The sequence below is a fragment of the Bombyx mandarina genome, chromosome 22 (assembly GCF_030267445.1).
Source record: "Bombyx mandarina strain Sakado chromosome 22, ASM3026744v2".
In the NCBI taxonomy this organism is placed as follows: Eukaryota; Metazoa; Arthropoda; class Insecta; order Lepidoptera; family Bombycidae; genus Bombyx; species Bombyx mandarina.
The window spans coordinates 7,001,692-7,145,870 of NC_143228.1; the positions used below are offsets into that span (position 1 = coordinate 7,001,692).

Below are 144,179 nucleotides of genomic sequence, written 5' to 3' on the forward strand. Positions count from 1 at the left end.
TTTTATTGTAAAAAAACCGTGGGGTGCATGGTAATCAGTATTTATAAATATTTTATGAACAGATATGAGAGTAGAAGAGTTATTTTGATAAAATCCTGAAAAGCATCCCACGCTTTTTTACAATAAAATCATTTTTTCGTACACTATTTTTAATTCAAATTTATTAAAATTTATTTTCCATTTTTTAAATGGATTTTCTATAAAAGCGTATTTTGTTAGTTTTTTTTAAACTATTTTTTTTTTAATATGAGCTTTATTCACGCGGTTCGTGCGGTTCTCGCAGCAGGTGTGTGAAATAAAATTGCGTGTTTTGTTATTAGTTTTCAAATTTGGATTAACATAATTTAGCTAGTAATATTAGGCATTCCAACAGATATTTCTTGGGTTACTTACATTTTGGAGAAACGCTTACGCCTCGGGGTAATCATTGCGAGCAGAGTTAACGAACTCTGAATACAAATCGAATATGGGCGACGCACGTACAAAGTATGTACCTATACGGTACGTATTATATCGGGAAAGATATAATACAACGCGGGCTCATCGTTTTACATTGTTTGCTGAATTTGGATTTAAATCTCGCCGTTCTTTCTTTATAATCTACTAGCGACCCGCCCTTGCTTCGCTTCGGAAACTGTAATTTATTATTGATTTCCCCACTATTGAATGGATGTTATTATACATATAAACCTTCCTCTTCAATCACTCTATCTAATAAAAAAACCGCATCAAAATCCGTTGCGTAGTTTTAAAGATTTAAGCATACATAGGGACAGACAGATATAGGGACAGAAAAAAAGACTTTGTTTTATACTATGTAGTGATTCAATGCTGTTCCGGCTGGCTGCTGATAGAAATGAATTCAGGAAGCTAACGGCCAACCTTCAGCATTAAAGAGGCACTAGAAGAAGAAGAAGAAGAAGTGATTCAAATTACGAAGTCCCATGAGACAGATGTTATTATTATGTTATTGTGATTGTGAATTAATTGTATAATTATATAGATTGATTGTGTATTTTTTAACATATGTTTACGACCATGAACAAAAAATGATTATTATTTCAAATTATGCGAAACGTGAAGAGTTACGTTCTAAGAAGTGTCAAAAGGGACTTTGTAATTGGAAGAGAGTATAGCTCGTATACTTTACATCCTTAAGTTTTATTAAAAATTCGACTAGCACGAACTGGATTTGAAGTGTTGACATATTTTTATGTTTTTTTTTATTGATTAGATGGGTGGACGAGCTCACAGCCCATCTGGTGTTAAGTGGTTACTGGAGCCCATAGACATCCACAACGTAAATGCGCCACCCACCTTGATATATATGTTCTAAGGTCTCAAGTATAGTTACAACCGCTGCCCCACCCTTCAAACCGAAACGCATTTCTGCTTCACGGCAGAAATAGGGGTGGTGGTGGTATCCACCCGCGCGGACTCACAAGAGGTCCTACCACCAGTAATTACGCAAATTATAATTTTGCGGGTTTGATTTTTATTACACGATGTTATTCCTTCACCATGGAAGTCAATCGTGAGCATTTGTTGAGTACGTATTTCATTAGAAAAATTGGTACCCGCCTGAGATTCGAACACCGGTGCATCGCTCAACACGAATGCACCGGACGTCTTATCCGTTAGGCCACGACGACTAAATATGTAAAAGATAGGTTTTGTAAATTTGATATCACAAAACGCTGTACGCCAATTAACTTTATTAGCATGAATATAATGCTTTGAAGGCGAGTACCTAGTCTTGGACCCTGGAAATGCCGTACAGTAGCAATTAAAACTTTCCTACTGATCAAACTTTAACAGTCCACCTCTTAGCGAGTGCATAAACTTTTCCGTGATAGTTTCAAGGAACGTAAATGTAAGTACAGCGCCCAGCAAAATGGCACCTATCACTAAAATAACTTTCTTTTTAAGGTCCTCCCACAGTCCGTGCAACGAGGAAAATCCCATCTTCACAGCTCTGTTTACGGTAATCTACGTACAAGTTTGCACCTCGTTCGCTGTTTCCTATTCACTATAAACATATGAAAACCCGAGGACCTGGTTTTATTTTCTATTATTTTCTCTATTTCAAAATATTTATTGTGAGTTTTATAACTTTATTGTGAAATTTTATGATTTTTTATTATCTGTCTTAACGAATGTATAAAATGTGTTTTGAATATGATACGTACACACGGTACGTATTTGGGATTAATCGATAATTTCCTTCGGTCCGGCCATTACTCGTCCTTCCAAACGGCCGTAATTAAGTTACACAAACCTGACGCAATCTATAAGCTTTTTACGTAAATATTTCTTAGCTATAATTTTTACTAAGAATTTAAATTAATTATTTGTTGTTACTTGCCAGGGTATTGACACTGTTTACTTCGAGGCAAAATAAATGTTCATAAGCATACCTATATGTATTGGAGTTATAATTTTTTGTAAATCTTCTATTAGGTATAAATGAATTGCTGTTCGTTAGTCTCGCTAAAACTCGAGAACGGCTGGACCGATTTGGCTAATTTTGGTCTTGAATTATTTGTGGAAGTCCAGAGAAGATTTAAAAGGTAGATAAATATGAAAATGCATAAACATGACAATTTTGTTTTCCCTTTGATGTGTCCCTCGACGGACGGATTCCTTTTGTTTGTTTTAAGTTTATTTTATACAAAAGTTTAGGTCTTTTATTTATCGATTGAGGCAATATGAAATCTGCTGGGTCAGCTAGTAAAATATAAATTTACGTTGTTTAGAATTTTTTTCTTCGCTTATGTCATTATACCTTGTTCGCGATTGATGAGTACCCTCCGATGACACACAGCTAAACGTATATTGAAAAGACCAGAAGCTATTTTCATCATAAACAAAAACTTCCGTTGTTCGTTATTAATAATAATAAATTGACAGCAAAGAGCCGTGGCCGGCAGACCATCAGTCATATTATAATAAATGACGTCGGTGATGGCAACACCCTCGAATTCACGTAGCCGATTTTTCCTAGAATTCTGACAACTGAATTGACAGGCACCTGATACTTTATGGTTTATTTCATATTTAAAATTTAATGGATTTGTATCAAAGTGACTACTATCCGTAGTACTATCGTAAAGATTTGAAGGCGGTGGAATTACAAAAACCGCATATGTGGGTACGATCAACCTCCCTATTTCTACCAATAGGCATCAATAGTATCGGACGGCTATTATACGATCAAATTGAGATTTCAACCTCATTTCGTTAAAGTCGAGGTCATCTTAAACACGTAACGAGCTTATGGTTTAAAAAATGGTATGTTTGCTAATATTATAACTAGTGAACATAGAAAAATTCAATCATTGGTTTGTTAAAATTACTCGTTAGACCATATTTTGATTGTTATATGTCAGAATCCTTCCCTGAAATATTCCTTACAAAATTTGAATTTAATTGGATAAAGAACGTATGAATGCCCAAAACACGAACAAACCAACCATAGTATTTTTGTCGGTATTAAGAAGACTTATGTGGTTGTTCGAGGTTGTCTGTGCGCCACGTTTAGAATATAAAATATGTACATATACAGGTTTAATGGTAACTGTTTGATAAATAGATATATGTACTCTACTCAAATTCAACAGGTATGATTTAAGTGGAAACATAGAGAAAGATGATAGAGATGAACATAGAGAAGGATGTATAATTGAAGTATAATAGGAGAAATTATCTATTGAATATCGTATTTGTGTTCGGTCTATATTATTCATAGCTTTCTGTGCCTTCAGACTCACGTATGTACCTATAATCAAGTTAGTTATCTAGGCTCGGTTGGATCAACAAATTCATCAGTTTACACAAAGGTTTTGGTTCATCGTCTGAGCCGGTGCCGTATCTAGTCTGTTAATTAAACAGTCTGCATGCAATTTGCATCTCCTTGGATCGGAGTCGCGAACTTCTGATTATTTGAATAAGATTTCACGAGGCAGTATTAAGGAAATTATATTCAAGCGACGGAACAAGCTTTGCAAATAAAGGACCCTGTATATACGTGAATACAGATTGCTAGTGGTTTTCAGCCTTAGGATGTGTCCGTGATATGTTTAATTTCGACAAGATATTAGTACTTTCTCAGTACTACATTAATTTTATTTCTTAAGTGGCGATTTTTTAGCTTTGCGCTATATGCTAGGAATCCTTTTAGTCATAGCGAACCTTTTCGATCATCGACCTCTAAATTACGTGCGGAAGTTCAACGGAGTAAGTCCCTAGAGTGTTCTCGTCTTGTCATTCCGCTTCCGTTGATATAGTCGTCACCTCTGTCCACTCTCGGTAGGATACGCCGTAGTAAATATAATCTTACTTAGGGCGACACTGTGTGTTCTTTTTTCACTTAATATTTTTCCTGGTAAAGGTCCCCGGCGGCGATTACATAAACAGGATTCAACCGCGACCTTAATGCGCCTAATAAAGTTTTACGAGGGACCCTTGGCAAAAACGTGAATGTTTCAAGGCGACAATGCTTTTATCTTCTCTGTTTTACTGATTGTTTTGTTCTTTTACAATTAGACTTAGAATTTTAATACTTGGCATTATTCAAGAATACGTAAGAGATCGTTTAATATTTTTCGGATGTAAATTATTATCTACAAATTTAAATGTTAAGTACTGTTGTAAATGTTAAGTAACGGCTGTCTGGTGTAGTGGTAAGTGACATGGTCTCTACACAAGGGGGTCGCGGGTTCGAATCCCGCCAAGGGAAGATATTTGTATGATAAATATAAAAAAATGTATTTTCCAGGGTTATGGATGTATATTAAATATATGTATGTGTATAATAAAAATCTTACATTTATTTTCCGTTATCTGGTACCTGTAACACAAGTTCTTTACGAACTTAACACGGGACCAGTTAATGTGGCGTGATCGTTAGTAAATATTTATTATTTATATTTGTTTACAAATGAAATACAAATGGTCTGAATACAAGATATGCTTAAACATAATTCAGGAAACGTTTCATATTGCTAAACGTCGAGAATTTGCTTAAATCGTTCCTTAGCCGGTCAAATCTTGGGCGCCGGGATGACATTGATGTATTGTCTGTTTTTTCCATGCGGGCTAATGTTATCAATTTGCGTAGAAGATTTTTTTGTGTGTCGTCGTTTTCTGAGTTTGATCACCGAACGACAGAATGAAAATTGATATCGTGTGTGACCTTTCTGAACCACGAATAAATCTACACCACTGTCAATTTCATTGTATTTTGTTATTTTGTATCACAATATTTTCTTTTCATTTCGTGTACATAGAGGGGTGAGTTAATTATATTTAAACCAATAAAAATTATTGGCTTTTATTAAGTTTTATTCTCATCATATTTTTGTTGAATTGGAAGGCAGATGAACAGTTGTTCTACCTGATGGTAAGTAGACACTGTGGCTCTTGAGCATTAGCAAATTCAGGATCAGTTATGCCGCAGCAGTTATGATAATAATTTATTTTGCTCTGGAGAATAAATTTCTAAAATAAATCACGCATTCATTAATCCAAGGACTCAATAATGGTTTGATGTCAAATATCGTTTTTGTGTTATGTACATATTTATAAACACATTTATAAATAACCTCGCAATCAAAATTGGTTACAACTTTAAAAACTTAAGTAGGAACTCAATTAAAATCTGTAATTGAGTTTATTATTTGAAAACAAAACACAGAAAACTGTTGTGCACATGAAGCATTGGTTCTCAAAATTTTATATTTAATTTTTTAAATTCCTTTGAATAATTTAAAACTTTCCTAAATAGGTTTTGTGTGTTTGTAAAATATTTTGGGTTTTGTTTTGGTTATTTTATACGTGTTTATTATAGGTATAGCAGTCAAAAGAGCTTAATATCGCAATAGAGCTGAAGATTTTCAGCGGAATAAAGATTATCACATTCGTTCATGCACATTATCTGTATCCAAGGCACCACCAAGACCCTGCTCTTATGGTTTATAGCAATATTCTTGTAGCAATTTTCTATGAACATAAATTATAAATTTAATAAATTTATAGAAAATAAATTTTAATATTTCTGAAGATATACACTTTTCCTCTTCGCTCTAAAATTAGACGGAACTTTTACCATTTTACGTAAACCTCATAATTTCAAACCAATTAATTTTGATACAATTTTAAGAATTCTTCTTTCAGAGCTATAAAGCGTAGGCAATTTTATTTAACAGCTTGATTTATGCAAACACTTGTTTCTAAATGATTACGGCTGGGAGTCATGGAATTAATTCAATAAATCAATGTCAGGACATGTTTACGAGCTAACAGAGTTAATACCGGACATGACGTTTATATTATCTGTGAGTAATTGTTGGTTGCGTGTTATGTAATGTTGTTTAGCCTAATGATTTAGCCTAAATTATATTGTCGTTCCGAATCGGAATCTGCATTTCTGAAGATCGTGTGTGTGAAGACTGTTCTCTGACAGCTCGTTGCATAACTATTCAGTCTTTAGTGCTTCAGATGCTGACAGTTTTGACCAAAAGGGTAGCTTGATTGAATGATCATGCGAATGTCGCGGCTCCACTTAACAAATGAGTTTCAATTTGATTGTAATGCATGATAGCCTGCGGGATAGGACGCGGGCTGCGGGTAAAAGGCATGCTGCCACTTCAAAAGCACATTTTTTGTTATATTAATATCAGAGCAATTTATTAATTAGCGTATAATATAATATACGAATTGTGCTTTGCATAATAAGATATTTGCGTATACAATGTGCGATTATAAAATTAAGAAACACGTTTTTAGCTTCGATATGAATTAACTAAGAATCAGTCGGCTGTAGTTTGCGGAATACGTGCTATATTCCACATCGATATACATACGGCACAAATAAGCATTTGACAATAATCGTTGTTTTACCTACTCTTGAGGGATTGTAGCATAACACTACTTTAGATAAACGGGTTAAAATTTTTACTTTTATAGAAAAATATGTAAGACTAGCGACCCGCCCTCGCTTCGCTTCGGAAACATTAAATTTTATTATTGATAGCTGAGTCCTGCGATGTTACCTGCGGTTATTGTCGTACCGCGGATGACGCCGCGGGGCGAAACTAGTCTTAAAACAAGTAGCCTAAGTTACTCCTTATATCATTAGCTACCTATCAGTGAAACTCTCGTCAAAATCGGTCCAGCCGTTCCAGAGATTAGCCGGAACAAACAGACAGACCAAGAGACAGACAGACAAAAATTGTAAAAAATGTTATTTTGGTGTATGTACCGTATATATATTCATATGCATGTAGTAAAAAGCGGTTATTTCAATATTACAAACAGACACTCCAATTTTATTTATATGTAGTATAGATTACTGCTATTACGGAATGAACATAAGATAGTGATAGCAGTGGCTTAATGATGTATCTGTTGATTTTTAGTGAAACGTATCAAACGATCTATTCTACGGCTCATGAACTATGACTTTGGAAAACATAATTTCGATCTCTTGTCGTTAACGATGTGAAAAAGGACAAACTAACAAACTTTTGCATTTATGCTATTACTTTTATGTCGGCTTTGACTATAATTGAGTTCTAAGTTTGATTTGAAACTCTTAAAATGTTATTGTTTTTCTCGACCAGCATTGCTGATCTGAAAACTTTCATACACGGCAAGGATTTTGGAAAAAAACATACGTACATTGCAAGCTGTGTCTTATTTTAATTTGAAATTGGCTTTAATATGATCAGTTTCATTAATAGTATTTTTGGGTCGAGTTTTTTTAAATAATGTGTGTAAGAGAATTGTTTCCGAAGCAGAAAACATAAAAAAAATTATTGAATTAATTCGCGGGGATGTCGATCGAATTTTATATTTATTAATCAAAACTGGGTTAAGCTTTGTTGTGACTATCGCGAATACTGAAAAAAATATCATCTTTCTTATATCTCAATATCTTCTATCAGTTTTCATAGAACCGATCGGCACCAATTTTTTAATCAACTATATTAAATATTTGTGCTATTCTGATAGCTATAACACTGTGAAGTTTTATCAAAAATTCGCTCAGTAGTTTTTGCGTGAAAAAGTAACAAATATCCTTCCACCAGTATAAACTTCGTATTTATCTTATTGTCGTCGTGGCCTAAAGGATAAGACGTCTGGTGCATTCGTGTTGAAGCGATGCAACGGTGTTCGAATCCCGCAGGCGGGTACCAATTTTTCTAATGAAATACGTACTCAACAAATGTTCACGAGTGACTTCCACGGTGAAGGAATAACATCGTGTAATAAAAATCAATCCCGCAAAATTATAATTTGCGTAATTACGGGTGGTAGGACCACTTGTGAGTCCGCGCGGATAGGTACCACCGCCCTGCCTATTTCTGCCGTGAAGCAGTAATGCGTTTCGGCTTGAAGGGCGGGCCAGCCGTTGTAGCTATACTGAGACCTTAGAACTTATATCTCAATGTGGGTGGCGCATTTACGTTGTTGATGTCTATGAGCTCCGGTATCCACTTAATACCAGACGGGCTGTGAGCTCGTCCACCCATCTAAGCAATAAATAAAAAAAAGAAAAAAAAACATGAACCACAATATTTGTTTTATAAATATTCTAAAGGCCGCTATTAGGTACTACGATCCTGTTTATTTTTTGCATTGGAGCTATCATGCGTTTGGATTTAAAGGGTTAAGGAGCTATTCTCCAATGATAATTTTCATATCCAAGAGCGTGTGGGGGCGTAAATGTAGATTTCCATGCACTACAAAACCACTCATGGAGTATAAATTAAATAAACAATTAATTACTCAATGTACGGAATGGAAACACACTGTCAAATGAGTTTTGCCTTCGTGTCTGTAGTTTCTTTAAGAAGAGCTGATGTGTCATGCCACAACTATATTCAGTTAGCAGACTTACGTTCCTGTTTCGATCTTAAGACAGCCTTTAATATAATTACAATTGTACTATTAAAACTTCAAGCTCATATTTGAAGAAAGGACATGAACCATCAACTTGTATATCACAACGTGATAATACCAACGCAACAGTATTAACGTTGTGTGTTGTGTGTCTATGGACTTAGGTAGCTATTTAGGACTAAATGGGCCGTGAGTTTACCCATCCATTAAATGAAATCTTTAAAATAAATAAATAAATATACATTCACGGTAAATAAAAATAAAACCACCTCCTTCTAAGCCGTGGACATGCCATATTATGATAAAATAAATTAATTCTAAATCGCATTAAGCACCAAACATCGTGAACATTTCGTAAGTAGGACAGTCAGTGGATAATCCTGTTTTCTAGGCGCTTCGTGTAATTCGTTTGTAGAAGTTTACGCGGCGCCGCCCGGAGGCTTTGCAGGGATCAGGTGCCCCTAAAGGCTCGTTTCGATCCACAACAGAGGTCCTCTGTCACGATTACTGAAGACATTATACTTTTAAAAAGCAACTTGACTAATCGAAAACTTGAAATTTCCGTAAACAATAATTAAACGATGGTACCAATATTACAAACGCGATGTTATGTAATGTTAAATTGTATGTTTGTTATTTCAATCTATCGTCTTTGACTACTCGAATAATTTTAGATTTATTATTATTATGTGTAGGTACTTGTTGTTTATTAGCCCGTAAAATTATAATCTGTAGTAATTAAACTGGTTGATTGGCGTCTTGTGATCCAGCTCCGGTAGGTACCACCACCCATTTTTTAAGTTGAGGAATTCAATTTGAACAGGCCGAAAAAACTTTTCCAAAATATAGTATCAATAATAACTCTAGTTCGAAAATAGGTATTAAATAAAAATACAGTACATTAACGGAAGAACAGTGGACAAAAAGGAAAACGGCACTGAACTATTTTATCTTTGTCTATTTAAACATGTATAGTATATAATGTAATAGATATTTCAATTTCAATGAAATAATTTTTGTGCGGCCCCTGTGGTGAACATTAAGTTAAAGTACAGAAAACTATTTTATAGCTCAGTTCGTAGTTCGTGCTATTGCAATCACTTTTACGACATGAGTAAATAATGTTTTATGGAGTTAACTTTTTATCACAGTCATTGCAATAATCAAAATGACTATTATTAAATTAAGTAAAGCTTACATGAACTCATATCTCAGGAATAACAAAAAACAAACTAAATTTACTGGTGGTAGGACCTCTTGTGAGTCCGCGCGGTTGGGTACCACCACCCTGCCTATTTCTGCCGTGAAGCAGTAATGCGTTTCGGTTTGAAGGGTGGGGCAGCCGTTGTAACTATACTTGAGACCTTAGAACTTGTATCTCAAGGTGGGTGGTGCATTTACGTTGTGGATGTCTATGGGCTCCAGTAACCACTTAACAGCAGGTGGGCTGTGAGTTCGTCCACCGATCTAAGCAATAAAAAAAAAGAATCTAATTTCTATTTTCCACACTAATTATTCAACGATATGTTACTGATAGTCTAAAATTTTAGGGATCAATTAAATCAATGATAATACAGTATTTTGTGTTGTATACCAACTATGAACAACATTATAAAATTAGGAACTATTTCGTTATTTTCCCTTTTGGTGTAGGCCGAGAACACGCTCGCGCACTGCCCAGTCCAGCACCTTTCACAGAATGAGGTAGTGGAACGAGGAAGAGAGAGCTCATCTCTATCCCTACCGATCCGCAGTCACCGAGCCGGGGGCAGAAGGGCCTTCGCTCCTGGATCTCTCCCCTGTAAGCTGTGTTCTCTTCCCCGATCAAAGTTATGAGGGCATCTGAGGGGTAAGGCCGCGCGGCTCACTAAAAGCATTCTAGCGCGCTACATGACAGCAGTACTATAGTTACTGACTACTTTATTTACATAATATAAAGTAATTTTCAGTGGCAGCTGTAATTGTCTTCACGCTCTGTTTGACGGGGCAGACACGCCTGGTCCATAGTTGGCTGAGCACGTAATCTTTCGTCAGGTGATTTCGCTGTAGGCTGTGTTAGAAAATATCAATTCACCTATACAGCAAGTATTTAAGTGAAACATTTTTCCATTTTTTTATTTTTTTATTTATTGCTTAGATGGGTGAACGAGCTCACAGCCCACCTGGTGTTAAGTGGTTACTAGAGACCATTGACATCTACAACGTAAATGCGCCACCCACCTTGACATATAAGTTCTAAGATCTCTATATAGACACAACAGCTGCCCCACCCTTCAAACCGAAACACATTACGCGTCAAGTATTTCCAGATGGAAAACAATGTTCATTTGTAAGCTAAACGTTTGGCTAGTCGTCTATTGCTGACTATGGAAGCGATCCCCTTACACCTGAATAGTAACTTTTATTTGTGAAATTTTACTAAAAAACGAATGCGAGTAACGCAAATCGTAGAATGGAAACGTTCCCTCAATTCCAGTTTGCAACAAAATCAGTTTATTTTCCCACTGACAAATTGCATTGAAGTAACAAAGTACAATCCTCCTTCGAGAATAACTTGACAAAGTTTTGGAGCATACGATAAATGATAGCGTTTGTAAGAACACGTACGTAACTCATGTTATCGGTTTGAATGGATTTTCCTTTATTACTTTGCTGAATGAATATGTAAATAACTAATGTAGGCTCAAATCTTCAGTTCTTCATATATTTAGACTTATTGAATAAATAAGCACAGTCTAATTGAAAATGGTTGATACATGATTTGAATTTAGCACTATTAAAAGCGTCTTAAAGATTACTAAATTCCAGATCATTTTATAAAACAAATTCTTTACAATAACAATGAACAACGTAATTAAATCGACGTCTAACAACTTTGAAACAAATTACAAAATCCGCCCCTCTATCAAAATATCAAGTGGGATCTAAAAATAGGAAACAAGTGTACAAAGTGAATATCCGTATTCCGTGATTATTTTCCGTGGTGTAATTCGGTTGGGCCCGCCGGATTGAGTAGCGGCGGCGACCGCCGGACGACATTATTTCCTGCACACGGCTCTGCACGGAAACATGCAACTATTTTCCAGACGAGAACGTTGCAGGAATGTAATTTGTGTCTCTCGGTTTATCTATAAGGTACCTAGATATTTTTTTTTAAGGGATTTTATCACCTGGTAACTATGACCTTTAAGTCATATCTTATTTTAATTTATATTCTTATCTTTATGAAAAATGATAATATGCAGCGAAATGACATGAAATGAAATATAGATGACTAATTTGAGATCAACTGTATATGGGATGATATATGTCGGCGCAAATATGACTATTTACCTACCTATTATAAAAATAATAATGATTCAATGTGATAATCGGATCATCTGGTCATCAACCAATTACTCTGTGTTTGTTAAGATGAGAAATTGATGTTAAACAGTCCCTTTTATTGTAATTTCAATACTTTAAAAACTTGTAAACACGCTGACGTGTACCGAGCCCTATAAATACGGCCGTACTGTCTAGCGATTAGTCATTCGTGTTCGAGCCGTAGTACAGTACGGATCTCTCTGTAACGTTATTATGCTTCTCGTGAAATATACGCAGTTATTGTGAAGTTCTGGTGAAGTTTTGTTTCGGAAGCCCAAACATGAGTCATCGTCGAGAACTTAATGACCGTGACGTCAGCAATGGTGACGTCACACTTTTTAAAAACATTCCTTCGGCGTTTCTCCTCCGACATCAGAAGTGGGATCACATGCCGCCTCCGCTCAGCAACAACCTGGAGACCATTTAACCATATCGGCGGAATAAGACTACCCTCCAGCAACAGCCGATGAGCCTATACATCTACTTCACAAATCAGCATGGTCGAGCAACAAAATCAACACTCAAAGATAAGTTTTTATTTTTGATTACTAAAATTCCACCACATAAGTACCACAGTGTACGCCCACTACATAAGTACCACAGTGTACGCCCACTACATAAGTACCACAGTGTACGCCACAATATCACACTACACAACATCCTTATCCGAACACCTTAAAGAAATCTACGAGAACCGCCGAGAAATCTACGATACCCGCCGAGAAATCTACGATACCCGCCGAGAAATCTACGATACCCTCCGAGAACCCTACGATACCCTCCGAGAACCCTACGGTACCCTCCGAGAACCCTACGGTACTCTCCGAGAACCCTACGATACCCTCCGAGAACCCTACGATACCCTCCGAGAGCCCTACGATACCCTCCGAGAACCCTACGATACCCTCCGAGAACCCTACGATACCCTCCGAGAACCCTACGATACCCTCCGAGAACCCTACGATCAAGTGCATTAATAGTCTCAAACTTACATAGTTACAAGTAACGCAAGTATAACAGATGCGCTACTCAGAGAAATTTTTATTCCTGCAGGTCAATGAGAATCAAAGAAAAACCTACGAGAATCAACGAGGCCGGTGCAGAGCGCGCACCGCCTGTCAGTATGGCCGTGTCGGCGCAAATATGACTATTTACCTACCTATTATAAAAATAATAATGATTCAATGTGATAATCGGATCATCTGGTCATCAACCAATTACTCTGTGTTTGTTAAGATGAGAAATTGATGTTAAACAGTCCCTTTTATTGTAATTTCAATACTTTAAAAACTTGTAAACACGCTGACGTGTACCGAGCCCTATAAATACGGCCGTACTGTCTAGCGATTAGTCATTCGTGTTCGAGCCGTAGTACAGTACGGATCTCTCTGTAACGTTATTATGCTTCTCGTGAAATATACGCAGTTATTGTGAAGTTCTGGTGAAGTTTTGTTTCGGAAGCCCAAACATGAGTCATCGTCGAGAACTTAATGACCGTGACGTCAGCAATGGTGACGTCACACTTTTTAAAAACATTCCTTCGGCGTTTCTCCTCCGACATATATAATCTCAGTAAAATGGTTGTCATTTACTGAGATTTTTTCAGTGGACTTTTTGGATTTTTTTTTATTTTTTTTATTGCCTTTGTAGGCAGTCGAGCATACGGCCCACCTGATGGTAAGCGGTCACCGTCGCTCATGGACGTCAGCAATGCCAGGGGCAGAGCCAAGCCGCTGCCTACCATAAAGTACTCTCCGCAAGCCTCGTTTGAAGAAGGACATGTCATAGCGCTCGGAAAACACCGTGGAGGGGAGTTCATTCCAAAGCCGGATGGTACGTGGCAAAAAAGATCTTTGGAAACGCATTGATGCATGAACGCGATGAACGCAGCGGTTCCAGATAATATGGATGAACCCTGCTCCGATGGCGGGAGGTGCGATGATAAAAAGGAGATGAGGGGATCATCTCGAATAATTCCTCAGAGCATTCCCCATGGACCATGCGGTATAAAACACAGAGAGAACCGAAGTCCCTCCGTAGACCCAGAGGTTCCAAGCGATCCGCGAGAGCAGGACTATCGACCATCCGAACAGCCCGTTTCTGTATGGAGTCAAATGGAAGTAGCTGGTATTTGGGAGCCCCGGCCCAGAGGTGAGAGCAGTACTCCACGCGAGGTCGGACCTGCGCTTTATAAAGCGCAAGTCTCTGTCAACTCCCAACATTTTAGAGGCCAATTCGGCTTTACCTTCCAAATGACTCCGAAACTGGACATCGCTCGAAATATCGACCCCCAGAATCCCGATACTCGCGGAAAGCTGCAAGGATACTTCTTGAAATTCCGGCGCCATGACAAAAGGGTCCTTCTTCGCAGTGAACGCGCAAACCTGTGTCTTCAATGGGTTGAACTGAACTGAATTCAGTTCACCCCACTCGGAGACCCGCCCCAGAGAGTTCTCCACTTCAGACACAAGTTTTAATCGCCTCTCGTGTACAACGCTTCGAGAGAGACTCTGATGGCCGATATATAGCACATCCCCCGTGCTATCATCCGCATAGCAACGCATGCCATCAATAGATAGCATGTCATTGATATGCAGTATGAAAAGCGTGGGGGAGAGCACCGAACTTTGTGGAACACCAGCGTTGATGGTCATGGTATCGGAGCAGCAGCCGTCGACGACAACTGTGATGCTCCGTCCATCCAAAAAGCTAGCGATCCACTTGCAGAGTCCCTCAGGAATTCCGTAAGCTGGAAGCTTCGATAGAAGTGCCCTATGCCAGACCCTGTCGAAGGCCTTCGCGATGTCAAGGCTCACAGCGAGAGCCTCGCCCTTGCTTTCCAAGGCTTCAGCCCATTTATGGGTGAGGTATACAAGAAGATCGCCAGCTGACCGACCATGACGGAAACCGTACTGCCGGTCACTGATCAGCTGGCGATCCTCAAGATACTTAAGAAGTTGGATGTTTATGATTCGCTCCATCACCTTGGAAAGCAAGGAAGTTATCGCGATAGGTCTGTAATTCGAAGGGTCCGACCGGTCACCCTTTTTGGGGATAGTGTGGACATGAGCAGTCTTCCATGAAGACGGAACCCTGTTGGTATTGTACGAGAGGCGATATAGACGCGTTAGCGCGGGTGTCAATTCAGGGGCACATGTTTTTAGAACCACTGCAGGGATGCAATCCGGCCCACTCGACTTATGGACATCAAGAAGCCGAAGCTCCTGCCTGACCGCACGCTGTGTGATGCGAATCTCAGGCAAGGAGCTGTCACACCGGGAGATGTTGGGCGGCGTGGCTCCTCCGTCATCCAAAGTCGAGTATGAGGCAAAGGGCTTGACCAGAAGGTCAGCCTTCTCCTTCGCACTATGAGCCAGACTGTCATTGGACTTACGCAGTGGTGGAAGACTAGACCTGCAGAAGTTACCTTCTGCAGCCTTAGCCAGCGACCAGAAAGCACGGCTCCCAGACGGATAGCCATTCAGTCGCTCGCCAATTTGGGCAACGTGCTCCGACTTCGCCTTGGCAATAGCCCTCTTATAGGACCTAGAGGCGGCGTTAAATTTCCGCCTTTTCTCCGAGATATCAGGATCCCGGCATCTCCTAGCAACATTAAATGCCACGTATGCAGACCGCTTGAGGCGTGCAGCATCCCTGCTGGCTTTATTATACCAGGGTTTGCTGCGACCCCCAACGGGCACCTCAGAAGAATGAATAAATAATTCCATTCCCTGAAGCACCACGTCTTTAAGTCGGTCCGCACAGACGTCAGGATCATCGGAGGTAAAGCAGAGCCGCCCCCATGGGTAGGATGCGTAAAATTCACGCATTCCATCCCAGTCTGCTGACCTGTACCGCCAAACTCTTCGAAACCCGGTCGTCGTTCGACGACTAGGACGAGAGAGTGGTATCGCAGTACGGATAAGGCAGTGATCAGACGATCCAAGTGGAGCGTCGACCACCACACTGTATCCAGCTGGGTGAGTGGTCAGCAGAAGGTCCAACAAAGAAGGCTCGTGCCCCTCAATGTCTGGGACACGGGTGGGCTGTGTCACCAGTTGAGAGAGGCCGTAGGACAAGGCGAAATCGTAGGCAGCCTGACCCGGGAGGTCAGTGGTTCTGGACCCCAACCACTCCTGGTGATGAGCGTTAAAGTCATTAAGGACCACCACCTCTGCAGATGGGTACTGCTCAAGCACGCGGTCAGTTCCCTCTTGTACATGCTCAAACAGAGCTGACCCCGCATCACTGCTGTGGGACCTGTACAAGTAAGCGTAGACTCGGGTACAGCCCCCATAGTCCACGAGTAGCCACAAGAGGGACAGGTCCCGTTGCTCGAGGCCCCGAAGCCGACGACAGCAGACATCCTCCCGGATAAACACGCACACCCCGGCTTTACGCAGGAAGGTGTGCTCCAATGCGTAGCCGGGGTATTCGAGGTACGAAGTATCATCCGGGGCAGATATCTGCGTCTCAGTCAGGAAAAAGAGGACAGGCTGCGCCGTCTCAAGGTGGTGATGCACGGCGTCAAGGTTGCTGTGTAAACCCCTGACATTGCTGAAATCCACATTAAACGTGGAATGGGGATCCGCCGAAAAAACTCTTTTTCTTTTGTCGACTTTCATATTATTATTAATTTTAGTTGGAGAGTAAGGATTTGGAGAGGTAGGATGCTAGAGGCGAGATCAAGGCAATACCTGAATAAAGTGCAGGGCACAATGAACACTCGATCCGGGGTTGCGCGAGAAGCTGGGATTCCGAGAAGTTACGTCCAGAGGCTTTGTTTCATTTTCTCTCATTTGTGCACTTTCACAGATATTAAACAGTTAATAAACCACCACTATTACACATTGAAACTTGAAGAAACACTAAATAGACAAAATAAAACAAATCACACAACTTCACTCCTGGCGTTCCCGCCAAAAAGTCTGTACCTAGATTTTGTTAATAAATTTTAGTGTATCTACAAAAATATGTGTTTTACTCTTGGCATTCATTAGGCAATAAAATATGTATTTAACTTCAAATGAAAGCATTAGCGTTAAAACTTAAGTTTCATAAATGAAATTTGGCATAATAAGTGTTTCATTTTATATAGGAAATTAATTTTAAAGGTTTACTTTACTTTCGAGTTGAACTATTTAACGAGGCCACCTACAAGCCGTCACCTGTTAGAGCACCGGTCCATTCCAATTACAGAGCGGTAGTCATATTTCCGGTGGCATACGATGCCTCCTCGAGTACTGTAAGTTGCCTAGGTAACTTGATGAAATCCTATAAAGATAAAGTACTTATTACTCCCAGCTTAAGCATTATGAAAATGATTTCGTAAACTGGATTTTACTCAAGTAAAATGGAGACTTGAAAATGACTAATTTTGGTCGAGTTATTGATAACTATTTCATGAAAAGAGGCAATGCCATTGATTGTTCAGTTACTTTGGTTTTGTTAGTAGTTTAACTGACTCTTAATATATTAGGACGCACTGTTATTAACGAACACTAGATGATGACGGTTTTTTTTTTGATAATGTCATCTTGTTGTGTCTTTAAAGCGGTTAGTTGCCCTCAGTTAAAAAAAATAGTATTATTATTCGCCAATAGATGTCCGGAAGAGTTGATTAATGAAAACACGAATAAAACATTTTCTGAAAATAAATCGTAGCTAGATTGATTATTGCCCCCGAAATCCCCTGTATACTAAATTTTATGAAAATTGTTGGAGCCGTTTCCGACATTCAGATTATTCAATTGCTCGTTTAAAGGTATAAAAAAGATTTATCTAACTCACGGCTCACTTGATGATAAACGGTGCCTGAAACCCTCAGGCATGATAACATTAACATTTGACACACTTATGTAATCGTTCGACTTGGAGATGACAATGGTAACTTGTGCTAATTCAGCATAACCTATCCTCCAAACAGTATGAGTATATCATTGGAAGGCAGCAAGCTCGTGTTTTCACCTACACGTGTAAATAAAAGATATAATTAACGACATGTAGATGTTGACTGTGCATTATATGTATTATCTTTACTTCTCGAGTTTTGTGTATTTCAAGTATAGAGATCTCATTAAAATTGTGGTGAAAAAGGTATAATGATGTGGCGTTGAATAAACAAAGAGACGACAATAAGTTCACACACGCCATTGTTCACTTTTATTGAAATTCACGCTCATTAAAACTACTTACTATATTTGTCTTAAACAAATTTTTTTTTAATCCAAGCTGCCTTGAATGATACAATCCAATTATAATTCAAATGGATAATGAAATTGATTGGATACAGATCTAGTTGCGTCGTGGAATATGTTAACATTAATATGCATTTCTAATAACCTTGTCTTGTTTCGTACGTCCAATGACGGATTAAGCCAAAGTCATTGGGCGTCTGGGCTCATTAGCAGTGACACAGGCTGCTTTGGTTCCAGAGTGCTTGTCGTAGTGTGTGGCTCATTAACCAAACCACGAAATGTGACCTAAAAGTAGGCTAGAGGACCCTTCTCAAACTTGTGACTTAGAAATATGATATGTGCTCTCTGTTTGGATTTGATACAGCTAAATATTTCGTTAAATATTAGTGATTGATTTTAATTGTGATAAATTAGATATGATTCTAATATATTTCTTCCCGAATCTTCATTTTTCTTTTGAGAATACAAATATTGTTAAATTTATCTAAATGTCCTTCAGAGAAACATTCGTTTAAAACTGAGTTCTTTATTTATCAATTACATTGTTTTACCTAAGTCATGTGTAACAAAAACATAATTTATCTCCTAATGAAATTTTTTATCAGTCAGTTCATTATGGTAATACCTAATGTCTGGCAATGACACAGCATTGTTTGTTGTAAATATGTCTAACTTACCCAAAAAAATTCGCATCATTCTGTTAAAACGGTACGTAAACCGTTTTTCTCGTAAAATATTATGCTTTTTACATAAATGCTTCACAAATATATTAATGGTCAATTTCTTTCGGTTATATGTATTAAAATATTTGTTTACCTGTGAAATTGCTGTTTTATAACATCTACTGGCCATTTGAAACGTAATTTATATATGACTGGCAACAAATTATCAATTCAAGTGAATTTTATAAAAAAAATATGGAATTATATTTTTCAAATTCAATCATTTTTTTATTGATTAGTGTTTTTTTTCACTACATTTAGATCTTTTTCATTAATATGGCTACGATAAAAATACGTGTAATTATAGAATATGAGTTCCGTCATAGTAGCAATGCCGCACAAATGGTTCACAATATTAAAAGGGACGTAATGAGAAGCTCGCGGATTTCTGACTAGCCTTGGTTATTCGTTTATCCTCGCTGCCCCTACCCGACAAGGATCATACTGCACAACGGACGGTATCTAAGATACAAAAGCTATAGTTGGAAATTGGAGAATGGATGCAGTGATTAGTTTTGAAGGATGGGGCGGTTTGGTTCTGTAAAAACTAAAACTTATAATAGAACTCGTGCCTCAAGGTGGGTAGCTGCATTTTCGTTATTAATATCTATAGGCTCCGGTGATATCTTAACACTAGTGACGTGATCCCGTTCACTCGTCTAAAAAATAAAATCTGGTTGAAAGCCTAACCACACTACAAACTATAAAAAAAAACAATATTATTCATTTAAGTACTGTATTTTGTATTAATAACAGTAAATTACTTTCATTAGTCGATGAAATTTTGCTAGCTATAAATACATGCTCTCGATAAAATTATAGATATTAGTACAAGATGGAATAATAATTATGTTTTGTTGTATGTTAATAAGGCGACGTCCTTGATATGCGGGTTCCGTGTGGGTTGGATTACTGCTTCCTAGAATGTTTGAAATATGATATAATAATCTCTTTATGTTATTTCTTGTTTGTTTCAGTTGAATTGAAGACAGCCTAATATGTTTTGTTTATAACAGACGAAATAAATACATTGTTTATTTTGTATTTTATGAAATCTTAAATTACATACGTGTATACTTTTAGAAGTCATCATTAGTTTTTTTGTTTGCTTGCTATGTTAAGTCCTACTTTCCACTTTAACCCGCAGACACAGCCCACTGAGTTTCTCGCCGGATCTTCTCAGTGGGTCGCGTTTCCGATCCGGTGGTAGATTCTGCGAAGCACTGCTCTTGCTCAACGGCGGATCCAGGGGGGGGGGTCATGGGGTCATGATCCCCCCCTGAGCTGGTTCTAGGACTTAGATGAACCACTAATTGAACATGAATGATTTTATTTATATATTTTGTCACTATACAGATTTTATGTTACTACATACCTTCAATATTTAATTAATTTAATATAATATAATAACTTTGTATGATGGCAAGCGTTTGGGAACGAGCGCATCGAAAATTTGACTACGTGACCCCCCCCTGAATCCGCCCTTGCTCTTGCTAAGGCCAGTGTTAGCAACACTCCAGTTTGAGCCCCATGAGCTCACCTACATGTTAGGGCGTAGCTGATATAGCTTCTCAAGGCTATCAGCATAGGTAGGAAAAAATAAAAAATAAAAACTTATCAGTTATGTCTTGAATTAATGTATTTACGAATTTATCTTTACTACAGGTACACTTGTTAGACACTAGGTAAATTTTTAATTACTTAGAAATAGTATATTAAAACCTGATCAGTTAGATATAACCAGAGTTCAAATTAGAGTACATGTATATGTTTAGATACAAGTGAATTAGCCGTCTTACCTATAAGGTCACGGATGTTTGTTATTTATTTTATGGCATTGTATTGTACTGAAACAAGCTAAGGAAATATTTTGAATGACATTAGACATAGAATAAACTCTGTTCAATACTAAACCAACAAATAAAGTATACATATTGCTGCAACACTAAGGTTTGCGTCTCCACGATACAATTGTATCTTCACTAATTACGCTGGCAGACTTAAATTACAACGTGTTACAATTTAACCGTAACATGATATGAGGGAGCAATTAAATTTTAATGGGACTGTTTATGCAAAGTGATGTTGCGAAATGGCGGCCCATTTCTGTTGCAGAGTTCTCTATAGTTAACGAAGTCGAAAACGCATAAAGGGACGGTGAATTTAATGACGGAGACTTCCCAGGGAGCGTACGTACATGTGCAGCTAAACACAGGATCGGCATTGTTCATTGCTCTGCTCCCGTTTTATGCTTTGAAATAAACTGGAGACGAATTCATGCGACTGATATTGTGGTCGTTCACCGTAAATTAAATGACACAAACGAAACGCATTAAATTGAATATTCGTGAAATAATTTGTTAGTGGAAAAATAATTAATTTGATTTATTATACAGGGTGTGCGAGGTATATAAATGGAAAATAATTTTAATCTTCAATAATGCGAAAAGGTTAGCTCATATTTCCGAAGCTCGCAATCGGATGCAAGAATAACTTACGCCTTGCGCGCCACATGTGCAATTTGACCGCACGCATCAACCATTTTATAACTGAATTATAATTATTATATAACTATATATATACCTATAGGTATATACCTATTATATAACTATAGGTATATACATTTAGGTGTATTATTATCAAATACAACGAACAAAATATTGGTGTTTTTTTTTCGGTAAACTTATTCGGTAAACTTCGGTAATTTTTTCTGGTGGTAGGACCTCTTGTGAGTCTACACGGGTATGTACCACCACCCCGCCTATTTCTGCTGTGTAGCAGTAATGCGTTTCGGTTTGAAGGGCAGGGCAGCCGTTGTAACTATACTGAGACTTTAGAACTTATATCTCAAGGTAGGTGGCGCATTTACATTGTAGATGGCTATGGGCTCCAGTGACCACTTAACACCAGGTAGGCTGTGAGCTCGTCCACATATCTAAGCAATAAAAAAAAGTTGTTGACAAACTGTAATACAGTTTAGTGAAAGTAAAAAAAAAATTACACAAGAATTGTAAAAGTTTTTATTTTATTTAAAGTGACGACGATATGTTTGCCTTGATGCGAGGTTGTTCGGGCGTTGGCGCCACGCTTCAGATGATCTTTTCATTGCCGCGGCATTTCGCTACCCTTAATGAAATCCGGCCAAAGGAAAGAAAGAATTTAATTTAAGATGAATCAGAAAATATTCAGCTGCCGCTCGCTAGTTATAAATCATTTGAATGCTAATAAATTCGACTAGCCCCCGAGCTCCAGGTGGACTGACTTTCATCCAGCTCCATCTTTGTTTTCAGAAAAAAAAAATTGAATAATATTCTGCTCTTTATTATTAAATTCTTTCATAAAGCCACCGTTGGCTTTAGGGATTTCCTTTAATATTGTAATGGAATTTTATTTGTCTTGCGGTACGGCGCTACGGCTCTGATGAATTCAGACATATTTATACACAAACAGTCATTACAATTATCTTCTTGTTCAGCCTTACTCGAGGTATAATCTCTGAGATCAAACATTTACATTCACATGTATAGGTTTAATTAAAATGAGAGAACTTTAAAGCATTAAAAGTGCGTGAAGCTTCAATTTGATAGGATTTTAAATAACGTAAAATATTGGTAATAGAGCTAAGCTTGTGTAATACGTTTTGTATATAAGTTTTTTTTCATAGCTTAGATGGTTGAACGAGCTCATAGTCCACCTAGTGTTAAGTGGTAACCGGAGCCCATAGACATCTGCGACATAATTGCCGCCACCCACCTCGAGACGGCAGAAAATAGGTGGGGTGGTGGTACCTACCCGTACGGACTCACAAGATGTCCTACCACCAGTAAAACAAATGTAAAATAAAACAAATGTCTCTTTCTCGTACTCTATCTATAAATTAGAAGCTGATTTTGTTTGGAAATCAAACTTGGCCTCCTCTATAAAGTATTTGGAGTCATCAACTATGACACTAATGAGACAATTTAATTTGTATATAATTATAATAATAATATGATAAAAATATAATAATATTCTAAGTGAGCGATGCATGAATAAAACATTGTATATCCTTATTAATAAACAGGTCTAAACGCCAGTGAACGGAAAGACAGTATAAAATTATTCAAATGAAAGTCGTTGAACCACGTTTCATTATTTTATTGCATAAATCTGTGAACGAACACATAGAGCAGCTGGTGCTAAGTTGTTACTGGAGCCTGATAATGTTATAATGTGAATGCCGCCTTTCACTTTGAGGTATGAGGTCAAAATCTCAATTCCGTTAATTAATATCTAACTCATCTATCAACCCAAGACAGAACGTACGACTGCCGGATACAAGCAGAGTGGTGGTGGTGGTACCCATCCGTCGGAACTTATTATATAAGACAACAGACAAGAGAACAGTAATTACACAAATTTAAAATTACCTGAGGTTCATTTCGTTTACACTTAATAAGTGCGTAATTCCAGATAAAAATTTCAATAAAACTGAGAAATGACTTCAACATTAAAAAGCTGTAACAAATACACAAGTGTCCTTTTTTAAATGTAGTTTTTGTATACAATGCGTGCGTAAATCTATTTAAATATTTCTTTGTTGCACCCAAAATGAGATGATTCGAAGGATGCGGAAGATTTGTATCCGGGCGTCGATCTTAGCGGTGCAGTGCAATCGTCCATCGTTCAGAGCTCAGTTGCGCGCGGGACCTCGAAAAGCTTGCCAGTCCGTAGCTCTTCGTAGACGCCTACACGTTTTTGCTACGCCGTAGTCGACAAATACAATGTGCTCAGTGATTTGAACGTTGTGCCATTTATTGTTGTAAACTGGTTTAGATTTTATTCTGATACACACACTATTTGCAGTTAACTAAGTTATTCACAGTGATTCTGTACTGATTGGACATTTAGTAATCTACATAGGTAAGATCAACTCATTTTTTTTATCGTTTTGTGGAAATTAATATTTTTAATTAATTGATGAGTTCTATTATTTCTTAATTTATAATTTTCATAAATAATAAATAAGTACTTTAAATAATTATTCAATTTAAAATTGTCACGTGTAAGTATGCCGCAAAAAATAGATTTTTATTTATTTATTTTTTTGTTTGTGTGGACGAGCTCACAACCCACCTGGTGTTAAGTGGTTACTGGAGTCCATAGACATCTACAACGTAAATGCGCCACCCACCTTGAGATACAAGTTCTAAGGTCTCAAGTATAGTTACAACGGCTGCCCACCCTTCAAACCGAAAAGCATTACTGCTTCACGGCAGAAATAGGTAGGGTGGTGGTACCTACCTGTGCGGACTCACAAGAGGTCCTAGCACCAGTGAATATGAGTTTGATTTTTTAATTTAATTTTAATGGGGTCAATAGAATTTTGCTATTAGCCTGAATGAGCTTGAATTATCATATTAATTATTGGTATACTTTTCCCTGATTATTAGTATTCTCCTCAAAATAGACCGGAGTTTAAAACCACAAACGGGAGTCCCTACTTTAAGCTAGTTTAACATTATTTTCATTAATTTTGCAACGGAAGCCATCATAGCCGTTCTGAACTAGGCTTTTTGTATGTTTATTAGTTTTTTTTAAACATACATGCCTAGTTCATCTTGACCTCTAATAAATTCATTGAAAAAACATTTACTCTTTTCTAAATTTTACATTGCGGATAGTGCGGAAAACATTTTCAAGACACTTTCGGGAAACATAATTTTATGTCCACGTAGTAAATTACATATGATATCTATAGAAAACGTATAAATACCTCACTCACCTCACAGTTGACATGGATCTTTATAAATTAATACCAATTGTAAATTATGGAAAAATAATACATAAACAAATTAAAAATTTACTTATTTTAATTTAAGAATTGACACGATTCACTTTTAAAATATAAGTACTTCGATATTCGTTTGAGGATCCACAAGTGATTAAGGACAGATAAATGGTATAATCTTATGCCGTAAGCTAATCAAAAAATTAAACTTTTAAACGAAAAATCTAGAATATTATAACAAAATCATTTTCTTCGAAGTTCGTTTCGCGCAATTATTGTGTGATTTAAGTAATTTGATCTATTTGAGATTAGTACATTTCCAAAGATCTCTCGGCGTCTCATGTATTATAACATTTAAAGCTGAAGAAAATATTAGATAACATTGATGAGCTTTAAGAATCCCAGGTATATAAACATAAATTATTATACTACAGCTTAGCTTTATGTTCCATAGTGAACATATAATCTACTACATAATATTTGCATACCGACAGACGAACTCTCAGTGCATTGTCCACCTTGGGAAATTACGTCACAGCTTCAGTTGAATCGGGATAATTGTTACTATGCACTCGAGAACAAAACGCATGATTGTTTCGCTTTGTAATTAAGAAGGACAAACACAATTTACCGCAAGTGATCAAGATAAAAATTATGTGGAGAAATAGAGGAACTTAGGGAGGGACAATACCAAATTATAAAGGGAAGATCTTCCACCGCGCGGTTTTGCTGTTACTCGGCAAATGATATTAAATCCAAACTTATTTTGTAAGTTAGCTCGATTCAGATTTTTGGCGGTCTCATTTTATTTCGTGATAGATACGCTATAAATGAACAGTAGGAAATATAATATGTATAGTGGGATAGCTAATGGTTATAGTATTAGCAAAAGTTTTGTGTTATTGCATAGACGGGTGAGAACAAGCACACGGTTTACGTGGTGTTAAATCACGACGTGAGTGCCACTGTATTTGTGTTTTATTTTTGGTTGAACGCACTTATCTTTTAATTCATAGTCGGAGAGTCTAATATCGCGTGAAATCTTCACTGTTAATAATAATTTCAAATACTTTTAATTTTACCGTATATTTTTTGATATCTCAGTTTAAAATGAAAAATTAATAAAAATTTATAATTACAGCGAGAATGCGATGATTCCGTTCATCCCTAGGGTTTTAAGTTCAATATCACTTTATAATTTGTATGTACTATTTTTAAAATAATCAAATTTTAAATTAGATTTGAGTGGAAATCTGACTTTTAATGGCTTAGGTTTCGAATTGGCTCATTGTCTATGAAGTTTTGATTAGTTTCATTGGAAATTTAAAGGATTTTTACTAGCAGCATTTGAATTATGAATCCTCCCAGGCAAGTGCCACTATAATTAAAACTAATTTTACGGTTTAATCTCGAGTTTTTTACTGTCATTATATTATAATATTATTTGTCCACTGGCATAGTATTATAGGTCTACGGCGCGCGCAAACCCAAGAAAATACTAAAAGTATCACTATGCTGCCTGTTTATAGCGCTAAGCAGTAGTAATGCGACATTTTATTTATTTATTTTTCATAGCTTAGATGGGTGGACGAGCCCATAGCCCACCTGATGTTCAGCGGCTACCAGAGCCCATAGACATCTACAACGTAAATGTCACTACCTACCTTGAGATATGAATTTTGTGGTCTCAATTTTTACAGTACTACGCCTACAGCTGCCCTTCAAACCGAAACGCATTACTGGTTCGCGGCAGAAAAAGGCAGGGTGGTGGTACCTGCCCGTGCGGACAAACAAGACGTCCTACCTCCAGTAATTACGCAAATTATAATTTTGCGGTTTTGATTTTTATTATACGATGTTATTCTTTCACCGTGGAAGTAAATCGCTAACATTTTTAGGTACGTATTTCATTACAAAAATTGGTACTTTCCTGTGGGATTCGATCATCGTAAGATACGAATGCACCTGATGTCTTACCTTTTAGGCTACGACTACTTCGCATATTCGAGGGGTTGCACGCACAGCCGTTATACAACAAAATCAAGATATAAACCCATTTTAAGGTGGATGGCGTCGATTTCTCATTGGCATGTCTATAAACTTCGGTAACCATTTAATTTCAGATAGCTCGTGAGGATACCGAAAACATATTTTTTTTTAAAACTGTATACGTAAAGAAGTCTTTATCTAAAAACATAAACAGTTTTTGCAAGGTCAAAAACGTTACACATTCAAATATGAGCTTACAAGGCGCGTGTGATATTAATAAAAATCCGGATTCATTCGAATCGAGAGCTATTCGTGGGGAGGGGTTGGTATATCAAAGTGAAGGAGTGCAAATTGTGTGCTTGAACGAACAATTAGAACAATATTTCCATCAAATTATCACATTGTACCGCATTCTCAAAGGGCAGGAAAAGACTATCAGGGACAGAACAAAACCAATCAAAGCATTAATTTAAGTAATATTCTTATTCGTAGGATATTCTAACGCAAGATACCGACAATTGAGTGGGCGGGTGGGTACCACCACCCTGCCTGCCTATTTCTGCCGTGAAGCAGTGATGCGTTTCGGTTTGAAGGGTGGGGCAGCCGTTGTACTTGAGACCTTAGAACTTATATCTCAAGGGGGGTGGCGCATTTACGTTCTAGATGTCTATGGACTCTAGTAACCACTTAACACTAGGTGGGCTGTGAGCTCGTTCACCCATCTAAGCTATAAAAAAAAATTTAATTTCGTGAGCCTGTGCACAAAATATTGCTACCTATGCAATACTATAATGTGTTCTATAATATGTACACAGCGGATATTAAAAGTACTTGTTTTTTTTTTCATTGTTCTACGCAGCAATCATTCCTTTGAATATGAACATAAAGTATACTCGTGCTTTTTATTATTTTGACAAGGGTCATGATAAAAAGAACACAATAATTTGCAGATACACATTACATGTGAAATTAGAAAGAAAAAAGGTCGCTAATAAAACGAAATAGATGAAATTCAATATTTCGAGAGTGCTAAAAGAAGTGCTAAAAATTGAGATCGTTCATTTATTATTTTTGTTTATTTTTATTTTGACGGTATACAGTATTCTTCTTAATGTTGAACGATCATGCTAAGTAGTTTCCCAAATGTATGAATGAAGTTTGGATTTTGTAGTACGGTATCTCAGTGCAGTGTTTTTCGAGCCAGTAGATCACTCCTTGTTTCATATAGGCTGCTTCGTTGAGCGTTTTCTAAACTACTGTCAAAGAGGGCTTTGGTCGGTGTGATTTTGTTAATTGGAGTCCACCTTGCGCTATCCCAACGTTGCAATTATTAGAACTGAAAATGTGTTTTTTTTTGTCCTTTTTAAAAACTACGTACGTCGGAGTAGAGTGCTAATATACTAATATATTCTTCTTCTTTTGTATTTTCTTCTCCTGTAGGTTCTCGAGGTAGTTAAATTAAAGAAGATACAACTGCCAAGATATAATATATATGTCGTGGATAACGACTTTTAGTAATATTAAGACGGTGGTTTTGATTATTATTTTAAATGATGAAATGTTGTTTTGATAAATATCACAAAATGAAGGGTAGACTCCGTAACGCCACAGTATAAAATGGCGGTACGTGGACAGAGTCGTGGCATTCCGTGTCAGACAGTCATTCCGTCCGTCTCAGTCAGTGAGTCTCTGTCAGTCAGTCAGTCGGTCTGTCGGTATGTGCAACGAAACTGTCGGTTTATCCTGTCATTGTGAAAGTTGTGTGTGTTGAGTTTCAATAATTATTATTCAAAAGGTTTTATTGACTTTTTATAAACTGAGTTCAACCAAATACGAGTGATGACGTAAACTACCGCTTAGCCATCCCTGACACCGCCGACATATATATATGTCGTGGATAACGACTTTTAGTTGTCGTGGATAACGACTTTTAGTAATATTAAGACGGTGGTTTTGATTATTATTTTAAATGATGAAATGTTGTTTTGATAAATATCACAAAATGAAGAGTAGACTCCGTAACGCCACAGTATAAAATGGCGGTACGTGGACAGAGTCGTGGCATTCCGTGTCAGACAGTGATTCCGTCCGTCTCAGTCAGTGAGTCTCAGTCAGTCAGTCAGTCAGTCGGTCTGTCGGTATGTGGAACGAAACTGTCGGTTTACCCTGTCATTGTGAAAGTTGTGTGTGTTGAGTTTCAATATTTGTTATTGAAAAGTTTTATTGACTAAGCTGAGTTCAATCGAATAGGAGTGATGACGAAACTAGCGCTCAGCCATCCCTGATGTGTGCCGACATATATATATATATATATATACATCTAAGCACTATGACATCTGAGCGCTATGACATGTCCTTCTTCAAACGAGGCTTGTGGAGAGTATTGAGAGGTAGGCAGCGGCTTGGCTCTGCCCCTCACCATCAGGTGGGCCGTATGCTCATCTGCCTACAAGGGCAATAAAAAAATAAAAAAAGCTATAGAAAGGTTTTATTATAAAATGTTAATCATGTTATTGATGTCTAACTTTTCACATATTTTTATTAAAATAGTTAGATTAAAAAAATACGCCATTTCAAGGTCCATTAGTCCAAACTTTAGTTTAATCATGTTTGATTGAATGAAGTCGTAGCTCATTCGGGTGCGACCTTTGTGCTATGTTAGAATAACTGTTAGATTAAATTCAATTATACTTGGTGTTGACACATTAAATTACTAACTGCGATTGTAGTTTCAAAATGTCAAACAAAAAATTAAAACAAATGATCGACCGTGGGGACTAATGGCTAAAATACGTAGTAGTTTTACCAAATGATGTTACTGATTCGAAATTCAAAAACCAATTTATCTAAGTAATTACATTACTAAAACGAGTTCTCGAACATACTCGTATTTTACGATAAAACATTACTAAAATTCAACTGGCAATAATTGAAAAGATTTTAAAACTGGATGAGACTATAAAAACAGTTTCTAAAAGTTTATCAAAATATGTCAGAGAACGAAACAAAGTGAGTTCATATTTTAATTAAGCTAGTGTACAGGTATCTACAAAGCTAAATAATACACATAGAAAACAATTCAAAGGAGAGTTTCAACAATTACCAAAATTAATAAGATACTTCACATTTTGGTATCTTAATTACGGAAGAATGCTTTGTCAAAGCTACAGTAAGTTTCAAAGTAAGAGCTCTACTTTGTTGGTTCGTTAAAACTCATTGAAGAACGTTTATTTTTATCATTATCGAGACCACGAGAGCTCGCGGCTCTTGTTTAGTGGTTTTAACTTGCGTCTTTGACATTTTCACATGCAATCTCATGGATCATAGATCAGAAGACTGTGTTTCGAAGTAGCGCTTGGTAAATCTTGGTAAGAGTAGTAGATCCAAGTCTGCAGTTCGCTGTAGCACGTAGGTGGGCAGGATCGACCGGTGAAACACTACCCTCTCACAGAAAATCAGCGTGAAGTGGGGGCCTCCTAGAGGCCACCGCGTTTCGACTGGTGAGTGAGAGTCCCGGTGCCCTTATCCCTCTACCTCGGGGCCCAAATAGCAACTGGCACTTTCATTATACTACACGTATCGCAACAGATTTTCTAGGGACTGTTGCGTTGCGTGTGGGAATGAGTATCAGTTGGCCCCTTCCTGTCTTTTTATTCCCTGTCCCACAATTCCTCACCCTCTGTGACCTTTCTCCTTCCCTTTCCTTCCCCACCCCTTATGCTATTTTTGATTTTTGTGATGGCGACGAGTGATACAAATAAAATACCCCAGGAGGGTACCAGTCTCTTAGAGACTGGAGAATCCCTCTCTGAGCGAGAGCGAGAGATGCTATCCTCTCGCTCTGGCTCAGGCTGCCCATCGTATTCTGGGGGGGCACATCAAGCGTCGTTTATCACAGCTGCTGGGTGCAAACTGAGCCCAATAACGAGAAAGTCCCCCTCCACTTTAGCAGTGGATTTTTCTAACATCAGGGGACTTCACTCGAACTTAAATGCCGTCCACCACCATCTCGAGACGGAAAGGCCAGATTTGCTTTTCCTGACGGAGACGCAGATTTCCTCCCCAACTGACACTTCATATCTAAAGTACCCGGCCTATAGCCTGGAGCACATTTTTGTGCCACGCGCCGGCGTGTGTGTGTACATCAGGGAGGGAATTTGTTACCGTAGGCTCAGCAGTCTTGAAGGCAGAGACCTGTCGACCCTTTGGGTGCGCGTCGATTGTGAGGATCACATTCGCGTCTACGCGTGCCTTTACAGGTCTCATAGCGGAAATTCGGAAATTGACCGGCTCTTCGAGCACCTGCAGGTGTCCACTGACAGAATACTTGAGCAGATTCCTACCGCAGAAATTGTGGTTTTGGGCGACTTTAATGCCCACCACTCTGACTGGCTTGGGTCAACACGTACTGACCATGCGGGAAGGTCTGCTCACGATTTTGCCATTGCCAATGGTCTGACGCAGATGGTACCTTCTCCCACACGTGTGCCGGATGTGGAAGACCATTCGCCTTCCTTATTGGACCTTCTGCTGACCTCTCGCCCCGAACCCATTCGGGTATGGGTCGATGCTCCTCTCGGGTCATCGGACCATTGCCTAGTTCGGAGCGTGGTGCCTCTCACCGTCTCGTCACAACCACTTCCATCTGGTAGACGACGTGTTTGGCACTACAGGTCAGCAGACTGGAACGGGATGCGCTCTTTCTTTGCATCCTACCCATGGGGGCAGATTTGCTTCAAGTCAGAGGATCCTAGCACCTGCGCTGACTCGGTTGCCGGCGTCGTGCTGCAGGGCATGGAATTGTTTGTTCCTAGCTCAGCAGTGCCTGTCGGTGGCAGGTCTCGGCCCTGGTTTGGTGGGTCCTGCCGTGACGCACATCGTCGCAAGCGGGAATGCTACCAGGCTTGGGCTATGGCAAAGGCCGCTAAGGATGTAAACTCTGACTCACTCAAGAAGAAGTACAACTCTGCTTCCAGGTTCTTTAAGAAGCAAATTGCATTGGCAAAGTCAAATTACGTTGGGAGAATTGGCGAGAGACTGGCGCGCCTGCCATCTGGCTCTCGTGCGTTCTGGTCTCTCGCCAAGGCTGTCCAGGGTAATTTCTGTCGGTCGACGCTTCCACCTTTGCGTGGGGAGGATGGTTCATTGGCCTATTCCGCAAGGGAGAAAGCCGATCTTCTTGGCTCTATCTTTGCGGAAAACTCGACTCTTGACGACAGGGGGAACACTCCTCCTACCATCCCGAGGTGTGAAACCACAATGGCGGACGTCCGCTTCACACAGTGTGCTGTGCGGAAAGCACTATTCTCCCTGGATGTCAACAAGTCGAGTGGGCCCGATGGAATATCTCCTATTGTGCTGAAGGTGTGTGCTCCAGAGCTGGCACCGGTTTTAACGCGCTTATTCAGACACTCTTATGTCCTCGGCGTTGTCCCACATTCATGGAAGACGGCTCTAGTACACCCGATCCCTAAAAAAGGCGACCGCTCAGATCCGTCCAACTACAGGCCTATCGCTATCACCTCCTTGCTCTCCAAAATTATGGAATCCATAATCAACCGCCAGCTCATGGGCTACCTGGAAGAGCACCAGCTGATCAGCGACCGCCAATATGGCTTCCGCAAAGGCCGATCAGCTGGTGATCTTTTGGCTTTACTAACTCACCGTTGGGCGCAGGCGGTTGAGAGTAGGGGTGAGGCACTAGGCGTTAGTTTGGACATTGCGAAAGCCTTCGATCGGGTTTGGCATAAAGCCTTACTATCGAAGCTTCCTTCCTATGGGCCTCCTGAGAGACTTTGTAGGTGGATCGGCAGTTTCCTTGCGGAACGGAGAGTTAAAGTCGTCGTAGACGGCTCATGCTCGGACCCCCGGACCGTAAATGCTGGTGTTCCCCAAGGCTGCGTGTTATCCCCGACATTGTTCATTCTGCATATCAATGATTTGTTGCATACCAGTGGCATTCATTGCTATGCGGATGACAGTACCGTGGATGCACTGTATTTCGGCCGCAGCAATATCTCTCGGGATCACGTCGATGAGTGTCGGAACAAACTTGTGTCTGAAATCGAATCATCCCTTGTGAAGATTTCCGATTGGGGGGGACTAAATCTAGTCCAGTTTAACCCTTCTAAGACTCAAGTTTGCGCGTTTACCGCTAAAAAAGCCCCCTTTGTCGCATCGCCACTCTTCGGAAACACTCACCTTTGTGCCAAGCCGAACATGGGCATTCTGGGCGTAGACATTTCGAGTGTTGTCCAGTTTGGCGGTCATTTGGAGAGCAAGGCTAAAATGGCCTCCAAAAAACTCGGAGTACTCAACAGGGCCAAACAGTACTTCAAGCCGGCTCACCGCCTTAAGCTGTATAAGGCGCAGGTGCGGCCTCACATGGAGTATTGTTGCCACCTTTGGGCCGGGGCTCCGGGTTATCAGCTATCTCCCTTTGACCGAATTCAACGTAGGGCATCTCGGATTGTCGACGATCCTGTACTTACCGATCGGCTAGATCCTTTGGCACTGCGTAGGGATTTATCTTCCCTATGCATACTTTACAGAATTTACAATGGGGAGTGTTCCGAGGAGTTGTTCAATTTAATAGAAGCCGCTGATTTTCGCAACCGATCGTCTCGCCGGAACTATCATCCGCACCATCTGGATGGTTGGCGTTCCACTACAATGCGTTTTAAAAACAGTTTTCTGCCACGCACAGTAAATCTCTGGAATTCGTTGCCATCAGCGGTCTTCCCCAACAACTGCGACATTGGGTTATTCAAGAAAAGAGCATATTCTTATCTGAAGGGTAGGCAACGCACTGGCGTAAACGCTGGTGACCGTGGGCGGCGGTGAATCACTTACCATCAGGTGACCCGTCTTGCTCGTTTGCCTCTTACTTGTTATAAAAAAAAAAAAAAAAAAAAAAAAAAAAAAAAATCGCAAGCCTTCTGGTTTTACAGGCCTCGACGATAGCTTCTAACTAACACCGGGGAACCGGTGAAACTCAGGCCGGTGCCAATTTTTCTAATGAAATACGTACTCAACAAATGTTCACGATTGACTTCCTCGGTGAAGGATTAACATCGTGTAATAAAAATCAAACCCGCAAAATTATAATTTGCGTAATTACTGGTGGTAGGACCTCTTGTGAGTCCGCGCGGGTAGGTACCACCACCCTGCCTATTTCTGTCGGGAAGCAGTAATGCGTTTCAGTTTAAAGGGTGGGGCAGCCGCTGTAACTATATTTGAGATCTTAGAACTTATAGGTGGGTGGCGCATCTACGTTGTAGATGTTCAAGGGCTCCAGTAATCATTGGACCAACACCAGGTGGGCTGTGAGCTTTTCCACCCATATAAGCAATAAATAAAAAATCTGACCAAGTATATTGACGTGCTACCTCTACATCTGGGTTAGCTTTTAGAGGTTACAGTACCATCTCTTTTGAGGCAACAAGCGGTGGCGAGGATACCGCTCTGGGTTTCGAAGGCACTCGTTGTTTTCCCTCGTTGTTAAATTACCAGTGGCCCAACGACCGTACCAGGGAAGTGGTACGTCCTAGTATTAGTATTTTCCAAGCACGGAAAGCCCAACCGGGAGTGAAGTTATGATTCGTTCTGTACTCGGAGACTTCTCTAATCGTGACCAAAGATTCTGTTCAATTACTATCTGGTGCAAATACTGACTGAGAATAGGTGGCGGGAAGTACCAGAAAGACTAGGGCAGATGTGATTTAAACACCGCTGAGCACAAGTTCGCGATCTGCCCCCGTATAGGAGTGATGGCCTCATAGCTTAAACGCATTAATCGGGATTAGCTTGTGGCTCGGCTTTTATCCTAAAAGGAGCGTAGCTTTTGAAGTCGTCGTGGCCTAAAGGATAAGACGTCCGGTGCATTCGTATCTAGCGATGCACCGATGCTCGAATCCCGCAGGCGGGTACCAATTTTTCTAATGAAATACGTACTTAACAAATGTTCACGATTGACTTCCACGGTGAAGGAATAACATCGTGTAATAAAAATCAAACCTCAACAGCAACAGCACAAGGCAGCCTCCTGCACCGCAGCCGCGCCGCACTGCGTCTTGTGCGACGCGGCTAAAAGGAAGGCCGACCACCGGGCCGGGGGCCCGGCGTGCAAGTCCACCCCCTCCTCTACAAAAACGAGGAGGGGCGGAAAGAAAAAGAAGCCGGCTGCAACAAGGGCAGCCGGCGAGTCAGTTCCCGCCGCGGCTGTTGTCGAGCCGCAGGGCGGGACAGACGAGGGAGCGATGGACGTAGCCCCGTAATGGGTTGTGTCCATCGCTTCCTTCAAAGTAATTTGAACCACTCCGCCAGGGCACAGGATCTCCTCGTCCACACCATGGCGGAGTGGTCAATCGACGTCGCTGTCGCTGCGGAGCCGTACTTCGTCCCCACCGACCAGGACTGCTGGATGGGGGACGTCGACGGCTCCGTGGCCATTGTGTTGAGACAGTCCGCGGCGTTACCCCCCTTGGAAATGGTGGCCAGGGGACCCGGGTACGTCGCGGCTAGGATCGACGGGACCGTTGTGATCGGGGCGTACTTTTCTCCGAACAGGAGCCTCGCCGAGTTCGAGCGGTTTCTGGGCGGGCTCGAGGCGCTTTTACACCGCCTCGGGTCCCGCCCTGTCATCGTCGCGGGGGACTTCAATGCCAAGTGCACGGCTTGGGGTTCCCCCCGCACGGATGCGCGAGGCGAGGCCCTTTCGGAGTGGGCGATCGCGACCGGCCTCTGTCTCCTAAACAGAGGCACGGTCGCGACTTGCGTGCGGTGGAACGGGGAATCTCACGTGGACGTGACGTTCGCGTCCCCGTCCGCCGTGCGCCGCACCCGCGGCTGGCGCGTACTCGAGGGGGCGGAGACGCTCTCGGACCACAGATACGTCCGATTCGAGCTCTCCGCCTCCTCCTTGTCATCGTCGTCAGCCGCGGGCGCCCGCGGCGAGGAGGAGCTCCCGCAAGGTGCGCCCCGTTCGTTCCCCAGGTGGGCCTTGAAACGGATGAACAAGGAGTTGCTGATGGAGGCGGCCGCTGTTGCTGCGTGGGCGCCAAACTGGAGGCGGAGGCGCTCGCTGCCGATTACCGGTGGCGTAGCGACCTCCGCTCTAGGGGGGAAGGGCGCCCCGGCGAAGGAGTAGTTCGAGCGCGGAGGCTCCAATCTCGGCGGTCCGTGCTGGAGGCGTGGTCTCGCCGCTTGGCGGACCCGTCGGCCGGCCTCCGTACCGTCGAGGCGGTCCGCCCGGTTCTCGCGGACTGGGTGGGCCGCGACCGCGGATGCCTCACCTTCCGGCTGACGCAGATGTTGACCGGCCATGGGTGTTTTGGCCGGTACCTCTTTAAGATAGCCGGAAGGGAACCGACGGCGCAGTGCCACCACTGCGCGGACCGCGACGAGGAAGACACAGCGGAACACACATTGGCGCGTTGCTCTGGATTTGACGAGCAACGCGCCGCCCTCGTCGCGGTCATTGGAGAGGACCTCTCGCTGCCGCGCGTCGTGGCTACGATGCTCGGCAGCGACGCGTCCTGGAAGGCGATGCTCGACTTCTGCGAGTCCACCATCTCGCAGAAGGAGGCGGCGGAGCGAGAGAGGGAGAGCTCTTCCCTTTCCGCACCGATCCGTCGCCGTCGAGCCGGGGGCCGGAGGCGGGAATACGCCCGTACGTCCCGGCCCCTGTAGGTAGCGGCCTCCCCCCGGTGAAGGTCAAGGGGCGACCTGAGGGGGTGAGGCCGCGCGGCGCGCTACCAGCACTCTAGCGCGCTGCCGTGGAGTGAATAGAGCGACCGGTCGACGGTGTATCGCGTCCCGACCCGGCAGGCTGGTTCTGCTCCAGCGGGGTATTCCGGGACACCAGCGGCACCGTCTGGGCGGCCCGACGGGCTGCCGTACCGAGACGGCCGACGTTTCAGAGCCTTCGATTCGCCTCGAAGGCTCCGTCGGCTGGGCGTCCTTGGGGTGAGCCGCGCCGTCTGGTTGTAGTGTTGACCGCGGTAGCCCCCCTACCTCATCCGGGTTCTGACCTCGGAGGGGATCGGACGTCGGGTGTAAGAGTGCAGGGGAGTCGTTTAGTGGGTGGGTTCTAAAATCCTTGGGCCCGCGGTCTGCTCACAACACCATGCAGATCGTTGAGTCTCACATACCCCGCGCGCCCCTTTTGCGCGGGGACCTCGTAGGAGGTTCGGCCCTCTACCCGAAAGGTTCCGTGTCAACCGGGGGCCGGAGGCGGGAATACGCCCGTACGTCCCGGCCCCTGTAGGTAGCGGCCTCCCCCCGGTGAAGGTCAAGGGGCGACCTGAGGGGGGTGAGGCCGCGCGGCGCGCTACCAGCACTCTAGCGCGCTGCCGTGGAGTGAATAAAGCGACCGGTCGACGGCGTCTCGCGTCCCGACCCGGCAGGCTGGTTCTGGTCCAGCGGGGTATTCCGGGACACCAGCGGCACCGTCTGGGCGGCCCGACGGGCTGCCGTACCGAGACGGCCGACGTTTCAGAGCCTTCGATTCGCCTCGAAGGCTCCGTCGGCTGGGCGTCCTTGGGGTGAGCCGCGCCGTCTGGTTGTAGTGTTGACCGCGGTAACCCCCCTACCTCATCCGGGTTCTGACCTCGGAGGGGATCGGACGTCGGGTGTAAGAGTGCAGGGGAGTCGTTTAGTGGGTGGGCCCTAAAATCCTTGGGCCCGCGGTCTGCTCACAACACCATGCAGATCGTTGAGTCTCATATACCCCGCGCGCCCCTTTTGCGCGGGGACCTCGTAGGAGGTTCGGCCCTCTACCCGAAAAGAAAAAAAAAAAGGTTCCGTGTCAAAGACTTCGTCTTGCCACCAGTTTGCCTTGGGGAGTTCAGTCTCATCTGAAGCTCGTGCACGGGGTGTTGAGTATCAGGGAGCTTTAATCGGTTGAACTTGGATTTGGACTTCGATGATCCCGATTACACAAAAAATAATCGTATAATGGTTAGATCGAAGAGCAATAAACAACTTAAAATAATAATGCAGTACCTTCGCAGATTGTTTATCTATAGAATATGTTTAGATACTCTTAACATATTCGGGTCTTCCTCAAAAGAGTATTTTCCTGATACGAGTTCTATATTTATTACCGATACTTATTTTTTATGGGAATACATAATCTTTGAAGGGAGCCGATGTAGACGCCAAAGTAGGTAAGGTAATTTCGTGAGCTTTTTACAGCGCCAAGACACGTGAAGTACATTGTCGGGATGTGGTCGGGAATATATATACGTACGTATGTACGTTTATTAGGGTACGATATAAAATAAAAAATAAAAACATCTCATTTTATGAACATAATTGGTCAGAGACAATTTAATTTTTTTTCTTAAACAGAGTTATGTTTTAGTCAGCATGCGTTCTGCATGGCTTAGTTTTAATCCTCATGAAGATAAAAACAGATGTCGTAATTTCATCACTAAATATTAGTTAATAAGGTATAAAAATTACAATTAAAATAGCATTTAACTAAAATTCGAATGAAATTAAAATATGACGACATTTGTCTAATATAAATTGCAATGCGCTTTAAAATTAACAGCTTATCACCATTAACTTGACGGCTATCAATATTATTTGGAATTGTGAACATTACAACAGAATTAATTATCTTAAGTAATCTTTATAAAATCATTAGGAAACTAATTAACAGAAGCATAATTTGGTTAAGAGATAATGAAGCCGTTGTTTTTCAGGTATCCACGCATAAATCCTTAAATTAAGCTAAATTATGGCAGAGCAGGCCTTTTCTTTGTGTATGAGAAAATTTGATAAGCATCTTAGCGAATTAAACAATCGTTGTGTTTATATCAAAAGATAAGAAAACAGTTTTACTAATATTACAAATGTGTTAGTTTGCATGTTTGTATCACGCAAATATGGCAATGGATAAAATTATGCACAAAAACAACTTGAATTAACAGATTTTTTTATCATTCTAAATGACTGAACCCTGTCAACTCCACATATATCTGCTATAATATATAGGATAGTGTATTTGAATTGGTGTGGTGAAGGTTTGTGAATTTAGAAATTCTACGAATCTATGTACAAATCGACTGGTAGTTTATGGACCAGTGACAGAAAGAGCTTTTTTTTTTTTTTATTTTTTTTTTTTTTTATGGTTGAAAGTTTACTGGTGGCCCGAAGGCCTTTCCAGTTTCACCAGGACAGGTGGGCGAGCAAAGGCTCAGCCAGGAGGGGTTGGATTTGCTAACAGCTACCCGAGCGCCTCCGAAGGAGACCTAACAACTCAAGAGTAGCTGCTTCGCGAATGAATCTACTACCGGATCGGAATCGCGACCCGCTGAGAAGATCCGGCGAGAAACTCAGCGGGCTGATGCATGGGTTAGGTTGCACGTCGACCTCTTTGTCGAGTTCGACGAGTACGGTTACCGTGGTCCCTAAGCCTGCCCCTAGTATTAGAGCTGAAGGCATCTAATGCAAAGGTTATTGGATCTGATGGATCCGTAAGGACGTGTCTAGGGCGTCGACGGTGACTGGCTCCTGCATGATCAGGATTCGGAGAGTAGTCAGCGGCGGCAACGATAAGGCGATTATCATGACGCATAGCCTTATCGAAGTATCGTTCCGACGCTGACTTCATGTATTTCCGAATTGATTCGAGGCCCAGGTCGTCGTGTAGGTCAACGTTCCTCACGAACCACGGAGCGCCGACAGCTAACCTGCAAAAGCGGGATTGTAGGGATTGGAGGGTGTCTATGTGTGTGCGGGCCGCGTGAGCGAACACCACACTCGCGTAAGTCATGACGGGCCTTATGCAAGTTTTGTAAAGTGTCACCTTGTTCCGAAGGGACATTTTACTCCGCTTACAGATCATGGGGTAGAGTCTACCGAGAATAAACGCGGCACGGTCACGGACTGATTTTATATGCGGGCGGAATGTCATCGATGCATCCAGGGTAACGCCCAGGTACTTGACCTTCCTGGCCCAGGGTATGGGTTGTCTAAAGAGAGTAATCGGGGGTGTGAGATTCCTCCTCCTAATCCGGGAGGAAATCCGTGTGGAGCTTCCCCTCTGAAATAGCACCGCAGTACTTTTCGCTGGGTTGATGTCTATGCGCCATTTTCGGAACCACTGTCCTAGGGCTAGGGCTGCGCTCTGAAGCTTCTTCGCGATTAGGGACTTATTTCTACTAGAATAGTAAACAGTCGTGTCGTCGGCGAATAAAGCTAAATGGGTCGGCGGCGACCGGGGAATATCGTTGACGAATAAGCTAAATAGGAGGGGTGAGAGGACAGAGCCTTGCGGGACTCCAGCTGTGAGAGGTCGTGAGGAGGAGCGGGATCCCTCGACTCGATATCGAAAAGAGCGGTTCGACAAGAAGTCCCGTATGATGAGCACGAGACTATCCGGCACGCCCATGTTGAATAGTTTGAAAATCAAACCATTGTGCCAGACTTTGTCGAACGCTTTTGCGACGTCGAAGAAGAGAGCTCCCGTGTATAACGGTTTTGGTCGATTAAGCCCCACAAGAATGTGCTCCGTGAGGCGGTGCACCTGTTGAACGCATGAGTGATTTGTACGGAATCCGAATTGTTCATCGATGAGAATGCCCTTGGATGAGACGAAATCTCTGAGGCGCTTGTAGAGCAGACGCTCATACAGTTTGCCTAGAGACATGAGGAGGCTAATCGGGCGGTAGCTCGTCGGATGATTTTTTGGTTTACCGGGTTTATGTATGCCGATAACGTCCGCTTCTTTCCACACCGCGGGAAAGATACAGTTCGCCATAGCGGCATTGAAAATAGATGCCAACATCACGATGAGTTGGACGGGTAGAAGTTTAATAACGCGGTTAGATATACCGTCGGAACCGGGAGCCTTGCGAGGACGTAGGTCTTTGATCAAGTCTTTAACTTCCATCGGGGTGACGGGTGGTAACGTATCCGAGGGTGGCAAGGAGGCTCTGCGTTCTACCTCACTGTCTACTAATTCTACATGAACAGGGTCCACGGATTGAGTGCTGGGCGTGCACTGGGTTTGCAATGTATCAGCCAGCAGCTCTGCTTTTTCGTCATCATCAAAGGCCGCGAGTTGGCCTGAGGGGCCTACGAGGGGGGGCATAGTTACTACCGTATCCGATTTGAGAGTACGAGCTAAGCGGTAGTAAGACCTTTGGGAGGGCGCGAGTCCTTCTAAGAAATCAGACCATCTGGCATCTCGGACTTCGGCGATGCGAGACTTTACGTCGTGTTGTAGGGCACGCATTCGAATACGATTTTCCGCGGTAGGATACCTGTCGTAGGCGCGTATCGAGGCGTTCTTAGCTCTAAGGAGTTCCCTAATATCGTCGGACAATTTGAAGCGGTGAAGGAAGTCCTCCGCTACAACTTGTTTCGATGACCTATCTAATGTCGAGGTGATGTGTGATGTTAAGATGTCTATGGCTTCAGCGGTATCCTGAGGAGACGGGGTAGAGTCCGGGTTAAACGGGAGCGATGGTGGATCAGATTCAGCCAGGCTGATGCCCAGCGTGTGCCAATCCACCACAGTCCTCGTGACGGGAACGGAATCGGGAGCGCGACCGAGCTTCATGACGACGGGACGGTGGTCTGAATCTAACTCTGAAACTACTTCGATCGAGTGTAAGCGCAGAGTTACGTTTTTTAATAACGCTATGTCGAGTATATCCGGGCGATGCGCGATATTTAGCGGGTAGTGAGTCGGGGTTAACGGAGCGACGATATCGAAGGCGAGATCATCGACTAACGCGTCAAGCCGCCTGCCATTCGGGGTTGTGGTGTGTGAGTTCCACCTGATGTGTTTACAATTTAGGTCGCCCGCCAGAATGACAGAGCTCCCCATACCGAGCAGCGCCTCAATATCGCTGCTTAGAACGATCTTATCCGGTGGAAGATAAATGGACGCGATAACGATCGGCGCGTGTCCCGTCAGTGAGATTCGGCACACTGATGCTTCGATATTAGCGAGCGCGGGAGGATCGAGCGGGACGCAATGCAGGGCTCTTCTATAGTAAATAACGGTACCACCACCACGGGCAGAGAGCCTGTCGTTCCTGACCATGTTATAGTTCGCGATTTTAGGGTCACGGCGCGCGGGCTTAAGTAGGGTCTCCTGCACTAAGAAAATGTCAATTTGATGGTCACGCAAAAAATCACAAACCTGATCACGTTGATTTGCGAGACCGTAAGCGTTAAAAAATCCTATTGTTACGGATAAGGGTTTATTCTACTAATGTACGCCATTGATTACCGGCGGAGTGAGGGGAGGACGTACGTATTTAACGACGCGTATACGTCAGCGTATTCTTGCACAACGGCGATGAAATGTTGTGCAGTGGAGGCGGCGCGAATGGCGTCACCCAAAGCGTTAACACGCTCAAAGTTGATCGACTGAAAAAAGTCGATCGCTAGAGCGAGATTTTCGGACGCGGTCGGAGGGCAGGTCGCGGGGGAGGGACGTATCGCGGGGGTGGGACGAGTCGCGGGGGAGAGAGTTGTAGCCGTGTTCGTGTACGGCAACGGTTTAGCCCAAGCCGAGACGCTGGGCACCGACGCCGGCACGAAAGCAGGCTTAGCCTTCGGCACAGAGGGTACCGTGGCTTTGATGTCTGGGCCGGAAGCTCGGAGGCGGTTTTGACGGGCGACGCGGCGATTTATTTTTGGAGCTCGGGGGCATCCACGGTAGTTCGCGGGGTGACCTTGTGTTCGGCACAGGACACAGCTAGGCGGTTCCGTCGCGGTTTTTTGGTCGCGAGCGCAGAGGGCCGTGGCGTGATCGCCCAAACACTTAACACATCGGGGGCGCGCGTGACAGTTACGGGAAGAGTGCCCGTACAGTTGGCAGTTATGGCACTGACTAGGAGTGCCTTTTTTATGGGGGACTTCGACGGCAATACCGGAGAGCCTACAGACGGTCCGAATGTTAAAAATTTGCTTACCCTCGGGGTAGGCTGGAGGGCGACTAAAACCATATTGTATGGCTCCCTACCGCGGCCGGTGTGCATGCGGTGCACGGAATTTACTGGTAGGCCTTGTTCTATCAGATCTGCCTTGACGAGATCGGCATCTAGCTCCTTCGGGATTCCACGTATGACAACGCGGAGTTCGCGCTCCTCCTGGAGCGTATAAGTGTGGAAACTTATACGCTCCTTTCGGAGGTAACTTGAGAGGGCCCTATGGTCGTCGGGTGTCGTTACTTTTATTTGAATCCCGTTGGCGAGATTACGGGCGCTGGCAAAATTAATATTTTTGGCCTTAAGGGCCAGGGAAACTCGGTCCCAAGCTGCCTTCTCTTGAAGGATAACCGGGGGAGGGGTCTGAGTTTTAGATTGCGCCACCGGTCGCGGCGACGGAGTGGCACGGGCTGGAGGCGCAACGGGAGTCTGAGGGCGGGGGCGCGACGCGTTCGCGGCTTTGCTAATTTTAGCGGCCGCGAGAGCTCGAGACTCCGCGGCACGCTTCTTACCCTTTTGTACCAGGGTGAATCCATCCGTCGATGAGGCGGGGGCGAGGTCGACCTCCATCTCCGAGTCAGAGTCGGAGGACGAGGAGGCGGGCGCAGGTGACCTACAAGCAGGAGTTTTGGAGGGCGCGACGGAGGCCGCGGATGATCGCGCTGCTGGAACGGTGGCCACGGCGGACGACGCAGTAGTTTTACTCGCCAGTATAGGCGACGCGGGAACGGCAGGCACGACGGAGGCTGCGGTGCTCGATGTAGACGCTTTGCACGCAGGTACAGGCGACGCAGGAGCAGCGAGCACGGCGGAGTCTTCGAGAGAGCTCGCAGTGTGATTGGCCTTGAAAGCCAGAAACTCTGAGGCGAGCTGTGGGTGACGAAGTCGGAGGAATTCCACGAATACAGCGTCCATGATCGCTGAGTACCCAGGTGGGGCGGCCCCGGGTCTTGAAAACACTCGCCTTGCGGCGAGGCCCCAACTTCTCGGACCTGAGCGGTTCTATTGAACACAGGTGGCAATGCGGCGCGATTACTACAGGACAAAGAAAAAGCACAACAAAACAGAAATTAAAAAAAGAAGCAAAACAAATAAATACTTGCAGGAAAACACTTTGTCGGCAAATGTTCCACGAACACAAAAATAACTAAAACAAAACAAATAAAAGCTTCCAGGAAACACACTTGGTCGGCAGATGTATCACGAACACAGGCCGCGCGAACAATGGCCGGGCTAACAAAAGCCGGGCGAACAAAGACCGGGCGATCGAGTGGTCGATGAGCACGTCCGCACGTGACGGGTGCCTCTATCGGAATGAGAAAGAGCTATGACTGTCTATACTACTTACTATTTCATAAGAAACTTACCTGAAGGAGCAATAGAGAGAAATTCCGAGAAAGGACTATGTGTTTCATTAGTTCTGAACAAATTTAAAGCGATTGAAACCCCGGGACAAGAATAGTAATGCATAAACTTAAGGAGGGGTGTAAGGCGTGTCGATTAAATTAATTTAGGATTTTTTGAATACTTACAATATATAACAACTATTATATTTACAATATTTTACAATAGGCGTTCGAGAAATGCGATTCATGAACATTAACACATAAGACTGTGTTGCCCTGAGAAGACCGTTGGAAATAATAGCTCCAATCAGATAATTCAATTTTACATCATAAATGGTCCGACAATGTTACTGTATTCGCTTACTGTTGAATATATGTATGTAGTTTATCTTTCCTAATACTCTAACCACCTCTTGTCGTTGAGATGCGTATCCTCGCCAATGTTCATTCAATATAAGTCCTTATACCTTACAATATAACGTACATTAAATTTATGTATTTTGGTCTTTCTATTTTATTGTTTATTCTACTTTATTGTTGCACTGTATTTTTCAAACTGTTTATTGCTGTACTGTATATTTCAATCTGCTTATCGCAACGTATTCTCTGTTCGAAGGTCAGGAAGGTATGTTTTAAGACGAAGAAGACTTATTAGTGAACTTATTAGTGAAATAACGTAAAGTAATGATTCATTTTTAAGAAGATTTTCAAGTTCCATTTATTAAGTTATTCGTTTGATGAAAAATAGTTGATAGTGCAACCATCAAATATCTATTTGAGATACAATTTACGATAATAGTACGACAGTGAAATATAACAAAACAAATAAAATCGTATGAAGAGTATTGAATATTTTAATATAAATAAATTCACTGGTGACCACTATCACTATAGAGAGAAACTTACAATTTTGTCGGCAAAAGTCAAACATGTTCGAAAGTTGTACAGGAAACGTGTCAAGAAAGTCAAGATAGGCCAGAGTTGCGTTACGTGAACTCGTAATAAAATAAACTTAACTGCTGACGGAGCACTGCTGTATTGACTATTAACCAGAGTTTATCTTTCTCATGAAATACCATCGTTTGAACGGACTTCTGTTATATAAGTTTTAGTTACGTTTTTCTTTACGTGATGTTACGTTACTCCTACTGTTTGAATTTAATAAATACTAGTGCTCGCCCAATTATTAGAACTCGAATTCAATCACTGCTACCAGAACATTTGAAGGAAATGTAATAGTTTTTGTCTGTTGATGCTGATTTCAACAGATATGACAAGTTGCTAGATATTGAACGATTTAATTCTTCTATTACAAGGGTGAGACGTCTTGGGCCAGATTCTTTGTTGGTGATGACGGGACGACGAGTACGAGGCCAGGGGACGATGATTTGCAACAAAATTAATGTACTATTAGTTTGTACAGTTTCTATATAAGTGGCTACAATTAGTTTTTCTTTTACTTTGATATTCATTCTTGCTTCGCTTTATTTTTTGTTTCTCTAATAATATAACTTTGTTTTTATTGGTGACAATCTTTAATTGGCTTTCACTTTCCTATTTGTTATACTATTATGTTATAGCTGTTGGTCTTCCTTGAAATAAATAAATAAGTAATATGTAACAACGTTTCGCCTTTTGTATTGTTATTGCAATTTTCAAAACTATAATATTTTTTCATTATATATATATTAGATTTATTAGATTTCTGACCACAGTTTCGCTCGCGTGAATTCCGCTTTACACAAGCGTCGGCGGGAACCTATGAGCAGTGAAATGAAAGACTATCTATATTATTTCCTAGGGTTGAAATTATTACCATACCGAATTTCGTCACAATCGGTTTAGTCTTTTGAGGGCGAAAATGTAACGGACAGACAGAGTTACTTTCATATATAACGATATTATTTCCTATGTGACTTCTGTTAGGAGGAGTGGCACACGAGAATCCAGGAGGCAGCTATTAGAGGAGGCCACGGCCTTCAGCATTGAGGATTATCCACGCAAGGAGGGGAGAACTTCTGTTAGAAAGTTTACGATTAAATTAAAAACTTTTTTAAATTACATCGGAAATTTATGAACAAGTTTACAAAGCCTAAATTCTGTTAAAAATTAACTTTTTTATTTCCGGTGATGAAAGTGAACAAACAAATAGACTGACAATTTTTTTCTTATTTAATTATTCTCTTTCTATTATTATTACTTTTCTTCAATGTGCAGACACCAAATTCTACTCTTTTATCATTTTTCTTCTCAATCGTTTCACTTTTAATAGTGCGGTTGTCATCGTTATGTAGTCTTGGAATGGGAATTTGAAGGGTTGCGAGATGCCCGGCTCCCTTCCTGCTCATCTCACTCTGCTGTATTTATTTAAAAGACCTCCCACTGTAGTCTTGACCATTATTGTATACATTAAATTGATATTTCTAAACTATTTTATCGATAAAACGAAAGTTATTCAATTTTACTAAACAACCAACAGAAAATCAGTCGACAAACACACCATTTTATATTTAGATTCAGTTTTATATTACAACTTCATATGAAGCTTTCTATGCACGTTATAAGTATTAATAGTACGTTGTTTTTGTTTCATTGAAGCTGTTAAGAATGTAACAAAATTGCTCGGTACACGAATGTATATAATACTGACAGTTTCCTGAAAGAAAACTATAAAATTGCATTAGGACAAATACAAAATGAACTAAAACTATTAAGCAGTTCTGATCCCGAGTTTACCAAAACTGCGAAGGTCGTGTGAAAGTCAACCGTCTGTAAGAAGGCGAGTTAGGCTTATTCTCGGGGTAGTAATCTGAGAGTCAACTTTTAGAGCATTCTTTTACATTATTTGTGTGCTTAATAGTAGTAGTACTGTAAGTCTGTACGATAGATTTCACCATCCAGTCTATTTCCACCATGAAGTAATGAAGCGTATACAGTGGATTTCAAACTCTTAGCTCAAAGTGGGAGGCGCAATTATTTGCATTGCGATGTCTATATTCTCTGGTAACTAAATAGCATTAGTTGAACCGTGAGGTCATTCCCTCAATTAAGCAACAAACAAAAAATAATAATAGCTCGTTCACTTATCAATGCATCAAAACAACGTCTCATCAAGTTTTTACAAACAATAGACATAGTGAATTACTAAAGTCACATGAAAATAAATAAAAAATCTTCACAAAAACTTGGTTATTCATATGAAGTGATTCTTATCATCGTTTGACTGATCAAAGGGATACTCTTTATGTATTTTAGATCGGATGAAATAAGCTAGCGTAAACATTTTCATATTTTCAGTGCGACAAACAGCGAAATAAGATCTAGTTTCTAGCTCGGTCAATAAATTTACATCATTCTTGGTGACATCTTTAAAGCCTCGTGTAGATTACAAGTACATCAAATACCTAACCGAAGATTAAAAGTAGGTACCATCGGCCTATTTTCCGTTTGATTGTTGTCGTTAAGATAAGTGAGATTGACTTTAGTAGGTTAATGTGTGTTGACAGTAAGCTTCTCTACCCACTTAGTGCAAGAAAACATGATAATTTCTACCCATCTAAATTTAAAGGCATCGCCCTAGTTGAAGTTTTCATATTTGGATATTTTACTTATTAGACCAATCTTGTAAATAAATATGTGTCGAGACTAAAAGAGTCAAAGAAACAATATTTATATTGGCGTTCAGTTGACAATACGTGTGGCTTATGAAACTCAAATCTATTTTTAGAGCCGGAATCAAGTAGGTAGTAAGCATTGGCTAATTTTAATACCTGATATGTTCGTTAGTCCTAGAGACTGTACTTTTAGTAATGCTGGCCACAACTATAGTGTATTTCCAACTAGGGTGCTAAGGAGGAAAACTTTTCTTTGGTGAATGTAGATTAGTGAGTATTTTTTTTGGAAGTTAAAACTCATGTTTACTTCTTTCGAAACTACAGAGCATGATTGCTTTGCATCAGAAATGTTTTGTGTTATAATAACGTGAAATCTTCCCATGTGGGTGTACTAAAGCTAATAATATTTTTTAATTAAAATGTAAGGACTTCTTTACGGTATTTTTACACACGAGTTATCTAATTTTGTAATATATCGCGACTGACAGCGTATGAATGTCAGAGTTTAATATCTCACAAGATATTTTCAGACGGATTAGGATTACGTGCGCAGAAGTAAAGGACCGTAACGGCGTAACCAACCAGAGCCTAATATTTACCTTTGGCTCCAATTTATGTTCGTAATTTTTTAAATACTTTTTTGAGGGCTATTCTAATCACAGCTGTCAACCTTTCCCGTAAAGAGTAACGAAGGCTCGGATGATGTAAGTCACTCAAGATAAAAGAACCAAACAGGCGGAATTCGGACTCCTTATATAATATTAAATATACAGTGTAAAGTATAGCGAAACTGAAATTTATTGTTGTCTTTATAAAATGGAGATTTCAAATTATTGTTAAATTAAAAAAAGCTGGTCATGGGTCGTTTTCAATTTTGTCGCCAAAAAAGTAAGGATTTCATGAATTTAAACTTTCTCTAAATTTCCATTTTTTGTATTTAGGCATGTTCAGAATAAAAAATGCTTCATCATAATCAAGTCAATCACTTATTGATAATATTATTTAATATTCATTTATATTTTTCATTTTACGCATTTGATAACGCCACACGGATGACAATTTAAATAGGAACTTTTTTAAAAAGCTTAGAAATCGTACTTCTTTTGTTTTTAATAATGCTCTAATATCCAGCTAGTTTTCCTTGTATTATAAACTGATTAAATAACATTGCCGGATTTCAACACGCATTACTGGAAAAATAGCAAACAATTCAGAATTTAAATTTCAAACCAATGATACGAATGAGATTTGGAGATTTGAAGTCGTCGTGGCCTAACGGATTAGACGTCCGGTGCATTCGTGTTGAGCGATGCACCGATGTTCGAATCTCAGGCGGGTACCAATTTTTCTAATGAAATACGTACTCAATAAATGTTCACGATTGACTTCCACGGTGAAGGAATAACATCGTGTAATAAAAATGAAACCCGCAAAATTATAATTTGCGTAATTACTGGTGGTAGGACCTCTTGTGAGTCCGCGCGGATAGGTACCACCGCCCTGCCTATTTCTGCCGTGAAGCAGTAATGCGTTTCGGTTTGAAGGGTGGGGCAGCCGTTGTAACTATACTGAGACCTTAGAACTTATATCTCAAGGTGGGTGGCGCATTTACGTTGTGGATGTCTATGGGCTCCAGTAACCACTTAACACCAGGTGAGCTGTGAGCTCGTCCACCATCTAAGCAATAAAAAAAAGAGTAGTTTTTAATGTAACAGTGTTTAGTAGTTTAGTAACTCCTAATTTAACAGTGTTTACGAATATATAGTTATAGGATCACGTGCCTGTTGTCATGACAACGAATTTACAGTACTTATAATTACGGTAATAATAAGGTTATGAGAATTAAATCAAATAATTCGCTTTTGACCCCAAATTTGAACGCGATCCTCATGTAACAATTTTGATTTTACGAATTTTATAGGAGTTTTACCAAATTATATCTTCATATAGAAGAATTTATGCGCATATGTGCAAACAAGCTTATGGCTTATCTGTGTTGGTAAGTAACCCTTGTACCCCTTATAATAGTAATCCTTATACGTAAGGTTAAACCGTGAATAATACTGTATGATTCTAGTTTTAAGATCTTTTCTAGTTTGCTATAAACTTTTTTACTCCAATCTTTTATTACCCGTCTCATTGATTATGCTGATTTATATCACCCTGACAGTTTTCAAGATCTTTAATATGAGCCAACAGTAAGATATTATAAGCTAGATAAACAGTCTCAATAGCTGATTAAATTCATCTTGGGCCTATGTAAGTATGACCGTATTTTCCGTTTCCCATCTAAGCTGACATAGCTCTCAGATAGAGAGCCATATTACCTCAGTGTAGAAATGTACGTTTAGTATGCTGTCTTTATTCTATTCTTTTTGGTCTTTATTCGCCTACGTATCTTAAAAGATTTTGTGAATATATTAGCAAGAGTGTCCGATTCACAAACATATTTGAGAATCATACTCTGCTTAATCTGTGAGCATTTTGAATTTACACAAAATTAATCAAAATGAATTCTGAATTTTTTTTCGCAGAATTAGTGTAAGTGGCTTATATTATATTATATATATATATAGCACTTAATCAGGATCAATACCAAGTAAACTTTTGGGATAAAGAAATCTAAAAATAATTGGTGTGTTTTGGTAGTAAATTTTTTTAAAAGAGAGTGTATACGAGCTTCTATACCATGAATTCAAATATAAAACCCATTTAATTTATTTAGCTTTCCGACATAAAACCACTCATTTATGAAATTGTGTAAAGCAGAGATTTATAGGGAAGTTGTCGATTTCCAAGACAGTGGTCGTTCAAGCATGAATGGAGCAATAAAATGGAGTGTCAATAGCGTTACAGTGCCGACCGAGTCGTACTTGTGCCGGAAGCTTTGACACTATTCTCTCTTAACTGTTTTAATGTTAAAATGGCCGTTAAAATATCAAGAAAGTTTGTTAAAAGAATTCTAAAAATCAAGATTTTCAATAGTGTAAAAAAATTGAGCGTGTAAAATTTGTATTTGTTTTTTTTATTGTATTTATTTGTATTTGTATTTATTTCGTATTTATTTTAGTAATGAAATTATAACCTAGTGTTTATTTTTACTCATGTCTACTATAATTCTTTAAATTATCGTCATGTATTAACTTTATCACAGCTACGCACTTCTTGTATCTTTCACTTCATCAACGAGGGTTAACTGGAAGAGAATGCCTGCATGGCGTTAAATTCGTCTTTGTACAATATTTTTGTACTATAAAGAATTTTCAATCAATCAATCAATCAATCACAATTTGTAACTTCGCACAATAATTGGAAAGCATGATTGCTCTGCGGCAGAAATAGGCAGGATAGCGGTAAAGCTAGCTGTTCGGGCTTACAATACGATCTATCACCAGGAATTACGTAAATTTTAACTTTTGTGGGTTTGATTTTGTTATACGATGTTATTCCTTCACCGTGGAAGTAATCCATGATCATTTTTTATCATTGGAAAATGTGGTACCTGCCGGCGGGATTCAAACACCGGTACAGTCGTATCGGTCGATACAAATGCACCAGATGACTTAATATTTAGGCAACGATGACTTCAAACTGATACTGCAGACGGTAGAAGGTGAACAAAATTTCCAAACATTTGATTTACCAAGACTTTTTAGAATGAGGGGACGAGCTACGTGGTGTCTACGCTGTAGCACAATTCTATATTTTTCCGTAAGTGTCGTAAAAGTCATGTCTCAAGGTCACTCTCACCTCTTTCATGTTCGTCTGTCTATGGGGCTCTGGTAGCCATTAAAAGTCAGATGAACCTTTAGCTAGTTGTATCTAACGAGAAAACAATCACACAAAACGTAATGAAACGTGTGAATATTCAACGAACAGCCATATTATCTTTATTATAATTGTGTTAAATCGGTAGAAGTGTTAAATGTTACATGTGTAATGGGTTTTGAGGACGTGACGTCTGCAACGCGACATGCGAAGGCTTGTCGGCCTATTCTTTACGAAAATTGACACTTGATTTTCTGAGCTGCTTAATATTCATAACAGAATTTATGCATTACTCGAATCGGGAAGAGTTGAAAACGTGTATCACATTACATAAAGTTCGTAAGGTCAAAAGTTCTACGCTTTATAATTTTGCCGTGAATAAAACGAAATACTCGTAGTACATCCGTCACTTACATGTGCATTAATTGTACATATTAAGCATTAAGATACTTTTTTTAAATTGGTAGACATGAGGTGACGTTGGTAGATGTGATCGAGCTCACGGCCTACCTAGTGTTAAGCGGTTAGCTGGGCCCATAAGCATTATTTCATGAATGCCACCACGCGTTTTAAAATATGAAGCCTTTATCTCCTAGTATAATGGCTGCCTCACCCTTCAAACGGGAACGCATTACTGCTTTAGAAATAGGTAAGGCTGCACCTACCAGTGTGAGCTCACAAGACGTCCCACCAACAGTAATTCCTCAAAGCATCGTTTTCGCGAGTTTAATTTTTACACGCTGTTGTATCTCCATCGCGAAAGTTATTTGCAAAAAAATCGTGAACTATTTAATTTAAAAAATATCTATAAAGTAGTATATATTAGATGAAATTGTTTGATACTTTTCTGGTTTTCGAGTTTAATCTTTAACATGAATAGTCGTTCTTAACCGTGCGGTAAGTGAATTTCACATTTCTATGCACATAAGCCTTTGTTGATGGCGTTGTAGCTGCGCTTATAGGATTATGCTATTGTATTAAGCGTTTAGTCAATATGATTTTTTTACTGCTAATCGGAACAGGTTCAAAGAGCTTCTAATATTTAATTTTAAACGACTTAATAGAAATTTACTTAAAGTATTTTAATGTGAAAATCCTTAGGAACAGTTTATTACTGGTGGTAGGACCTGTTGTGAGTCCGCGCGGGTAGGTGTAGATATATACGACAAAGGGAAGATCTTCCACAGAGCGGGTGATATTTGCTCGATAGACCGACTGTCCGAATGTTTTTGTTCGGAACTTGTACATATGCGCTTTATCTTGAAAATGTCGTAAGCGAGATTCAGGCATCTGTCAATTATCTTGCGTTGTATGATGGCTACCCGCCACATAGATACCACCACCCTGCCTATTTCTGCCGTGAAGCAGTAATGCGTTTCGGTTTGAAGGGTGGGGCAGCCGTTGTAACTATACTGAGACCTTAGAACTTATATCTCAAGGTGGGTGGCGCATTTACGGTTGTAGATGTCTATGGGCTTCAGTAACCACTTAACACCAGGTGGGCTGTGAGCTCGTCCACCCATCTAAGCCATAAAAAAAGAAGAAAATACACTTTTAAAGTATCTTATATGAATAATGAGGCCAAAATGATATTGAAGCTGCGACTATTAACTGTTGTTGCTACTACATAGTAGATAGCTTTTGAAATAATTATTAATGAAAAGAATCATTGAGAATTAACAGAAGACACATTTTACTAAGTTACTATCAACTACATTTCACATAAAACCTGCCTAACATTAAATGTCATCCGCTTATTATTTTTATTGCCCTCACAGGCAGACAAGCATTTGTTTGACCTGATAGTGAAGTAGCTAATGTGGCTCATGGACGTCAGCTATACCAGGGGCTCAGCCAAACCGCGGACAACTAATTTATGTTGAGGCAACACATGTTTGATGTTTTATTATTTAAGCACTAACTCAGTTTATACAGTTTGATATATTACCTGGTGCTCGTAAACAACGGGCCGAGTGGAGCGTCGGTAACGTGGCAATTAGTTAGACAGCTTGCCAAACAACCTCAGGCTTTCAAACTCTCCCGCTTGGAGGCTTGCCTGCACCTTGCACAACGAAACTAATAAATATACGACGCGTCTACAAATTGCTTATAACGTAGACTCGATCTAACCAAAGTGCCCGCTTACAAAACGGACATACGTACGCTCTAAAGTTACGGATTCGTAAACGTGTTCAATTGTTTTAGGGCTTATTTTTCAATAATCGAAACAGGGCATTTACTAAGAAAATTATGTATAGTTAGTTTGATTATTTTGTATTTTTAAAATATAATATACCATGGAAGTAAAACAGTTCAGTACATTGGCGCTTACTAAAATACAATTGTTCTGCCAATGGTACACCCGAAATCCTCTCAGTACAGAACACAATCAACTAAGAATTCTAATCTAGTCCTGCCTATTTCTGTCGTAAAGCAGTAATGCGTTTCGGTTTGAAGGGTAGGGCAGCCGTTGTAACTATACTGAGATCTTAGAACTTATATCTCAAGGTGGGTGGCGCATTAGCTGTAGATGTCTATTGGCTCCAGTAACCACTTAACACCAGTTGGGCTGTGAGCTCATCCACCCATCTAAGCAATAAAAAAGAACTAGTGAAAAGCCTCAGTGGAAACAGCGACTTGAAAAAGCATATGCACAAGTTAAGTCTAGCAGTTGATTCAGTTTTACAGTCTGCAGATATTGTGAGGAGGAGGAGGATGAAGAAATCTCTTCAAATATTATAAAGCTGCTGCGCCTTAAACAGCAGGAGGTAGTCAGTGTTCAAAGAGCACATCCTTTATCCTGGAGAAGTGAAGAAAAGATATCTAAAGAAGTCCAGCTTATGCTTGATTTAAACCTGACAAGACGTCTCATAATCGGGGAAGGCACAAAAATCCATATGAATCACAGTGACAGCTGTGCTTATAATCCCACCACCTTTTGAGAGCAATGATTTTTTTTTTATAATAGTAGTTATGTTGAATATCTCATTTCTAAAATAATATTTTTTATTTGTTGTTTGTTATCATATGGCCAACTTCAAGCGACATATATAACCAGTCTTTAAAGGTATCGTATTGGTTCGTATCAACTAATTCGCAAACAAACACAAATTCGCAAACAGCTGGTACTATAGTTAGTTGGAGTATACGTAGATAGTTCGCATTCCAGCAGCGTCAACGATCGAAATGTACGACAGCGCAGACGACCAGCGACCATTTATTGAATGTCGCGAAACAGCGCGTGAACCCATTAGTTCTCAACATGCCCGAAAAAGTGTCGCTTTCTCTGCAACATAGCGCTATCCCGAGCTATTCAATTGCCGAATGTATTTTATTCGAAACCAATCGATCTCTCGATAACAAAACGCACGCTGTGAATGGAGTGTCTCGCGAGAGGCGATAAATCACCGACGTCTAAGATACGTTTAATGAAAAGATCTTTGCTCTCGTCCTGTTTTATTGCCATTGAACGTGCTGTTTGTTCCAATTCCAAATACGAATCTACATATTAAGGAAGAAAAGACGCATCGGCAACTTCTGTTCTGTTAGCTGAAATTTATTATCACTGAAAAACAGGACAATGTATATAATAATATACTTCTCAATAAAATATGGCTAATGATAAGGTTAATCATGGGCATGTACACGAAATAACATAGGTGCTTCAAATCATTACATTCTGTGTGTTGTCGGACAGTTTCCTCTTACAAAGACCTCACAAGATAAGGGTTGAGAGTTTCAACGTATAAATTATATTTATGTGGTTCAAGGCCTTCACTATTTAAAAAAAGACTTGTAGCACTCGGAGACTGCCGCGGTAAAGCTATTGCATAGCATTTTTTATCAACTTATGCAATTATAAATCGACAATAATAATTTAATATTGAAACAACAATAAAATAAGATTCGGCGAGAAACTCAGTGGGCTAACTTTCAATGAATCTGCTACATTGTGAGTATTCCATTTTGACCGCGCACTCACTAGAGGGCGCTACATGGGATAGAGACACGCCTTTGGATACTAGTTCTAACTCTCACTGACCCAGAATCAACGGTTTAGCTAGTTTATTTTTAATGCCACTCCAATCACTGAATGAGTAGTAGGAGTAGTAATAAAATTCTTCGACTAAGCGATGGCACACCCAACGCATTGTAATGTGATATAATTTTCTATTTTACAATTCCGTTTGTCGCCGATAGATGGCGCTTGACGCAAAAGCTGAATCGCGCTATCGTTGTGTTACCCACGAAATTATATCACATACTTTGATAGTACATAAATCGATGTTTAGACTTCTTACTTTAAACACTACACAAGCGCAACGTGTGAATGTGTTGAACGCGAGCAACATGGTAGGCGGAGTGAGGGGTGGAAGGTTATTTCGTTACGGCATTTCACGATTCCGCTCTCAAGCCGCGCTCAAGGCCCGCGATAAAATCTATGCAATAGCTTAAAAACAAGTTACTTACTTTATACTGTGTTATAAAATAATAACTTATGATAGAAATAAGCACAGTTAAAGTAAATTATTTCATAAATGAATACGTTCAGTTTATAATATCAGTTGGTATCGCTCATTAATTAGCTATTAGCTATGATTCAATGTGAAAACACTAATAAGCCATATTGATACCTGCTGTAACACATAATACTAGTATGTAGTGAACAGATTACCATATTAATACAGATTACTATTGAAGTTGTATTGTAACGTCGCTAATTACGGACCGAGTGTCTGAAGTAGTTGTGGCAAACCAACATATACTATGTATAACAAATACATCTAATAAATAAATACCAGGTAGGAAGTCGTCGTGGCCTAAAGGATAAGACGTCCGATGTATTCGTATGTAGCAATGCATCGGTGTTCGAATCCCGCAGGCGGGTACCAATTTTTCTAATGAAATACCTACTCAACAAATGTTCACGATTGACTTCCACGGTGAAGGATAACATCGTGTAATAAAAACCAAACCCGCAAAATTATAATTTGCGTAATCACTGGTGGTAGGACCTCTTGTGAGTCCGCACGGGTAGGCACCACCACCCCGCCTATTTCCGCCGTGAAGCAGTAATGCGTTTCGGTTCGAAGGGTGGGGTAGCCGTTGTAACTATACTGAGACCTTAGAACTTATATCTCGAGGTGGGTGGCGCATTTACGTTGTAAATGTCTATGGGCTCCAGTAACCACTTAACACCAGGTGGGCTGTGAGCTCGTCCATTCATCTAAGCAATAATAAAAAAAAGGTACATTCCTCTTTACATTCTATGTATTTAAAATGTATCGTTTAAAATAGAAATGTTCTTTTGCAGATTACGTCTACATTTAAACGAAAAAGGACACAAAATGTTACGATGTGGATCTTTGTAAAGGCCGGCATGCGAAAGAACAATCTGTCCAAGTCGGTTTAAATATGAAGGAGCTTGTGAGGATGGCGCACCAGAGCCGTCACGAAGCGGTCGTGACATGACGTGTGGTCGCGACCTCACCTCTACAACTTACAAGATGACTTCCAAGCTCGCCGCCCTCCTACTCTGGCTCGGTGGAAGTAAGTATAATGATAAAATCCCTTAGACAGTATTTAAAAGACGAAATCGGTAACTACCTGTCTCAGGTCAGGTCAAATAGTTTGACACACTTTTTTAAATTTATCTTAATATATTATATATTTCTTCTGGGCGTGTGTTTGTCACTGAACTCCTTTAGAAGTCGTCGTGGTCTAACGGATAAGACGTCCGGTGCATTCGTGTTGAGCGATGCACCGGTGTTCGAATCTCAGGCGGGTACCAATTTTTCTAATGAAATACGTACTCAACAAATGTTCACGATCGACTTCCACTGTGAAGGAATAACATCGTGTAATAAAAATGAAACCCGCAAAATTATAACTTGCGTAATTACTGGTGGTAGGACCTCTTGTGAGTCCGTGCGAGTAGGTACTACCACCCCGCCTATCTCTGCCGTGAAGCAGTAATGCGTTTCGGTTTGAAGGGTGGGTAGCCGTTGTAACTATAATTGAGACCTTGGAATTTATATCTCAGGGTGGATGGCGCATTTGCGTTTGCAACCCTTTTTTTAACTTATTTCTTTATTATTACTTGTTCTAGACGTGAAATTTCTAAATAGGGCACAATAAGTATACCGCTACCTACGCCTACGGTTGAGGGATCTATCTGGATTTAAAACGGCTGCTTTCTTTAGAATTTACATATAGATATGTATATAGCTCTACCTCTCGTAGTAAATATAGAAGGGCCTAATTAATCTAATTCATTATACTTTTATTTATTGGTATTTGAAAATTCAACTTTTCATTTAATTGTTTACAATAATAAACTTGCAAAACACCAAAACGGATGAAGTAAAACAAACACCAAAAGACGAAACAGAAAAATCCAACCCAATGGCACGTTGCAATAGATACATGGAGATATAACCCAAGGAGGATACACGTCAGGGAGACGCCCTGTCGTAAAACTTATGCTAAATCCATATGTAGCTTGATAAGAACACATGATGCGCTGACCCTATATAGTGTGGGATAAGGACAGGAAGAAGAAATGAAATCCAATTCATTAATTTAAATTTTATAATATTATAAAAACTAGAGTTCCCGCAGTAGTCGAAATTCGACTATAATTAATTGGAATTGTAAGTTTGTACACTATTATGATTGTATTTTATACTTCTATAATCACAAATTTCACCAAGACTACACTATAAAAAAATATTAACATAGAAAAACAATATTTAATCTCAATTTGACAACAGACGTCAAGAACAAAAGATTGACAATAAATAGTATGCATGCGTGTGTGCGTCAAATACATGGTATGTAGTGTGTGTAATATTTTCTTTATTGATTTAATGTATCTTTTATGCATTATTTAAAAAAAATATTAGCAATGTGCACTTCTGCTCTATGTTCTCTATAAGTGTGGAAAATTTCATACTCTTCCGTCAACGCAAATTTCGAAAAAAGGGATACAAAGTTTTTGCTTCACGTATTAATATATAGGTATAGATATCCTAGGTCGCGAGCATTGAATTGGGATGGTTAATTTTTCTTTTTCTTTATAAGCAGTGAGAACACTATCAGTTTTTCTTGTAGCTGTGGTTCAGAAAAAGTTTAACTAAAATTTGTTCTTTATTAGCATGAAATTAAATCAGAAAATAGGTAGTTTCAATATACATGAAGTACCTATCAAAGTATGATAAATTATTCACGAATATGACAAGTAAATTTATAAGTAGGTCGGAACGTCTTTTCAATCATGTCTTTTATCCTGTGGCATAGAATAACTGTATCGAAGTGATGAATTATTAAAATCACTCCGAATACAATCGAGTTTTCGAATCCAATCCCTTAAGTAAAGCTGATTATCGGAATCCTCCGAAGACCGGGCATTTCTCGAAAATTCTCTAAAGTGCCAATCTCTCGCCTCAATGGGAGATCGCAAAAATTGTTGGTTCCGAACACGCAAGACCTTTCCATTCATTTATTATACACAGTACAGACTCAATATACACTCATATTCTTGTTACTTATACATCATCTGAAGGCATTCCACTGTGTTGCGAAACTTTCAGTGAATTATTTTGCTTCCTTGACATTTATGGCCAACTAAGAGAAATGAATTTGGAAATTAAATAACTTGATTACAACGGTGGTTTTGTTGATGTGACGCAAACTTTCCGCATAGAAATCAATTTAGATGATTTTATTAGAAAAAGGGTTGAGACATAAACCTGTTTTGTTCTGTCTATAACGCTTTCTTTAATTTTTTTGCTCCTGAAAACAAACAAGAATGGTAGGTAAATTTTTATATTTGCTTTTATTAGTTGGACTGCCCTAAATGGTTACGCATAACAGCGTGCATACAACATTAATATTGAGTACCAGAAATATATACTTGGCTGCAATAAAGTCCTTTAAACGTTGAAGCCAGTTATCAATAGAAGCACGCACTCTTTCCATGGGAAAATTTTTCACTGCCAATCGTACGGATTGTTTTAGGGACTCCAAATTATCATGGCGTTTAGAGCAAGCCGTACTCTCTAAAACTGACCATAAATCATAATCCAGCGGATTAAGATCGGGACTAGACGACGGCCAGTCTTCAGCTCTGATGAAGTCCGAAACGTTCGTTTCCAACCAAGACTGCGTAAACCGAGCTTTATGACCTGGCGCCGAGTCTTGCTGGAAGGACCATTCTTGATTATTGAACATGGTGTTGTTAAGGGGCTTCACTACCTTCTCAAGAATGATATCTTGATACACTTGATATACACGATGTTTTGATACCTTTTTCACAAAAGTATGGTTCAGTCACTCCTTCATAGCTAATACCCCACCAAATCATCACTGAAGTCGGATAGTGCCCACGTTGCACTCTTTCGACTAATTGGGAAGCTTCCTTAGAGCTTTGAGCATAAATACGGTCATTTTGTTTGTTAAAACGTTGCTCAATTGTAAAAAATGTTCTCATCCGTAAACAAAATTTTTCTATGACCTCCCTTTGCGTACCGCTTCAGTAGTTGTTTCGATTTTACCACCCTATTCTCTTTTAAATTATCAGTTAAGAAATGACCAGTACGTCTCTTATAGGCTGCAAGTCCTAAGTCATCTTTTAAAATACGCGACATGGTTCTAGGTGCTATCTTCATCTCCCGAGATAAAATCTTTTGCTTTCGGACAGGATTTCTTCGAATTCTTTCCCTTACTGCTTTGACCACCTTTTTCGTACGAACACTACGTGGACGGCCAGATCTTTTCTGTTACAAGCAGAGGAGGTCTCATTGCACCTATTAATAGCCCGGTACACAAACATTTTACTAATACCAAGCGTATGGAGAGTTTTAAAAATTGCATTTGGCTCCATACCTATTTTGTTTAATGCAATCACAGCGATTCGGTTCTCTTTATCACCCCACTCCATTTTAATATCGCAAAATATTGTACAATGTATTGGCGCCAAAATGAGAAAACTCAATGAGCAATCATACAAAAATTACAGATTCCAAATTCAAATTCAAATTCACTGGTGGTAGGACCTCTTGGGAGTCCGCACGGGTAGGTACCACCACCCCGCCTATTTCCGCCGTGAAGCAGTAATGCGTTTCGGTTCGAAGGGTGAGGTAGCCGTTGTAACTATACTGAGACCTTAGAACTTATATCTCGAGGTGGGTGGCGCATTTACGTTGTAGATGTCTATGGGCTCCAGTAACCACTTAACACCAGGTGGGCTGTGAGCTCGTCCATCCATCTAAGCAATAAAAAAAATTTAATATTTTGTTTATTTTTAAATGTAACATTATTTATGGCCAGACTAAGTATAGAATATACGAAATAAGGACAAGTAAACTTAGGGCGAGATCATACATCGACAGCGGAAGTTATGAATTGAAATAAAATACGTTGGAACTTACTTACATTACAGATTTGTAGTCATCTCAAAACATCTTCCTTATTTAATAACATTCTGATATCTGAGCAAATTAAATGCAAACATCTTTGAGGCAACTGAACTTCTCTTGATTCAAAATTCAATTCTTGTTTACATAAAAAACACACGGGGTCCCAAACACCTAAAGTACATATTTATTTTTATTTAAACTGGGATGAATTTACGTTTCGCATAAATATTAAAACCCGCATCGAGATGAAATATTGTGATGTGGTTGAAACCGTAAATTGAATTTGGTTACATCGTAATGAGTTCATGTCGACGAGAATTTTGTATTGGTTTGATCTTGAATTCGATCACGTACTGATCACTTGATTTATGTATTCCGACCACCTTTAGTGCCTATAGCCGAGGGCCATGATTTGATTACTTGCACCGGGCTGAATTTCGGCTCGCCGAGACCTTTAACTTCCAAACTTAGTTACTTGTAAAGAAATTACAAATAAAGCTTCAGATAGAAACAGAAAATTGTTTTTACTGCCCTAAATGGTCAGACAAGACATGCGAATGCCATCTATACGTTTTGGCAGGAACACAAAATAAGAATTGAAACGTATCAAGTTTAAATGCTAGTAAGATAGAGATGCCTCTTCATGTCGGTCACACATATCCTCAGTACTTATGCAAATTTATAATTTATTCATGTTTGATTTTATTATGCGATGTTCCTTACTCGTGGAATTCGTTCGGGAAATTTTGATATCGTCCCTATCCATATAAGGCAGGGGTTCCCAAACTTAGTTTGTCTACTGCCCACTTTGAGAATAAATTAGTTTTTAGCGCCCCCTTTTTTTAATCTACTTAAAACCACTATAGTTCATTAGGTGTCTAAGAGTCCTCCTAGATGAAATCGCAAATCGCCTCCCAAGCCTCTACACAGCAACCCCTATTTTTTTCTGGGTGTCTTACCGCACCCTTTAGGCCTGCAGCGCCCACAAGTGGGCGTTATCGTCCACTTTGAGAAAGACTGATATAAGGTAATAACAGATTTAATGTGACCCGTAATTAAATAGATCTTTGAATTTATCAAATTTTGATGGTTTGGTATTCTCTGTGAATGTTGTGCACCACCAAGACGGTACTTTATTCTTATCTAGTTTTTCCAAGAAACAAATATGTGTCTAGATTCACATAGCAAAATTGACACCTCGATTTATAACAAATTTCGTCGGTATTCTATTTACAGCATGTTTACAATCTACGTCGGTATAATGTGGGCCTTGGCGTATCTGCGAATAATTATGTAGGTATTTTGACACCGCGTAAACTTTTAAAACATCTAAAACAAGGCAATCAAATGAAATTACTTTATGTTCACAGCAGATTCACGAGAATAGATCGTGTGTGTGCTCTGATCACTGAAAATTCCTGACATTGTAACTGCCGTTGTAACTATACTGAGACTTTAGAACTTGTATCTCAAGGTGGGTGGCGCGTCTACGTTGTAGATGTCTACGGGCTCCAGTAATCACTTAACACCAGGTGGGCTGTGAGCTCGTCCACCCATCTAAGCAATAAAAAAACAAAAAAAGCATTGTTCAACAACATTAAGAGTATTTGTGCAATACTGAACACAAATCTTCGGTTGTACATTGAAAACGAAATGGAATCTATTACAAGAATAATATGGTTATCTTTTTTGTGGTTGTTTACTCAAATTATACGAGTATAAGTAATATTATGTGTGTTTAATTTTATAAATTGAACACTTAATAAGAGTTTGGAAGAGGTTGATCCAAATTTAGTATGTAGTAAAAGTAATATAAAAACAATAAAGTAAAATAACGGCTTTAGTCTCTAAAGTTTTTTAGATATAATACAATGTTTACAAATAATAATTAATAATAACACATGTACATAAAATCACTGTCGTAATAACGGCATTTCTGTGGGAAAAATGAACCCAGCAATTAGAAATCAATTATTAACTTTAGTTTTCTTTTTATTATTTTTTCTTCTCGTACTCATTCTTAATGAAAGTATATTTTCGGTTTTAGTGTATTTATGGATAAAATTATTTTTTTATACTCACATTTTTGTATTGCTTAGATGGGTAGACGAGCTCACGGCTCGACTGGTGTTAAGTGGCTACCGGAGCCCATAGACATCTACAACGTAAATGCCGCCACTCGTGGTGGTACCTACGCGTATCAGTAAAAGACGGTAAATAAGCATTAATATATTACATACGCGAATGCTTGTGTCCAGGTGTGCTGGGTCTTCGTGACATCCAACTCAGCGTTCCAGAGGCAGTGGGCGTGGGTTCTAGTGCGATCCTCGGCTGCCGATGGGCGCTGGATACAGGAGAAACGTTGTATACGGTTAAATGGTACCACGGAGCACAAGAGTTCTTCCGATTCGTACCGAAAGAGCTTCCAAATACCCGTGTCTTCTCTCAAACTGGTATTAGTGTTGATGTGAGTATTACGTTTATAAATCTTGGATGGAATTGAGTTTTATTTATTCACCGTTCCACCCTTCAAGGCAAAGAAAGATTGCTTCACAGCAGAAGTAAGTTGCTGTCTTTCTAATAGCTCCAGTAAGCAGATAAGGAATTAAGAATATGAACTAGTCACTGGTAGAGAACTGGTCACTGCCGCCCATTGACACTGGCAGTGCCAGGATTACTCGTTTGCTGCTGCCGTAGAAACTCAGGATCCACAGTATTACAAGTACTACTTTATTTTAATACCGACGCAAGATTGGACTTCCGCTATAGTTTCCAAAGGCGGTATGAGTACAGCGCGTATATATTTTTTTTCCATTTACTCAGACATTGTCAAACATTGAGGTATAATTAAGAAGTTATTTCTTAATGTTAATTTAAGTAAAATGAAACTATGCTAGTTAACTTAATTGTGAAAGTTGCTCCTATACAGCAACTGAATTATGGCCAATTAAATTTTTCTAAGTGCCTTAAGCATTAAAATTATGAGACAAATACAGCTTAATACCGAAAGAATAAAGGTAAGTATTAAATATGAATAAAATAAATGCTACCATATTTTGATTTTTAAAATTATTGCTTCCAACGTACAATATAAATTAGTTTTTTTGCGGATGTAAAAAAAGTTATTCCGCTTCTTTTGAAAAGCAGTCTTTTCTTAAGCTTAAACATAATCAGCTCTACAGACAATACTAAAAGCATTACAAAAGAAACTAAAAGTTTAAGAAAAACGATTTGCCTCCGCTATTAACTTGTCCGTGAAGTAAACGTGAAAATAAAAGAGGAAAAGCGTTTCCTACGCAAATGGCTTACTTACGGTAAGATTGTAAACAACGTCATAACCGTGATTATATATGGGTCAACGACTGCGACATCTTGCTAGTTCGTTAGACTGCCTTCGTGAAAAAATCACTTAAGATTATAGTGCTGCCACGTTCAACCTTTAGCAGTTGGCATTGGGCCACGAGCTTAAAGCGTTGTGCCAAAATAATACATTAAAATCCCCTTCGAGATATAACGAATATTCAAAGTTCGATTCACTATGACTCGAGTCGCAGTACGAGTGTGGTGCAGGGGCTCCTTGAGAATCGGGTCAGTCGTCTTCGGCTATGAACGAACATGATTTAGTTCAGGGGATTTCTTACAGTGGACCGAGTTCTGCGATGGATCGAAGCTTTTAGCTCAATTGAGGCCGTGTGTACGGATCTAAATTTTCTAGCTACATTTTTCATCTGTGGACAGTTTAACAAAATGTTTAATGCATATCGACGCTTGAAAGGCAAACGTGACTAAGCGACAATAACTGCTTTGTACATAAATGATAGGTAATAATCATATTCGATGCGCAAAAAAAAAAATTTCTAGGTCTATTAAAATCATTTCAATCCTACAGCTACTAGCTAGATTCTACTACAGCTAGATTCGTTAAAATAAATTTTTTTTCCAGGTATTTCAACTTTAAATTAGTCTACTGTAAAGCTAACCGATTGTCGCTCAGTCACATTTGCCTTTCAAGGTCGATATGGTCCCTGTTATAAATTCGAAACATATTTTTATTTTATTTTATGTTTTATTTGTCTACTCCATAATTCACAGCAGAAGGCAGCAGCAAAATTATCAAAACAATGTCTTGTAAAATTTAAAGATTTGAATTGCGGGTCAAATTTAATTGGATTTTGCTCAGGTTTCACGATCGGGTGCGCAGCAGGTGGTCCTGCGAGGGGCAAGCCGTGGTTTGAGTGGCAGGTACCGGTGTGAAGTGTCAGCGGACGCACCCTTCTTCCATACTGTCTATAAAAGTGCTTATATGAGAGTTGTAGGTGAGTTAATGCGAAGGAATAATTTATAATCTATTCTATTTTTAATGCACTTTTCAAGCTATTTTAATATTACTTAGTAGTACTTTTTTATTCGTACTTACCACATAGACTTTATAAGACATACATCGTATTTTCAACTTATATTTCTAACTCTTTACAGTAGTGAACGTAAAAAAATTTGAAATACTGATAACATTATCGCATTAGGTCTACAGCTATAGTCATTTTTTATAAATATTTTTTTTATTTTTATGTAACAAAATATGCATTCATATTATGAGTGCATCTTTGTGGTAATTTTTGAAAGTCCTTTTTAATGAAGTCAAGTATACGGCAGGCAACAAGCTGTTCAAAGTCATTTTATACTGCTTCTTGGACATTGAATTTTGTCCCTGCCTTTTTTCCTACCTATGCTGATAGCCTTGAGAGACTATATCAGCGTTACCCCAACGTGTAGGTGAGCTCTCGGGGCTCAAGCCGGAGGTGTTGCTAACACTGACCTTCGCAGAATCTATCACCGGATCGGAAACGCAACCCACTGAGAAGGGCGGTGCTTGAGGTACCTAAAAGCACCGTTAATGGATCGGGTGGATCCGTAGTGAAGAGTTTAGGACAACAAAAAATTTGTCCAAGCTATGGAAAAAATAGAAGTCAGTCAGTGCAAGGTCTGATGAGTACAATGGATAGAAATAGACCAATATTGTTTTGATGCTAACGTTGAAAATTGCTGCTAACTAAACGATTAATTGAGTATTGTCAGTAGTATTTGTACTATGGCATTTAATTCGTTGTTGTTGACTTTAGTTCTCGGGCGACGGAGTTACTTATTTACATCAAGATTTCCATGTTGGAAGCGTTCAAACCAATAACGGGTCGTGCGTCCATTTGTAGTGTTCACTCCGTACACATTACTAAGAACTGTTTGTGCGGCATTGCTGCCGCGACGGAACTCGTATTCCATATTGACTCGCATTTTTATTACATCCATATTGATGGAAAATATATAAATGTAGTAAAAAAACTTCAGAGGTGTCAAGGGACACCCGGATGGAACGAAGTTCCTTTCGATTAATTAGTGAAGGAATTGTAATTTCTTTTTTTTAAGTTATAATAATAAATTACGGCATTATGAAGTAGAAAAAACAATACTATGAACTAAATTACTATTGTTGAAACGCTATCTCGAGAAACTGTACTCATTACGCGGACCAATCGGATACGAGCAATGTCACGCGATAAGCGCCTACACGTTGATTGGTCAGAATGACGGATCTAAAAAGTGTCGTGACAACTTTTCGTAAGAATTTTTTCCGTCTAGCCCCCTTTCACAACGCGCGACAAGGAACTTCGTTCCAATAAAACTCTAATTAATAAACAAATAACTGAATTTGAAAAGTAGAATTCTATAATTTTTTAAATTAAATTTCGAATTTATTGTCAAATTCAAATGCCTATAGTGTTGTAAAACGGTAACTTCATAAGTTAAAAACTATTTATTATTGAACGTTATTCACATCTCTAGTTATCAACTTCAATGTTAAGTAAAAAGTAAAAAATCGCGATGGAACATTGTTCTAAAAGTAATACGATTTAATTTCTTGTGAAGTCAAGCGTCTCTGCATTGTTCGCATTTAACTATTTTTAATTAAAGTGAAACGTCGCACTGCTACACATCCATCTTTTGTTACACAATTTAAACGCCAGTACTACCGTGAGTACATACATACATAATGTTTAACCTCTGGGTTAATGATTATCACTACATAGTATAAAACAAAGTCGCTTTCTCTGTCCCTATATCTGTCTGTCCCTATGTATGCTTAAATCTTTAAAAGTACGCAACGGATTTTGATGCGGTTTTTTTAATAGATAGAGTGATTAAAGAGGAAGGTTTATATGTATAATAACATCCATTAAATAGTGGAGAAATCAATAATAAATTACAGTTTCCCAAGCAAAGTGAGGGCGGGTTGCTATTGTAGACTAAAATAGAATGATTACTTTAAAACGGATAAAAATCTTCAACGTAAAACTAGAAAGCTACGAAGAGAACATTACCTTTTAGAAGAAATCGAGGTAAACACTGATATTATTAAACATTCGATGTTTATCCTTTCTTCGTAAAGCTTGTGTAAGTATTTTCAGATGTTCTAATTTAATGCTTGTATTCTTATTTCATTTGTTCTTTTTATATTACTCATATATTACTTTTACTATTATTACATTATATTACTTTTTATATTTTCATAGTATTCATATTATTATGTAGATCTAAAATGTTTTTTTTTTCTATAACGAGATTAATTTTGTTTTCCAAGGCGTTAGCTTTTTCACAATGTTATATAAGCACTATAAACAGTTTTTAGTGCGAGATGTTCGAAAATCAGATTAAGAATATTGTTTTATAGTATCATAATAATATTGAGAACTATTCTATTCTATTGAGAACTAGTCAAAAAATGTTTTTGGGGTGAATAGGAATGGTGATAGATGGCGACGCCTGTCACGTTTACTACAAAAACAAGTGTTCTCGCCGCTAAGTGACTGACGACATCCAAGGGAAATCGGATGTGAAAAGAAAAACATTCAATGAAAAAACTATTAGTCATATAAAACAATGAAGTTCGATTTACTAGATTTTTTTTATTGCTTAGATCGGTGGACGATCTCACAGCCCACCTGGTGTTAAGTGGTTATTGGAGCCCATAGGCATCTATAAAGTAAATGCGCCACCCGCCTTGAGATATAAGTTCTAAGGTCTCAAGTATAGTTACAGCGGCTGCCCCACCCTTCAGACCGAAACGCATTACTGCTTCACGACAGAAATAGGCAGGGTGGTGGTACCTACCCGTGCGGTCTCACAAGTGGCCCTACTACCAGTATGTCTCAGTATGGGTACACACTGGCGGCATTCACGTTGTGTTGTTTATGAGTTCTGGTAACTACTCCAAACAGGATTGGCCCGATACCTAACCAAAAAAAAAACTCACGAATTCATACCATCGTTTCTTCGATTTCTGTCGCAAAATGATTAGGCTCTGTTTCGATAAATCAATTTTTGATTAATGGAAAGGCCTAAACTAAAATTATGATTGTGTATTATAAACAAATTCGTGATATTGTGTTATGATAGATTGCTTCATTTTGATTTAATAAAACCAGAACTGAACTTCATTATTTATGTGGCGATTACGTGTACCGTACTGAATTACGTAGCCAAGTTTTGCTCCGTCTTTGAATTCAATTGTAGTTGTTTGAAGTCGTGAATTTGTGTCTATCTATCCCTCCTTCGCTATCTAAAGTTATCTGTGTATCTTCAGCATTCAGTGTTCCTATAAACTAAGACAAAACTGACTAGCAAGTTCAACAACAAGCATATAAATATAGAGAGCGATCCCGCTTCGTCCCAACGTGCTTTAGTACTAACCTGAATCGTAAATCAGAACTATTGTTGAGCAATAAATGCGGAGGATCGAACGCAAGAGATGCTTGATTAAGTTTATCTTGGTTAATTTACGATTATCTGAGATATTACCTTGTCGTGATGATTTGCCTGTATACATGTGCTGTCATGTGAACTCGTGCTCAAATTAGACATTGGAAGTAATGAACTATCAGACGTTCTATCTTGTACCGACCAAACAACATTATTTTTTACTTCAAGGTCAAAACGCGTGTTATTTATTTAGAACCTAGAGAAGTCGATCGCTACATGCATGTTGGTATAGAAAAACGACTTTATTTTTGTATGTATATTTTAAATGAAGTAAAAAAAATTTTTGGTTAATTAATTGTTTTGGTCGATCGTAAAATAAAGTTATTTGATTTCGTAGAATTCGAAGCGATAGCAGAATTATTAATGTGACAAAATCTGGCTAGAGAAGTACTCGGCTTGAAGCAATCTCTCGAATTCAATAATCCTTCAAGTAAATATCCTTTTGTGAAAAACGTTGGATACAATCTCAGCGTCCGATCTCACAATGGGGAACGTATTGATGCGGATTGTCCCCCGGCTTACGAACGCGAACTTCAAATAGGCATTGAACGTTAAAGTTCTGACAAGTAAGCAATATGCACTCTGTTGCAACCACACTGTCGTATTCTTCCTTATTTTATAACGAAAGTAATAAAGTTAATGGTTTTAACAAATGTCAGAAATTTCATTGAAATTCGTCGATTTATTTTCACAGTTGAGGAAATATATTTTCTCTAAAGTTCTATTTTCAAAGCGCCGTTTTTCAAGGAAAATAAGTCGTGATTCAGCGAATTAAGATAGATCGGACACGTGGCATCCGAAATGGTAGATCAGACATCTTCTTGGATTTCAGCCACGTATTAAATAAGCCATGCAGTCATCTAGTACGGGATAGATCGATCAAACGGGTTCCGTATAACGTATCTGCATTAGCTGATTTAGATTCTCGGTTTGGTAAATAATTGAAGCGGTTTTAATGTTTCTCATGCACATATACTTTTACAAATGTTACTAACTACCAGTCTTTATGTTAAGTACAATAATGTTGTTAGAAGAGAATAAGTCGGAATACAATGAACAACTCAATACAGATGCCATTTGTGAACCACGTAATTGGATTCCATCAAAAATGTTTTACTATTATCACTATTATAAAATGATTCATCAATTAAACACCAGTTATTGGCAGATGATATAAGCAGTACACACCATACCATACATAGCACATCTACCGAATCAAACGAGGCGCTGGAAAACTCTCTGCGTTTCCATTAAGTAGAATTGGCAAAAAGCGACAGAACAGGAATGTAAACACTTAAAACTTTGCTCGGAGCTGAGTTCCATCGCTACGTCGCAATAGAGGGCGCTGCTGGCAAACAAAAGCACGTCAAGTTTTAGTTTCAGCCGCCATTTTGTCTGTTCGGCATTTTAACCGCTGTCTATGAAATTCGTGGTATAAACGGAACAGACGCGTATGAAAGATGAATATGCAACGTCGCCGTCCGTTGTGAATCGAAGCTGCTATACGTACCAGCTGGCATATTTTGGCATATTTATTGTGATATCTCTCCGTTTCTCTGTATGTTAGGTTCTGACTTTGTTAGTTTTTGAAGTTAACAAAGTAATTCTCATTTGTTTTACTGATCTCAATCTTAATGAATAATTTAATGAATTAAAATACAATATTGCTGTATTAGATAATACAATATAGTTAATATAAATAAAAATATTATTTCAAATTTAATATAATATAATAAATACTACATTCACTTTAAATAATAAAAAAAATATGACTTCTGAAATTTGAAATAATAAACATTTATAAAGAAATTTCAAGTTATTTCCACGAGTGTTACACGAGGCCATCGGAATAAAAAAATAACCAAACATTTATAGAGATATTTGGTGTTCATCTGACAATACTTGGGATACCTTTATTGCCAAAGTAAAACCTTAGTCAAACAAAGTAACAGACCCCAATATTGTGTTATTTCTATATGTATGCAAAACAACTTTTTTTTTATTTTAGAAATTTACACGATAATTACCACCATTCAAATACTGAAGAATAACGCTTAGACTACAGTGACCATAAAAACTGTAAAACTTGAATACATCGGAGATAGTTCAATAAAAATATTAAACAAGAGACAAAACCATAAAAGTTTATTTATTACTTCATTTAGTGACAATACTTAGAATATTTACATTATATCATAGTGAGTCAATGAGGAAAGTAGTAGTAGCATTAAAAACTAAAGAGTTTCGTGTTTAGTTGTAAAATTGTTGGTTCGGAAGCTAATAGGCCAAGTCGCGTTGCTTAATTACACTGAAATTTAACCAATCCATACAATATTTAATATTAAAACGGAATGGTCGAGTTGAATTTTGAAAGAACCCAAAATTCTACTCAAGCATGTTTTTGAAAATTCTGTTCGCATTGCAATTTAATCTCCGTAATGTATTTTAATACCAAAACACAATAAGAAGTCGTACTTACCAAATTAGACATCTAAAATTAATTTCATTGTTTAGCGGATCTCCTGATTTGAAAGAGATAAATTTTGGGGCCTTAATAAAATAATAGTCTCAGTTTCATTCAGAATAAAAATCAAGAAATATCAAAAGCACGTTTCTGTAAATTAGTATAATATTATGTTAAGCTCACATTTTACCTAATTAATTTGCGTTTAATTGTTTTTCACAGAATTGCCCGAATCAGGCCCAAAAGTTCGTGCCCAAAAAAGTTGGTACTCTGTAGGTGATATGCTACGAGCTAATTGCACGTCGCCTCCTGCTGATCCAGCGGCTAATTTGACTTGGTTATTAAACGGACAAGAGGTATAAAGTAATATCAAACACAAACAAAAAACAAACAACTGTTGAGTTTGAAAATAATTAACTGTACTGTATTCGATTTTAGGTAAAAGGCCTCGATATTCCATTAGTGGATACAACTTACCCAAGAAAGCCTGTGATAACGGATACGTCGCTCGAAGATGCAAATAGAATTATATTTAGTCCATGGGACACGATTTCGGGGTACGAGGATCCCGTTACCGATAATGTTATAGACATACCTGGTAATATTGCCGTACTGAGTATACCCGAAGCTGTTGCCGATGTTGCCAAGGAGACTACAACCAGTTCAATGCCCAGGATAGAGCAGATTGCAAATAAATTTAACATTAGCGATGAGGAAAAATCGAATAAATCGTCTTCATACAGCCAGCTTGTTATTAGAGTGCAGTCCGTGCATTTTCATAAGGTTAGTTACTTTCTCGTAGCAATTTTGTTACATGAAATACTCTACTTTAATAAGGTTTGCTTTTTTATTTATCTTCTTCGATTTTATATTGGTTATGAAACGTTCAAATTCAAACATAAAACGAAAATTCAAAATTTATAGGTAGATATATCGCTGTTCCGATGCGCCATTACATTCCATTTGCCTGTTAATTATAAATTCAACAGGGAACATCAAAATATAGTACATTGATCATGTATTAGCGCGTACGCGTTCAATTTTGCATACAATACATTATAATTTGGCTTATACTGAAATCATCCGATAACAGCTTGGGAAACAATAACTATGACCATGAATGGTTTGAAACTTTAATGTGACGCTTAATTTGCGGTCGATTTTGTTGGTTTGTTCTTAGTGTTATTACTATCGGGCTTCCCATTATTTTTGTGTTACGGTAATGATTGTTTTAGATTTTGGATTGTATCTATACTAATATTATAAAGAGGAAAGAATTGTTTGTTTGTTTGTTTCGAATAGGCTCCGAAACTACTGGACCGATTTGAAAAATTCTTTTTCCATTAGAAGCCGACATTGTCCCTGATGAACATAGGCTACTTTTTTTTTTTTTTTTATTTTTTTTTTTTGTTTCATGTGTGTTTTAATGTTTCCGAAGCGAAGCGAGGGCGGGTCGCTAGTTCTATATATTATACTAATTTAAATTCATGTTCTATTTGTCGAATGTAGTTATATTTTATGGTATTATTGGGGTTATTCGCCTCACCTCGTTAGTCTAGTGGTGAGTATCCCGAACAACTGTACAATCTACTCTCAGTTCGATTCCTGTCAGACTCAATATCTTTGTTAAAGATGTTGATATTTGCGGCTTAAATTTACTGTAGCTCGTATTGTTTGTATGATTTGGTAATTACGCATAGTTCAGGAGAATCCTATTTTAAGGTGGTTAAATTTGGAACGTTTTTAAAATTGGCATGTATACAAGTATATTTTTTTTAATAGAAATAATAATCTGTTTATAATTTAACTTGGTTTCACACGTCAAATTCCTTTAGATTTCTTTCTCATCGCGAATTCCGTGGCGAAAGTAATAATATTATACGTTTTATAATGAATATTTAGTAAAGTATACATCCACGTCTCTATGAAGTACTAGATTCTAGATAGACATAGTACCTATTTGAAATCCACCACTAACAAACATACGTATGTACGTACGAGTAGGTCGATCTTATACATAGTATGCCAACCACAATCTCAATCGCGCGGTTCTGAGGGTTCACATAGGCCCGGTTACAATCTGCGTATCAAATAGACATATTAAATAGGTTATATAGACACTACTTGTACAAATACCACACAGTCCAAAGTACTGAATACTTAATACGTATACATTAGGTGAAGTTTGTGGTATGTATTTTTATTTATTTATTTACGTTTTCCTGACGTAATCTTAACTTTTGTAAATCTTCATTACGATCTTATTAAATGTGTGTAAGTTGAGTTAACGAGTTATTATGATCGGTAGAATATTCTGTAATCACCCACCACCCAATTCTGGGTCATAAACTAAGCCACGAAAATTCGGAAAGTCTTGAACGATAGGCTTTATTATTATACTAGATAGCTAGATAAACTAACAGCCGATTTGCTGCATTGGTACTGGAGGTCATCGACACAACAGAGATTTCCACCACCCACCTTGAGATATGATATCAATTCATGATACGATATAGCTCTAATTGTATATTAAAACAGCTGCTTCACTGGTCGAACCGAAACGCATAACCATTTCGCATCAGTAATAGACAGGATCGTGGCACCTATACGAGAATAGAATAATAATATTGACATTATTGCCACAGATATGTATATATATATATATTTTTTTTTTTATTGCTTGGATGGGTGGACGCGCTCACAGCTCACCTGGTGTTAAGTGGTTAATGGAACCCATAGACATCTACAAAGTAAATGCGCCACCCACCTTGAGATATAAGTTCTAAGGTCTCAAAAAATAGTTACAATGGCTGCCCCACCCTTCAAACCGAAACGCATTACTGCTTCACGGCAGAAATAGGCAGGGTGGTGGTACCTACCCGCGTGGACTCACAAGAGGTCCTACCACCAGTAAAAATTATATATATTATTATTATATTGAACAATTTAAGCCTCAGGCAGTTTTAGATAGAAATCAGTCAAGTTATGATCACGCAGAAATTAGAGAATAAATTGAACGTAAACTAAAAAACCCATAGTGGTAGCCGAATGAAGTGATTTTAAATTAAATTTGTAAAATCAATTTCAGCAACACTTTAAATCAAATACAAAGATAAAATACTAATAAATCTGATAAAGTCATCGTTCGGTATAATCTTTCGTCTAAAATAATAGAGGAAGATCCGAATTATGCTATACATCGATCTGTATAACCCGCGGCGAGCATTTCACAACATCGCTAACAATAGACCGAAATTGCCAGTGCAACACAGAACCGCATAGTTCGACGCATACCAAACACTCCGCAAACTGCCTCACTTTGAATGAAGTGCACCATTTCATTTGTTTCTCTATGGATCTAATGTCAGAACGTACTTTCGCAGAATTGAACTGTACCTAATACATCGTGTTCTTTTATGATACTGTGATAATTGTTTATTCGCTGTTATTCGAGTGATGCAGCTATTTTCTAGTTCTACTACTATGCCCTCATTAGCCGTTTGTTGTAAGTTCTTACTTAATTTCGTACATAGCCATCCTATAATTATCCCCTTAATTCAGACTTTGAATGTAGTGTAGGGAATTTTGGGACTACATAGTTTAATGGCGATTGTATCAATGCAACTGACTTGACTTGACTTTACTAGACTAACTTAGCCTGCTGACTTTTCCTTACCATACCTTCCACCGTGTGAAGAAAGACAGCATTGTTCCATGAAACTTGGTACAAATTTCAACAACACATGGTTCATGATCGCTTCAATCCAAAAAGCTAACTAAAATGGCTGTAGAAGTTGTGGATGGACACAAAAATCCATTGAAATGGAAAAAAACAATTAATTTTATTGAACAACAAAAACTATAAGCAAATCAGTGCTGTAAATTTATATTTCACTTTTTTTTCCTATCCAATCTTTGGTAGCCTAAGGGTCTATTTCAACTTCAAGCGGACCGATAGGTAAGCTCACGGGTTCAACCTGAGAGAATTCCTAATACTAACCCTAGCAAGAGCAGTGCTTCGTTGAATCTACTACCGGATCGGAATTGTGACCAACTGAGAAGGTCTGGCGAGAAACTCAGTTGGTTGTATCCATGGGCCGAACGTCGAACTCTTCGTTGGAGTCGACGAGTTCTACGAGGACTGTGACCGGTGCTTGAAAATCCTAAAAGCATCGAGAGTGATATTTCACGTATTAGCATCTTTTACACACTACGGCGATTCTGAGCTATAGATAAGTCATATGACAACAATTATTTATATCCGTTGTTAAAATGAATATACTTGTATTATTAATTCTGTTGTAGGGTCGTTTAAATGTAACATGCGTGGCTCACGTGTTGTCTATTTGGTCGTCGAGTGGAGTACTTTTATTGGATGAAGAACGACCACAGATTGCACCGGTGATGGGAAGTAGGGATTCTAATTCAGGTAATGTGATGGGTTTGAAGTTGATCTGACTTATTACAGTGGATATTTTTTTGTTATATACTTCTTAGAGAGTAAGTTATCGGATTTAAAATCTTTACGAGTAGAAAGTATGAATTTCTAGTAATACTAAAAGTAATTGAAAGGAATTTCTTCTGAAGTTTCTGTAAATTTCATCCTGAATCACCACATCCTTTTTGATAATTATTGCGATTATGAAAGGTTAAAAATAAGAATTTATTTACGATTTTATTACAAGATCATAATTTATTTTACGTTTCACAGGTCTACCTAAATGTGCATCATCATTTATAGCAGTCATAATACACAATTTATTCTTCTGCTGGCAATGGTAAGTTTACACAATTTCGAAAATAAATACTGAATTCAAATTACCTACAATTTAAAGTCGGTTCATGAGAGTTAGAGAAAACGAACAATATTTAGATTGGGTCAATTCAAACTTGACGAGCGTAGACTGAATTGGAAACAAAAACAATGAAACTTAAATTTCCCCGTAACTTTGTACGAGTCCTAATTTAATTCCACAAAGGAAGTCTAGTCTCCGGGTGATAATAAAATTACGGTAATCTTCTTTTTTTTTTCTTAGATGGATGGACGAACTCACAGCCCACCTGGTGTTAAGTGGTTACTGGAGCCCATAGACATCTACGACGTAAATGCGCCACCCACCTTGGGATATAAGTTCTAAGATCTCAGTATAGTTACAAGGGCTGCCCCGCCCTTCAAACCGAAACGCATTACTGCTTCACGGCAGAAATAGGCAGGGCGGTGGTACCTACCCGCGCGGACTCACAAGAGGTCCTACCACCAGTAATCTATTCTGCCTTTTCAGGTCAGTTCGATGATGGAAAAAATATGCAGATTATATATGTAAGAACTGGTTTTAATCGACTAAATATCGTGTTAGACAAAAGTTTTAGTGAAGTTAAAGAAAACTATGCAGGTAATGAGATTTCGTCGACAAAGTGGATTTAGTAGTGAATTTTTATACATGTAAATAATAAAATAGTTTTAATTAATAGTAATCTGTAAGAATGATAGAAATGATTTTGCTTTACGAGCATATTGTATGTAACTGTTATTTCAATGTAAAAGATTCAGATTAAACGTCATCTCTGTTTTTAAATATTCTTTTACTGACGTAAAAAATCCTTTATAATCTATAATTAAAGCCAGTTGTCTTTTGTTAGAACCGGCAATTTTCTGGTATGACTAGTTTGAAATAATTAATGTAGTATTGAACTCACGTCGTGTACAACGTCGTTCATAAATTAAAAGATTTAGTCGCAGTCTTAATTATATTATAATCCTACTTATATATTTATTATAATTATTATATTATAATCATACCGAAAAGCTTGATTGTTTCGCCGCATAAACAAAACTTAAAGGTAGTAAAACCTACCCCGAGAGCTTCTCACATCACTAACACGAGAATTTAATAAATTTCCGAGGTTTTATTTTAATACTCTTGCTTTAATATCCTTGCTTCATTCTGAGAATGTTCGATAGTTCATCTTAACTATTTTTAATAATTAATAAATTTTGTCCGATGTACAAATTGACGTACTAAACAACCCCCCCTCTGTCTGTAGATATAGAACTTGGCTAACCAGAAGTAGAACAAGCGGGTAGCGCGTAGCTTAATATAATTCTGCTTCACCCAGCCTTCAACCAAAAAGAAATGACTATCTGCCCCACGGTTTAAATATCAGCATAGTCACATCAGGTGATACCAATATGTACGTCTTAATCATTAGCCTGTGGATAGATTAACTATAGTAATGTTATGTGTCAATGAACTCACAAACCGTGAAAGATCAAAAACGAAAAGAGAAAAAACTTTAAAATCGTAATAAAATAAAAAAAGGTATACTTTATCGTTTCCACACATAAGTGAACAATTTAACAACTGACGCTCACCCGCTAAAAGCAAACAACGCCGACATACCTAATGCAATTGCAAATGGAATTTGTATTAACGGTTTCAATTTCAATGTAATGCAGATAAAAATTCCATTAAAAATTCAAGAGGGTCGTTAATTAAAAGAGAACAAGCTGGTGCATTTTGTCGAGCGGCGCGGACCGTGTTTTCTTCTTGTTTATACTGTTTCCTCCATATTGGAATTCAGAACGAGAGTCGCGAGATTATTTCATATCTCGATATTTAAATTAAACACATTTAAATCATATTGTATTATTTATATATATTATTATTTACGCTTGTTTTATTTATATTTAACATTCTACATATTTGTAGATATCGGTGAATTTAATACCTAAGTTTTTTTTTTATTTATTGCTTAGATGGGTGGACGAGCTCACAGCCCACCTGGTGTTAAGTGGTTACTGGAGCCCATAGACATCTACGACGTAAACGCGCTATCCACCTTGAGATATAAGTTCTAAGGTCTTATAATAGTTACAACGGTTAATGCCGCGTCTTACCTTGAGAGATAGGGCCAAATTCTCAATTGTATTATAGCATAACGGCCACCGGAGCTTCCTCAAAGAAACGCGGCAGAGATCAGTATCTATCCGTGCTGCTTACAGTATGGCCTACCACTTGAAACTTAGAAGTAAAATATTTGCTATGGGTAAAAGTTTCCTTGGGGCCTGTAGATACTGCTTATGCGATTCTCAGTAATAGAGCTCGTATGTATGCTACGCATCAGGCACCTGGAGATTGCTTTTGCTTTGGTTATAATTTAATACACATAATACCCAGGTTAAGCCAGCTTTCACGGAAAATTTAATCATCATCCAGGAGCAACGACCCGTGGCATAAACCCTTCCCAGGTGATTGGACGGCAAAAACGTTACGTTCCATGTCAGGGTAAGACACTATTAGAGAAAAAAAAACTGAAATTATGCCGAAAACAATAGGCTTATAAAACATCCATGACTTTCCCGTCAATCTACCCTTTTCACGGATGTAATCAATGTGAAAACAATCCAAGATTTCTTCTCTCCAAAAGAGATCAGATAGCTAGCTACCTTCGAGGTAACGGAACACGCGTAGAGAAAAAGTTCAGCTCTCCTTGAATCGACCGCCATCCCGTCCAGCCGTATTACTAAGGACAATAGCAATACAGCCTACGAAATCTATTTTTACGTATATTAATTTGAAAACCTTTGTCAAAATTCAAAATTGCTTTAGAAACATATTAAATCCACTGAAATATAACTTGTTACTCGAATTAAAGAGCTTTGAAGTACACATTCCATTTTGGATAGAAATTAAACAAAACATAAACAGCAACTTCATTAATGTCAGTAATTAAATTCAGAAACAAATTTAAATTATAAATCAGACTTGAATTAGTACACGAAAAAGTTTTAGTGTTTTATTGTGTGTTAATTTATTCAAAGGTAAAGCATAATTAATTAAAAAAAGTAATATAATTTCAAATGATTCATAGCTTTTCCAATTTCTAGTACTTATGTATTAGTTGAAAATGTAGCTTTCAGTAATTGTGATTGATCTACGGTTTACCTACCATTAGAAACTCTTATAAGAAGCGGAACCCTTTAGCGTAGAGGCTACACTAATAGTGTACACGTAAAACAAAGACCCAACCCAAGCTTAACTTCAAATCATCATTTAGTGTAAAATATAAATAAATTCAAAGGTGTCAAATGGAAGTAGTTGGTATTTGAGTGCCTCGGCCGAGAGATTTTGAGGGTCTATGACAATGTAGGTATGTATGTATAAAACTGTCTACGATTAACTCAACTAAACGAAGTTTAATTTACCTGGTCTACCTCAAACATAAGCTTCGATCACCTTGATTCTAACCATATTCTGAGCGAAGCTCTGAAGACGGGGGTATAGTTACGTCCCCAGTGTAATCATTTACTACATTAATATTATCCATGTGATAAAAAACATAATGAATCACCAGAGAGCTAGTGGTCATCAGAATCGCAATTTTCAACGACGTCTTTATTGTTCCAATCATCTAATAAATAGTCATCGACTGACCGGGGATTCTTCAGAGTGGTTGGTAGCTTAGAAGTTAGTGCCTTACGCGCGTCGAAGGTCATCAAAACTGAAAAGTGCGAATGCTTGGTTGTGGTGCCAGCTAAACATTAAAATCGTGAATGTTTTTTAAAATACAACAAGCAAGTTTATAAATCGTAGCATTAAGTTATGATTTATAGTATATTACTTTGTAATAAGCTTTAATTTTGCTTTTAATTAAGTTGATATGTAAACAAATTTATTAGAGTGGAAATATTATGTATGGTGTGTGTGCCGCCTTCTAAAACGTACGTGTTGTAACTAAAACTTCGAAGGGAAACTTTTATTTTGTTTGGGATTGAGTGAAAAATTTCATAAATTTTTCGTTTCCCTAAACAATTATTTAACTTTTAAGCAGCCTGTTTAAGTTGAACGATATTGATAGGAACTCCTTTAAATCTAATTAGAAGTTTTCTATTTTGATCTGCCTTAATATAATATTTTATTTCTGAACTTTGGTGAGTATAAAATAGAATAGAACACGGTTGTATAGTACATAAATATAATGGAATATTATGTAATTTTGAGTAATAATAGAAAAAAAATACAATTATTTATTGGTGTAGTGGGTAAACGAGCTCACGGCCTACCTAATTTGAAGGAAGACATGTCATAGCGTTCCGGGAAAATCCTAGGGGGAATTTTTTCCAGCATTATACCGTATATAGAGAGAATTAAACATAAAATTCGGCATCAAAAGCCGTCGGCAAAAGCGTCTATCTTTGGCCGTCCAGGGTCGTATTCTCACTTTCTTCAGACATGTGTCGCGACGGGGTGACGACTCGGCTAAGCGCCTTGTGGTGCAGGACATGATAGAGGGTAAAAGACCGCGCCGCAGATCACTGTTACGATGGACCTACCAAAAGGCAGCTCTACACGGTCCCATCAACGAGTGCACAAGAAGGGCCGCGGTTCGCGAGGAATGGCGACGTCTGGTGAAGCGCGGCACCACCCGAAATTATGACCACGACCACTTTGCCAAGAGTGCATACGACTGAGAAGAAAACATAAAACGCATTATACCGGAGGTAAAAGGTTTCAAGGTTCCAAGTAACTGGACCTCAATGATGGTAGGGCATCTTATGACCGGCATATGACCGGTAGGTAGGTACCACTTCCTTTTCTATCGTGAAGTAGTGATGCAATTCGTTTAGAAGGGTGGAGCCATTGCTCTACGAAACTGAGACAAGAACTCATGTCTTAAAGTGTTTGGTGGCATTGACGTTGTTAATGCCTACCGGCTCTGTTAACCACTTAACAGCACATCAAAAAGTTCTCGCTCATCTGAAGGCATAAAGTATTAACTAACTCAATTGTATTGTAATTGAATTACTAAAACGTTACTAAAATGAAAACATGTTACAAAAAACTGGTCAGTTATGATCATGATTTGTGATAGGGAAATCCGGGGTTTTATTGTTTATAAATACGCATGATACATGGACAATACATGCAGAATAAAATATGATTATTGTGAAATAATCGTGATCTTGTTCTCGTATTATTTACTGTTTGTTTTCAATGTTTTTTTTTACGCAATTCTGATATAAACACATAGTATATACACACAGAGTGGTAATGCTAGGCAGGCAGCCTTAGCAGCCTGGCATTGCTGAAGTCCATGGGTGACGGTGACCACTCACCTTCAGGTGGTCCGTATGCTCGTCTGCCTACAAGGGAAATAAAAAAAATGCTACATTTACCCCATAGGTACGTAGGTGAATGATCTTGCCATTCATCTAGTGTTACGTACCTACTGGTGCCCATAGTCATCTCAACGTAACTACCACCACTCATCTTGAAACAAGAGGGCGAAGTTTCAATTGTATTACGCAAACGCATAGATTCTTCGTATTTGACATCAAAACAGGGTTGTGAAATCGTTTGTGTAAACTCACAATACTAGTAGCAGTAAATAACTATTTAAATGATATATGTTAACCTTTGACATTTACACTACATTCTATAAATATTTGAAGCTATCTACATTAGAAAAGATGTTTAGATAGATTCTTCAGTTGTCTTCACTACATAGTATAAAACAAAGTCGCTTTCTCTGTCCCTATATCCCTATGTATGCTTAAATCTTTAAAACTACTCAACGGATATTGATGCGGTTTTTTTTAATAGATAGAGTGATTGAAGAGCAAGGTTTATATGTATAATAACATCCATTAAATAGTGGAGAAATCAATAATAAATGACAGTTTCCGAAGCGAAGCGAGGGCTGGTCGCTAGTACTTAAATAAGATGTTCATAAAACAATGTAGGTGCCAATATCGTTTTTCCGCGTGTCATCAAGCTGACCCTATGGTCTTATCGTTGTAATAATTTTTGATAGCGGTTAATGTAACTCGTTTCTATGTCAGAAAGTCTAGGTTCGTTTGGCAATACCGTTGTGTATTTGCAGTTGTTGTAAACGTTTATTGAGACCCTATAACTATCCGTACCGAATGTTTACTTCCGAGTAATGGGTACATTTGACGTATCCGAAAGGGTGAATGACGTATTCAGTGAAGGACGGACGGCCCTAAACTTTAACAGTACGTATTAGCTCCGAATGGCATTAGCTACTAAAGATTTATCGACATTTTCAAATTAACGTTGCTCGATTATGCAGGTATGTTTTGTATAATTTGATTATGACGTTTTAATGAATATTATGCCAAGAAAAAATATATGTATTATAGTTTAATATTTAGTAAAAACATGCCTAAACAGCAAACAAAATATAGAATAGAATATAGAAATATTGTCTTGTCATCGGTCCTTGATGCGTGTGCAAATTTCCAGTTAGTCAGAGGTCTTGAAATCGGTGTAAATGACGTTCAAAGATTCCATTAAATAAAAACATACATGAAATAAGCATACTAATGAAAACGGATTCAAAATAGCCTGGCCAATAAATTTAAAATTAAATAAATAAAAATAAAGCACACATGAAACCAACATAATGATAAAAACGGATTCAAATTAGCTTGGCAAATAGATTTGCTTTGGCAGTAAAATTCTTCAAGAATTACGATCAATACGTAAGTTGCTAAAACCTTCAGTGGAATACTTAACACCAGATGGGCTGTGAGCTCGTCCACACATCTAAGCAATAAATAAATAAAAAATATGTATGTAGTTGTATAAGTTTATAACCTAAGGTTATGAAACCTTTTTATTTTTATTTTAAGCACACCCAAATATAACCTCAATTTTCACGAAATTCGAAATTTAAAGCCGTCCAAATTAAATCTGATAATTCCGATTTCGTAAGTTTCGAGGTAGTGTATTACTTACAGCAGGCTTGTGATGTTATTATCTCTGAGACTTTCATTTCTCAGTGGAAGTGTTGGGACGGCAAACGCGATAACATTAATGAATTTGGGTTCGGTTGGCTTTCATTCCGTTCGTTCACCGGTGAACTGTACGGTCCGGCTTACGGCTTCCGGTTTATCTCATTCACACTTATGATATCGCAAATAGCCATCTGCTTTTGCGAAATTCAATCGGCTTCTACATTTGAGTCAAGTCGAATGTCATGTTCGAATTCAGTGTCAATAATTAAGTTCTCAAAATCTATATCACTGTCTTTAACTTATTATTGATATAAATCGATCTAAATTTTCCAATTTCATTTGGTCTATGACTAATTTTCGACTCTGAGACATATCTTTTAAAGCAAATCGTCAGAAATTGTACACGTAATACAAGTACGTTTTTCATTACTTCGTATAATCTATTTGGAGAGGAAAGCATTACTGAAATTCTTAATAAAGTGACCATGCTCTGAGATATGCTTCAGCTTAGAGAAGGGAAGCGAACGATCCATTTCCTCGGGATAAATATTAGTCTCTGTCGAGATGCAGGTAATTACCGAGAAAATGAAATATTCGACGAACATCATGCCATTCAACACACTCTGACACTTTACGAATACATCTTTAAGCAAAACGAAGCATCCTGTACATAATTGCCTCGGATAAAATGGACTATCGTGCCAAATCTAAGGAAGTTCAGCGACAGTGCTCTCGGCGAAATTGTTCAATATTCATCAACAAACGCCAATAGAAGTGGCACTTGATAAATTATTTTCAGAGGGTATTATCAAAATTAATTAGATAGCAGGCTGACGTAACCTTTATTACAATCATAAAGTAATATAATTTTAATATCTGAAACCAATATTTAGGGATTTGATAGTAGCCGTTTAATGTTTTGTGATCTGTATATGAAGACGTCTAGTATTTGGTGTCGACTAATTTTTATTTACTAAAATAGGTATAATAATGATCCTTATTTTTTTTTATTATGACGTAAATATACATTAAAGTGATTTAGAGTTATGGTATGATCCACGAATGATCTGGTTTGATTTTTCTTCAATCTGTAATAGAAAAAAAACGAAACAAGCGTTGGTGATTAAAAAAAACGATTTTGTACTAAGTTTTAATGATGGCGCTTCATTAATCCCATCTCTTTCACTATGCATAGAAAAAACTTTGATAAAAAATCTTCAGTCTCCAAAGCTCAGTTTCATAAATTTGAAACGTGCTGTTTTAAAACTCCTGACTTAGTGAAAAAAACTTTAGGGACATTATTTTTACTACTTACTAAAATGAAATAAAAGTGGACTTTCTACCTCTCTGCTGTTTTAACTTAAAAAGTTTTTCAACCCAACGTCTAATTAAATTACAAGGACGAGCCGTTACGCAAAATCAAGTAATTAGATCGGAGGTAAAGTTTATTATCTTTTTAATGATATTATATTCTATCTATCTTATATATCTATATTATCTTTTATGTTCTTTCTAATAATAATATTTTCTTATTTTTTCTAAATCGAAGCTCAAATTGAAAACTATCTCTAAATAAAGATAGAGTAAAATAACGGTTGACTTTTACTAGGTACCTTAGTAGGTGGGTGCCCTTTGTCGGCTTTGAAGTGGCGAAGCTAACGAGGGTGAGGGTCCTCGTACAAAGGACCAACTCGCGTTTACAATTTCATTTGTCGAAATGAAAACTATTTTTCAGCGACGTTTCTATAAAAGCCATTAATTAGGAACATTACACGATTACATTAATCTAGAACCACTGATCGCTTACCAAAATTACATTCGAACTAATTAATTTTAATTTTCTGTCAATATATTTTTGTTATTTATTGTAATACTGGTGGTAGGACCTCTTGTGAGTCCGCACGGGTAGGTACTACCGCCCTGCCTATTTCTGCCGTGAAGCAGTCGTGCGTTTCGGTTTGAAGGGTAGGGCAGCCGTTGTAACTATACTTGGGACCTTCGAACTTATATCTCAAGGTGGTTGGCGCATTTACGTTGTAGATGTCTGTGAGCCCGTCCACCCATGTAAGCAATTAAAAAAAAAAAAATAATAATAAGGAAATTTCGCAGAACTTCTATGGGCACTGGTATGGCAGAGTTTTCCTTGAAAAGTTGTACGTAATAACTGAAGCGGGCCGAAACGGTCAGCTGACGTTTGGAGTGTCTTGGCGAGGAGCAGGTTTCCGAGCCACAGATGCTTGTAGCAGTTGCTATATAGAACCTAAAAAAATACACGGATTCTAAAAAAATTGGCTCGATTCTCAAGTACTGCTATTGTTATACATTTATGTTTATGTTAATAGATTTCGACTTTTGGTTATCTATGTATCTAGGGTAACTACAGATTTGTGTATAATGTACAAATACTGAAGAAATTTTCTAAAGAGATTAACATCAGCCGTCATAATGTCTTGTTCATTGACAGTTTCAAATTGTTATTTTTTAATAAAATACATCTACATTCCTTTGCTTACAGTAAAAACTTATAGTAATTTGAAGTTTTGCTCGTGAGGCTAATACAAATCTTATAAAAGATATACTATTATAATAACTAAAATATTAGTAGGATTATTACACAGAAATAGATTCCTTGCAACTACGGTCAACAGCCTGAATGCGAACTTCTAGCAAAAGTCAGCTCTGGGAAGTCCTTGTCGAAGTTAGTGTAAGGTGAGGTGCATTTGCGGGGTAAGTTGTGAGCATCGAGCGCAACTTGCGAGGGCTCTTGTCTCTCAGTCGTTATCTCAAACACTTGGAACGCTGCGCCGCTGTTTGGTTCGTACAATTGATAAGAGAATGGCGACTATTGCCCAAATTCTTGACATATTTTTTTTTATGATTGAAAGATTACTGGTGGCCCGGAGGCCTTTCCAGTTTCACCAGGACAGATGGGCGAGCAAAGGCTCAGCCAGGAGGGGTGAGATTTGCTAATAACTGCCCGAGCGCCTCCGAAAGAGACCTAACAACTCAAGAACAATTGCTTCACGAATGAATGTACTACCGGATCAGAATCGCGACCCATTGAGAAATTCTTAACATGTTTTTTTAAGTAAAAGAAATAAATCGTTATTCGTAGATTGATACCTTGGCACTTAAAAATTTTAGAATGCGGCCTAAGCTGTAATATTATTCACTTTTAGCAATCATAACGATACATGTTATGTAAAAACACTTTTCATTGCACGGCTTTGTCCTAAAATTAACATTTAAATTACCTTTTACGCGTATTTTCTTCGTTCTTCAAATAATTTACAAACAAAATATTTATACTTCCCAAAACAACTTTCGTTTCTCATGGATACTTGGTTGTTATCGAATTAATTAACGCTAAAAGGTTTAGTGACAAGGAATAAAATAAAAACATGGATTTTTTTTAGACGGGTCAACGAGTTTACAGCCCACCTGCTGTTGAACTATTACTGCAAGACTTGAGGTCTTATGTCTCAGTTGTTTATGCGAATTATAATTTTTATTTTTAATACACGATACTGTTCCTCAATTATTTATTACTTTACTTTACTATTTTACCTCTGTGGTAGTAACTGGCGAACAAAATGCAAGTACGTATTTCGTTAGAAAAATTGATACCCACCCGTGGGATTCGAATACTGACATAATCGCATCGCTCAACACGAGCACACCTCATCAGGCGCCTGATCCTTTAGATTTCATCGACTTCAAAATAGTTCAAAATTAAATCCCTGAAGAATTAATTGAGATTAAAATTGAAGTTTTAACGCAAAAGCGCTTGCATATTTTTGTGGGAATCGAGAGCAACATCCCGCTCCCTTCTCGCAACGTCAATCTTGAATTTTGACGTCATTTTCATCATCACCATCATCATCATCATCATCATCAACAGCCCACAATCGTCCACTGCTGGACACAGGCCTCTCCTAACCCACACCACTGAGCCCGGTCTACGGCTTTCCTCATCCACTTCTTGCCGGCCACCGTTCGGAGGTCATCGCACCACCTAGCCAGGGGGCGTCCCACGTTACGTCATCCGCTGCGCTGAGCGTCATTTTACGTAACTTCAATAAGGAACAAATATTTTAGGATTAATCTATTCCTATTTCTACCGTGAAGCAGGAATAAGTTTCGGTTTGAAGGGTGGGGCCGTTGTAACTATACTGAGAACTTAGAACTTTTATATCTCAAGGTGGGTGGTGCATTAACGTTGTAGATGTCTATGGGCTCCTGTAAGCAGTTAACACCAGGTGTGCTGTGAGCTCGACCAACCATCTAAGCAATAAAAAAAAAACAGCAGTCTCAGTCGACTTGATATTACTACAAAAAACAAGTTAACACATGAATTGCATTACCAGGATCCAGATGAATCGCGGTCTCAGTTGTCTCCGGTTTGCCTAAGCGTCGCTGAAGCCGTCTGCAGCAACATTTCACAGTTAATTTCAAGCTCATTAATATTAAGAAAACTGGTGATTTATGGGGAATTTCAATTAATGTTATAAAATCCATTATTGATATAATTGCACCTTACCTTGCTACAATATTTAATGACTGTATTGATGGTGGTGTGTTTCCTGATCTAATGAAATATAGTAAAATAATACCGTTATTTAAATCTGGTAGTACTTTTGACCCCTCTAACTTTAGGCCCATTTCAGTACTACCTACATTGAGTAAAATTTTTGAAAAAATTATTCTGGAACAACTTTTGAACCACTTCAATTCCAATAACCTGCTTCATAACAAACAATATGGATTCACTAGAGGTCGGTCAACTATTGATGCAGGTGTAGATCTCATTAAAAATATTTTTCAGGCTTGGGAAGAGTCGCATAATGCCCTTGGGGTTTTCTGCGACTTATCTAAAGCTTTTGATTGTGTTGAGCATAATACATTGTTGAGGAAATTACACCATTATGGTATTAGGGGCGTTTCATTAGAACTTATTAAATCTTATTTATCCGGAAGAATCCAAAAGGTAGACGTTAAAGGAACGAGATCTTCCGGTGTCTTACTTAATATGGGTGTTCCTCAGGGTTCCATATTGGGTCCCTTCCTATTTCTTGTATATATCAATGATTTACCTAAGTTTATTGAAACCCGTCACGAGGTCGTATTATTCGCTGATGATACATCATTATTGTTTAAAATTAAACGACATTTGGAAGATTATGACGATGTGAATGATGCTATCTCGCGCGTGGTACATTGGTTTAGTGTTAATAATCTGTTATTAAATAACAAAAAAACAAAATGTATAAAATTTACCACACCTAATGTTAGACAAGTTGACACTAATATTACTGTAAGTGGAGAGACACTGGAGCTTGTGGATTCGACAGTTTTTCTTGGTATAACAGTTGATTCTAAGCTGCAGTGGGGTCCTCACATATGCAAGTTAGCGAGTAGGCTTAGTTCTGCAGCGTTTGCGGTAAAAAAAATACGAATGTATATTAATGAAGATACGGCACGCTTGGTTTATTTTAGTTATTTTCATAGTGTTATGTCCTATGGCATTTTGCTATGGGGCAATGCTGCCGATGTCGAAACGATTTTCATCCTGCAGAAGAGGGCTATTCGTGCTATTTATAATATGCACCCGAGGGAATCCTTGAGGGACAAGTTTAAGGAAATCAAAATTCTAACTTTAGCGTCCCAATACATTTTTGAAAATTTATTGTACGTGCGTAAAAACATTGAAGAATTCCCCAGAGTCTGCGATTTGCACAATGTGAACACTAGGAACAAACATAGGCTTGCGTTGCCGGCGGCTCGAATTAAGAAAATAAGCAACTCTTTTAGGGGGCTGGGTGTACAGCTTTTCAACAAGATCCCACTAAACGTTCAACTACTACCTGTTCATAGATTTAAGAAAACTGTTAAGGAACGTCTGTGCAACAAGGCATATTATAAAGTTAAGGATTATTTACTAGATGGCACTACGTGGGAATGAGGCGCTCGCTCCTGGCCTTTTCATTTTTCATTATTATTATTATTTTTTTAGACTTGTTTTTTCTTTTATTGTGAATATTTCTATTTATTTAAAAAAAAGAAAATATTTGAGAAAAAACAAAAAGAAAAAAAAACCCGCTGAGTTTGTTTCGCCGGTTCTTCTCAGGACTGTGGCTTTTTTTGGAACCAGTGGTAGAGTTAACATTGTTATTTGTATTTTGACATTCAACAAGTGTGTCATACTGACATCTAAGTTGAAATAAATGATTTTGATTTTGAATTTGAATTCATTGATAAACGTTCCAAACCTGCATTGAATGCTCTGAACATGTTTATCTTTCGCACTTCACACGTCTTATTATACTTGAGTGGAGTTGAACGTAAACCCATATAAAATTTTACTATGTTTACCGTCATATTATTTCAACATATGTTTCAAATAAAAACTTGTGTAAAATGAAGCTTAATTTCAACATGTTTCAAATAAAAACTTTTGTAAAATGAAGCTTAATTTCAACATATGTTTTAAAGAAAAACTTGTGTAAAGTTAAGTTTATCTTAAAATGATTATTATATGATGATGTTTGAAAGCGTGCAGTTGTAAAACCGTACACAAATCAAATAAAAATACTTTTTTATTCAATTGAACTCGACATGTTTTTCAGTATTCTTTAACGTAGCTTTATAGAAGACACACGAGAGATAATGGAAAAATGAAAACACAAAAGGAGACATAGAAATAATATTATTTCATTGCCTCGTTGGTCGTCGCCCTGACTACTATTCAATACGTTTTAATGCGGTTAAAGATATTTCTGTATATCATTCGGAGTTTAGGATTACTCATAATTTTTTTTTGTATACCTTTTTCCGGTACCTATATCACGAGATAAAACTCTAACCGGGAGCCTTTAGGCTAACCATTACTCGGCCGTGTAATGTTTAAATTTATCGAATTCAATTCCGAGTAATACGACCGGTGGGTTAATAACTGAAATGAATTAATGCACGTTGACTATCGAACAACTGAACCAATAGTGTAGAGTGCAGGGAATTTTGTATCACATGTTGGTATCTATTAGTACGTGAAAACCAATATCCGCACGGCTATATTTTTCGTTCTATTCGCTGGTCGACACACAAACATCGGTAACACAAACGAAGTTTCAAAAGATTTAAGAGTTCCGAAATTTTCATTTCCATGTCAGCGTTCCTGAACATTAACGAATCATTAATTAAAAAGTTTGTGCGGCGTTAATTCACTTCCCTTTCTGTTTTCCCATTTGAAATGAATGAATGCATATTTATTTTAAAATTTAATAAAAGATGAGTAACGATGTAAACGTATATTAAACTGAAAAATATTTCATTAGATTTTTTCGCGCTTAGGATGGACAACAGACGGCTCACGGCCCACCTGGTGTTAAGTGGTTACTGGAACCCATAGACATCTTTTTTTTTTTTTTTTATTGCCCTTGTAGGCAGACGAGCATACGGCCGACCTGATGGTGAGTGGTTACCGTCGCCCATGGACTTCAGCAATGCCAGGGGCAGAGCCAAGCCGCTGCCTGCCATCTACAACGTAAAAGCGCCACCCACCTTCAGATATAAGTTCTAAGGCCTCAGTATAGTTACAACGGCTGCCTCATCTTTCAAACCGAAACGCATTACTGCTTCACGGCAGAAATAGGCGGGATGGTGGTATCTACCCGTGCGGACTCACAAGAGGTCCTACCACCAGTAATTACATCAGAGAGTTAATTTATCGATCCGAAATACTACTTAAACGAGAACGAATATAATATCTGTCTGATCTGTCTCATCCCTGTGAGATAAGATAATAGCGGAGTAGAAACTAAATTTGCTTTAGAAAGATTAAGTAGGTACTTAATTATGTAACTCGTTATAAAGTTTGATTACTTCCGTGCCGCTGTAGCTGACTGATGGAGTGGAGTGGAAGGGATAAGGATATTCGTGACATTTCAAAAGGATTCCTCAGAAACCAGATTGCAGAAATCATGTTTTATGAAGCACAACTAACATTATTTTGATTCATGTCTTCGCACACAAATATATTATAATTATCTCGCTACTGATGATTTATAATTGAATTAGATTTAACAGGACTTCCAGTATGAAACCATAATTAATTTTAAGATGGATAATGTTTAATATTAAAACGTTTTCTTTTCTTTTTACATTAATAAACCAATTATCTCATTGTTAATTAAGGTCTCATTATTGTTCTGTATAATATAATATTTTTTGTTCATTAATCATTATCAATTAAAACACCTCATGAAAAATGTTCTCATCACTTTAATTTGCTTACCGATTATCCAATTTTACAGAAATGCAGACAAATATTTCTTTTATTTATAATTAAATACATTCTTCTTTTAAATTTATTAAATTCATATTCTATTTTTGATTATTTTTTTCAGTACGGTTGACGATCATATCATAAATTAATGCATCCTATTAAAAGTAGGAGGGCTTCCGCGGTGACTATCCTTAAATAAAAGAAATAAACGAATCGTGAGCTGTTTTATCATTGATATGTCAGTATTTATCGAAGTTTCAACAATAATTATACTAACTAGGTAATAACTAACTTTAGTAGTAGGAAGAATTGTAAGTCCGTATTAGGAGAGGCACCACAACCGTACTTATTTCTGCTGCATGAAGGTTCCAATTTGGTATAGCCGTTGTACTATACAATTGGGAGTTAGGTCTAATGTCTTAAGGTGGTTGCCAGTTCTGCCAATAGCTGATTCACCCGTAAATACAATAAACAAAGAAAAAACAACACTATCAAGTACATGACGCTTGAAAGCGGCGAATGTGATATGACAAACTTTTCGTATCAACTAAAACATTGTAGGTTTGCATAATCAGATAAAAATAGTTATATATATTAAGTTGTATATAGAGCTATATATAAATATTTAGCATTTTAGTGCGCCCATATTACGTAAGTCCAGTCTTTGGGTTTATAGCGTATGTGACGTACTGGGCACTTCAGGCTATCGCGTAGTATAAGATCAATGACCCCTTAAATCATTTAATTTTATTTGCGTTTAATTGGTCGTAGTACAAAAACACCAGTAAACTAAAAGTTTTTATCGATAGTTATTCTTATTATGTAATTATTTCAGATAACTTTTGTTTAGTATGGCTAAATCTCAATGCTTTAATATTAATATTTCGGAAGCAAATAATCACGTACTTTACGAATATTATTCGCAAATTAGAAATTCTAAATCGCCTGTAAGGGAACGTAAGCATGAAAGCGTCTATTCTTGGGTCACAGGAATATATTTGGTATAAACTCGAATTCAACCTAAGTACACATTCCACATGTGTAGACGTGTGTAGACATTCTTAGATGCCTACATTGAACTGAACACAGGATATTGTAAGAGAAGATAATATCCGCCCCGAAGTGTTCTAATCCCAATAAAGCGTAACATTGTAGTTGAAAGCGTGGAGTATCTTAGATATAGTCAGTACAGCATGGTTTCGATGCAGTTTATATGTACCGCTTTATATGTAGACTTGTGATATTTTCTAGTGAAATGAAAGATTAAATGGTCACACATCATTTTCTATAGATAATTTAGTATTCAGATAATTTTTATAATTTAGTTATTATTACGAATGAACAGTCCCGATACATATATGTGTGTATGATAAAATCGGTTTTGTAAAACATAAAAAATGTATGAAAACAAAAATAACAGTGATGAAATTTTCAACCTAGTATTTTTCGTACTTTGGGATATTGACTATAATAATATAATAAAGACCGAAAAAAATGTAAATGAAAACAGTAGAGAATCGTTCACTAATCTGAATTTCAAACTTGGAATTCGTATGTTCTGAAAATCATAGATGATCTAAAAACACCAGAATAATATGTCTGCCCCTTCCAACACTACATGACGATCACGACCACTCTGTCAAGAGTGACACGACTGAGAAGAAGAAGAATATCTTAAAGCAAGATGGCGACTTTCCGACCTACTACAACAGATAACCGCTTAACTTACAAGCAGCCCGAAGAAGAATTATTATTATTTTTTGAACTGCTAAATAATTCCAGTGGGATCGCCGTCACCGTGCCGCGTCGTATTCTCGATATGAATTTCATATAAACCGCGAATATTACATAAAATGGCCTCCGAAACGGTACGATTGTCGGTTACATATCTTATCTCCAGCTACGTATTGGCGCACTTACCGCTCTCAAGGCTCACATTCTTTTATGGACATGCACAGCACACGTAACGTATCCGACACGGTAATGATATTTTCTTTTATATGTGTTGTGGAAAAATGATATATCGTGTACATGCTAATTTACTAAAACAGTGTTTTGTTTAAATTTATCGAATACCTACTACTGAATCACGCTCGGCTGTGAGTGAGTGCCGCTTAATTTGTTTGATGAAAGTACTCTATTCTGCTACAAAATTGAAGTGAAGAAGTGAAGTGGCGCTATGTACTTATGATAAAAACATTCCCTAAATTAATAGCAAGAGCTGCAGGAGGTTTCAAATCAATCGAATCATAATCAAAGAAAAGCGTAATATATAAAGCATAATATATAAAACAAATATTAATTTTATATATTATGTGTTTTTTTTTTTGACATCGAGCTAATTTTTCTATGATTCGGTTCCCGTACCTAACTGATCTGAATTAATGTAAGATTGTCCGTGTAATTAAGCTAAGCATTTTAGTAATGGCGTTAAAATGACGTACTTATTAAAATATGTCCCGGTGTCGAAAATTACTCGAAAATTTGGAAATTTGAAATTATTATGAAAATGCCGTCTTGTGAAAGAAAATCATAACTTTTTAAAGGATAGATATATAGATATATGGATGGTTATACAATAAAAATAAATATCAAATTAACTCACAACTCACCCGGTGTTGAGTATGGCCACTGGAGGCCATGAACATGGGAATGTGAATGTGGACCTACAAAAAGGCCTCAGGCTCAATTATAGTTCTATGACGTTTGAAGTAATAATAAAAATTACAATTTCAGTAATTACTCAGCATCAAGACTATTTCTGCTGTAAAGCATTAATGAATTTGGGTTCGAAGACTCGTTTGCACTTCACAGTGATTGCACAAGTGCCTCACGCGCATTTTTCAAGGCGTAGTCTCCTGTGAGAAAATGCGGGAGGTGGAGAACCTCGATCTTTCTCTTCTCCCCCTCTTCCTCTCTGGAGGCGCCGGAGTCCGAAATAACTCACGAGAGGAAATCGCCGGACTTCCGCCATTGGTCATCCAAAACAAAAAAAGTAATAAAATAAAAAATTCTACGACATGGATACCTAACAAAAAGGCATTTAGACATCGTCGCTCAACAACCAACGTCCAAACCTCGCATGAGACAGAACTCATGAAAAGGCAAAGGGGGGAAACTGAAGCGTATAGTTCGGAGCACATCTCTCCCATCACCCTCCCCCTCAGGACGCCGGACCGGCGGGCCTCCCATGCGGGGCAGACAACGAGCGTGTGCTCCGCCGTGTCCAAGTCGCAAGCACAATGGTGGCACTCTGCCGTCGGCTCGGCTCCGATCCGGTGCAGGAACTCACCAAAGCAACCATGCCCAGTGAGCCTGAAAGTGAGGCGTCCTCTGTCACGATTCACCCAGTTCGCAAGGGCTGGGCGAACCGCTTCGACGGTCCTACGACCAGCCGAAGGATCGTCAGCCGCCTGGACAATAAAAGAAATTACAATTTTTTTTCTTCTGAATCGGAGTATATGAACACGCTTTTGAACGCAATTTAAGTGTTAAAATGTTTTGAGCTGATATCGGACTTCTAGTGTGGATATTTCTCGTGAAATCGACAGCCGGTAACCCAGCAGTAACATCATTTAATGTTTTACAGAATGACTTGCGCGAATTAATAGTAATGCTTAATGTTTTGTTTTATTTTTTACAATGTAACTAACCACGTGTATTACGCTAATACACTGCCTAATCAAAAATATGTATTTGTAAAAATATTATAATATATTATGACGAAGAGTCCATTTCGTCTTTAAAATCAGCCACGCTGACGTCATCATTTCTCATCATTTCATTCATTCTCACCATTCTCTTCATTATTATGATTTCCTTCCATAGTGACAGTAATTAAAATGGACTTTTCTAAACAATTGGTTTTGTTTAATTTCTAGGATACAACAATAACAACAGAGAGGTCCACTCTTTCGGCTACTCGAGTCAGAATCTGTAGCGCGGCAATAGCCAGCCACTCGTATTTATAGTAGAACAGTAGTGGTTGTTTATTCAAAAATTCTCTGAATACCGTCTTAAATAGTTATTTTCATGCGTTGGGCTTTTGACCTTTTTTTTGGGCCGGAGGCCGAACCTCCTGCAAAGTCCCCGCGCCTAGGGGGCGCGCGCGTATATAGGGCTTGACGATCTGCTGATGTTAGTAGCAGACCGCGGGCCCAAGGAGTTTTAGGGCCCTACAGCACTAAGCAACTCCCCTGCACTCTTACACCCGACGTCCGATCCCCGTCCGGGGTCAGAACCCGGTCAGCGTAGGGGGGTTCCCGCGGTTAACACTACAACCAGACTCGCGGTGCCACTCCGAGGACGACCGACTGACGGGTCGTCGAGGTGATAGTCCAACGGTCTACGCGGTACGGCCGCCCCACCACCCCGCCCGGGCGATGCCGCTGGTGTTCCGGGATACCCCACTGGGTCAGAATCAGCCTGCCGGATCAAAACGCGGTACACCGCCGACCGAAGAACTTATAACACTTAATTAACATTACGGAAACAGTTAACTTCAACTACTGATAGTTAAGTAAATAGCTGTAATGCGCGATATATATAAAAATATACCTATATATACATATATTTGTATATGGTATGGTATCTAATGAAGAGAAATTCCGCCTGTATGCTATCCCTCTAAGTGATTCGACCCCCTTCCTATGCCAGTTTGGGGTTCGGCAAACTAGATCCAAAAAGATGACGTGTATGCTGCGCTATGCGTGTCTTGCGGAAATTAACCGAGTGACGAATGACAGACTCTCCGATCCATACCTGTTCTGACCCAGTATACTGGAACTACAATTTGGTGGTGTCGTCTAGGTGTGGTTCAGGTAGTCTGCCAACCGAGAGAGCTAGCAGCTGTGTCGCCGATAACTGTCTGCCTCATTTGATTTTTGTACCTACTGAGACGCAGACGTGGTTTTTTGGAAGGCTTAACGACAAAGGGAAGATCTTCCACCGAGCGGATGATATTGCTCGGTAGACCGACGGTCCGAATGTTGTTGTTCGGAACTTGTATATATGCGCTTTATCTTGAAAATGTCGTAAGCGAGATTCAGGCATCTGTCAATTATCTTGCGTTGTATGATGGCTACCTGCCACATCACTCCCCTCCGAGACTGGAGGTCGTGTCATTTTTTAGTTAGCGTTGTCCGTGCTGAGATTAGCTTGCAAGGGCCAGTGCTGCTCGAAGCCTGCGGTGAGTCGAGGCTGAGCTTGAATGCTGCGTGCGTGTCGCCAGTGCTGCTCGAAGTTTGCAGTGAGTCGAAACTGAGCTGAATGCTGCGTGATTGTCGCCAGTGCTGCTCGAAGTCTGCGGTGAGTCGAGACTGAGCTTGAATGTTGCGTGCGTGTCGTGCGTAGTCCATGTGATGCAGAGCTGCCACGCCGGAGATGTGTGACCCCAAGCGTTGATGATCCGGTCGTGGGCTGCGATGAACTGTAGCGGCGTGATGAGGCAGTGAAGTTGCGTGCCGTAGGACCAGGAAGCGCGGTGAGTCGGCTGCGATGGTCCTGTTGAGGCTGCGATGCTGGCTTGCTGTGGGACGACTGTCAATGACGTGCTTTTATCTGCGAGAATGCGGGGATTGTGGTAGCCGACGTTCTTGATGCGCTGAAGATGAATCAGAAGGTTGCGTGTTCACATCACGTCGGAGGTCACCAGTTTGGGAAATATACGACGGAAGGAAAGATCTTCCACCGAGCGGGTGATATTGCTCGGTAGACCGACGGTCCGAATGTTGTTGTTCGGAACTTGTATATATGCGCTTTATCTTGAAAATGTCGTAAGCGAGATTCAGGCATCTGTCAATTATCTTGCGTTGTATGATGGCTACCTGCCACAGTTTATTCAACGGGGGAATTAGTCAGTTCGACTCCGACTAATCCACCTACCACCCTCAATTGCTCGCGGAAGTCCGATTATTTGGTTCAGACCAAAAAAAAGCTCATACATACACATAACATTAAATTTATAACACCATTATTACACAAAATGAGATGGCCAAGCCGTATATGATGGGGTCAATCCCATGGGCTTGTTTCTTCTAGATATTCGTACATAAATATTTGACATAAATATTACTTTGTACGTAATGATCCTTCCTGTGAACCTACAGAGGTATGAAATAACATTTAGTTACGGCTTATGATATCAAAAGTGATATAAAAAATTACGGATATTTTCGGTTTGTAGCTTTTGGAATGAGCGTACAAAGAACATGAACATTTTAAAGCGTATTTGCGACAACCTCGATCTGGAAATACATTTTCAAAATAATACGTGTCAAGTAGACATAATCCGATTCATAAAATTTTATTTATTTAATAAACGTGTATAATTCCTTAGAACTTTAAACTAATACTAAAACTAATAACTTTGTATTAATTGAATTTATATATAGAATTTAGGATAAGCAGCTAAAATAGAAAATATAATTGAAAGCTATCGAAAAGATTTGCGTGATGCGCGTACAACTGTCTACTTAGTTTTTTGTGGACCTCGGTCACCTGGCAGGCCTTAATTGCCAGATCCGACTTTATTAAAACCAAAACAAAAAATAAAAAATACACAAGATGCTTAGGTGTCTTTTTTTTAAAACTATTCAACATTTAATGTATCTATGCAAAATTGGACATCGATTAACGACTTTCACGTCCGAACATGATCTGTAGATTGTACTCTGCATGCCCATTCTTATCATAAACAATGATTAAATTTGCACTTTGACCTTTACTAAATGAATAATTAAAAACATACGATTAAATAAAAACTAAGACAATTAACAACAAAGTAAATTCGACACAATAAACAAACTCAACCCACATTAATACAGGGTCGAGAGACTTGTTACATAACCAGCAACATTTTCAAATTACATTTGAAGTCGTGTGAAAATCGGGGTGGCGTACACGGGTGGGTTTATCTAAACGAGTCTCTGGGCGACCTTGCTTCCGTCTCTTACGCTCACGTATCAAGAGTTTAACGTACCTTTCAATAAATAGATTATACTATCAATAAATCAGTTGCGGCAACCAATGAATCGATCTTTAGTAATTTATGATAAGTACGTTCTAATTAAATGCTTAGGGTTTTACCTTTCCTTATTACTTTTACTATTATTAATCTGATGTTCAATGTATTTTTTTTCTTAGCTAGTTTCGATTTATAAGGTGTTTTATAGATTTAATGTAAATTCCAAAAATACACTATACAATTTACTCTAAGTAATTTGGTGAAAAGGTGGAAAGGTGATCACTTGGAAATGTTTTGGTTTTTCAGACTTGAGTAAATACTGTGTATTGCATTAATTTAAAGTATGAAATTGCCGTTCGAAGTACCTATTACATAGATACTTACATAGGCAACAATGTAAAATATAAAAAAAAAAACAAGAATAAAAAAAATGCTACGAAAAGGACAACAAAATGACATTATTAAATTAATTAAATAAAAATTGCAGTTGCAATGCACAATCATAATACGGAATAATTATATTTGATATTTTCGAATTTTACTTGTACATTCAAAAGATACACTTTTATTATTTATTATCGTTTCATGATAACGCTAGACCTCATACAGCACGAGAAACCGTTTTAACTCTACAGGCACTGCAACTAGAAACCATTCGTCACCCTCCGTATTTGCTAGACCTTGCTTCAACGGACTACCATTTTTTTCGTGATTTGGATAATTTTCTACGTGATAAAAAGTTTTTTTCCCAGAAGGCAGTACAAAATGCTAACACACAGTTTGTCGAATCTAGAACACCAGAGCTCTATCGCAAAGGCATAAATGACCTTTCTATTAGATGGCAGCAATGTATAGATAATAATGATAGATATTTTGATTAAATAAATATGTTAAATGAAAGGAAAGAAAAACGAATTTCAATTATTCAGTACAAATCGGCAATTTCATACTTTAATCCCATATTAAACGCGCTCAATGAAATTCTTCCATTTTGGTTTCATTCATCACGAACTCTTCTTACTTACATTAAAGTTGAATGTTCAAGATTAAACTAAAATTTTGCATTATATGACATCGTTTTATTAGCTTTTGAACCTCGAGAGCCTCTGGGAGCCGCGAGGAAGTCGTAAATATCTCGCGCGTCCCCGATTCCTACCAAACTTTGTGCTCTCTATACAACACCGTCGTATTTCACACTTTATATAAATGTAAGGTTTTAAAATAAAAATATTTTCATAACCTAACTTGAACTGAGTAGGCAACTAACAACTGTTTCTTGTTTATTGTACGTATAATAAGCTAACGAAATATACAAAGGCAAAAAGCCACTATGAATATTTCATTGAAGACCGTAAATTGAAATTATTTCCTGAGAAGGGAAGGAAGTGAAAACGACAATGAAGTCACTTAGAAAGGGGAGGACGAAAGAATAATGAGACAGAGTCTGGAAAAGCGACCTGTGGTACCACGCGTAGATTATTTTAACTTATTAATCTCTAAATCAAAATTTAACTTACTAGGCAGGCTTAAAGCTGAATTTCTGACCTTAATTTTTTTTATCTAACTTCACAATTCCAAAAGAAGTCGTAGATTACAATCGTGATTCAGATTTTTGGTTCCTTCCATTTTACATCTATCTCAACATTTCCTCAAACTATGTGTTATATTTTAGATAATAGACAAGTTCAAGTCGCCTCCAGATAATTATTTTGTTTTGGAACTAGAACGTAACGTATTTTTACTTCAAATACCTATGGCATACTTGATATGCGGTACCCTCACGAGAAGAATATTTCACCACAGTAGCTATTAGTCACAGCGCGGCCGACCCGTGCCTCAAACCCGACTACTCGAGGACCTAAGTAACGACCATTTCTAATGCGAGCAAATTCATCTCTTATTTTCAAGGAAAGGATCTATACGAAAAGTACGCTTAACCGGTAAATCAGCATTTCTTTACGCAATGATTTAAGGTAATAGCCAAATGTAGATACCTAGTAAGATTCACAGTGAGATGAAACATTCTAATACACTCGGATATAACGATTCTTTTGAATTCTACGACTTTTTAAAGACTATTCCATAAATTGTGATTTTTAATTGCATACATCTATATAGAACTTGTAAACAAAAATCTTCTATTATCTTTTTATTATTTTAATTTAGTAAATATTTTATTGATTAAAAATCTCTACGTCATTTGACACGACTAGTCACTCTAGAGCTTGTATATTCATATACTTATAGCTCATTCCTGTCTCTTTCAGTCTTTAACTTCCTTCGGATGCAGTACCAGTTCAAGCCTACGGAGCTATGTGAATTCATCTTCCGGGAAGTTTCTAGAACGCCTCACAAGTCGTCGAATGACTGTATGTCCGTTGGTACTGTTAAAATTTGTTAATTTACCCTAACGACCTTATTCACAACCTGTCGTACAATCAAAGCCGAGTGCAGCTTAAACAAAGTCTTTAATAAGACGAGTAAAAGCTTCGTGCTACAATGCCGAAATAGCATTAAACGGAAAAAAATGTTACCGCAATATAGTAATTGAGGTGCATTTATCCGGCAATTGGCCGCGTCCCCTGCGTTTCCGTTCGTTAGCCGCCCGGAAATGTTGCGGAAAATCGTCGCTCCTCTTACAGAACTGCGCTTTATGTAAAGCACTGAGACAGTCTTTGTGCAATACGTAATACGTTTTGGGTACTTATCTTCTATCTTATATATACATAAAAATGAATTGCTGTTCGTTAGTCTCGCTAAAACTGGAGAACGACTGGACCGAATTGGTTAATTTTGGTCTTGAATTATTTGTGGAAGTCCAGAGAAGGTTTAAAAGGTATATAAATATGAAAATGCTTGGAATTAAATAAAAATAACAAATTTTGTTTTTCCTTTGATGTGACGGATTCCTTTTGTTTGTTTTAAGTTTATTTTATACAAAAGTTTAGGTCTTTTATTTCTCGATTGAGGCACTACGAAGTCTGCCGGGTCAGCTAGCCTCGAATAAATCCGTGTTAATGTTTCGAAGCGTAAAAGTATCCAGCAGTAAAATTCAATATTAGCTTCAAGTGTATATCTGAAGGCATCTCTCCAAATCTCTTTTATAATAAAGGAAATGCATGACGGCATAGCGTTCATTCCCACGGAATGTTTACTTGGAAAATGTAGATATTTTACGATTTAAACATGTTGATGTAATCTTTTAATATTTAAAAAAATCTATATTTCTACTAAAACGCACTCTTGCATTCGACTTTAAAGAACGGGCCAGCTGTGACACAAAACAGTTGAGACTATGTGTCTCAAATGCATAGCAACATTCGCATGGGCTCCGTTACCATTGGGCGTGAACTCTACTACGAATAATAAATACTTTTGTTTTCAGCACAGATTCATATCATCGTAAAGTTTTTAGTATATAATGAAAACACAGATTACTAAAGTACAATACGATGTATAGGTACACTTTGAATAATTAACCAGGTCATCGTTGTGATCTATACGGTTCCGTGTGTGCCCTAACAATAATTGTCGTCTCAGTAACGAGGTCTCCAGATGTTGCAGCTTAATTAAAACTTTGAGCAACCGTCCGATACCGCGATCCGACCTTCGATAATACTGGACCTTCGATAATACTGGACCATCTCCCTGTAGTCGTCGTCACTTATCTACAAACTTTTCAAAATTATCTAAATTTCACAAATGTTGAGGTTTTATAGCTCGCACCTTGATTCGTGAGTCAGGAACAAAAAAACAGTGTGCCTGTGTATTTACTTTTTTTTTCCTACCTATGCTGATAGCCTTGAGAGGCTATTTCAGCTTGGCCCTAACATGTAGGTGAGCTCACGAGGCTCAAACCGGAGTGTTGCTAACATTGGCCCTAACAAGAGCAGGACTTCGCAGAATCTACCACCGGATCGGAAACGCGACCCAAACCGAGATGTGTCTGTGTACAAGTTTCTCTCAGTGCGGTGGCTAGACTTAATGATAATAATGATATATAATAATAATAATAATAAATTTATATAGTGTTTTTTAAAAAATAGTATTTTTAATATCTTTTTTAAAAAATATTATGTAATTAATAAGATTTTAAATAAATATAAATAAATAATAATAACATTAACTACAATGATATATTAATAATATTAACTACAAGCGTAAATAAAAGAAAGCTATTAACCATAATAATAATAAATAATAACGGGGAACAAATCACGCACGGTCCCAAATTCGGATTCCTTGTGTAGGCAGACGAGCCTACCTGATGGTAAGTGGTTACCGTCGCCAATGGACTTCAGTGATGCCAAGGGCAGATCCAAGCCGTTGCTAATTAGAATAGTAATGTAGAATAACATACTTACATTTATAGAATGTAGCTTCTGTTACATACAATGCAAGATTATAGGACGGAATAGTTAAAATTAATATTTTCAAACTTTATCTGTGTATTTAGAAGATACACTTTTGAATAAGCTTTAAAGAACTTAGAGTACCGACTCTACTATTGTGGATACAGTTACAGAAGTTACTCTGGACCCCAGTTAAATAAACCTATGGACGCGATTACCTATCTCCCTGCGGAAGAGGATTTTTTTAATCTGAATTTCTTGTAGCTTTCTTAGAAAAACTTTTCGTCGTGTCTCGAGATAAAAAATAATATATAATTAAAGAAGTTATGGTTATTATTTTTCTGACGAGTGGAATTACTTTTGCTCTCGCAACATTTTCTGCTTATTTTTTAGTTCATTGATGGATGAACGAGCTCACGAACACCTGGTCCTTGGTTATCGGAGCCCATATATAGCAATATGAATGCTACCCTGCTACCCTGTGCTAAAAGTGTTATGAAACGGCCATACTTGAAGCCGGAACACACGGAATAGCTACTTCGCGGCAGAAATATTTGCGAGTTTGATTTTTATTAGACGATACTCTTATTCGTTCACTGTGGAATTCATTTATGAACATGTGTTAAGTCTGTTTTTTATAAGAAAAATTGTGGCTGCCGCAGGATTAGAGCACTGGCGTAGTAGCATCGCTTTATACCAGTACTCTGGGCATATTATCCTTTTGGGCCAAAATGACTACCAATTAACTTCAAAATTTGGGAGAAATAAGTTTTTTGTCAATAAATTGTATAAGGCGCAGGTGCGGCCTCACATGGAGTATTGTTGCCACCTTTGGGCCGGGGCTCCGGGTTATCAGCTATCTCCATTTGACCGAATCCAACGTAGGGCATCTCGGATTGTCGACGATCCTGAACTTGCCGATCGGCTAGATCCTTTGGCGCTGCGTAGGGATCTATCTTCCCTATGCATACTATACAGAATTTACAATGGGGAGTGTTCCGAGGAGTTGTTCAATTTAATAGAAGCCGCTGATTTTCGCAACCGATCGTCTCGCCGGAACTATCATCCTCACCATCTGGATGGTTAGCGTTCCACTACAATGCGTTTTAAAAACAGTTTTCTGCCACGCACAGTAAATCTCTGGAATTCGTTGCCATCAGCGGTCTTCCCCAACAACTGCGACATTAGGTTATTCAAGAAAAGAGCATATTCTTACCTGAAGGATAGGCAACGCACTGGCGTAAACGCTGGTGACCGTGGGCGGCGGTGAATCACTTACCATCAGGTGACCCGTCTTGCTCGTTTGCCTCTTAGTTGTTATAAAAAAAAAAAAAAAAACGAATTGCAAATTGTATAACAACATGCGTTTTATTTTAATTACCTAAATTTAATTGAGCGTACGTTTTGTTAATAATGTGATACGATTTAAGTGCGTTTTCTTCGGACCCAACAATCCGTTTCCAAATGTATTGTGCATTTTTCAAGCGTTTTTATCTGTATCACCATCACTCTCAAATATTAAGTGTATAATCTATGACCATCACTGTTAATGTGCTTTTTTGCAATGTTCATAGTGCTCATTGAATTGTCAAAATATGACCGAATTACAGACATCTCAATTGTATTTGACATTTTTTCTATTAATATCCAACACTGAAGTATGAAACCTATAAAGGTCTATGATATCCAAGGACTCTTAAAAACGTAAAACACATTTTACTAAGTAATACTTTTTTCATATAGTATGTAGGCCTCTTTGATACTCTCAATATTTTCAATTATATTTTGTACTTTAACACGTTCGCTGCGGCAAGTAAAATCTTAAACCTTTGTCTGGTGCGGCGGCGGGCCAAATTGTGCCCCCAATGATTTTTCCGCCAGTGCGTGGTAGGTCTTTTTCGACACGTCAGCACAAGGTTAGATTAAATTGCTATAACTTTGCGAAAACATAATGTAGGTGAACAGTTTTTGGACTGTTGGAAAAACCTTGAACCCAACTTCTTTAGATTTGATTCGCCCCGGGATCTGCCGAACAGAAAATGAGAAATAAACCAAGGAAAATGGCGGGTCGATATCGACCAGAACCGCACTAGAAAGTATTTTTAGTAGTGATGGGAAAGACAAAAATAAGGGGATATCGAAAATAAAACAGAATTAAAGTAAAGAAATAAAAATTGTTTATTTAATTATTTATTAATGGCTATCTTTAAAACATTTCGCACAAAGATTTTGCTTGCACATTCTGCAGTACGTTTTAATTTTTTTTACTTTCCTTTTCACCTCGGAACTCTTCATGGTTTCCCGCAGTTTTTCATTTTCTTGAAGGAAAATATCTCCTGACTGCTGTCACTATCACTATCTGCACCGCAAATTAATTTATTTTCCAAAATATTTATATTTCTTTTGTTGCCTGACATCGTGCCTTTAAATTTAAGGAATAAAAAAACGTGACGTACGTCAATTCCGATAGCTTGCCCAACACTAACTGGCGAGGCGGGCGCTCTGTGCGGTATCGGGCCGCCAACAGCCTGCTGGGACGGCGGGCCACAATAGGCCTCCTCCCGCACCGAGTTGATATTTTTTACCGTCAGTGCGTGATAGGCCGATAAAGGCCTGCCGTGATGTTTTTATAGGGAACACCTATACTTTTGACCACAATCTCAAATATATATTTGTCTTTGTCGTACCCTTACAAACACCTGAGATAATCGTTCCGCACCAGCGAGAGGGACATAGTTTTCTTCGTCCGCACCAGGTGAAATTCCGCGGCAGGCTGATTTGGGCCTGTTCCGCAGTGAACGTGTTAAACTACAGTAATCATTATCGTTTGCCTTGGAGCTTGGCATTGTTCTGTAGTATTAAGTAAATTACAGATTATCCGCTCTGAGAGATCGGTTGGAATCATTTGCCTTTGGGATTTGGAATACAAAGATTATAAATAGATGGGTTTTGACGCTGGAGGCTGTCATTAAAAACTTTTATGAGTTTCTCAGAGTTAGTGAATATCGCGAACAGATTGACGACCGAATTTTAATGACTTATTGTGAGATTATATCTATCCGTCGTCGATTCAAGATGAGACGATTATTATTGTGAAAATTTTAATAAAACGAGGAATTCAGTTCATTGTTAAATCAGAACTGAGTAAATTTAAGGATCTTGCAGACTCTGAATCCTCTAACACTTTCAACTGAAATGAATTTTGTTATTTGCATAAAAATTAACTTTTATGCAAATCTTTCGACTCAACCCAATTTTCATATTCACAGTTTTTCATAGCGATAAGAGCTGACTAGGTGATGCTTTTATATCGAAATGGCGTATCGATGCAAATTGACTTTTACGTTGACGAAGTTTTATTTACGTGCAAAGTAAAAAAAAAAACATAGAGGCCACAGAATTTGTGCCTATTGTAACAATTAAGTAGACAATTAAAGATATAAAAGACTTTATTATAATAGTAGTAAAGCCGCTTCGACTTCCGGCTTATATTTACTAACCACAGTGAGACAACGACTCAAAAAGGATGTTGACTTCTGACACGAGAAACTTCCATTAGTCCCTGTTCTTCGCTAGTGGAAGCTGCGCTTATAGTCCAAGGACTGCGAGATCTTTTCTAACTTCATCAGCGCTATCTTAACCGTTCGAGCTTATTATTACAAGTACTACTATTCTTATTAGTTTCTTACAGCAGTATACTTATTTATTTCCTACGTAATTCCATAATGTTTAACTCCTCGTTCACCCGAGTTTGCTGTTTGAGACCACCGTTGTACTGATGTAAAAATTACAATCTTATGCCAGAGAAATGGTATTCACGTTGTGGCCAAATAAGTTATCATAATGAAAAAATACCGTATCAAAATTAGAAAATATATTCACTTGTTTTATTACTACAAATAAACGAAACCCATTCGCTCAACAATTTTATGATATTCTATTTGTTATACGAAAAAATTGCGGTGGTCGAATTCGAGAGGAACGAATATTTTATGGAGAATTAAGAGCAATTCACTTCGGCCGTTTTTCTGTCAACGGACTCGCTACGTGGCACGACAATCGAATTAATAAGCAAACCTTTCGTATTCACTGTGAATATCAAATGTTTGCGCGACAGCCGATTGGCTATTGAAATAAAATATTGACATCATGTCGATGTCCCGCGCGCTCGCAACGATTATTTTGTGAATGCTTTTTGATTGCTGCATCGAAATATGAAAAAAAAACGACAGAACATTTAAGTGCTTGATAAGTTATATGATCATACATTAGATAAATGATCATCAGATAAATGTTACGGGTATGCGATACCATTTCGTCCAAAAAAATTCTCCGATTCTTAATTATCTACATGTAATACATATTTTCCTACGCAACTATTACTTTAGTACCTACTTTACCTACACTATTGGTAGAGTATGTTGTATGTCGCCACTAATTGGTGCCGCTGTCTTAACAATCACCCAAAAAAACCAGATCGTCATTTTATTTTTATATCATGCACGTGGCAGTGTTGTGATATCTAAGTTAGAATAGCCGCTTAAAAAAAGGTGAGTTGTGAACTCCTCTTACCCTCTTTGCTAATAAAAGTCGTACAGCCTACTTACACATTTGGACAAAAAAGGTTTGCTTCGATTTTCTGCAAACAATTTTGATGTAAATGTTATTAAAGCTATGTTATTTTTCTTTCTATTCGACCATTTAGTTTCCGGTATAATCTAGACCTACGATATTACATAAATATTATTACACAAATGCACATCAATAATTTGTCCACAATAGTGGAGCTGCCGAACGAATAAAGAGTCTATGTGGTTGACTTCGCTATGAGGTTCAAACTATGATGGTCCACCGGTAAAATAACAGATTGCTCAGTTGCGGTCGCCTTGATTTCCCACAAGATTACCTCAATGAGGGTAAGAAGTCAACCGCAGGTCTACTGTTTTGCTTCGTCTTATAATTCTGTATCTCGCCCCATCAATCTCGCAATGTATGGTTTGAATATTTTATTCAGTAGTATTTTTGTTTCATCTCGTTTTGCTCTAACCAGTTTGCTTTTTTAGGATTCTGTATGAAAACATAATACGATTATTTTTTCAGTAGATCAATTCTTATCAGAAAAAATCGAAAGAAAATGTTAATATTGTATTATCAGACGATAACTGAGCATTCGTTTAAAAAAACAATTGCAATTTTCTTTTGACATTCGACTTAAATACTTATTAAAAGTAATAAACCTATTAATTAACTATTAAAACGTTAATTGTCACTGAAAATGTAGTCATTAGTGGTAATTGATTTTATTTATTATCTTTTCAGAAATAATCTACCCTTCTTATCGGTAATAATTCCGATACACCCTGTATAATTTAATAAGAAGATTCATAATTGCCCTGGATTCAAATCAAAGCCATAGCTACTATACAGCACTACAACATTGCCAATTACATATGGCATGTCATTATTCTATAAAAATAACGTATTACATAAAATATCGTTCTAATTTTATAATACCTTAACTAATAGCATCTTAAATAAGTCATAAATTAATTTCATCCTTTTCAAAACACACATCTCAAAATTAATAACAAGTTTATTTATCAAGGTAAAAATCGAAAAACAAAGTCATACGTCACGGAACCTTTATGTTTTATTTATGAATCTTCACTTTCTCAAAGTGGATTTTCATTCGGTGAAAGAGAGAAATAGCGAGATTAAGATATTTGTCTGATCTCTTGGATTCTTGCACCAAGAGTTTGGTGATTCGCGCAGGGCGGAATAATCGTATGTCTTCATTTGTCAGCCAGCCGGGCAATGTTGACGTAATAAACATTCCATGTTGACGCGTTTCCCACTAAATTACTTTTATTAACGTCGACATAATTTAATTTTGTACCCCATCTTGTAGCAACAAAGCCGGCTACAATTCCATGTTACCGTATTCAGCAGATTATTTCATTAAAATATGATCGATTTTACATACTTATTAGGTGACATGAAGTGTGACAATCTAACATTTAAATTCTCAAAGTAACCTTTACAAATTAATATGTACCCCAATTATATAGAATGTGTGGGTGTGAGTGCCTATGCTGTGTGACTTCCACTTCTAACAACGAATGTAGATTTTTGCAGGTTCATAACAAATCGTCGAACTTATGATAATGCAGCTTAGAATAGCTAATTAAAAGGTTTATTATAGAGATATCCACATCATTTATTTTATTTTATGGTAAAAATAGATACTCGTGCTAGAATATTTTATGCGGTGATCACGCACCAGCAAGGGGTGCTTTTGTGGTTTCGAAAGAAATGAGAAAAAGGTACCATCGTCAAGCCATTGTCACCTTTTATTGCCGCAAAGCGTTGGGCGTTCCCCTGCCCTGGACTAATGACTTGCAGCGATATGCGGGAAAATATTGGATGCGGAATGCAGAGGACCGTTCATTGTGGCGGACTATGGGGGAGGCCAACAGTGGAGAAATCCAGGCTGGTGATGATTATGACTGTCGCGAATCAAGCTAGCGTTCCAGTTTGAGGGGCGGGCTTAGGGCTGTAAATTACCTCGGTACGCACCAATTGCACAAAATCAATTTCAAGTTTTGCATAAGGATTCGAATTTCACTGAAAATTTTCCCCTTTATAAACTTTGTTATTTATATTAACTTTGCCTCGAATTAGTTCAAACATAAATTATCACTTCCTCGATTAAGTACCTCCAGACCGGGCAATGGAATAAACTCATCCTTTCTGCCATCCGCTGTAACGAAAATATTGATTTGGGTCCTTTTGCTCCTCAGCTCGGCAATTAGTCGCTTTGATGTATGCAAAGTGGCACTGTAAATACTGCCCAACCAAAACAAAATATTTGGCGTACTTTTTTGACGAAAATAAAGTTATATATCAATTTAATAATTAGTCGCAAAAAGAATATACATTCGGAATAAACGAATAAAAGTAATTAAGTGTGAACTCGGTTTATTTTGTGCTTGTAAAAAACGAATTTAATCCAAAATTCTTAGCAAGAGAAAAATGCTCGTGTATTGCATTAAAATCTGAAAAAATTACTACAAATTACTTTTTTACGAGTTGTTTATCGGGTTTAAGAATTAATAATTTTATTGAAAATTTGGGGATACTGGACGAATGGAAGATTTTCCACCGAGCGGGTAATATTACTCGACTCGAATAATATTGCCAACGGTTCGAATGTTATTGATCGGAAATTGTATATGCAAACTTGCGAAGATATCTTGAAACTGTCATTAGTGAGATTCAGATATCTGTCAAATATTTCGTATTTTATGATGGCTATCGCCACAAATGTAATTTTGTCTATGCGAATTAATGGTAATTAACAAAGAAACAAAACTAAAATGTGCTGAATTCCGGCTTCTCTAAGACATATATTTTTCTTTTTGTTAAAAAGAAACAATCTCTTTTTTTATTGGAATGATAAGGATTGGATTTATTGAATTTTATTGGTGAAGGCGCTCTTGGGACTAGATCTCAAGTCTCAAGGTGTGTGACCGCATGCATGCTGTTGTGATGTCTATAGGTTCCAGGATCCATAAAACAGCAGATGGACCGTGAGGTCGTTGTCCCAACAAAACGGATTACCAATTATTGATATTTAAGCCTCTATAGTCGTAAGTAAAATGAATTTACACAATTAAATTGCAAAAGCATTTGAAGCATCAATAGCAAATTCAAGATTTTTCCAAACACAAGCTTATCGTTTGCGAAAACGTTTCTATAAATATTTAAAATCGGCTCCTCGGGGACTCTCGTAAGACGATTTTCCGTACCCCGCTACCCACTACAGAACTAAGTTTCTTTCTTTCCCCTTTCAATGGACTTAAATAAGTCCAACTAAAAAGGCTTTTAGAAAAATTGCGTGATTACGGGATCAGGAATTATTTTAATAATTGGGAGCGTTGACGAACCGATGAAAATGCTTCAATAAGATTGATAAGATTGGCACAAGATTGTCAAGATTGACTTCAAATCATAGCTTCAAATTAAGTACTATGAAATACTCGTATGTTTTTGTTCCAATTTTAGTGTTTGTAAATATGTCAGTTATTAATTAGTAAGTCCCAGTTAGTAGCTTATTCATTCCAACGTTCATATTCAGCTGTTAATGTTCGTTTTAGATAAAAGCCCAAGAGTAATTTACCAGTCATTTAATGCATTTGCATCACCGCTTCGATGCACGTTGTTCAACTCTTTGATAAATAACCATTGACTATACCAGCTATCGTCATAGAATAAATTATCATTTTTATTTGTTGATTTCTCAATTTGTACACGCTAATCTGAATCCACACTGTAGATGTGATTTTTAATTATATAGAAAAACAGGGTTAGATTAATATTGTTTTCGTTTAAATGATTACATGATGCATTATCTGAATTTGCGAGTTCAGTTTATAACAAATTTTAAGAGTGTGTATATAACGATTTATTTTATTTTCAGATTGTATTTACAGCCTGCTAATGTTACAGCAGAATTGTTGAATAACTTGAAGCACTCTCGACTGGTTGTCGCTAGTCAACGTACAAGCCCCAACAACTTTTTAATTGGCCAGACTTACGGATTGAAAAAAGCCAAGAGCCATTTCGACTTAATTAAATTTACTCTTCGGCAGAGAAACAAAATAAGACCAATGTTTCTCTTTTCGCATGGACAAAACGAAAAGGCTGTAAATATTTATAAATTTAGAAAATATTTTTGTTACATTTCTTAATCTTATTACTAGTTTTTGTCGCTTTGGTTCTGTTTATTACAAACGTAACAATGTTTGTCGTTATAATAAAGTCATAAAAACTGTAGTTGACTAATTGTTGTTTTGATGTTTTCAACACAAACAACAACAGTTGAAGAAATCCAAATTGTTCATTATTAGACGTGCTGTTGTATTCGCAAAAAAATAGCTATGTCCATTCCTTGAAAAACCTTCTATAAAGATGAAAACAACATTCGTTGTAGTGCTACAATCGTAGGTCCTTAACAATACAGGATTTATGCTTAAATGTGATCCTACAATTTGGTGTTTTGAAGCAGTTGATGCAAAGTCATTACGATGTAGCAGAATATCCATTAATTCTATTTAAGTAACATTTAGCTAAGTCAGGCGTCATAAATTAAATTCGTGGTGAAGCATTCTCCGGGGGGCTCACGGGTGCAGAAATGAAAAGCTCACTTCAATTAAATCCTTTTGATACAAGCATTTGATCCTTTAATGAAGATGTCGGTTCCCTTTGATTACCCTACACTTTCACATTTATTTGATATTTCTATATTGATTTATACTTTGATATTTATAGAGATTTCTAATTACGTCATAAATTATTATATTCCAAGCTTTGATTTCATATGCTGTATAATTTAATTCTGAATTGAAGCTGATGGTAGTTGGTTAGGTTGAAGGGAGAAGATCACGCGAAGGCGTCCAACCTTTCAATGAGTGAGGGCTAAGTGAAAGAATATGAAAGTATATTAATTTTATGAATCAAACAGAAAATGCCAGCTGATACAACTTGATATAAAAGTAGCTTTTTGGTGGACTTACTTTTTAAAAATTACGATAACATCACCTTCGTATTTTAATCTTCAAAAATCATTGACTACCACGATTGATATATAAAAAAAATACTCACGGCACTTTCATGTGACGCGATGTTATTTTAATAACAAAGACAGTTCCCCGTGGAAATTGGTTACTGTGTATCGATTGTAATTTATTTTACTGGTCGACCGGCACACTGTGGCTAAGCATTGATGGGCTCTAGCTTAATATCCGGCAGCCGCGGGCCGTTTTCATTTGGACACCTTTGTTCGGGAATCCGATAAAGGAAATACTCATTCCCTGTTTGTGACAACGTTTCCATTAGGATTGACGAACGTGAGCAACGAAATTTTCCGCCCAAAGTATTTCTTTTTTATCAAATAAATAGAATAATACGAGTCGATCTTTTATATTCTTCGTTATCAGCTCTCCGTTTGTGTTTCTTATAGGGAATTATCGACTTAGTTATTTACTTTTGACGTGTATGTTAATTTAAGTTACCTGCTAAGGATGGCCTCGTAAAAACGCAATGAAAACTCTCAGCAAACCTTTTATAACTTCCGAAGAAAAGGTAACAGGAATCTTCACAATGGGGTCATTATACGGCTTAGATGTACGCGTATAAATATATATTACTCTCGCTATCTACAAAGACAGAAACATTATCGTATCACTGCAGGCGTTACACGAATTCGAATGAGATAAAAATAAGTAAATAGTGAATATTGTATCCAAATATAACAAATGTTAATGTAGAGACAGTGTCTGTATATTTTGTACGGTGTGAAGGTAAGTCAGTAAGTGCTGCGTTGTGTAAATGAGAAGCGTCAGAAAGTGATGTGGTAAGGGCTTTGTTCTCGAGTGGGCCCTGCTCTATCTCGGAGACGCCGCTCAATCACGACCTCTCCGGCAGCCATTGGCCCCTCTCCATGTGAATCTCTCAATGCAGGCATTCTAGCAAGCTCGTTAAATTATATTTGCATCTGGTTATAGTTCCTAAATCCTTGGCATAAGTTACATTTTTAATTATAGTTTTGCGTATTTTACACGTATTACTAAATTGTAAGCGTTTGGTACGACATAGGTACATTTTATTTGCCTATTTCTGCCGTAAAGTAGTAATGCGTTTCGATTTGAAGTGTGGGGCAGCCGTTGTAACTATACTTGAGACCTTAGAACTTATATCTCAAGGTGAGTGGCGCATTTACGTTGTAGATGTCTATGGGCTCCAGTAACCACTTAACACCAGATGGGCTGTGAGCTCGTCCACCGATCTAAGCAATAAAAAAAAAATATAATAAGGCGAAATGATATATCTGACTCAGTATGTTAAAAACAAGAATAACATGTACATACTTTGTAATTAATCGTTAAGAATAAAAACTGTCATACGAAAAAAGCGATATGCAAAAATTTAATAATTGAACTTAAGAACAAAATGTAAATTTAAAATGCCACCATAAGATTGAAATGAAATGTAGTTTGGGAGCGGGCCCGATAACGCCTCCCTCGCCTGCGTAGTTATCCGGGTAACGTTCAATTACAACAAAGCGTAAAAGTTACCAACAAAGGGAATGAGACTGCAAATTTTGACGTCCCTTGTACAAGTCTTATTTATCGCTTCCTGTGCGATTATACCGCCGCACAACTCGGGTTAGGGTTTCAAATGCATTATACGGAAGCTGTTTCTCTTTTATCTTAAAATGTCACATTTTTTAGAACTCGGTTTTTGTACGATTAAATAAGAGAAACATTGGTTATGTTGTACGTATTCAACTGATTTTTTTCGATTCTACTTTCCTTTTCGCGTTAAACTTTCCCATTATCGCAGATTTTAAAGCTATTTATAAGGTTATGAACACTCAACGTTTTTTTCTTCTAAAAACAGTTCAGTAGTTTTTGATTAATGCTCGAGCGATCAAATATACTAAGCGACAGATAAAATACCTATAAAATCTCGCGATTTAGGATCAAACATAATCTTAGAATATTTAAAAAAAACACGGTTAATGTAGTCTACACGTCGGTTTCTTGAGCCTTCCTGACTGCGATGCAAGCCGGCATACGAAGATCCGAAACACTTGGGCGCCAGGATTCGTGCAATGTCGACAGCGACGGTTTGGTAGGAAGAAAGAAAAGTGCTCCATGATGCTCTACCACTTGATTCTATGTGGTACATATATTCGCAAAAGTCTTCCGCCGCATCCGCATCCATTCGGTAGTAATTTAAATGACAATACTAATCACATAAAATAATCCTAAATGACAAGCTCCTCCTATACGAGGCAAACCGTCTGTGCCCCGCTGTATTAACATTGCGTCCACGGTGATAGCAATCAACCTCCAGGAAACAGGGTGAAGTCTCAACCACCAGGAATACCGCCTCAAAGTCCCTGACGGTCCTAATCGTGATTAACATCATGTACATTATCTGTATACTGGGTGTTAGGAGACCGCTTCCGAAAACGAAGGCAGACGATGGTACTAATGACACCTTTGATCATGGAACGGAAAAAGAATAGAACCTGATTTAAAAAAAAACATTATTTTAAAAGGTTTTATTAGCATTATTTACGCTTCATCATATAAGTACAGCTATAAATGAAACGATAGTTTTATAAAAAATACTTTACTTTACTAAAATCAGGATCGATTTTTTTTCCGTCCCATCATCAAAGGTGCCATTAGTAATATCTATCAGTCTTCGTTTTCGGAAGCGGTCTCCTAACACCCAGTATATGAATCTATACTTATATATAAGTATATAAAAATGAATTGCTGTTCGTTAGTCTCGCTAAAACTCGAGAACGGCTGGACCGATTTGGCTAACTATGGTCTTGAATTATTTGTGGAAGTCCAGAGAAGGTTCAAAAGATAGAAAGATAAATATGAAAATGCTCGGAATTAAATAAATATAACAAATTTATTTTTCCTTTGATGTGTCCCCCGTCGGACGGATTCCGTTTTGTTTGTTTTAAGTTTATTTTATACAAAAGTTTAGGTCTTTTATTTATCGATTGAGGCACTACGAAGTCTGCCGGGTCAGCTAGTTATAAGTAGTTTTATCGAATAAAAATGAAAATACAAGCATTTATATCGCTTATTTATAAAATTACTTTCTCTAAATTTGTTCCAAACATATTTTTTCACACTCACAAGATTCTGTATGTTCGGCACTGTTCTGAAATTATCGCGCAATAAACACGTATATTCGTTTAATCGCTGCGTTCTCGCGGTGGCTGTAAACAAAAGTGCCGAAACGATGACTCGTTAAACTTTAAAGCGTACCTTGACACTTGTTGTTTAATGGAAGAATATTCCGGTATTCACAGATGTGTAATTTAAACTCGCACACTTTTAATCTACAGGTTTATTTTAGTGTTAACAAATGCCTGTTTTATACTTTTTATTGATAGAGACTTAAGATAAAAAGTTGTTTGAGTGTACAAGGCAAGTAGACGCAAGATATCGGTTAGCAAAGTACAAGAAATAGGTCATATACTAGCTTAAGTATATGCAATAATTTTAAAATGATTTAATACCAAGCTATGGTCCTTTCCAAATCTTTTTTTAAACTATAAACTAAAACTCCAAATAAACTCAATACCGACTATGAAGTAACTAGAGAAGGCTGTGGACATCACGACATGCATGCCGCTAACAGGATTGAGGCATGAGATCAAACTGAAAATCATAATTCTAGGCATGCACGTTGTCAAAATACTAAAACACTGGAAAAAAATCATTTCCTTAAAGGAATGTTCCTTAAAGGATCGAGACAAAACAATAATGTTTGATGTGTTTTGTCTAGCCATGTTTATAAATATAAATTAGTGCAATTTGTTTTCATTTCAAACGTACAGCGTTCTCGACTTGAAAGTATTATGAATTACCTTCAATTCATTTTATGCGCTGAGGACAACATCCCCCTACGACTTTCTAAGAATTTATTGCAAGAAATTTTGGTTGTACACGAAGAATTATTGCTCATTAAGACAAACAAACACAGCAAGTTTTATTTAACGACTTGTGAATTAAATTTGTATAATTTTAACTCTTAGAATCCCAGTAATTAAGTTTTTTTTTAGAAGCCTGTATTATAAATACTATGTGTAAATACTATGATTATTGCTTATAGCTTCCTCTAAATCACAACTGCTACTACCGTGACATAAATTTGTAATGACAACCTATATTTTCAGACCATTTACTTGTAGGTATCCCGACTAATTATGTTTCTAAACTCAGATAGACTATACATACGAGTTTTTGTTGGTCATTTCATTAAAGTGTCGCGAGCCACGGTAGTTAACTCGGTCGAGAAACAATCTAACATCGTTATACGGGTATGTTACAGTCGTGTTTATGGACTGTAAAACGCATCTTGAAGCTAGCCGCAGACACTTTGTATCATGCACGATGAGCTAAACTCGTTGTCGTGAAGCCAACAGTGCGGTTTAACATGCGCTTAATTTCCCTGATACATTTAAAATGCTTTTGTGACCTTTCGTTTGTTCGCATTGATTTATTCGTCATTTTGAGAAATATAGAATATTTATACAATATCAGTTTATTAGAACAATATGCGGAATATCTGTTTAAGTTTGGTATACATAAATGGCACATTCTTTGTTATGGACCGGTAATTTTTACTACATTTTCGTAGCAGCAGTAACTTCTCTTCAATTACCTCTCCCTCTCTGAATTATTTTAACCCCAGATCGCAGATTTGACTAGTGTTCATTTATTGTAAAAATACCCCAGAGTGTAACTACTACTATCCAGGTATTTTAAATTGTTCACTTATTTTTGTTGTGGCTAGTGAAAATTTTCAGTCACAGAGGTTGTATTTTTCATTACTTTTTTAGGATCTCTTCAATAAGAATATCCTAGTTGTAATAATAAACACTGTAATAGTGTTTTAAAAAAAATGTAAGTTGGAGGTATTCTGACAAAGGCTATGTGAAACTAAGCTACAAGCAAACGGATATTAATGGGGTAGTCGTCCCTACTGGACTCACGTATATTTATCAAATGCAACGACAAACAAATACATTGTTTTTACGTACATGAATGCTCATTAACTACTATGTTGGACCTAAATTCAATTCTTGTTCAGTTAAATAAGACATTTTTTCAAAAATTATAATTTTTTATTTCCTTTTTTCTAATCCATAGTCTGACTATTTCTGAGTACCTAATTCAATTGACAAGACTATATAATTCAACACACCGAGTTACAGCAGTTAGCTTTATAAGAAAAAAGGAATTTAAAAAAAAAATTTGAGTCCTAAATAGCTGAATAAAAATTTAAATTAAGCAAAAAAATATTAAGCTCGTTTTCGTCCACTACGGAACGCACGCTTATCGTTTTAAGATAGATGAGTAATCCTTAAGCCTTTAAATTGAATTGTTAAATAAAAATGAAATAAAAGGAAATAAAGAAAGCATAAAAACATAAATAAAGACAGAATAAAAAAGATTTTATTGTTTATCTTTGATTGAATTTTTTTAGGCGCACGATTTCAACAAAATGCAAAACCTTGTTGCAATTTTTTTAATTATCTATGTTAAATAGACGACAAAATTCAATTCGACTATTTTGCATCAATCATTACACGAGCTAAGTTTCAAAGGTCAAGTATCGCACAAGCTAGAGTGCGAATACATGATTAAAGAAAGTTAAGCTTACGAGTATTCTCGGGATTTTTTGTTTGGTGTTTGATTTGGTGTTAATTGGTTACTGGAGCCCATAGACATCTACAACGCAAATGCGCCACCCACCTTGAGATATAAGTTCTAAGGTCCCAAGTATAGTTACAACGGCTGCCCCACCCTTCAAACCGAAACGCATTACTGCTTCACGGTAGAAATAGGCAGGGTGGTGGTACCTACCCGCGCGGACTCACAAGAGGTCCTGCCACCAGTAAAAATGAAACTGCTCAAATCCTCAAAGTTCAACCTTAATGTTCAGGTAGTCAACATCATTCGCAATGGGGTGTCAAGAGGCTCCAGTAACCGCTTTAACATCAGCTAGGCCGTCCTTTTAAATCAATAAAAACGATTAAATCTTGACGAGTCAAAGATCTCCCGGAAAAGTGTAATTCCATGTAACCTAAGTTGCATTTATACTCTAGCCATGTAGTTTTAAAAATGGTACATATGTAAAAAACAACAACTTTAAATTCAATTTCAAACGTTTGATGTGAACATTTTTTGTCGTTTCCTCATTAGAAAGTCAATAATAAAATTGTTAAATTTTATTGATATTAAAAAGGGATCGGGAGGTAAAAGGAACCGAATTACTTTGACAGCATTACACAATGTAGGTTTTTTTATGTTTGAAAGATTACTGGTGGCCCGGAGGCCTTTCCAGTTTCACCAGGACAGGTGGGCGAGCAAAGGCAAAGTAGGTATGGAAACAAACGCATTTTTTAAACCTCTACATGCTTCGTATTTATAATACTTCGGAGTTGCTAAATCGTTTAATTTGATTATGGCGAATTATACCAAGAAGAAATTGCATGTTTCAATTTATAATTAGTCAAAACTTTTGAAGAGTTTTTTAAGTTTATTTTGAATATCCTTTACATTTTTTAAAAGCTCGTATTAATTGAAAAGTAATTTATTTTATAAACTAACGCAAAATTTAAAAGAAATAAAATATCGTAACTAATGGATCCGTATTTTAAATAAAAACTAACAAAAGCCTTTCGTTAAACTAATCTGTTTACTGGAATTGAAACCGCATTGAAAATCTGCAGCCAGCAAGCGCGCCTCAAGTATTTGGGCCATATTTTGTTGAAGTGAGCGGAATAAGCCGTACTTTGTAACAAATCCGGGACTTTGGTTGGATTTGCCAGTGTCCGTTTTATGCTTGTTATTCCAGCATGGACGGACCGTGCTCGCAGCTTAAGTATAGCTCACACACGGAATAGAGGTCTTCCTTCACTGAAGTAACAGTAAATCGAATCGGTACTCAAATAGAACGCCACGAAACGGGTCACGCCGCTAGGCATTAAATTGCTAATTAGGTATAAACGGTTTAAGCCAGGCCTATACGACAGTGATAAAGTATCAACTTAACAGGTCAGTTAATTGCTAATCTCGTAATGTAAAGATTTGTATTCAAAATAACGTTTCGAATATCATCATTCCAGCCGAAAATTCCCAATTCATTGACAGTTTTTTTCGTATAAAAACGATCTCTTGAAAAACGAGACTCGCTGACTGAATCACTCGGGGGAAAAAATAAAACGGGAACTTGGCCCTAACGACCGTCAAGGGATGTCATTAGGTGATGTCCACTGCTGCATGACTGGAATTAGATTCAGCTTATGTATTTACGTAAGTAACTATTTATTTGATGTGCCTTGGCAGCAGGTGAATGAGTGCGAACTCAAGTAATTAAAAGTAATGTGTTTGGTGGGTGAAACGCTCGTTTTAAAATACAATTGACCTTATGTCTCTGGTTTATAGAGTTCAAGTTGTGATGTCTTTGAGTTCCAGTAGACAATCTACAAATCGAGAGTACTAAAAATAACAGTAATAATATTGAAGAAAAACGTATACATTTTATTTACTGGAAGATTGTAGAGTCCTGTTATTCTCATCACGAAAAGCAATTTATTACACTAGTGTATTGGCGTAATTCCAACTGCGGTTGCCCTTGGAAACTTTTAATTGGCTGCTGTTACATTCTCCGAAGGAAAAACAATAGTTTTATTGACTTGCATTTTGTTTTCATTGTTACTTTAATTGCCGTGTATTAAAGTTTACTAAGTAATTTGTTCTTTGTTCGGCAGATTTTATTTTTTATTAGTTAATGAAGCTGATTTTTCGTGGATTCGATCCCTGTACACGAGAAATAATTCCTGTGATCATTGCAGATTTATGTCTATGACACCAACGTGAATCATTCACATCATTCATACAAAAATATCCTTTTGCCTTTGCAAGCAAACGAGTCTACGGTCCACCTACTAGTGAGTGGTTATAATCGCTCAAGCACGTCAATTGTGCCAGAGACACATCCTGAGGCGGCTTTACTTATGGTGCAGGATGTGCGTTACATTTGGGCGCAGCTCTGTTAGAGCACCTGTGATGATAGGACTTCTTGTGAGTCCAGACGGGTAGGTACCACCACCCCGCCTATTTCTGCCGTGAAGCAGTAATGCGTTTCGGTTTGAAGGGTAGGGCAGCCGTTGTAACTATACTGAGACCTTAGAACTCATATCTCTCAAGGTGGGTGGAGCATTTACGTTGTAGATGTCTATGGGCTCCAGTAACCACTTAACACCAGGTGAGCTGTGAGCTCGTCCACCCATCTAAGCAATAAAAAATAAAAAAGGCAATGTCCTCGGCACTTTCAATGAACCTGCTACATTTAGTGGGTGCTTAATTCATTTTGACCGCGCTTTGTATAGGGCGCTAGGAAATTACCCATTAATCATTAGATTTTACACGGGCATCCCATTGGCTAGAAACGCCTGTGGATATGGCCAAGTTGCTGCCTATAAGCTACAAGCTGTTGCATAAACCCCAACTTGATTAAAATAAGCGGTTATCTGACACTGACGCTGGCTTGCGGTTTGGTAGGATACTAAGTAATTTACTAAATAACTTCTTTATTTTTTCGGAAATAATTGTCGAATTTACAACTTTCCGACCTAGCTGGTCGCAAACGTGTCGAATAAGAGATTAAGAAGACATCACTAGCAATATCTATACTTTTAGGGATGTCTAGCCTATATAATCAAGATAATTAAATAGCGTACATAATCTATATGTCATGATGCTGTACATATTCACTGTCCATTTTGTAAAGCTACAAGAGTCCGGATAAAATCAATAGGTTTGTATTTACGAGTTGTATAAACCAAATGAATTATTTAATTATAGGTATTATAGGTAATTAGGTAATAGAAATAAAATAAATAGGTACTAACACATTATTTTATTAGAATCTGTCTATGACACGATGGACCCTTGGCCGTGTGATGACGAAGGGGCAACGAATTATTTACAGTTAATAGTTGTTGTAGCGAACATTGCACTTAAAATTAGACCATCGACGTCTTAATACTAATTGAGAATAACCTAAAAAAAGGCACATGAATGATTTCTAGGTGATAGCATGTAAATGTATGTAAAATACATGGACTTCAACACCTGCGTAAGGCCATTAAATACGAAACATGGGCTCTCACAAAACAATTCAGTGAGAAACTTGCCCCTAGACAATGATTGATCATAGAAAATCCCACAGAATTGTGAACAATTTCAGACTTAAAGGCAGGAACATCGATAACTCGTCAATGATGCACACACACAAATTGATTGGTCAATTTAAAAGAAAAACGAGTACAACAGAACCTCGCACCGGTTCACTGATAGACTTCGTTCATACTTAAATTATAAATTCTTAGACATTAATCTTATATTGCAACTGTCCAATAAATTTATGGGTCATTTCGAGGTTTTCGTTCTCACCCTCCTAAACAGTAAAAATTAACGTGCAGACTAACGCCATCTATCAAAAATTTAGATTTTCGACAGAAACAATTGTTGAACCGCATGTTGTGTTTGCGAACTGAGGAGCTAGATCGAAAAAAGTACAAATAAGAAAAAGGACACTAAAAGCGACAACTATAAGCAATAATTTTTAAATTAATCTTGGAAACTAAAACTTCGTATCACTTCAGCTTGCCTTCAATTTTGGGAATATCTAAAATTGATTTATAAGTTCATAATAATTAATAAAATAGTGAATTTTTATTCACTAATATACCAAAATAATTTATGTAATACTAACTTGATTCACATTTTTATTTATTTTAATTTCAGAACTTACTTATTTTCATTACCTACTTAATACAAACACAAAAAAACATAGGTATAGCAAAAATAAATCCGTTCCAACCTCTTTTTAAACCCGTTTCACTATTTTCGATGTGTAAAATAAAAGTCACTGTTTAAATGTTTGCTTTATAGATAGTTTATAAAATTATTTGCTTCTGTGTAGCAAATTCGTTTTCTCATCTTGTAGTACGTACTGACATCTATGTGTGATTGAAATTCAAGTAGGTACGCTGTTGATCTTATTGAAAACATCTTACCAATAAAAACTTCTAATTATCTATTTAACAATGAAGGATCTACAACAACTATATTATAATACTTAGTAAAGAAATTTATTTCACAACTTATATATGGAAATATGGAGTATTTTATCGCATACTGCCATCTTTCGATACAACATGTAACTAAATCATCTGAAAAAGGCGTAAAGTAACATTGCCATTACAGGAGTAGAATTTTCTTCAGTCCAAATTATTAACTTGAACTATTAATAAGCAAACAGATAGATAGTCATAGCTCATTAGTCATTTTGTGGTCATTACTAGTATAAAATATACTTACTTTTATGACCGAGTCTTATCTATAAATTTGAGCCACCAAGTGACCTACTAAGCCTTCAGCCACTGTTATGTAATCAATGCCACAGCATTAAACGGTTCTCTTGTTACATAATCTTGTAAAAACCTTAATATAACATAGGTTATTGTAAAACTAAGTAATTGTTAACATAATGAAGGTGAAAAAATACACAGATTAGGGTTAAAACTTTAATGAAAAATATTATAATAAGTAGAAAATTTGGTATAAGAGTTGGTATAAGCTTCCAGGCGCAGCAACCTAGGGATAGGTTAGAAAAAAAATTAATGTAGAAAAACTCTAGGGAAATATGTAGATTTATTGAGTATTCTGTTCCTCAGTTTCACAGTTCAAGCTACTCTTGAATTTTTTTGCCTGTGATTCTTCAGAATCATTTGATTCTTCCTTGCATATTTCATTAAGATTATATTTTTTATAAGTAAAGTAGTTATCAACAATACTCAGCAAGCACATTCCTTTAATAACTTCAACTATAATGCAGAGTCCTGGATTTTTGAGGTCAGCTTTGTTCTCCCTGTTTTTTACAACTACTAATTCCGCAAGCTCTTTGATGATCAAGTCTCGAGATACACTGTTATTGAATCTTTTGTTGAAAACTACAGAAAAGCTAGTTGGTTCTTTTAAGAAATACTTATCAAAAAGTTTCCCAGCGCTTTCCATTATGTCCGGAAGGTTTGCTTTACAAGTAATCATTATTGGAAGCAGTCGCATCACATGTCTGGTTTTCTGAATTCGTGTAGCGATTAGGTCTTTTATAATGGCGGTGGTCAGTTCTTCTGGACTAGGTAAATTGGTTTTAACAAAGATACAATTTGATGCACCCGTTTCAACCACTTGAAATCTTTTAAACCGTAAAGATTTCTGCGAATTTTTTTTTATTGAATCCACTTCCCTTCTTAGTATGTCTCCAATATCAGTCTCATCTTCAGACTCGCTCTCGGACCTATCCTCGGGAGCGTCTGACTCAGGTACTGCAGACGGTGGAACTTGCTCAACATCTAAATCTGGGTAGAGTTTACTGGCATATTCGTTCAGAAGATTATATACTTCTTTGACGCAGTCTTTTTCTCTAAAGTTACACGTGCAAAAGAAGCCCTTGAAGCCGGGTTCTAAGAAATATTTGTTTCTTCGTTTCCTAAAGTAAAATTTCTTCTTTTTCCTCGTGTCACCCATGTTGAATGCACCGAATCAATATGCAATCGATCTTTATAAGTATGGATGATATAACAGATTATTATGTTACGTATTGAATTGAATTACTAACTCAACAACACCCAACCTTCCAACAAACCGCTTGAAACGCAAGTGTCACTGGTCAAAGTTGTCACTGTTTTGACATTTTCCTAACGGCAAGTGGTAACTGAGCCTTTGAGCCTATTTAGCGCAAAAATTTTCTCCGATATTTTTTTCCCTAACTTTTAGAGAATATAACATATTTGACAGGATTCTGAATCGCACTAACATTTTCAAGATAAGCTGACATATCGAAGAGGGATTTGGAATTTGGAAGCGTATTTATCATAGAACCAATCACGAAAGAATTAACCTTGTAACGGCGCCTAGACAGACCCTGATACAGACTAATAGTTAAGGTCGACTATTGTATTCGCCACGAACCGTCTTAGAAGTTTTTCTATTCAAAAATTTATACGAATAGCAAATAAAACGTTTCTCAGATTCATTATAGGTAGGTAGGTCCCTGAGACTAGTCAAGTTTTCTCTTTAATAGTATAGTATTTATTTTGTAAATATTTAAATGAAAAAGCATTTAGCCAAATTGAACTTGATTCAAAGAGTATTCTTTATTTCATTGACATTTGATATATTATTCCCTTCTCAGCTTTAGAAACGATTTCTCCAAAGGCTTAAACAATACCTACGTTGTAAAATATGAAAAATTAAAACAAAATGTTTTTGTTTGATTACACTTTAATGAAGTAATCTAAATATTAAATTACGTATTAATTTCCTTAACAATTCAAATATCCAACATGTGCTTAAATCTAATTGATAGAATACTAAAAGAATACTTTTTGTAGACTTAATAAATTAACAATTGCATTGCTATTGTAATGTGGTTCATTTAATTTTCTTAGAACTTGCAGTATTTCGTTTTCATGACCGTTGGCAGATTGTTAACGACAGGTTTTTTCATTTTTGGACATACCGTTATTCTGTAACAAATAATTTGGGAGTTCTTAGTCGATTGGTTATTTTGCAATAATTAATTTCTGAAACAAGAAAAAACATTCTTCCGACCTTTAAGCGACAGCGGTTCAGAGTGCTTCGGACGTGAGTTATTTAAGGTATCAGTATTCGGATAGCGCAATTGGGGAGCACTGATTAAATTCGTTCTTTTGCTTTTTTCCCTACCCAATCATTGATAGCGTCAAGGGGCTATTCCACTCCACCGGTTTGGTAGATGAGCTTACAGACTCAACCTAATCTTACAGGTAGTAGAAATTAACCTTTTTTTTTTTCGGGGCCAGGGCGAATCACCTACGAGGCCCCCGCTCCTTGGGGTATAAGGGGCGCGACTGCGAAACCGCGGGCCCAAAGATGTTTTCAGGATCCTACCCACTAAATGACTCCCCTGCACTCATCGCCTATGCGTCCGATCCCCTCCGAGGTCAGAACCCGGATGAGGTAAAAAGCTTACTGCGGTCAACACTACGAATAGAAATTAACAACTTCTACAACTTTTTTTTATTGCTATCATCGGCGGACAAGCTCACGGCCTACCTGATGTTAAGTGGTCACCGGAGTTCATAGACATTGATAGTTAATGCCGTCGGCCATCTTGATACATGACTTCCAAGTCTTCGTTTTACAGTACAACAGCTGCCCCACTCTTCAAGCCGAAATGTTCATTACGGCAGAAATAGACAAAGCCGAGCAAGCTTACCATGCGGAGTCACATGACGCTCTGCCATCAGTACTTAATTACGCAAATTATAATTTTTAGGGGTTTGATTTAAAAATCAAATTACACGATGCGATTCCTTCAACGTGGAAGTAATTCGTGAATACTTGTTAAGTACGTATTTCATTAGAAAAATTGGTGCCTGCCTGCGGGATTCGAACACCGGCACAGAGGCATCACTCGATACGAATGCACCGTGCGTGTTATCTTTAAGGGCATGATTACTTCGTCCTTCTATGACCATCCATATTTTTCTTTTCACTTTACCTTTCTATCAAACTCTCATTAGTTATCATAAGTACCAGTGTTGTAAGTTATGCGTTAACAGTCAGCCATTTGAGGTTAGTAAAATAATTATGATCAAATATAATAATTTCTATTTCCTTACTCAGTATTGTATTCGATCGACGAAAGTTTTATATACTCGATGAAAATACTTGGGGATTTTATTAATCTCCACGTCATTGGGTTGAATAATGAGGCTTCGTACTTCCATTCAACTATTACGTACAGAGGGGGGTTACCGGCATCTTGGAAAGCCAGCATTTTCGTTTCAATTTCTCCGGGCTTGTAATATTTTCTGGAAAAAAAAAAGATAGATAGATAGATGTTATAGTAGTTTTGTACTTTATTGTCTAACAAAAAAAAAACAACTAAAAATAAATAAATTGCAAAACATGAGCTCAGTTAAATGAGCTACTAATATTCAGACCGTACTTTGACGTCCACAGTTCAATGGCTGTGACGTCATATGTATGCGTTTTTCATTAGTCGCAACTTGGTAACGTCAATATTGATAACGTCAGAAAGTTAACCCTTTCTAGACGCACGGCCCCACGTCTGCAGTTTGGGTTTTAGTAACATCACATGGGCCCAAACGATCTCTACCATTTACGTCAATAACAAATTAGCATACAAATACAATTCACAATTAACATAGAATACCATTGAAACCATTGTTGTACTCTAAGATTTATTTATGAATTTTTCTTAAAAAAAATTGTTTTGGGGTAACAGTTTTATAAAACTGCTGAATTAAACTGACATAATACATATATGCGACAATTTATTTATTTAGCACAAGCTTCGTATAAGTTTATAGGAAGGATATAGGTTCAATATCAAGACCTCCACTATTAATTTTTTATGGCGTAAATAACAATTACGTAATTCGTTTATATTTTTGTAATCGCAGTTTAAATGTACAAAATGAATATATAGGTCAAATAGCAATCGTTTAAGAAGTCACACAGGCGATATTTATCTACAGCGCCCATGTTTTAGTTAAGTTCTAACGAAGAATTATATTTATCTGGAATTGTACAATCTACAATCTAAAATGCAAACAAAACTATTCAAATTGTTATTTAAATTTGAAGCCACATATTAATGAATCTGGACTCGATTTAAAGATAGAACGGAAAAAAAGACGTAGTATAATATATTTACTTAGTACAAGTCATATTATGGAATATTCCATTCTATAATAATAATCAATATTGATGTTACGTAATGTTGATGACGTCATCATTTTATAAACAATTCAGTCTCCGCCATCCTTATATAAGAGTTGGAAATACAATTCGATTATATCAGAAATTGCGATAAAGTAGTTCAGTGTTGAATTACAATTTATAATACATATTAAGATCGTATCTTTATGAATTTTTATACAATCCAGTCTTGTTATTCAGACCTAACGCCAATCGAAAAATTATCTCAGGGTCGATTTGCTTAAATATTTGACAGAGCTTATAGAAACGCAATAAAGGAATTTCTGTCGTCCACCTTCATATGTTAGGTGGAAGTCTCAAATCAAAGCAGATGTGATCTACTCTTTCTTGGAATACATTAAAGCAGTCGGTGGTATTATATAGGTAGAAATATACGAAAACATTACAATAGTTTAATGAAATTAGTTTCAACTTACTGTTCCGGATTGAGGGATCTCCGATCGGTTTTATTATTGTTTCTGTCCACCAAAGTGATCGTTACCTTACCGGATTCCGGTCCGTGATTCTTACTCTCCGTCGAATTCGCTACTTTCAAAACGACTTTGTAATGTACTTCTAGAATAAATAAATAAAAGAATACATTAAAATAGCAGTAACAATCAAAAACTCGAAGCCGCAAATTATTATTATCATTCATTTTCGAATAGTAAGTATTCGTTGCGATTATCGGTGAATGTATAAAATAGGCTCATATTTGTTGAAAAGATTATATGTTGATGACATACTCTTCACCCCGGACTGCTAGCGGGTGTAAAAAGTTTGAAGTCGATTTAATAAGTGAGTTTGGAACATTGCAATCATAAGTTTTAGTTTAAAAAGTAGGTTAGCCGATGTTTCATTACAGTGAAGACGAAACAGTTAATGAGATTTAACAACCTCTTAGCATTGGGTAGGCCATAAGTTCTGACCTATTTAAGTCTCATCTGACTTGGTGTTTACTTTTTGGTAACGGTATTAAATGTAATTGAGCATTATTTATTTATTTATAACACTTCATGTAAAATTTACATTGGCGGACTTAATGCGTAAGGCATTCTCTACCAATAAACCAAAGGTAGTGCAGAGAAAATAGTGGTAGGTGTAATGAAATTTATATTAAATTACTAATACGTACATACATATATACACAAATACATACATATATAAGTTTATACAGTATTCAAAGGTATATATGTATTAACAAAAAAATAACTAAACTGTATGTTACTTACTGCAATAAGGTTTCGCGTTGCCGGTTAGCGAATAAAGAGCTATATTAGTATTCGTATCGACGAGCCCGCCTATTTGAAGATGTTTATATAAGTCATACGAGTGATATCCCATTGGTATACAGAAGTGTTTGTTGTCGCAGTTTGTGCAATTGCCAGCTAGGAACGCCTAGAAAAAAAAATTAAAGAAAAATAATATTATCATATTGTCGTCGATTACTAGAATAATCTACGTGTTTCATTTGAATATTTAAGTAGAGGTAAACGTAGTATTATGCCAAATTGAACTGACGCAGTCTTAGGTTACAAGATGTGATGAAATCTTTAGCAGAACCGATAAAAAAACAAAGCCTTGTCAAAAGCTACGAAACAAAAACGGTTGATGAAATAATAGAGAAAATGAACCTTAAATGTTTTATCTCTGCATACCTATATATATTACATATAGAGACATGTTACATTTGAAATAAAAAAGTACATATTATGATATTCGAGAAAGATATAGAGCAAGATTAAAACCTTGTTGTATAATTACTCTTGCCCTTGTACTCTGTATCCTTATGGTCGTGTTTCTTCTAACAGCTGTGTGTACACAATATATAAATTAAAATACATATAGAAATAGGTTAACGATTAATTATTCGAGACCATTTAAATTAACCATGGTCATCCATCCGACGTTTACAGCATGTATCAAGTTTATTTTAAATGGTTAATTAAAATTAATGAGATCTTATTACAAATAAGTCTAAATGCTCTATATTTTATGTTTCAATCTATTTAATTAAAAACTGTAGTTTTAAATTTCAAATATGCCGATATATAGATATACCGAGTGTTGATTTTAAACACATTTGAGTGTATTTTTATTTTTATAATTGTGTGTTTCATTGTGCCAGTTTTTTTTACCATCAAGTTGTATCTTTATACTTTTCATTGTTATGTGGTTTAATTTTCTCATTCTCTAGGTTATTTTACAGTCTCTCGTTTGTACTAAATTTTTGAAGCACACGTTTTTAAAGAAATTAAAAACCATAGTTGCAACGATTTAAAAAAAGGGAAATAAATATTGATTTCGATTATTTTGCAAATATTATTACTCAAAACGAAGACAGAATAAAATGTATTTTAACAAGTCATCGGTGCATAGCAATGTGAACTGCATGAAAAACGTTAAATGAGATATTACACTGTATATTTATATTACTATAAGCAACTTCAACTGTTCGAAATGGGAGGTTTTAAAATATATCTCATCATGAATAAAAATCTAAGCAAAAGGTCGGCTAGTTTTTATCCCACTCAACTCCAAAGAGTTAAGAAAACCCATCTCCGAGTTTAACTCGCCTTTTGACTTAAATAACCTACAAATTATCTTTTTTGTATGTCGCTTAGCACTTGGGAAAACAATTTTCTGGGCTACAATTATGACTTGGTTGTGTATTTCACAAGAATGCTCGCAATGCGAAACTTGTCGTGAATCTTGTGGAAAGATTATGTCCAAACGTCGACGCCTGCAGGCTGATAATGATGAAATACCAGAATTACATATTTCAATACATTTTTGGCAAAGGAATGATTTGAGGTCTGAAGAAAGTGAATCGGTTTCATTATTTTTAAATTATAAGCATATAATGTTTTCAGCGCATAATAGCGCAAATGAAAGCAATTAAAAATAAAGTAGTAATTATGATACGATTTTTTTAAAATTCCTTCGAGTTGATTGCTGTTAGTGCGTAGTAAAGTTTGATTACTCACTTCATGAGATTCACATTGTATCGCCATGAAGGGACACGTGGGTGCAATACTCTCCGTGAAGTACTCGTGGCTCCTTTCGTGGTTGCAGCCTACGTACTTAACGACTTGTTGGTACGAAGCGCTTTGGTTGGGCGAGTCAGATTGCTTGCAACCGGGCTGGGTCGAACCGCCATTTGGATAGAAATCCACGTGGCCTATCGGTTCTGATATTCCGAAACCTGGAAAGAGAAAAAAATCATTGATTCCTAGTTTATTCATTTACAAATTTATATATTGTAGTAAAGTGAGAACATTTTTCTACATTAATGAATACAAATAACGTTTTTTTTTTTCAAATGAATTAATTTTACTTCTTTCGAATGTCAAGGCATTGAAACCACGCGGAACGCGACTATTAACAATGAATCATAAACATTTGGAATTTCTTACTGTGTGTATGTCTAGCAGTTAACGTAATTCTAAATTAAATGTAATCGATAAATTACCTGAGAAATAAAGAGGCATCGCGTTGCTGTGAATGATATCGACATATTTAGCATCAGATCTGTCCAAGCGAACCAAAGTCACCGTCCTGCTGAAGTACGGGGCGGCCGGATCCAAACCAGTTATTCGTCCTAGTTTCAAATTGAACTTCTGTAAATTAATCATTATGTTTAATTGTCAAACGGCATATGAATATTAGATGTAGACTTTTGTAAAAAAATTGTAACCTTCTGCAATTCGTGGCCACAATAACCGCCTAAATGGGCGCCGAGTGAATGACCAATGAAATGGAAATTATCTATATGGGGCAGCTGCAAAACTTCCTGAAATAAAAATAGTAAGGATTGTAACCTGAAGTCGTCAATTATTATTGGAAAAAAAATTATGCGCTATTAATGCAATGGTACTTACATAAATATTGTGTATCAAGTGGGCGGTCATAACTCCGACCAATCTAATATTAGCAACCGCTTGTCCATACGGAGGTTGGGAACCCCCACGCCAGTCAACTATGATCACTGTGGCTGATTCGTTACCGTCAATGTCTAAGAGGGCATTTGCTAGATTTTCAATCTGCAAATGGCAAATTTTGTTGTTTACTTTTAATATGACGTCGAAATTTTAATATTGCGTTAAGGCCTTCCTCCTCCCACCCACCCTTCGAAGCGAAATATACGACAGCTTCGCGGCAAAAAAGAAGCAACTTGTGATATTTATCCGCGCAGACTCGGAATACGATCTACCATCAATAATCATTACCTTAATTATATATTTGATGGGGTTTCATTTTTATTACACTTCAAACGTACACATTAGCACACAAAGTAGGTGATCAAGAAGTTTGAAGTGGTTTAAACATATATAACGTAAAAAAATGGATGTGGTAAGTTTTTTCGCGGCATAGTCACGTCACTCGCATCACGCGGGACGGAAGTTTGTGATTAGTTAAAAGGTTATTAATTTAGTTTAGATTATTGCGGCAGGCAGTGGCTTGGCTCTGCCCCTGGTATTGCTGAAGTCCATGGGCGACGGTAACCACTCATCATCAGGTGGGCCGTATGCTTGTCTGCCTACAAGGGCAATAAAAAAAAAGAAAATTAGTGGTAGTCGTAATTATTACTGTTTGGTACAACTGAGAGCTAATAACTTAATGCACTTATAAAATTACAGTTTTAATTACTTCATGTTAAATAAAGATACTAATATCGTGATATATGTACCTACATATATTTTTATATAAAATGCGCCAGAAGTAAACCTAAAAAATATACACCTAAAATGTACACCTAAAAAATATATCAATATCTCAGTTGTTTTTGCACGATGCACGCATGACGGCGGACCTCTAGCATTGAATTTGATTGTATTTATATAGATTTTAGAAACACGCAGAAATAGACAGACGGATGTTCAAAAGAAAATTTTTGAAGATTTCGTTTCTAGTGAAAATAAATTTATAACGCTGTTTCAAATTAAAGAAATCCCTACGCGACGCGCAAGTGCCTTTGAACATCAACTAAAGTTTCATGATTATGTCTAAAAACTTAAACAAAGCTATTTCAATCTTATGCGTCGTTCGATTTTCCCTGTCAATATGTTTGGAATAACCGTAAGTAAACAGATTACCCATTTCTTGTGACCTCCTTCCAAGAAGCCGTGCGATATGAAGTAAAACGGTCCATTGGCATCAAGATTGGCATTTTGTATTCTGTCCGTATTATCGGCATGAAGCAACACTGGTATTTTTCGGTTCCGGCGAGTAAAAGTTGGATACCTGCAGAAAACAATATTATTTTCTTATAATTTAAATTTTCACAATCTGTACAGGCAAATGCTTGTGGTCATAAAATGCAGAGCGCTCAATTAAGACGCTCTCCAATGTCTCAGAAAATATCTTTTAATTGTACAAAAATAACAAAGTGCTGCGAAAACCTTGAAGAAGTCATTCCGTGGTTTGATAGAACGTAACAAAAACTATCACTGGAAACATACTATTGACAAATGCAACTGTTCCAAGTAATGTCTATAAATTCCTCTCAGCTCTTTTTTTTTGTTACTTGTGCAGGCAGAGGAGTATATGGCCCACCTGATGAATAGTGGTTACCGTCGCTGATGGACGTCAGCAATGCCAGGGACAGAACCAAGACGCTGCCTACCGCTTAATACTCTCCACAAGCCTCGTTTGAAGAAGGTCATGTCAGGGCTCGTGTTAGCTCGTGGGTAATCTACTACTACATTTTAATTTTAAAGCTGCGAGAAACCAGTAAAGCCAAATTACGTAACCGGGAAAAAAAACCCCTTTAATTAACCTCTCTTTGAGACGTCGTATTTAGTAAACAAATTCTAGAAGTTCCAGGTCAGTACACCTAAAGCATTCAATCTTTTAGATAACGCATACATTGCAACAAAAAACAAATAAATTATTTATTTATCGTGACGGTTGTACACGCGCCACATGCAATTACAGAACATAAATATTTGTTTTGTCTTCATTTGCTATTGATTGATGTCACGGACGAGCCCCCCGACTCTTATCGTCCCGAGACATTTTAATATGCTCAACACAACATACTATACATATAATCAATACGCACATATTGTGAGTCCACGAAGCGGATCCTACTCGTATAATCAGTTCCACTGATATTAAGGTCCCGAGGTTTAGGTTTAGTATTGATTACACGAGAAATAAACAACTTTTAATACGAAATTGCGAAGTGACTTAATGACATAAATTATGAAAGTGCCGATGCACCACGCCCTCTCATTTATGTATTTAATTAATGATGTTATTAGACCGCTCAGTAAGCGTGGCTGATAAACATGCACTTTGATTTTGTTTACTATTCAATTAATAATTATATGGAATGTCACTAATACTGGTATAGAGAGAGAGCGAGAGAGAGAAAACATACTTTATTGCACACCAAAACACAATGAACATTAGAAAACAGTCAACAAGGAGATACGTTTGTACAACAGGCGGTCTTATCGCTAAAAGCGATTTCTTACAGACAACCGTTTAATTACCCAAAATTCTGGACAGATAAAGATACAGCAGGTATGTTGCGGTGTACTATGAATAATACATTATTAAAGAAAATACAAACATACAATAAATAGATATATACCGTTAAATATAGGTAATATGAAATCACTATATGATTTATATTCCAATATACTTACATAGGTAAACATAGTACATAAACAGTATGGATAAAGCATAAACAGCAAACAACACTAGGCGGATAGGTAAAGTTCTTTCACCATTATTTTAAAGCAGTTTAAAGTTGGAGCACTTCTCACTACATCCGGCAGAAAATTCCACAATCGAACCGCCTGGATGGTGAATGAGTTATCAAAGAATGATGATGAATGCGCCCGCCTTTTCAGTCTCAGGCTATCCGATGATCTCAGGGAAAAACTATGCGTATCACCTAGGAACTCGAAACGTTCTTTGAGATATATAAAGAGAATAACAATATAGTAAAGAATGGACATGAGTATTACGGCGAAGGCGAATTGGCAACCGCTTGAGTTTAGCGCAAAATTCAGATACATGATCATATTTCCGTAAACGAAATATGAATCTTATGCATAAATTTGGTAGCCGCTCAAGTTTATCAAGTTGTGTTTCGGTTCTCTCTGTGCATTCCATGAAAGTTTTTTATCAATTAAGATTCTTAAATTTTTCACAGTATTGGTAGCTGTACCTATACAATTTATGGATATGCAAATTATGACATATTGATTCATTTTTGCCTTTATTTTTATTTATTTTTATTGCTCACAGCCCACCTGGTGTTAAGTGGTTACTGGAGCCCATAGACATCTACAGTCAAACCTGGATAAGCGAGAGTTCAAGGGAGCACAATCTCATTCTCGCTTATAGAGGTTTCTCACTAACCCGAGTTTCTCGCTAATGCTCCCTCTGAAATTCGATTCGCGATTTTCCGCATTCAAATGCATTCACTATTTTAAGTTTATGACTTTAATGACAGTACTTTAATTTTCCGTTTTTACATGATGCAGAACAGAACTTTCCTTCGCAATTGATTAACGATAAACTGAGTAAGTCCGACAAACAGGACGGTACACAGGCACACGTGTCCATTCGAAAATAATGCGATAAAAGAATACGATAAAATAACAACGTATTTAGTTCCAAGAAATAGAATAAGTTCAATATTCACGAGAAAACAATACAAAAACAATGATAGGAAGTTCTACGAAAGTTAAAAATGAGTCATAAAATAGCAGATGTTAAATTTGTAATTTGTTTTGTCATTTGTTCCTCCTAAATAATATAAATAAATAAATAAAGCTCGGCTGTCGCTTGTAGAGGTATAGATAGGTAGCAGTCTCACTTACGGAGGTCCATGAGGAAAAAACGACTCTCTCTTACAGAGGTTTCTGTTTCTCGCTAATAGAGGTTTTGGGAGCTTAAAATGACGGGTCCTTGCTATTACTCTCACTTATAGAGTTTTCTTACTTATCCAGTTCTCACTTACCCAGGTTTGACTGTATAACGTAAATGCGCCACCCACCTTGAGATATAAGTTCTAGGGTCTCATGTTTTAGTTACAACTAAAAAGACTTGATAGATCCTTGCATTTGTTATTGATAAATCTGTTTTCTTACATGCAGATTCGGTCTCATTTTATATCGATTTAAATAAAATAAATCTTGGCTATAACTTTTAAGCGAAAGTAAACAAATAAATGAAATGTTAATTATAATATAGTTATTGCAAAGTACGAGCACGCGTGGCCGTTATTTGTAGTTGTAATCGTAAATACACATTTTCGTTAGTGTGTGTACCCGACGGAGCGGTCTCAGCGGTCAGTAGCGAGTGAGCCATCGCTCGAGTCACTTGTACTTGTTGTTTCCACGTTTCTACTGTTCACGAAGTATGGTCAGCATGTCAAATCTTAAAAGTAAAATTATGAATCAATTAATTAAATTCATATTTAATTATTATTTATTAATTTATTGATTAATTTTAATATAAATATCAGTGAAGATGATGACAGTGACAGTGTAGAAATGTTTTTATTTTGTGTAGAGTTAAGGTATTGTTAAGGATTACATTTTTTTTGTGTTTATTTTCATTTCCTACCTGCATTTAATTATTATTACTAATGTAAATTGGTAGTTGCTTTAACAATGTTGTTCATTTTTATTTTGACTACTCCTAATATATGAATTGAAAAATACTTCAAATATAAAAATGGCTGAAATTCATAACTTGAATTAAGGAATTTTTGTTTGCTAACCCTACGTGCTCTCACACGTACATAGACGCGTAAACAGATTGATCACTTACACAACTGAGGGCGACGCGCAGTCGTACTTTGCAACAACTATAGTTATCGACAACTATTTCGACGGTAACCGCTTTATATTAGGTGGGCTATGTACGCGTTAGCTACCGATGCAAATAAAACAGCCCAGAATAAAATTTTCAAGTAACAAGCAATCGAAAAACCATTATAAAATATCAAATTATTCATTTAAAACAGGAGCTCGAGTTTCACGGTTCCATGCTTTAGTTCTCCGCTTGATATAATTGAAAAACAAGTAAAATAATTTACTTATAGTGAAGGTTTTGTAATCATCACACACTAATAAATTCAAAGTCGTCGTGGCCTAAAGGATAAGACGTCCGGTGCATTCGTATCTAGCGAAGCAACGATGTTCGAATCCCGCAGGCGGGTACCAATTTTTCTAATGAAATACGTATTGACAAATGTTCACGATTAACTTCCACGGTGAAGGAATAACATCGTGTAATAAAAATCAAAGACGCAAAATTTTAGTTTGCGTAATTACTGGTGGTAGGACCTCTTGTGAGTCCGCACGGGTTGGTACCACCACCCCGCCTATTTCTGCCGTGAAGCAGTAATGTAAAGCAGCGTAAGCAGTTCGGTTTGAAAGGTGAGGCAGCCGTTGCAACTATACTGAGACCTTAGAACTTACATCTCAAGATGAGTGGCGCATTTAAGTTGTAGATGTTTATGGGCTCCAGTAACCATTTAACACTAGGTGGGCTGTAAGCTCGTCCCATCTAGGCAATAACAATAATAAATAAATAAAAAATTAGGACCTAATATTAGCCGACGAGCACAAGCAAAATTTTGTCCGAAGACCGACTGCAGTGTTTAGTTACTAACAGTTAGCCCCATATATTTTTTATAGTATATATAGTAGTAGGCATAGCCCCAGTATTTTATCTTCTTACCATCTGAAATTCACAGTAACTTACCGTATTGCCATTGACTCGACAGATGCAGGGAAGTAATTATCGGGTCTGTGCTCCGTCCACGGGTAGGCTTTAGAAAAACATCCGTAGATGTCATAACATCGCTCCAGTTCCATATCATCTACAAAAGGCATAAATATCTCTTGTGAAACTCACACGTATATTTATCAGTGTAAAATGAGTACGTTATGATTTGACCGGTGCATGGTGTACGGTGGATAAAGATATATAAAAAATATGGCACATTAATTAAGTACATAATGATCCGAAACTAGTACACGATGCGGCTTAAAAAAAGAATCAATCACAGTAAAATAAAGGTAATGTAAAAACTTACCACTAAATCCTGCAGGGAAATTAGTAACATCCGTCGAATTCTGCTTCTTCATCAAGAGCATGATGGTCTGCAGCATCAACGTTGCACTCGTTCGATTGTACATCATCCCTGAATTTGTTCTCGTACACACAAAAGGAACGCGAATTTCCGAGTGCACGTGGAAATGTCACAACGTGTGTACGTTTCGCGGGACCGGCAACAGCGTAATTTGATCCGAAATTGACCCGAACTGAAACGCTGCTGTAGCTAATCGTTCAACTGACTAATGTTAAATGAAATGCGCGAAGTAAGAACTTCTTTATATACACTCTGTTGATGCACCTCGCGTACTTTCAATTGAGTGTCGCTACCAAACAGATCCAGCTTCTAGTTCGCAGACGTTCCGGGATGCGGCGATAACAGGGGTTACGACGTTATCGTTCCACTACTAATTTGTTAAAAAACAATTGACGCACGAGCAGTCTGGTCGACTGTTAATCAGTAGGTACTTACATTACCTACTATTAATATACAATGACATTGCCTATAGTTTCGTTTAATGGATTTATATTTAATAATGAAGCTGTGTTAGTTCCAAAAATACTGATCTATGATTGGCTTCTTACCGATACGATTCATTGAAGTCCTAGACTAGTACTTAATGTAAATATTTTAAAGCATGCCTCGAAATGTAATTTGTGTATAATTTTCTTTTTTTATTAGATTTTAATCTAATATTAATCCGACAATCCAGCAATTAATCCGACTATGAAATTCTTAGATCCTAGCCTACGTCTATAAGCCTACAGACCTTGTCTACAAGGTCTAATGAGCACAAAATACCCCAAATAAGACGGGGCTGATTTATCCTTGACTTTGCGACTCCATGTTACATTATTATGGATATTATGTCGCCTCGTCCTAGTGTAGCATAGATAATATGGGATGGTATCATGATCAAAAGTTAAGGTATAAGCAATTTTAGATGACGGAGTAAGTTTTGAGATAAAAGTAAAATAAAATATAAAAATGAAAATAATTATGAAACAAATGAGTTAAAGGAAAAAAAATATGGTAAACACATCTTACTTGGACTTTGGAACCGTTATTGACAGTTTCTTCTAATTAAAGATATAATTATTGAGCAAACATTGTAATCAACAAGCTGATTACAGCTGGAATACACGAAGTGCCCAAAAATAGATTTATTTAATTAATTTCAATGGTCGTTTTTAACGGGAGGAAAATGCTTTTGTCCTCACACGCTGGGGGCAACGGGCGGGGTACGTCGGAGTTGAAACAATTAAAATCTCCTGTTACTCAACGGCGTCGAAGCGTCGCCAGAGATAAAACTCGGTCGGGGCAAAGGAGGTGATGCGATGCGTTTAGCTCGCTTTTCTTATTACCTTATCACACGGGATACCTTACGTATGGGTCTATGAAGTCCGCTCCGGCAGGGTTCCAGCTTGTGCCCCCCGAAACCACGCTGGGTTTGAACCAGCGTGAGTTGGAGAACAGTACGTCACTCCATTGTCTAAAGGTGTATGTATGCAGAGCGCTCACAAGAGGTCATATATTATGTCATTATAACGAGACTAAAAAAACTGGTCGTAATGGTTTTTGGGTAATGATTGAGTAGGATGCAAAGTATTGTGATTTCAAGTGACAGATTTCGATCGATATAATAGGGGTTATAGTATGAAATTGCCGTTTTATTGTAATAGGTGCTTCGAATTGACATAGAACCTTCATGGTTTGAGATTTTTGAGTGAAACTTTTTCAAATGGGACCTAAGAGGTTCTTCTTTTAAAAAATGTGCAATATTCAATTATCGATTTTCAGTTGTTTTTTTTATTCAGTTTAGACAAGAAAAATGGATACTTCGAAAATTCGAGTGATTTTGGATTGGAGTTCCGACGCGGAACTAGCGCTGTAGAAACAGCTCGCAATATCAATATTGCGTTTGGAGGGGACTGCTAATGAACGCACCGTGCAATTTTGGTTTAAACACTTTTGTAATGGAAATTTTGATTTCAAGAACGAACCACGTGGAAGACCGCCCACACATGTGAATAACAATGAATTGAAAGAGATGGTGGAAGCCGATCCGAGCCAAACTACCCAGGAATTAGCAGCATGGTTTAACGTTACCTTACCAACAATATTGACTCATTTGCGTCAAATCAATAAAATAAAATAAAATGAAAAATGGGTGCCTCATGATTTGACTGATATGCAGAAAGAAATGCGTGTTGAAACTTGTGTTGCCTTATTGAATCGATACAGAAATGAAGGAATATTGGATCGAATTGCGACTGTTGATGAAAAGTGATTCTTTACGATAACCGTAAGCATAAAATGCAATGGCTGACTCCAGGTCAAACGCCGCAACAGTGTCCTAAAGCAAAGCTTACCAATAAAAAAGTAATGGTAACTGTTTGGTGGTCTCAGCATGGTTTTTATTCACTATAGCTTTCTCTGATCTGGTCAAGCAATAACGGCAGATGCCTACTGTGCCGAACTCCGAACAATGATAGCAAAACTTGCAGTGAAACAGCATGAATAGATCCTCACCATTATTGCTCCATGATAACGCGAGACTGCAATTAGAAACCATTCGTCACCCTCCGTATTCCTTGCTTCAACGGACTACCATTTTTTTTCGTGATTTGGACAATTTTCTACGCGATAAAAAGCTCTCTTCCCAGGAGGCAGTACAAAATGCTTTCACACAGTTTGTAAAATCTAAATCACCAGAGTTCTATCGCAAAGGCATAAATGACCTTCCTATTTTGATTAAATAATTATGTTAAATGAAAAAAAAAACGAATTTCAGTTATTCAGTACAAATCGACAATTTCATAGTTTAACCCCTAATATACTGCTTCTTAGAACCATCGTAAAACGCGCGTAAGAAGTTATACTACTTTATTTTTATTAAATTTATTCCTTTTTTTTATTTAAGTTTTACTCAATTTAAAAAAAAACGATTAAACAACTTCCTCAAACACGCATATTGGACATCCCTTTTGTTGACATCGTATAAATTCGGTAATTCTCGGTACGGTTCGGAAAGGGATGTCCAATATGCTATGGAATGGAATGGGCTATGGAATGAGCTCCCCTCCACGGTGTTTCCCGAGCGCTATGACATGTCCTTCTTCAAACGAGGCTTATGGAGAGTATTAAGCGGTAGGCAGCGGCTTGGCTCTGCCCCTGGCATTGCTGAAGTCCATGGGCGACGGTAACCACTCACCATCAGGTGGGCCGTATGCCGTCTGCCTACAAAGGCAATAAAAAAAATAAAAAAAAGTTCACCTGTGGCTATATTCAGACTCGCCAAGTTACGTCGGTCGTATTGTAATGAGCGATTTAGTGGGCAACTTCATTCTGTTAATTTTGTGTCACGGTGCGCGTGCATCGTAAAATTTCACTCTCATCAATTTTTCATAACGCGTCTAAAGAAGTATAACTTCAAAAACAATTTAAACGCGTAGATAGTTCGAATTGAATAACTCTGTAGCAAAGCACTTCTCACTTCATGTGAATTGACTTAAAAATTAGGATAGTCGAGATTATTTCTTATTCCATCTTTATTGGACTATACTTGACTCAAGTAACACACAAACTCAAGTAAAAAAAAAACAATAATAATAATTTCATGCAAAATTATCGAATTACCTTAAACAGTCAGCTCATTTTAGAAAATTATTTCAACATAATTATATAAATTCATCCAATAATAAACAATGGATAAACGTCAAAAACAGACAATTATTGGCTAAATAAAACAATACGAGTAGAAAACTTCAAATATTCACTATAAATTATACTATAAAAATAAAAGTTTTAATGTTAAGAATGAAGTCTCCGAGATTTGTTTTTGGATGGAGTCGACGAGAAATTGCAGTTGAACGTCATATCGTCGGTGAATATATCCGACATGGACATTGTATCTTTATTGCACGACTGAACCAGAAACCGATCGAAGTCGTCTGCGGTGCCCTCCTTATTAGCCAGTTTCATTTCTGTTTCTTCAACGTTCGAGAACTTTTTAACCGAATTCTCATTACCGGGATAGAACTGTATACTGTCCGCGGAGTTCTCGTCTTTGAAACCACTGTCGACCCTCATCCAATGGACGTTAGAGATTTCCTTCAAAGCATTATTCGTTACATTACTCTTTGATATATTAGTTACAGTCAGTTCTGATGGTTTTATGGCACTTTCGTAATAACTAGTACTAGCGTAAAAAGTATTCTCGTTGAATCCGCTGTCGACTCTCTTAAAGCTGGTCGAGCAGTCGTCGCCGACTTTGGTGACGTCATTGGTCGCGCGTCCGTATTGAGATACGTTTTCAGTCAGAAATTTGAGATCAACATTATTAAAGTCTATCTTCTTGTGCTCCATACTGAGCAGATTGTCGGAGCCGTCCAAACTATTATCTAGAGACATGTGCAGAGGGCTCGCGGACGCCGGCACACGAATCTTACTGATTTCATGAGCACGATAGCTTTTGCACTTCCCTTTAATTGGCGTATCATCTAATATATTATTAATATTAATATTGTGTATCCTAGTGGAAGACTGAATTTCGTTTGTTTGTAATTTAATGCATCCGTCTCTGACCGCCTGTTGCGCGTTTGTTTCTTCGACGATAGACCACGTGGCCTGCGCGTCCGGATGTGAACTGGACTCCGAATCCGCTGCAAAAACATTTTAAATAACTTTAATATTCCTAATATTAAATTCAATTTGTTGTCAACATTTAAAATATTATAGAATTTGCGTAATCACTGGTGGTAGGACCTCTTGTGAGTCCACACGGGTAAATACCAACGCCCTGCCTATTTCTGCCGTGAAGCAATAATGTGTTTCGGTTTGAAGGGTGGGGCAGCCGTTGTAACTAATCTGAGACCTTAGAACTTATATCTCAAGGTGGGTGGCGGCTTTTACGTTGTAGATGTCTATGGGCTCCGGTAACCACTTACCACCAGGTGGGCTGTGAGCTCATCATCATCATCATCTCAGCCTGTCTGCTGTCCACTGCTGAACATAGGCCTCTCCAACTGATGTTCAGTGCGGCCAGTCCGTTGCCACCTGCATCCAACTGTGTGCGCTCGTCCACCCATAAAGGCAATAAATTAAAAAAAAAAATTCATCATCACTCAATTTTATATTAAGTATCGAGAATTAATTATGGGAATTCAGCTTTATTGTTCGAAAATTTTCTATCTCGTTTTATGTGAGGGATTAATTATTTGACTTCATTTTAAATTGTCAATAGCATAAAGCTTACCTTGTGACTGATCGTGTGCTGACTCTTCAAAGCTTATATCCATACTGAAGTCTAGTTTCTGTACTGACCGACTCCTGTGTAGGCTCGACATACTTAAACTACGTTTTTCCGAAAACGACAATGAAGATTTCCGGCTGCGAGGCGGAGACTCTTTTAGTGACGCACTCCTCTTTATTTTGTTAGGTGTAATCTTACAAAAACACGGTCCCTTCTCTTCGCTGCGCGGGTCCGAGATGCAATCCAGGCATGTAGCCATCGCTTCGGATTCCGGAGAAGTAAAGTTGTTTTTCTAGAAAAATGCAAAAAAGTATTTGCAAGATTTATTTTGAGTTATTATTACACCAACTTCTTCGTCCTTAAACGAACATACAGTAAAAGCTCTTTATTCGCGGGGTCCTCATCATCATGATGATGGTGTTGTTCCTTTAAAAATCTGCGAATACAGAAACCGTGAATATGGAATGGTAATTTACATAGGTTAATATTAAGTTAATATTAAGGGATCATACGGAGGGATCATAAGGGGGATACGTTCTTAGGAGACAAAATATACGCATATAAAGCGCGTCGTCGTCTACATATGCCTAATGTTACTACATTCGCAGTATAAGTTCGTAGTTTAGAATTAGAATTAGTTTGAATCTTGTACATTAAATGAAATTTAAATTTTTAAATTAAACCATTTACGGTTGCTTGCGCATGCGCCGTTACGTCATCGCCGGGTATTACTAGATGTAACCGCACGCGACGCCCAAGCGCCACCTCGCTATTTCACCAAAATCAGTCTTTAATTAATCAATAACACCTCCTCCTTTTTAGCATAGTTGTATTAAGATCTATTTTACTTTTATATTACACGCGTTTGCAAAGGAAATTCGGTTGGATACCTACATATTCGAATCCTTTTTACCAATGGGTATGTACCGATTAGATACAGCGAATAAATAAACCTTTAGCTGCGAATATAGGAATTGGGTCGAATTTTTTTTAACTCAAGAATAGTGAAAACGCGAATGAAGGATGCGCGAATAAGGAGCTTTTACTGTACTCGACTTTGTTTGTTGTGGTAGTCCACCTGGTGTCAAGATGTTGTTTAAACATAGACAGGCATGTGGTCACTTGCTTGCCTGAGACGTGAGGTCAAACTCAGTTGTTGTATAACGGCTGTCCTACTCTTCAAACTGGAATACATAATTGATGTAGATTCAGTGCTTCCTTAATTTATACCAAATGAGTACTTGGGTTTTTTAAGTTCATGTACTTCTTCTTCTTCTTCCCAGTCGTACACTCTTGACAGAGTGGTCGTGTTCATGCATCAGTCGAATCCTGCGATACCGCTGCTCTCGCGATGCGACGCCATGTGGCACGATGTTTCGCAGAGTGAAAGCAATCATTTATACTTGAGTGAGTAACAGATTTTATGAAGCCGGTTCATCGTGTTGGAGATCGTCCGCGAGATCTTTTGCCCTCGACTTTCATATAGCGGGATTCATTTATATAGGTAGTCAATAACTATATATATCTTGGGTCCACTATCATCAACGCTGAAGGCTGCGAAGATGAGATCCGAAGACGTTGCGCCGTGACTAGAACCTCAGTTGAGGGACTAACAAAGGTTTGGAGAGCACAACAACCAAAAACACAAAAGTTCGTTCAATGAGATGCCTGGTCTTTCCAATCTTTCTGTATGGGGCTGAG

The 144,179-nt window shown here is 37.7% G+C and overlaps 4 protein-coding genes across 6 annotated transcripts in view; 1 reads left to right on the forward strand and 3 right to left on the reverse strand.

Annotated features, from left to right (window-relative positions):
* Positions 1 to 23,848: 23,848 nt before the first annotated feature.
* On the forward strand, positions 23,849 to 76,914 carry LOC114249270 (uncharacterized). Its single transcript, XM_089737027.1, has 9 exons — positions 23,849 to 24,091; positions 56,947 to 57,182; positions 63,310 to 63,518; positions 65,232 to 65,367; positions 71,550 to 71,683; positions 71,766 to 72,110; positions 75,633 to 75,756; positions 76,039 to 76,105; positions 76,610 to 76,914. The coding sequence occupies exons 2-9, from the start codon at positions 57,101 to 57,103 to the stop codon at positions 76,620 to 76,622; spliced, it is 1,110 nt and encodes a 369-aa protein (XP_089593153.1). The 5' UTR covers positions 23,849 to 24,091; positions 56,947 to 57,100; the 3' UTR covers positions 76,623 to 76,914.
* A 45,960-nt stretch (positions 76,915 to 122,874) lies between these two features.
* Positions 122,875 to 124,035, reverse strand: LOC114249267 (THUMP domain-containing protein 1 homolog). Its single transcript, XM_028182772.2, has one exon. The coding sequence runs from the start codon at positions 123,889 to 123,891 to the stop codon at positions 123,016 to 123,018; it is 876 nt and encodes a 291-aa protein (XP_028038573.2). The 5' UTR covers positions 123,892 to 124,035; the 3' UTR covers positions 122,875 to 123,015.
* A 594-nt stretch (positions 124,036 to 124,629) lies between these two features.
* LOC114249266 (pancreatic lipase-related protein 2) lies at positions 124,630 to 137,484 on the reverse strand. Its single transcript, XM_028182771.2, has 11 exons — positions 137,204 to 137,484; positions 136,870 to 136,987; positions 132,231 to 132,378; positions 131,016 to 131,177; positions 130,832 to 130,927; positions 130,607 to 130,754; positions 130,122 to 130,339; positions 128,367 to 128,532; positions 127,572 to 127,710; positions 126,030 to 126,221; positions 124,630 to 124,892 (listed from the first exon to the last, which is right to left on the reverse strand). Exons 1-11 carry the CDS (start codon positions 137,307 to 137,309, stop codon positions 124,811 to 124,813), a joined length of 1,575 nt encoding a protein of 524 aa, XP_028038572.1. The 5' UTR covers positions 137,310 to 137,484; the 3' UTR covers positions 124,630 to 124,810.
* A 3,273-nt stretch (positions 137,485 to 140,757) lies between these two features.
* bora (aurora kinase A activator-like protein bora) overlaps positions 140,758 to 144,179 on the reverse strand; it is an 8,833-nt gene continuing 5,411 nt past the window's right edge. For all 3 annotated transcript variants that reach the window (XM_089736853.1, XM_028182774.2, XM_028182775.2), the window contains exons 7-8: positions 142,482 to 142,770; positions 140,758 to 141,888 (exon numbers count right to left, since the gene is read on the reverse strand). In XM_089736853.1, the coding sequence (XP_089592979.1) occupies positions 141,038 to 141,888; positions 142,482 to 142,770 (1,140 nt within the window). In that variant the 3' untranslated portion in view covers positions 140,758 to 141,037. The remainder of the gene's footprint in view (positions 141,889 to 142,481; positions 142,771 to 144,179) is intronic.

Excerpts from the sequence above, each read along its gene's own strand:
- LOC114249270 (XM_089737027.1), top strand. The coding sequence starts at position 57,101 with ATGACGTGTGGTCGCGACCTCACCTCTACAACTTACAAGATGACTTCC. Across the intron at positions 71,684-71,765 it reads GGTTATTAAACGGACAAGAG|GTAAAAGGCCTCGATATTCC; the intron begins GTATAAAGTAAT and ends ATTCGATTTTAG. Across the intron at positions 75,757-76,038 it reads AAGTAGGGATTCTAATTCAG|GTCTACCTAAATGTGCATCA; the intron begins GTAATGTGATGG and ends TACGTTTCACAG.
- LOC114249267 (XM_028182772.2), bottom strand. The coding sequence starts at position 123,891 with ATGGGTGACACGAGGAAAAAGAAGAAATTTTACTTTAGGAAACGAAGA.
- LOC114249266 (XM_028182771.2), bottom strand. The coding sequence starts at position 137,309 with ATGATGTACAATCGAACGAGTGCAACGTTGATGCTGCAGACCATCATG. Across the intron at positions 130,755-130,831 it reads GTGGCCACGAATTGCAGAAG|AAGTTCAATTTGAAACTAGG; the intron begins GTTACAATTTTT and ends ATTAATTTACAG. Across the intron at positions 127,711-128,366 it reads CAACGCGAAACCTTATTGCA|AAGTACATTACAAAGTCGTT; the intron begins GTAAGTAACATA and ends TATTTATTCTAG.